Source organism: Gymnodraco acuticeps, unplaced genomic scaffold, assembly GCF_902827175.1.
Source record: "Gymnodraco acuticeps unplaced genomic scaffold, fGymAcu1.1, whole genome shotgun sequence".
NCBI lineage: Eukaryota > Metazoa > Chordata > Actinopteri > Perciformes > Bathydraconidae > Gymnodraco > Gymnodraco acuticeps.
This window is the reverse complement of record NW_022989867.1, coordinates 2,816,210-2,960,388: the sequence shown is the minus strand read 5'-3', so window position 1 is coordinate 2,960,388 and position 144,179 is coordinate 2,816,210. Positions and strand designations below refer to the sequence as shown.

At 42.1% G+C, this 144,179-nt stretch overlaps 2 protein-coding genes across 2 annotated transcripts; one reads left to right on the top strand and one right to left on the bottom strand.

Moving 5' to 3' along the window:
• Positions 1-9,136: 9,136 nt before the first annotated feature.
• Positions 9,137-10,975, top strand: LOC117533099 (protein ANTAGONIST OF LIKE HETEROCHROMATIN PROTEIN 1-like). The gene is made up of 3 exons (XM_034196732.1): positions 9,137-9,553; positions 10,063-10,650; positions 10,783-10,975. The coding sequence occupies exons 1-3, from the start codon at positions 9,258-9,260 to the stop codon at positions 10,973-10,975; spliced, it is 1,077 nt and encodes a 358-aa protein (XP_034052623.1). The 5' UTR covers positions 9,137-9,257.
• Positions 10,976-44,440: 33,465 nt separating this feature from the next.
• Positions 44,441-138,835, bottom strand: syt9b (synaptotagmin IXb). Its single transcript, XM_034196878.1, has 8 exons — positions 138,688-138,835; positions 106,294-106,469; positions 100,563-100,780; positions 99,805-100,345; positions 61,394-61,514; positions 61,064-61,235; positions 59,807-59,936; positions 44,441-46,894 (listed from the first exon to the last, which is right to left on the bottom strand). The coding sequence occupies exons 1-8, from the start codon at positions 138,833-138,835 to the stop codon at positions 46,817-46,819; spliced, it is 1,584 nt and encodes a 527-aa protein (XP_034052769.1). The 3' UTR covers positions 44,441-46,816.
• Positions 138,836-144,179: the final 5,344 nt, after the last annotated feature.

Genomic DNA, 144,179 nt, shown 5'->3' with positions numbered 1-144,179 from the left:
AGATACGTAAGTTGATGGTTTAGAAGAGAGAATCATTGAATTTAATTGTTCAAGGTTTATGGCTGAAAAGCATTCTAGTTTACTATCTAGTGTAATATTAGAACTTACGTTTCCGGGAGCTGTTGATAACACTATACTGGTCAAAGGCAAGAGGTCATTAATTTTGTTTCTAAGAGTAACAATTTTATCGTTAAAAAAGCACATAAAATCATTACTACTGAATGGTATGGGAATAGAAGGCTCAATCGAGCTATGGCTCTCTGTCAGCTTGGCTACAGTGCTGAAAAGAAATCTATAGGTTACTTACGTAACCCCAGTTCTCAGAGTAACATGAAGTGAGATGTCTCACTATGGGATGTGCCTCAACGCGTATGCAAACAGAAGCATCAATCTCATTACGCCAATCCTGATTGGCTGGTGATCTTGACGTCTACGTCAGGGAATCCACCCACCCTTTAAGTAGCTTGCGCTACGTCGCAGTGTCATTCAAAATAAGCACCTCTTCTCGCTTCGCCTTAGCAAGAAGGGCCGTCTGGTGAGACATCTCACTTCATGTTACTCTGAGAACTGGGGTTACGTAAGTAACCTACAGTTCTCATTCATAACACTCCGTTCGATGTCTCACTATGGGATATTGAAACTCCCGTATTGCTAGACATGCTTATCTCGAAAATCACCAAAACAACCAGACAACAGGTAGAACCCTGTCTCAACACGGGGCCCAGCACTGCGCGGGCCACACTTGGAGCAGAGACATCTAGCCTGTAAAAGCGGACAAAAGTGAGCGGTGAGGACCAGCTCGCTGCTGCACAAATGTCTTGGATGGAAACACCCTTGAACAAAGCCCAGGATGTAGTCAGTCCACGAGTAGAATGAGCACACAGGCCCGTTGGTGCCTGCAAACCCTGACTCGTATAAGCCAGAGCAATCGCTTCCACAATCCATTGGGAGAGCCGTTGCCTGGTAACGGGCTTGCCCTTATGAGGGTTAGCCCAGGATACAAAGAGTTGGTCATTGCATCGAAAATATTTTGACCTGTCCATATAGGTGCGTAAAGCACGGACTGGGCACAGCAAATTCGGCCGCTGTTCCTCAGAGGAACACAGTGGCGGAGGAAATGCCTCAATGTCAATGGGGGTACATGAGCCAACCCCCTTAGGTACAAAGGCAGGGTTGGGCTTCAGCAACACTCTCGTTTGCCCCGGGGCAAACTGAGTGCATGAAGGATGTACAGAGAGCGCATGAATGTCACTGACTCGCTTGGCAGATGCCAGAGCCAGTAACAACACTGTCTTCAGTGACAGGTGTTTCATGTCAGCTTCTTCCAGGGGTTCAAATGGAGGTCGAGTGAGCCCATCTAAAACCACTGCCAAGTCCCATAAGGGCACCAGTGACCTGGAAACAGGGAGGAGCCTGCGAGCCCCTTTCATAAAACGGCAGACCAAGGGATGTTGGCTAGCCGTTTTTCCCTCAAAGCCCACATGGCATGCAGCAATAGCAGCCAGGTACACTTTGATCGTAGAGAAAGCTCTGTGTTTATCAATCAGGTCCTGTAGAAATGATAGAATCACCCCGACAGGACATTGAAAAGAGATGTGTCCTTTTTTAAGGCACCACTCCTCAAACACCCTCCACTTACAGTCATAGAGGGACCTGGTGGAGGAAGCTCTTGCACTCTGAATAGTGTTTATCCCCTTCTGAGGGAGTCCCACTGTATTCAGGTTATACCACTCACGGGCCAGGCCCATAGTGCCAAGCGCTCTGGGTGTGGGTGAAAAATCGTCCCCCCCGCCTGAGACAGTATGTCCCTGCGTAGCGGGAGCTGCCACGGCTGCCCGCACAGCAGCTGATATATCTCCGCAAGCCAGTATATTGCAGGCCAGTGTGGAGCTATTAGGATCAGTGTGTGGCATTGTTCTCTCACTCTGGCCAGAGTTGGGGGTATCAGAGCCAGGGGTGGGAACGCGTACAGAAGGACCGGAGGCCAAACGTGTGCGAGCGCGTCCACGCCTAACGGTGTGTTTAAATCGCGCATTGAAAAGAACAGCTGACATTGAGCGTTTTCTTTTGATGGGAACAGATCCACCGCGGCCCGGCCGTAACGCACCCACAGCTGACTCACAATTATTGGATTTAGAGTCCAGTCTGCATATAGTGGTGCACCTCTGGACAGCAGATCTGCCCCGAGGTTCATCACTCCTGGTACGTGTGTCGCTCTCAGAGAGAGGAGACGTCCGCAGCTCCATAAGATCAGTTTGCGTGCCAGCATGTGTAACTGGAGAGAACGCAAACCCCCTTGGCGGTTTATATACGATATTGTGGTCGTGTTGTCTGTCCTCACGAGGACATGATGTCCTCAGGGTGAGGAACACCGCTAAAAGCTCCAGATAATTTATGTGTGACCGTTGGAGGTCTCTGCTCCAGAGACCCCTCACAGGTTGACCTTCGTATATACCCCCCCAGCCCGTCAGACATGCGTCTGTGGTGACCACCTTTCCGATAGGACAGCACCCATAGGCACGCCCCGTACTAGAAAAGTCGGGTGCAGCCAGTGGCACAGTGCCATTATGCATTTCATAGTGACCATCACTCTCCGCGCGCCATGACGCACGGGGTCTAGTCTGAGGGCAGCTACCCGCTCGTGTGTAATGATGCGTCCCAGTCGTACCACCAGGATGGCTGACGCCATGAGCCCCAGTAACCGCAGACATGATCTGAAGAGAACATATTTGCGTGGCTGGAAATGAGTGAGGCAAGCCCTGAAGGCTTTCACTCTCTCTGCTGACAGGCGGGCTGTAAAGGGCACCGAATTCAGGCGTAGGCCCAGGAAGAGTACAGTCTGGGCTGGGGACAACATGCTCTTTTCTGTGTTTATTACGAAACCCAGGTCGAGCAGGTGTTTTACGAGGACATTCGTGTTAGAGTTTATTGAAGGATAAAAGTGTTTTCATAAATGTGTTTTCATAACTGTGTTTTCATAATGTGTTCTCATAAAATGTGTTAATGGAGGAACAGAGAATAGTCTGTTCCGTGGACCATACACACACACACACACACACACACACACACACACACACACACACACACACACACACACACACCCACCCACATGACTGAGAGTCACAAGATTCACACTAACAGATAAGGCGTTGGTCAACTCCACATGATTGTCATGTTACTGTAATGTTGAAATAAAAATAATGCAATGGGAGAAGGCGAGTTGGAGTTGGTTAAGGAGTGGACATGGCATGTCACTCGCCGATTCTCCTTGCAGCAAGTAAACTTGAAACTCGAGTATCTGTTATCTCTGTTCACTGGATGCTGGTATAATTGAACCGAGCTGGGGTTTACCCTTACAAAGTAATATAGAAATACCCCACATTAATTGGTCCTTCGAACCGGAATCCAATACATCGTGACGGGAAGGAGGAGGGAAAAGACACGCCGCAAGTCTGTCGACAGCCGGGATCATCAGCCGACCCCGAGAAAGACCCGGGACGCAGAATTCGTGGCCGGGCCGGTGCTTATATGTCCAACCTCCCTCATCCTAGGCACGATTGACGGAATCCAACCGGACCAGTGACCACAGATAACGGGTAAGATAAAACGTTGATATACACGGTTACTCCGCCATTAAGGAGGTTGATAAAACGTTGATATACACGGTTACTCTGCCATTAAGGAGGTTGATAAAACGTTGATATACACGGTTACTCCGCCATTAAGGAGGTTGATAAAACGTTGATAGAGAAAGGCTACTCCGCCTAGAAGGAGGATCGACGTGCCTTTGGGTACACTTATGAGTGATTGAGTGAAAGCAGTGTGTAAAAGTGGAATCAGCGCACAGAGTGGAAACCTAACGGTGATAACGCAAACTCTGTGGTCTGTTGAAGTACACTAGTGGTGAATTAGGAATTAGGTTCTGACCGGCACGTTGTCCAGCAGGAACACCAAGCTAGAATCATGGGGTCCAATGGGAGTAACCCTGCCGCTACAGGGGACATGAGATATATGGAAATATATAGTCATGGCAGCACCAGTTATTGTAGCAAATGGTATAAACTGTACGGCTTCCGAGGAAAGTTGGAGAAAACAGCAGTAAGAGAATTAAGCGACAAATTGAGAGCAGCAACAGCTGGAACAACACAAGGCAAGAAAAGAAAGAAGTTAGAAGCTCAACTGCGGGTTGCAGCTTTATGGGCTGAACAAGCCCATAAAAGGACAGGTGGAGCAGAAGAAGGTATGATAGCAGCGGCTGTTTCAGTGAAAGCAGACGAGGAGACAGGGCGTTCAGGGTCAGTTGACGCTGTACGCCGCGAGAAAGAGAGAGCGATAGTGGAAGAACACAAAGCGCAGGAACAAAGAATAAAAAGGAAGCAAGAGAAAGAGGTATTCCAGATCAAAGAAAAAAGACATAAGAAAGCGTCAGCATCAGCTTTCTTCATAGGAGAAGAAGGGGAAGAAAATCAGATTTTCTTTGTGGGACCAGGACAGGGGAGAGGCGGGTTTAACAGAGGACGAGGGAATGATAGAGGAACAGGCAGAGGCAGAGGAGGAGGCAGAAACGCAGAAGGCAAATTCCTCTGCTACAGGTGCGGAAAGGAGGGGCACATGGCGAGAGACTGTGAGGAACAGAGACCACAGAACAAAGAAGGGGGACAAAAGGGACAGTACAAAGACAAAAAGACATGGCCCCCTCCCTTCACATAACCTACATAGTTATGACAACTGACTAGACGTAGAAAAGGAAGAAGAGGACGTCCACACACATCACATTGACCTTTCTGAAGTATTACTGAATCTGTCAGACAACAGTATTAAACCTACCAGGACAATCGAAATCAATGGGGAAAAATTAGAATTCTTATGTGACAGCGGTGCAGACTCATCAGTAGTGAACAAAGAGGTCCAAAGAATGTGGCCACCAACTGGCACTATGTTTGTAAAATCAGCAAATGGACACATACATCAGAGGTCGATTTCAAAGCCACTTTTTATGGAAGATAGAAGGTCAGGCCTCCAGGCATCCCTCAAATTTGTGTTCATCTCAAACTGCCCTGTCAATTTGCTAGGGAGAGACGGCATGGAAATGTTAAAAATCAGTGTAGTACCAGTCAAAGGGGGAATGCGAGCAGTAGGGCCCGGAGAAAAGGTGGAAGACCAGGTCTTCCTTCAAAAATCCATAAACACCCCCAACTACTACTGGTCACTAGACATGCCACAACCTGACGTGACAAACACAGGTGAACACCTGTTAACACTATTCACCCCACAACATGGCCAAGAAGTAATGAAACCTGACGCATTGCACGTTACACTAAAGTACAAGAACACCCCTGGCCCAAACAAAGACTATGATGTGCTCGTGCATCGACTGACACCACAGAGGGTAGTGTTCCACTCGATGTATGCAAACCAACACGGGGATGTTGTAATTGATGCTAGGGTCCCATCAACCACTGCCTTGATAATGGAACCAGGTTCCACGCCACACATATCAGTAGCTAGGGGCCCAGAGACGTCATGGAGAGACTTAAGTTTATTAGTGGCTAGAGGTAACAGGATAACAAAATGGACAGATGACAAAAACGGTTGGCAAACTGGAGGCGGGTTAAAGCGCAAAACTCTAGGGTTTACCCTAGTGATGACACCACGCGCCCACCTAGACGACCCTGAACAACAATGATGTATGCTAAGTGAAGAGGCCTTAGAGGTCCTGAAAACGGTGCCGCCATGCGTATGGTCACAAGGAAAATGTGATGTAGGTCGCATGGTGAACGCAAAACCTATACATGTTAGACTAAAAACTAACCACAGACCCTGAGGGAACATTCAGAATAAACAACAAGATAGTACTCCCTGTTAGTCTCTACAAAACAGCAGCTCATTTGAGTCATGGGCCGTGCCATGTCTCAACAGGAGGGATGGTGACAATAATAAATGAACACTTCCATACATACAACTACATTACATTTTCTAAAAACTTTTGTAGAGCCTGTGTAGTATGTTGCAGACACAATGCTCAAGGCAATGAGCGACCACAGAGAGGAAAGTTTCCTCCACCAACATACCCGTTTCAACACATGCATATGGACTTCATCGAACTAACACCATGCCAAGGGTACAAATACTGTTTGGTAATGATATGTCCGTTTTCAAAGTGGGTTGAAATATTCCCAGCAAAACATGCAGACGCTATTACCGTAGCAAAAGCCATATGCAAGACAATAATACCAAACAGAGGTATTCCAGAGAAACTGTACAGTGATAATGGTTCTCATTTTGTAAATCAGGTTATTACCAAACTGTCCGAACATATGGGGATAACATTAAAAAACCATTGTGCATATCATCCACAGAGTGCAGGCTTAGTGGAAAGAACAAACGGAACAGTAAAGTTAAGACTAAGGAAAACAATGGAGGAAACAGGAAGACCATGGGTGGAATGTGTGTCTCTAGTAGAAACATGCATGAGAATCACGCCCACGGCAAAAGGGTTGTCTCCCTTTGAGATCATAACAGGAAGGCAATTCAGATTACCAATCACAGACGAGGTGAGGGAGGAGGATGATGCTGAGGCAGAGACTACATTAACTGAATGGATGAGCAGACTCTTCAGAAGCAATGAGATAGCTCGAACAAATAACTTGCCAGACATTTCTACTCCCTTACAGGATACTCGAGTGCAGACTGGTGACCAGGTCCTCGTGAAGGTGATTAAGAGGAAGCATTGGCACTGTCCACGGTGGGACGGTCCCTACACGGTACTGCTGACAACACCGACTGCACTAAAAATCGCCGAAAGAACTACGTGGATACATCAGAGCCACTGCAAAAAGATAATACCTCTCCAACTTAACGACGGATAAGTGGTGGAAGTCCGGCTACAAAGGGCGGTGTTTCATTAGGAAATACTGGTCTCAACCCCGGTGAAGAAAACAACAGAACCACTATCACAAATAGACTATGTTGGGAAAGGTGTTGTTTGTAGTGACCCTGCTGGGTCTGACGCTAATGACTATAAGACAATTGAGTGAGGAATCCTCAACAAAAGAAGAAGTCCATCGAGAGAAAAAATGGTCACTACTCAACGATGTTGCAACAGACAGATAACGGTGACTATACTGACACAGACCCCTCTCAGAAGGACGAATATACTCACCTAACCTCCAATGTGTAAGACTTAAAGCTAGGTTACTGTCTGTCATATGACGAATGGTTCGAAAATGTCAAAAACAAGTGAATTAATTCTGAAAGTAATAAAGACACTGTAACCAGCTAGTAATTATGAAAAACAGGAGGGAATGTTAGAGTTTATTGAAGGATAAAACTGTTTTCATAAATGTGTTTTCATAACTGTGTTTTCATAATGTGTTCTCATAAAGTGTGTTAATGGAGGAACAGAGAATAGTCTGTTCTGTGGACCACACACACACACACACACACACACACACACACACACACACACACACACACACACACACACACACACACACACATGACTGAGAGTCACAAGATTCACACTAACAGATAAGGCGTTGGTCAACACCACATGATTGTCATGTTACTGTATTGTTGAAATAAAAAGAATGCAATGGGAGAAGGCGAGTTGGAGTTGGTTAAGGAGTGGACATGGCATGTCACTCGCCGATTCTCCTTGCAGCAAGTAAACTTGAAACTCGAGTATCTGTTATCTCTGTTCACTGGATTCTGGTATAATTGAACCGAGCTGGGGTTTACCCTTACAAAGTAATATAGAAATACCCCACAATTCGTCTGCGTAATAGCCTCTTGCTCCGACTGTGCGAGAAGGAGCCAATCGTCCAGATAAGTTGCCAGGCGAATACCCTGTTGTCTTAACGGGGCTATTGCGGCTTCCGTACACCGTACAAACACTCGTGGGCTGAGAGACAGACCGAAGGGAAGTACTCTGTACTCGTAACAGACACCCTGAAAGGCGAACCTCAGATATTTCCTGTGTGGATAATATACTGGGATGTGGAAATACGCGTCTTTCAGGTCGACTGATGTGAACCAATCGTTTTGGCGCACGAGACGCAACAGAGATGTGTGAGTGAGCATTCTGAATTTGTATCTTTGAGATATTTGTTCAGAGCCCTCAAATCTAGTATAGGCCGAATCCCGTTCCCTCCCCATTTGGGAATGAGGAAATACTTGGAATAAAAGCCGCTCTGACTCTGTTCGGAGGGTATTATAGATATAGCCATAGGCGGCGCGTGAGGCTCAGGTTTGGGAAGGCTAAATAACTTTTTTTTACCTGACGCTGCCCGGCTCCGGCGTCTAAAGAAAAGAGATCAACTCAGTGAAAGCACCGCCTGCTGACCAATCAGAGCTCAGTGTGCGGAGTTTAAATCTATCAAGTCATATTACAGGATAAAGGAAATACAGTTTAAACTGCCGTATGCAGAGAAGACGCCGACGTGTCGCACTTTATCATTCAGATATAATATCATAATATATCACATTTCCTTATCTGAGTCGTATCTAGCCGTGCATCACCTACATTGTCACATACTGTAAGCATTGCAGAAGTATTATTTTAAGCAACACATTAAGTTGACTAAACACTCAACTCAAATGTAATTCAAGACAGATCCACTCGTGTCTTAGATGGGGCAGTGATATCATAAAACTGTTGTACGCTTTCAAACACTCTGTAGTTATTTTTTAACCAGTTGTTCTGTATTCACCTTGCAGGTGCAACTATGTGGCTTGTATCCTGGATTATATGTTTAATTCATGGATGTTTAAAGTTCATATTTGTCTAATATTAGTTTACTTTTCATTAATGAAGTATGACGCTGCGCTGTCCCTATTTGTGATTGGTCAAATGTTGCTAACCCCGCCCCTTTCACGTGAACGCGCTCTCAGCTGGTGAGAGAAACCCTGGCTTGATTTACCGAGATGATAACCAGCGTCGTAGGACCGCTTAGTGAGATCTCGTTTGTTAGGGTTAGTTTAGATAACTCAAACATATCCAGGGTCTGTTGAACTGGCTTCGTAGCGCTAATGTCAAAGACACAAACATTATAATTGTATTTTACCAGGATGCAGTGACACAAATATTTGGGAAGGCTTACGGCCCGTCCACACAGCAGCTTTGACCAAATCTTGAAAATCCTGGAGCTGGGCGTGTCTGACAGCTTGGGGATTTCGCGACCAACAACCAATCACATGAATATCCCGCCCCCGACATACAAAGCAAAAAAACCCGGTTCTTCTACACTATTGTCAAAATGGATGCCGGTTATGTAGCAAGGGTGAATTTAGTGGATGCAATGTCTCGCTGGAGGCCATGTAGTTTTCGTCGCTGTTGGGTACATCCAATACTCCGAAAACGTCTGCAACGGGGGGAATACCACGTTCTGGTCCAAGAACTCCGTATGGATGACCTGCTGTTTCAGCAGTACTTTCGGATGAGCAAACACGTTTTCGACGAGTTGCTCCAGAAAGTGGGTCCACTGATTACAAAGGCTGACACCCATATGCGTTTTTCAATTGGACCCGCCGAGCGACTCGCCATCTGCCTACGGTACGTTTTGTGTATTTCTACTTCTTTAATATGACTCTGTATATAAAGAGAGAGAATGCATGCCATGGATGAATGATGACTGAAGTCTTTGATTTAGTTCAGATGGATGACATTAATTTAGATAGCTAGGTAAACACAGTCTTGCTCCCCTGTGTACATGGCGTGTGTGGTCTATGTGTGTGGGGGGGGGATCTCTGTGTGTATGTCTGGTCTGTGTGTGGGGGATCTCTGTGTGTGTGTCTGTGGTCTGTGTGGGGGGGATCTCTGTGTGTGTGTCTGTGGTCTCTGTGTGGGGGGATCTCTGTGTGTGTGTCTGTGGTCTGTGTGTGGGGGGATCTCTGTGTGTGTCTGTGGTCTGTGTGTGGGGGATCTATGTGTGTGTGTCTGTGGTCTGTGTGTGGGGGGATCTCTGTGTGTGTGTCTGTGGTCTGTGTGTGGGGGGATCTGTGTGTGTGTGTATGTGGGGTCTGACATATTTATTTTAATCATGTATATGTTTTTTTCCTCAGGTACCTGGCAACCGGTGACTCATACAGGACAATAGCATTCAGCTATCGGGTCGGGCATTCAACAGTGGCTGTCATCGTCAGGGAGGTTGCGGGTGCCATCTGGACCGCCCTGGTTGAGGAGACCATGCCGGTACCACAGACCGAGGACTGGAGAGCCATCGCTGCTGGGTTCCAGGAGCGCTGGAACTTTCCGAATTGCGTTGGTGCCATTGATGGGAAGCACGTGGTGATCCAGGCTCCGGCAAATTCTGGGTCCCTGTTTTTTAACTACAAGTCCACCCACTCCTTGGTACTGCTGGCTGTCGTGGATGCCCAGTACCTCTTCAGGGTAGTGGATGTCGGAGGTTTTGGAAGGAGCAGTGACGGTGGGAGCCTGCGGAATTCCGCTTTTGGAGAGAGCCTCCGAGATGGCAGTCTGCAGCTACCACCTGATACCGTCATCCCAGGAGCAGAGCGGCTCGGCCTTCTTCCCCATGTGTTTGTAGGAGATGAGGCTTTTCCGCTGCTGGACAACCTGCTGCGTCCGTTCCCTGGACGCCAGATCACACGCAAGAGGAGGATGTACAACTACCGCCTCAGCCGTGCCAGGTTGGTGGTTGAATGTGCGTTTGGCATCCTCTCATCCCAGTGGAGAATGTTCAGGCGTGTCATCACCACCAGCCCGGAGGTAGTAGAGTTGTGTGTGAAGGCCACCTGTGTGTTGCACAACTTCCTCCGCAGGAAGACGATGGGAAGGCCATCATGCACACCTATCGCAGAGTCCACAGATGAAGCTCCAGCTCCTTCAACCCTGCGTGATGCACCGAGGATGGGCTCCAACAATGCCACACGCAGATCCATCCAACTGAGGGAGACCTTCAGCTCCTACTTCAATGAGGAGGGTGCAGTGCGATGGCAGAAGAATGTGGTGTAGGGTGAGGGTCACCATTGTCTACAAACCAAAAGCTCTTTTAAGAGCTACCCATATTTTCTTTAAAAAGCAAATATTCCAAATGAGCCATTTTAAAATCAAACATTCCTAATAAACATGTTTCTTGAATTGATATTATTATATTATGATATGACTAACAACCTTTTTCCTTCAGCCCTGTTTTTACTGATAAACCACCCATGATTACAAAAGGTTTTCACCTGAACAATTACAGAAGACGGCACATTATATATCGACATACATGAAGCTTCTGGTATGTTGCAACTGACAAACCACATGAACAAGTGAAGACACAGTAGAGCCATAACATACTTGAAATAACTTTTATTTATGTAATGTTGTCAGTGAAGTGTGTGATGAGTGTAAAAACATGTAATGTGGATCAGTATCAGTAATCAATTTTCCTCCTGGTCTGCCTCTAAAACCACCTTGTGAATGTCAAATCTGACTCTTAACTTCTTCTGTCTTGACATCACTCTCATGGTGGGCAAGAGACTCTTGAAGAATGACAGGTCCTCGTCCTCCTCCACCACCACTGGTGGGGGTGGTGGTGGCATGGCCAGAATAGGACCGACGGCAGACAGCAAACTTTGCTGAAAGGAGGACATCTCACTTCCCCTTTTCCTTTTCCCCCGGATCGCAACACTCGCCTCCTCCTGTCCTGTCTGCTCTGCTTGCTGGCTGTTAGCTGGCTGACTAGCTGACTGACTGACTGGCTGGCTGGCTGGCTGGCTGGCTGACTGGCTGGACTGGCTGGCTGGCTTTCCTGGCTCTCTTCCTCTGGCACCAGGGTGGATGGAGGAAGGGTTTGCCGGGGGACATTGCTGGACGTCTCACGGTCAATCATGAATGGGTTTAAAAAAGTCATGACTGCCGCGAGATGCCAGGGCTTATGTCCCCCCGATGACCCTGCACCGCTTCTTTTCCCCCCCTTTTCAATTTGTTTCTCCTTCCTGTACTTGTCCCTCAGTGTCTTCCATTTCTTTCTGCACACTTCGTCTAATAAAATGAAATGAAAGAATACAGTTAATTTCTTTAATTTACGAAAATTATTCCTCCATTAATGAAAACCTAATCCCTTTATCACTGTCAATTGCATAAAAGGTTTTGTCACACTTTATCAGAATCAAAATCAGAAACAGGTTTATTGCCAGGTAGGTTGCACATACTAGGAATTTGACTTGATGTCATGGTGCATATATAAAAAACAAGAAATCTAATATAAAACACAATGTTTTACACCGTAATAAAATACAGTTAAATTGCAATAAGATAACAATTACATAAAGCAGTAATTTACATGGAAATAGAATGCTATGAATGCATTTTTGCATATAAACTAAGAAATGTGAAATCAGAATATGTGCATAAAGGAATATGACATTGTGTGCATTAATGTGATGCAGATATAGTCTATGATGTTGCAGAGGTAAAGTGTGGGAAGGGCTAAGATGAACATTTATTTTTTTAACATTTTGAACATTTATGAGATTAATGTTTATGGTGCTATTTTATGCTACATTCCATGCTGGCTAATGATACTGTCTATGCTTGCTAGCAACGAAGTAAACTAGCAACGAAGTAAACTGGATATAAAATCCCCAAACAAGCGAAAACCTACCAGTTTCACCCACTGCCTCTGCCACCTCCCTCCATGCCTGGTTCCTCTGGTTTGTATCCCGGTAAGTAAATAGGGACTGGTCATAAAGAACCGGGTGATTTGCTACCGCAATAACTAAGTTCTCCTCCATTTTTGTGGAATATAGAAATGAACTGCCGGTCTGGTTCTCCCAGCTTGCACGCGGTTTGATTGGCTAGCGCTTGAACTGTCAGATTTGCATAAACGGATCTGATTGGCTGTCGCTTCCAGCTCAGCCTCAAAAGTTGAACATTGTTCAACTTTGGAATCCTGAACATCCTGGAAATCCTGGAAATCTTCGCCTCGCCCCCCCACAATGCAGTTCGGCGACAAGCGAGGGAAAGTGACGTCATCCCCATTCAAAGTCAATGCGCGGAGACGCGCTGGAAGCGGTGGACAAATCGCCAAAAGCTGCTGTGTGTACGGGCCGTTAGCCTTCCCTAGCCTACAGCACCCGCCGCCCCTGGATATAGCCTTCTTGTCTAGTAGCAGGGGCGCCGTAAGGGGGTGAAAGGTTAGGACGATTCTAAGGGCCCGTGACAAGCAGGGGGCCCCAAAATGTTTAGAACATTAAGAAAAAAAAATTAAGTACCCTTTCATCAATAATTAACATTAATATAACGGTATATTGCGTAGTAGGCTACTCACTAAACTTACGATTCATTTAACTTATTTTCTTCCACAAGTTAATTATCCAAAGCCTCTGTACACCCCCCTCTATTTACATGTAATGGTTTGGTCCTGCGACTCCTGCCTCCAAACGCGGAAACGGCACTTTCTAGCAGAGTGAAAGCATGTGAGGAGGGATGCTAGTAGCCTACGTACGTGTGTTGTAACATGTCTCAACGACTCACAAAGTCAGGCTCTAAGAAAAGAACAGAAAGGAGAGAAAGACAGGAGAGAGGGACTAAAGGGCGACAGTATGTAACCCAGTTTTTCACAAGAAAAGGTGGGTGTGGTCCATGAGTGGTGGAAATTAGTCTGTTTCCATGGGCGGCATGTGGATCGGGCCGAGCTTCTCCATGTCGACTCAGTCCAAAGAGGAGGCACCCTGGATTGGGGCCTTGTTGCTGAAAGGGACACCTCGTCCAGCATCTCTGAAAAGACTGGGAGAAGCTGCTTCCTCATCCTCGCTGCTTGGGGCAAGTTCTTCCCCTCATAGCGAGATCTGGAGGTCTCCTTGGCCACTTCAGGCCAGGGGATGTCCAGCCTGGACGCAGCGCGTTGGCACACGGTCTGCAAGTCCATACTGAGGCAGGGCGAAGCTGGTGTGCTTTCGCCCAGGGGAGCGGACATCGCCTCCGGCTTGGCAGCCTGGGCAGATGAAACGAAGATGTCATCTTTGTGCTCATCCGAGTCGGATAAGAGGAACTCAGAGGCATCCTCTTCATCCTCCTCCATATAATCCAGCTGTAGGACATCCTCCGCGGGTGGAACCACGGTGAGGTCCAGTTGGGAGCCCCAGCTTGACACAGCGCGGGGCTCCGCTCTCGCGGCTCTTGCCGCCACCGGGCCCCAGCCTGACACGGCACGGGGCTCCGATTCCGCGGCTACCGCCGTTGTTGAGCCCCAGCCTGACACAGCGCGGGGCTCAATCTCCGCGTCGGTCGCCACCATGTCCCGATTGCCGGCCGGCGAATCAACGGACATGAAGGGGTCCTGTCCCGACAGGCTAGCTTGGCGCACTAGCCGTCGGCGGAGGCTCTTGATGGTGAATCGGGCACAATGCCCGCACGAACCGGGGGTATCGATAGCTTCCTGGGCGTGTTCCAGCCCAAGGCAGGACGAGCAGACCTGGTGTGAGTCCGTGCCCGAGATCCTAAACCCGCAGCCGCAGAGCCGAGCCTCCGACTCCTCTGGTGTGAGGGAGAGAAGAGTCCGTCCCCGCTCGCCGTGGTGTCGGTGCGGAGGGATAAACTAGCAACAGGTATGTTACTGTTTGAAGAAAAAAATCAAACCTTACCGTTATTTCGAAAGAAAAAACGGCGGGGCAGATTGCAATATTAACTGGTGTTTTAATATTTGTTCAATTCTTCTGCAAAGCAAAAAAGTAACCGGCAAGTGCCCGTCGACCGAATGTTAGCTTGGGTTCAGTCTGTGGACCGTTAAGCTAGCCCGGCTACTGTAGGAGTTTTGAGGTTTTTACAACCCCACTCGGCTCCGCGTGTCGTTTTGACGAGTCCTGCTTAAAATCATAACAGGAAGGAAATCAGAGAACACCAGCATACCAGTTTAAACAATAATCTGTTTTAATTATAAAAGGTAATAATGCAATGCAATATAATTAGGGCTGTCAGTCGATTAAAATATGTAATCGCGATTAATCGCATGATTGTCCATAGTTAATCGCGATTAATCGCAAATTAATCGCACATTTTTTATCTGTTCTAAATGTACCTTAGAGGAATATTTTTCAAGTTTGTAATACTCTTATCAACATATGAGTGGACAAATATGCTTTATGCTAATGTTTATTATCATTTGAACAATGACAAATATTCTCATGAATATTAAACACAACAACCTCTGAACATTACAAATATTCGCCTCAATTAAACCTGGAACCTCTCTCATTCAATAATACAATACACATGGTGTGTGTGTGTGTGTGTGTGTGTGTGTGTGTGTGTGTGTGTGTGTGTGTGTGTGTGTGTGTGTGTGTGTGTGTGTGTGTGTGTGTGTGTGTGTGTGTGTGTGTGTGTGTGTGTGTGTTGGATCATTGGAGCTATGTGCAACTCAAGGCATATGCTCGAACGGGAGCTGCCTAGACGCTGCAATCATGTTGCGCACTATCCGTGCTGAGTGTGCTGACTTTTCGTACAATGTCCCACTGTCTGGCTGCCTGCATAAAGTCAAGTGCTCGGCGCAGTTGTGGCGAAATGTCGCTCCTCTGTTTTCATTTAAACAGCTCCATATCCGTTAGCGCAGCTAGCTAGCACCAGATGCTAACAACAACAATGCACGTAAGGTCTCTCTCGCTCGCTCGGGCCACACATACACACACCCTCCCAACAGCCAGTCGGTGCCTGCCGGTGAGCGTGGAAGTGTGGTCTGCCACAAGCGGGCGGCAGGAGCGGGGCTGTCAGCATCAGATTGTAGATGGTATTTTAAACTCGATGCGCTCTGAAACTACGGGGCGGCCGAGGAAAAAAAATACACATGCATTAATCGCGTTAAAATAATTAGTGGCGTTAATTTTTTTTGCGTTAACGCGTTATTAACGCGTTAACTTGACAGCCCTAAATATAATACATTACAATACAATATAATACAATACAATTATATTGTAATGTAAGGAGTAGGGCCCACTCCTGCCCTGGTTTGCGTGCTGCGTAGATCCTTCGGTCCTGGCAGCCCGAGAAGAGAGAGCGAACGCCAGGACTCATACAGGAGATATACAAGAAAATACAGGGGGGGCTAGGTCAGCTGGTCCTCTTTTCAGGTCATCTCATTGGGAGATGCAAAATATGCTGTGTCACAGTGAATCAGCGCGGGCCAGCAGAAAACAAAACAGGCTCACTTTGCAACAAAACACCTCTTATTATGTAGCTTATCACACAAGTCATGTGTTTCTTTATGAAAGCCATACTTGTTGGAAATGTAACAGTCATCACTTCATGACCTCCTCAGGACCAGCTCACCAACAACGCCTAACTGTCTTCATACCCCCAGGCCATCTCTGAACTTCCATCCACCCGAAGTCAGCTCACCCAGAATCAGAAGGACCATTGTCTCTCTAATTGTGTGTGACTCAATTCTCCTGCTCCCTTAGGAGTCCTGAAATGAACGCACATACATTTCTCTCACAAACCAACACTTAACATCCCATAGCCTATATCAGGTGACATAAAAATGAATATACCAGAATTACGCTGTATCAAACTTTTTGCCATAATACTCTACATCAATCTCCACAATTCCCCCTTTTTATCTCTTTCTCCAGAGATAAACCTAAACAAGGCATTTTGAAACATACCCACTGTCATTCTTTTCTACTGTGTCCGTCCCCCAAACATTGTATAAATCCATCCGAAGCTGGGACCCAAAGTACTTGAAATCTTTGGGAACAGAACACCACTTTCCATGGCAGTGAAGGAACCATTAGGGGTGTAACCTGAGGGGGGGAGATGCGGCTTTCCCCTCACGGGTTGAACTGATCAGAGAAGTAGACTCCTCTGCTGCCTCGACAAGTCCCCTGTGCCGTCCTGGCTTGCCGTGTCTTTGTCCCCCCGATCCGCTGATGGCAGCTTCTGGGCTGCCTGCTAGAGAGATGTCTTCCTCCTCCTCCTCCTCCGGCCCGCTGATGGCGGCTTCCGGGTCGATGCTGGAGAGATGTCTTCCCGATCCTCCTTCTCCGGTCCGCCGATGACAGCTTCCAAGTCGACCTCCTCGACGAGAGCCAGATCCGTCCTGATGTCGTCCCCTGGTCCTAGTAGATGGTTTCCCCGCAGCACACTGGCTCCCGTGGTACGAGCTGTCTTTTCTCCTAGGCAGACGGCATGAGAGGTCCGCTGGGTCACTCGGTCGGGGCCGGAGAGCCTGGGGTTGAGCCACTTTGTCCTGATGACCTTCAGCCAGACGAACTCCGCTGTGTCGGCCTCCTGGGTCCCCCTTTTGGCGCCAGCAACCTGTGTGGAGAAATCTGATACAACTCCCTCAAGCCTACGCTAAGCTGTTTTGACCCACTTGGAGCCTGTTGGTGGGGTGTCTTGAAACAACAGCCGTCTGTGAACAGGTTTTCTAAATTAATTGTAGACCTCCTATCTGCCAGTGCAGCTTCAGAATATTAATACTTGGACTGTGCCAACTAAATAAGAACCCCAACATCTTTAGGTAAACTAAATAACATATGTCAATAGCTCTGAATTTCTGACAAGCATCTGTGTTTATTTTTAAATGAAATCCTTGAGATCCCCTTTAAAATCTAAATATAATATGAACTGCTAATGTTTCTGGTAAAGAAACACACTAATGTTATGGATTCAAAAACAACCAAAATCACAATACTAACAAAGTGAATGATTTCCTGGTGATACTGCTTCTACCTGTCAGTGCTTAGATATTATCCCGCTGAAAAAATGAATACAGAATTCCAACAAACTGTCATCAAATGTCTTTCTATTATACATTTAGATGAAATGTATATCCCCATAATGACCTAAACAATAAAGTCTATGGCTTTTACTTCTTTACCAGGCTAGTTACATGATGTTGTCTAAATTAAATTCTGTCTCATTACACTACTATATTTTAGCTTTAACTGTAATATGTTCTTTCTACATTTCAAACCTCAGTTACTTTTATACCTGTTGAAACATTACTCACAGGTCAACTTCTTCAGTATTCCATTCTGGTATTACATCTCTCATAGTAGCCCCTTGGCCACTGATTCTGCATCTGTGTTACCTGCTATAACTCAATCAATATTAGAGACATGTCAACATTCACCAAACAGTATCTTATCCCCAGATATGGAGCAGGTCAATTCTAAAACTGTCAATCAATGGTCAGATTGAACAATCAAGTTGGAGCATCAGTACACTCCCCCTTTTTACACATGACTCATGTGTAACCAAAATCCTGTATGGCAAGAAAACCTTCAGGTAATAATGGATTATAAGAAAATACCAAAAACAATTCCCAAATGTACATCCATCATTTCCACAGTAAACACTTCAGTGAAATGAAGTGTTTCTCTCCATCCTTCAGTCCTAAAAGAAACAGAATGTTCATGTTTTTGTTTGAGTTTCACATTCTGGAAACTGCCACCTCCTGTGGGAGTGCACAATTGCGGTTTTCCAATTCTGTGGAATTTTATTGAGCCCCAGAAAAATGTGTTAGTCCAAAAACATGCTTGATTAGTCATTGTTTTAAATCATGCAGTTGCACTGATCACATGCAGACATACACTCACATTCACACTCACACTGTCAGGTTGTAAAGTCAAGTTTGGTCAGGTTCACCCCAGAGTCAGTCATTCACAGTGCCTTGTCAAGTTACACTGTCGGTCAGGGTCAAAGGTCAGTTGGTCTTAGTCTTTTTTGGCCATGTGTCGTGCTCTGCAGAGACTTTGACATTTCAGCATAGGCCAGTATCCTTTGTCTACAAAAAAATATATATATGGAGCGCCATCATTTATTAATTCACAATTACAACTATAATGTTCAAGATATCTCTAACTTTTCATCGGGACAGCTGTTTCCCACATTCCCTGAAAAGTGTTAGCCAAAAAATGTCACTTCCTTATTGTACTACTACTGCAGTTTATCAACACCTAATCCATATTAAAATGTCTAATAGATCTATTTCAGAAACTTGTGCACATAATTATTATCTTGAGTCAAACCATTACTAGGATCTGTAAAGCTCTGCTATGTATTTCATAACTCATATTCATTCATCTTCAAATCTGGTCCACTTAAAAACAATGTTAACCTCTTTAACAGTGCGTGGAACCTTGGGTGTCCGAATATGTAACAATCACTCCTTCCTTTATCAAGGATTTTAAAAACAGAAGTCATTTCATCAATGGTTTGTAGCTAAATTTAGGAATTATCACTTATGGTAGGTATGTTTTTACTTTTTAACATCTTTAAATGTCAGTTAATTACTAACTAAATTAATGTCCATTAGGAGGTGGTGACGCTAGTCTTCCAAACTCATAATCTGGTGCCGTGCGCTTCCTGTGAAGCTGTAAGTAAGATTTTAAAAACCACTGCAGGGTGGGTCGAGTGACCCCTCCTCCTTATTGGTCGTCAATAATATGCACCATTACAATGGGTGATTGAAGGCCCCACATTATTTCCAATTTCAGCATCAGCCTTCTTTACTCTAAAATTACTTTTTAAATAGGAATATTTAGAAATGGAACAAATATTCAATCTTCAGAAAAGTTCTTAACCAATGTCTATCTAGTGAATAGCCAACATAATTGAAAATGTCAGATGTATAAAAATAAGCCTAAATACTCCCTTACCATCAAAGTCCAAATCTAGACATTAAGGTGAACAGTTTTGGTAATAGACAATTTAATCTAAAAACAAAACAAAATTGGACTTGTGTCCTTGTTATTTGTTCTTCAAAATACATTAGCAAATACCTTGTGAAGTATTCGCAACATAACTAACCCTCTCTAGGGTTAGTTTATATGTCAAGATTATTATGTGTGACCTAATAATCAGATGTCTTGTTTGCCAAACAAGGATATTAAACTTGAATCTTTTCAGTATTCCAGACCATCGTTTAAACAATCAGCCTCCCTTCTCAAACACTAAACCTATTGTTGTACACCACCCTCTGGAAAACTCTTGCACAGTTATGCTGTCAAATCATCGCATCATTTCTTCAGAGTCTGAACAATCTGAGACAAGCCTGTCTCAAGATCTTGTCATAATGTGAACAGTCAGTGATGTGTTGTCTTCTGCAGCTGTAGTCAAATGGATCAATGAAACTCTTGTTTTGCACTGGGATGTCCTGAGGGGGAAGGAACCTCTGGATTAATGTGGTACAATCAGCAGACACACGTTGTCCTCTGCACAGCAGGAATCCCCAAAAACTGCAGTTCCTCTTCACACCACTGTTGCCTTGACAACGAGGCCCAAGCAAAATATCAAACCCTCCTCAGAGATGCGTTCTTTGCACAGTTCTTCTGTTTCTGTAGTGAGCAACTCTTCACCAACACACTGATTCAGAGTACAACCCAAAGGTGGCGCACATCTATCCAGTGCTGCTGTAATCACAGCAAATCAGCAACTGGAGAAAAACTCAATTTAAATCTCTCCCCCAAAGGGTTACAAAATAAAACGGCTGAGTGTCCATATGGTCAGGAATGCTGAAACATGTGAATGTTAAAACAAACCAATGGCAGTAGTCTACCCAGATTCTTTACTCCATTAAAAGTAGTAAAACCACATTGTAAAATCTCTTTTGTCTAGTTGAAGTCCTGCTTCTAAAATTCCAATCAGAAAAAATCAAATAAACTTCATCTTTAAAATCTTCTTTAATTTGAAACCAAAAAAGGTCTTCCTTCTCCACCATGATCCTATTTCTACCTCAAAGTCCAAACAAACTGATGATTTCTCTTTAAAAACCATGAGGAATGACAGTTCTCATAAAACACTATTCTTCCTTACTTCAGTTCTAAATCAAATGAGCAAAACAGGAAAACCTCCTTAACCACTTGCTTATTCTATTATTTTTCAAATTGTTTATCTAAGTTGTGTTACAAGCAGGTTAGATTTGTAACAGAACACAAAACTAACTGTATTTAGCGCTATATTTGAAAAACAAGTAATCTGATTACAGTTAATGAATATATATTTTGAACACTTATTATTGGTGGAAAAGTTTCCTCACAAAATGTAATCTCCATTACTAAAGCTAAAACCTTAAGAAAACATCACGGAACAGTTTTCTGTCCTTATCACTTAATTGTTTCAATACAAACTAAAAAGCGTTGTGAAAACTCCCACTCTTGAGAACATCTCAACACTTTATTCCATCTGAGCACGAATGTTTATGACAGACACGCCCTATTAATCCAAAACGGTCTTTAATGGTATCAATTGTGAACTTTCTTAATATGAATTGTAAATGCAACGTATGTTCTCTTTGGAACACAGATAGGACAGTAGCTGCTGAAACTGGTTAATAGCAGTTTTCTGTTAACCTAGATAAGCATGTTGTTCTTATATCTAGTAAATATATTTTTACTTCATGTTCACTCACAAAACAATATGACATTTTTCAGACTAGTAGTTAACTTTATATAAGTGTTACTCTCTCTGAACTCTTCCAAAACATCTACTTCTCCTGTCTCTCTCTCTCTGTGCCCTGCAGCTGCTCCTGCACAAGCTTCTCTCATCAATCACCTCTCTGTGTTTAGCCAACAGTGTGAGATGGCTTTTAGCCTCGTGCAGCACCTCTGTCATGTTTAAACATGAACAGCTTCCTTCTGACTGACAAAGTTATAAAACCCTCCTGTTTACTTTCTACTCTTTCTTCATAAACTTAAAAACACAATTGTGGTAAATTGTTTACGTTTTCAGTTTCCTATCTACTTTTAGGTTGTTTAACTGGATTAAATAAATCCGGGTAAATGAGGGGGGAACTGAAGGGGAGAACTGAAGGGGAGAACTGGATCCTCTATAGGTCCTGTCTGAGACCTTTCTTCTGAGCCAGCCTTTTGTACAGTGAACATGTCATTTACAGCACTGCTGAGAGTTTGCCTCCCCATGTCTTCCCTGTTTGAGCCCACTGAGAATCAATCTCTCAGTCTGTCCCCATTGCTCTCGGAAACTTCCGGGAATTGGGACGTGTAAATCATTTTTTTTAAAACTGTCCCTCAATAGTGATTGTATCGTATTTATCTGACTTGGTTTCTGTGTATTCAGTGGTATTTATTAATATAATGGACAATACTTGTCGTTACTCCTAACGTAGTTAATGTATTTATGTAACTGCCCTGCCCTTAATCCAAATGTGTAACTATTTTTGAGTGTTAAAACTCAAGTATTACCCCTCCACTTCGAATGATATATATTAATATATATATATTATATTAACCAAGAAGTACTAACAGAAGCACTTATGATACTAACAACGGGCTGGCTTATCGAAAGGCAGTTGAGTAGCACTTGAAATGTTTTGGCTATAAACCCAGATATATTTTAATGATCCTGTTTTGTTTTTGATTGTATTTTCCTAGTGTAACGCACTTATTGTGAGTCGTTTTGGATAAAGGCGCCAGTCAAACGTAATGTATGCAAGAAATACTACAAAATACGTCCAGCAGATGGTGGCACCTCACCATCGATGAGTTCCACCTCACTTGAGGGGAAGAATGCTTCTGAGAGCAACAAGCTTAAACTTCGCGTCTTTATCTGACTTTTCTCCCTTATCTATCAGAAATTATTCACAGAAAATTATTCCCCGTACAGTCTATCCAGCTTTATGGTGCGATGTTTATTTCAACAGATAATGGACCTTAAAAACGCGCTTTGACACCGCTTTTCAGCGATGTGGCATTTCCATGGAGCCGAAACCCTAGGTCAACATAATCTCTTTATCGTCACGTTTAGCCTGATAGATTAACCCCACAGAACAAGAGAACGAGATTCCGGTCCTTTCAAAATGGTTTTTTGAAATTTGCGTATCTCCTCTTGGATTATACTTATAATGCAACTGCAGCTCCTATGAGACTGGAAAGCAATATTCTGTTTTGTTCTGGATGGAATCGTTAGGAAATCACTGAACTCCCCCGATGGGTTAGCTGTCTCGATTTCTGAAAAAACCGCACTGGGCCTTTCACCTTCAACTTACACTCCTCATCGCTTCACGTGTAGCTAACGAGTTAGTCGTATGATCCTGAAAAATCCACGAGGTATCTAATCGTTGCTTTATTACATCTTATTATTATTAGTTAGTTACCTATCTATGCTAAAATATACATTGCATTATCTTTAGCGTGAAGACTAGACACTGAGAAATATTCCTGACAACTCTAAACAATTTGAATATATCCAAATCACAGATTTTGAGTGTAACGGGTATCCGTGCTTACCTGATATTTTGTATAGAGCTCTGTTTTTAGTTGTCAGAACGTATTTCGAGGTGTCACCCTGGACAGCTTCGTCCGCTGGCTGCTGATGTGACTCCCTCTGAACTCCCACTCGCAAACGTCTGGGTCACCACTTGTAGGAGTTTTGAGGTTTTTACAACCCCACTCGGCTCCGCGTGTCGTTTTGACGAGTCCTGCTTAAAATCATAACAGGAAGGAAATCAGAGAACACCCAGATACCAGTTGAAACAATAATCTGTTTTAATTATCAAAGGTAATAATGCAATGCAATATAATCAATTAAACCTTGGAAACCTCTCTCATTCAATAATACAATACACATGGTGTGTGGGGTGGTGTGTGTGTGTGTGTGTGTGTGTGTGTGTGTGTGGTGTGTGTGTGTGTGGTGTGTGTGTGTGTGGTGTTCTGTGTGTGTGTGTGTGTGTTGTGTGTGTGTGTGTGTTGTGTGTGTGTGGTGTGTGAGGATCATTGGAGCTATTGTGCAACTCAAGGCATACTGCTTCGAACGGGAGCTGCCTGGACGCTTGCAATCATGTTGCGCACTATCCGTGCTGAGATGTGCTGACTTTTCGTACAAATGGTCCCACGGTCTGGCTGCCTGCATAAAGTCAGTGCTCGGCGCAGTTGTGGCGAAATGTCGCTCCTCTGTTTTTCATTTAAACAGCTCCATATCCGTTAGCGCAGCTAGCTAGCACCAGATGCTAACCAAAACAATGCACGTAAGGTCTCTCTCGCTCGCTCGGGCCACACATACAACACACCCTCCCGATACAATACAATATAATACAATACAATTATATTGTAATGTAAGGAGTAGGGCCCACTCCTGCCCTGGTTCGCGTGCTGCGTAGATCCTTCGGTCCTGGCAGCCCGAGAAGAGAGAGCGAACGCCAGGACTCATACAGGAGATATACAAGACAAGACAGGGGGGGCTAGGTCAGCTGGTCATCTTTTCAGGTCATCTCATTGGGAGACGCAAAATATGCTGTGTCACAGTGAATCAGCGCGGGCCAGCAGAAAACAAAACAGGCTCACTTTGCAACAAAACACCTCTTATTATGTAGCTTATCACACAAGTCATGTGTTTCTTTATGAAAGCCATACTTGTTGGAAATGTAACAGTCTTCACTTCATGACCTCCTCAGGACCAGCTCACCAACAACGCCTAACTGTCTTCATACCCCCAGGCCATCTCTGAACTTCCATCCACCCGAAGTCAGCTCACCCAGAATCAGAAGGACCATTGTCTCTCTAATTATGTGTGACTCAATTCTCCTGCTCCCTTAGGAGTCCTGAAATGAACGCACATACATTTATCTCACAAACCAACACTTAACATCCCATAGCCTATATCAGGTGACATAAAAATGAATATACCAGAATTACGCTGTATCAAACTTTTTGCCATAATACTCTACATCAATCTCCACACTACTGATATTCGAGATGTGCTCTGAAGCGAGAAGAGGTGTTTGAATGACGCTGCAACGTAGCGCAAGCTACTTAAAGGGTGGGTGGATTCCCTGACGTAGACGTCAAGATCACCAGCCAATCAGGATTGGCGTAATGAGATTGATGCTTCTGTTTGCAATACGCGTTGAGGCGCATCCCATAGTGAGACATCGAACGGAGTGTTATGAATGAGAACTTGCATTATTCTTATTCTCATCTATTAATGAAGAGTAGTAGGCTGCACTCGCTTTACGCAGTGCTTTCTTATATTCATTGAGAGTAATATGCCAAATTAAATGAGAATTTGTCTGTCATAATCAAAAGTTATTCCTAGGTTCTAATAAAGGCTTGATATTGTTTATAAAGTTACATATAAAGTGTGTGCAGTGTGTGCCATTAACTCTAATATAACCCTACATGATGGGCCACTGCTCATCTTCATACTACCGGATTCATTTCATTTTTTGCACACTGTTTATTTCTGAACTTCAGCATCCTTATATGGCAGCTATTAAAGCCATGGAATCTTTCTAAGCAATCACAGCTTTCAAGCAATTACTAACATATTATGGGATGCAGATTAAGTAACATGTAACTGCAATCCCCAAAGAACAGTCTGTACATACTGCACAGTAAATATGCAGCCTCCTGTGGTGCAGCTTCCCGCAGAGGATACCTCGAAGTCCCTGTTTTATTAAGAGGTTCCTTCCCAGCATGCTCTCTGCTGTCAGTCAGCTACTCCCTGAGGGTTCAGATTTATCTATTTAACTTTGCCAGCTCTGGTGGACAGCTGAAAGCGACTGGGAGCTCAAAATGGAGAGCAGCGCTGTGATTTGCCAGCAGATGTGAAAGATTCATGATTTTATCTACATAAATCAATCTAATCTCAATACTTGTCATGGCATGGTTTGAAAATACACTTACAGGCCTCACTTTGCCTTTTACTGTACCATCCCATGATTATATTGTCTTACATATTTCCATGCACCTATGTTCAGTAAAGCATCTGAGTTTTGCATTCATGTTATTTTTTATTTATTTAGCATATTTCCATCCTCAGATCACAAACAAGTCAGTAACTCACTGCTCAGTGACAGGAAGTAGAGAATAGATCTCCATAGTGGTACCATTAGCATGCCTGAGCAATTACTTACAGCGTCTGTGTGTGTGTGTGTGTGTGTGTGTGTGTGTGTGTGTGTGTGTGTGTGTGTGTGTGTGTGTGTGTGTGTGTGTGTGTGTGTGTGTGTGTGTGTGTGTGTGTGTGTGTGTGTGTGTGTGTGTGTGTGTGTACACACACACAATTGTGTCCAGCACGGTTGATGTTCGTCGGAATCCCATTGGTGGTGATGTGGTTGTAGACTAAGTGATTTTTTTCCCCTACTGTTTCAACTAAGTGCTTCTTACTGGTGCGCAGGGTGGGAATTTCACGACGGCCACGACGGCCATGGCCGTCGTTGCCCCGCACTTTGGCCGTGATGCCCTGTGAAAAAAAATGCAATTCACGGCCAAAGTGGCCTTGGTGCCCCTGTCAAAAGTTCCAGTGTAAACAACGCTAGTAAAGTCATATTAGTGCGCGCAGTAGGATAGTCCCGTGCCTGTGGATCAGAGCGATTGCTCTGCTGTGATTGTTCCGTCAGAAATGCCTGTAGGGGCCCGACAGCCTGCTCCTCAGCCGCGGGAGCAAGACAAGCACAGGTAAGCAAGCGGACCAAGCTGTTTTGATATGATTTAACTGAAGTATGTGGTAGTATTTGAAAGGACTTAACATTTACGTGTTTATAGAAAGTACTATTGATAGGTAATTACCATTGTATTAGCCTATTTAAAGTTGACTCGTTACATTTTGTCATGAAAACTAGCGATAGCTAGCTAGTTTGGATAGCGCTAACGTCTTCCCTTCAAGGGGTCTACATCAAGTGTTGCTTCTACAAGCTAGCAGATAGCTGTCACCTTTGAATCTAGTATTTTTCTTGCTAAGCGGTTTTGATATAATACATGACTGACTTATGTGGTTTATGGCTGAACTTAACGTATACGTTAAAGAAACACTATTGCTATTCAGCCATTTGTAAAACGACTGGTGTTGACGTTAGTGCTACACTTTTCAGTCATGTTGATTGACCAGCGTAATTTAACCAAACGGCCTTTGTGCCCTGTCATGTGGCCTTTGTGCCCTTGAAAAAAATGTGAACGGGAAGGCCAAATGGCCTTGCCCCTAAAATGACGAAATTCCAAGCCTGCTGGTGCGATAGTCTCATTACTACCCCTTACTCTCTTTTTCAAAAATAGGGCAACATTTCCCCTATCCTCTTGTAATGAGCCCCCTAATAGAACATAGACGTATGTTTATCGTCTTTTCTCCCTTGCTTTGGGATCCTTTTTGACCTGCCGTGTTTATTGAATCATGTTGAACATTGCTGAAAGCTGACCTGGGGGTTCTAGAAAGAGTGATTTACACAAACTCTTACAAAAATCCCCAAAAAATAATTGATTCAGCCCATTGTCTTATGTAGACTCAAACATTTGAGTCTCTAAAGGTTGCTTGTGTCTGGTTTTCTGTTTCAGCTTTGCTTCCACCACAAGGTAAAAGTGACTAAATGTTTTTAATAAGGCCCTAGCTGGTTAAATGTTGTATCTTTAGTGATATGTTAAAATGGGGAGATAAACAACACAAGGCAATAATGTGTGGGAGTGTATTCAAATAAAATAGTAGCTGAACACCTACACGTCTGCATTAAGCAGAATCAACAACAAGCATTACTGTTACTGACAGCTTTTATGATGAGGGCATGCACATTTTTAATTGAAGCACATCAATTAAACTTGAATTTATTCATAATAAGAGACAACATTGTGAGTTTTGGTAAAAAATAAAGTAACTCTGGAGTCCTGTTGAAGAGGAATGGTCAAAGGTGTTAGAGGGCAGAGGTCTCCAGTGCGAGCCAGAAAACAAGAGCTGAAGAAGCGAGAGCACTGATTTATTCATGTCTTCATCAACTCCTACATGACTACAGAGTTCTGTTGAGATTTAAATATGTCTTAAAAACAGTCCGTCAGACGAGTAGGAAAGAAGAACAAGACATGCCGATTTTCGTATGACCCTAACCATTATTTGAATGTTCCTCTGTCTACATCAACTATTACTTCCCTTTTGAAACACAACTAATATTATAGTCAGGGACAAGAGGAGAGTTGGTAGTCTACATACATTAACACATACACACACACACACACGTACACACACACACACACACCAGCAATAACGTTATCACACATTATTTCACTGATTAGTTGAAAACTTGATTCTGATTGGCCGATTTTTAAATTCAGAGAAACAGCTCTTTTCTTTTTGGATAGCAGGCCGTTGCTAAGGACGCCCTGATCATGGGTCCATGTGCAGTCATATCAATCGGCAGAAAGACCATCCATTCATCCATCTTCTCCCGCTTATCCGTGGTCGGGTCGCGGGGGTAGCAGTTCCAGCAGAGAGCCCCAAACTTTATTTTCCCTGGCGACATCAACCAGCTCTGACTGGGGGATCCCAAGGCGCTCCCAGGCCAGCGAAGATATATAATCCCTCCACCTGGTCCTAGGTCTACCCCTTGGTCTCTTCCCAGCTGGACGTGCCTGGAACACCTCCCTAGGGAGGCGCCCAGGTGGCATCCTAACTAGGTGCCCGAACCACCTCAACTGGCTCCTTTCGACGCGAAGGAGGAGCGGCTCAACTCCGAGTCCCTCCCTGATGACCGAACTTCTCACCTTATCCCTAAGGGAGACACCAGCCACCCTGCGGACAAAACCCATCTCGGCCGCTTGTATCCGCGATCTCGTTCTTTCGGTCATGACCCATCCTTCATGACCATAGGTGAGGGTAGGAACGAAAATGGCCCGGTAGACAGAGAGCTTTGCCTTCTGGCTCAGCTCCCTTTTCGTCACAACGGTGCGGTAAAGCGACTGCAGTACCGCTCCCGCTGCTCCGATTCTCCGGCCCATCTCACGCTCCATTGTTCCCTCACTCGAGAACAAGACCCCGAGATACTTGAACTCCTTCACTTGGGGTAAGGACTCATTCCTTACTTGGAGTGGACAGTCCATCGGTTTCCTGCTGAGAACCATGGCCTCAGATTTGGAGGTGCTGATCCTCATCCCAGCCGCTTCACACTCGGTTGCGAACCGATCCAGTGAGTGCTGAAGGTCGCAGACCGATGAAGCCATTAGAACCACATCATCTGCAAAAAGCAGTGGTGCAATCCTTAGTCCACCGAACTGCAGACCCCCTACCCCATGACTACGCCTCGAAATCCGATCCATGTATATTACAAACAGGATTGGTGACAAAGCGCAGCCCTGGCGGAGGCCAACCCTCACCGGAAATGGGTCCGACTTACTGCCGAGGACCCGGACACAGCTCTCGCTTTGGGAGTACAGAGATTGGATGGCCCTGAGTAGAGACCCCCTCACCCCATACTCCCGCAACACCTCCCACAGTAACTCCCTGGGAACTCGGTCATACGCCTTCTCCAAGTCTACAAAACACATGTAGACCGGATAAGCGTACTCCCAGGCCCCCTCCAGGATCCTTGCGAGAGTAAAAAGCTGATCCGTCGTTCCACGACCAGGACGGAATCCGCATTGTTCCTCCTCAATCTGAGGTGCGACAATCGGCCTGACCCTCCTTTCGAGTACCTTAGAGTAAACTTTCCCGGGGAGGCTGAGTAGTGTGATGCCTCTGTAATTGGCACACACCCTCTGATCCCCCTTTTTAAAAAGGGGAAACACCAACCCGGTACTGATTCCGACTTCCACGCAACGTTGATGAGACGTGTCAACCATGACAGTCCCTCAACACCCAGAGCCTTCAGCATTTCCGGGCGGATCTCATCCACCCCCGGGGCTTTGCCACTGTGGAGTTGTTTGACGACCTCAGTGACCTCCCCCCGGGAGATTGGTGTTGATCCCCCGTCATACTCCAGCTCTGCCTCTAACATAGAGGGCGGAGTTGTCAGACTAAGATTGGTTCAAAAGACCTCATGAAAGACGACACAAGAAGTGAGGATACCCGGCCCGGAGGAAGCCCGGGGTTCCCTTCTGGAGCCAGGCCCAGAAGGAGGACTCGTCGGCGAGCGTCTGGTGGCCGGACTTGCCACGGAGCCCGGCCGGGCCCAGCCCGAAAAAAGGCAACGTGGGCAACACCTCCGCTTCTCCGTCCCGCGGGCCCACCACCTACGGGAAACAGCGATGGGGTCGGGTGCGCTGCCAGAAGGGTGGCAGTGAAAGCGGAGGGTCTCGACGGACCAGACCCGGGCGACAGAAGCTGGCTTTGGGGACGTGGAACGTCACCTCTCTGGGGGGGAAGGAGCCGGAGCTTGTGCGGGAGGTGGAGCGTTACCAGTTGGATCTGGTTGGGCTCACCTCTACGCACAGCGTCGGCTCTGGAACCTTACTTCTGGATAGGGGTTGGACTCTATTCTTCTCCGGAGTTGCTCAAGGTGTGAGGCGCCGGGCGGATGTGGAGATACTCACAAGTCCCCGGTTAGGTGCTTCGTTGTTGGAGTTTACCCCAGTGGACGAGAGGGTCGCCTCCCTACGCCTGCGGGTTATGGGGGGGGGAAACTCTGACTGTTGTGTGTGCTTATGCACCCAACAGCAGTTCAGACTATACGGCCTTCTTGGAGACCCTGGAAAGAGTCCTGTATGGGGCTCCTGAAGGGGACTCTTTAATCTTGCTGGGAGACTTCAACGCACATGTGGGCAATGATGGAGACACTTGGAGGGGCGTGATTGGAAGGAACGGCCCCCCTGATCTGAACCGGAGTGGTGGTTTGTTACTGGACTTCTGTGCTAGTCATGGATTGGCCATAACAAACACCATGTTCGAACATAAGGATGCTCATAAGTGTACGTGGTACCAGAGCACCCTAGGCAGAAGGTCCATGATCGATTTCGTTATCGTATCATCGGACCTGAGGCCGTATGTTTTGGACACTCGGGTAAAGAGAGGGGCGGAGTTGTCAACTGATCACCATCTGGTGGTGAGTTGGGTCGAGTGGCGGGGGAAGCCTCTGGATAGACCTGGTAAGCCCAAACGTGTAGTTCGGGTGAACTGGGAACGTCTGGAGGAGGCCCAAGTTCAGGAGGCCTTCAACTCACACCTCCGGCGGAGCTTTTCGGGCATTCCTGTGGAGGGCGGGGACATTGAACCAGAGTGGTCGGTGTTCAAAGCCTCTATTGCCGAAGTCGCGGCAGGGAGCTGTGGTCTCAATGTCCTAGGTGCCTCAAGGGGCGGTAACCCTCGAACCTCCTGGTGGACACCGGTGGTCAGGGAAGCCGTCCGACTGAAGAAGGAGGCCTTCAGTGATTTGTTATCCCGGAGGACTCCCGAGGCAGTTGCAAGGTACCGACAGGCCCGAAGGGCAGCAGCCTCATCCGTGGCCGAGGCAAAGCAGCGGGAGTGGGAGAAGTTCGGAGAAGACATGGAGAAGGACTTTCGGGCGGCACCAAAGTTATTCTGGAAAACTGTCCGACACCTCAGGAGGGGGAAGCAGGGAACCATCCAAGCTGTGTACAGTAAGGATGGGACGTTGTTGACCTCAACTGATGGAGTGTTAGGGCGTTGGAAGGAACACTTTGAGGAACTCCTGAACCCGGCAGAAAGACGTCCAGTTAATTGAATGTCAGAGGTGGCCAGAAAAACACATACGTTTTCTTCTACCAGAAAACACAGAGGAATGCTGTTTGAATATTCATTGTTATATTTGTGGGGAGCATGGAATTTGGATTCATGGTGGCTAAACTGTCACCAGAATTTTTTTAAAAAGACAACTGTAAAAAACAGCGCAAGAGAAGTAAGAGGTTAAAAGAGTGAGAGAGCTGGACCACAGAAATATGCAGAGGAAGAATACACAATAGGGCAAACCATTAGTCAGAATGGCTATTGGAACTTTTCCTCTAAACATTTCACGTATGTAAGTACATTTGTCCAACGAGTTCACACAAACACACACACACTCACATTCATATGCAAACGACCAATAATGCATACTTTTTTTTCAATTGTATTCCCTATTTCGCAGTATGTGTTCTTGTACATGTTTTACATGTCCTTTAAAGACGTTATTACACAATAGAAAAAGAGAACAAAAGGTTAGTATTCGTTTGTGCATAAATAGCGTCTACAAATACGTAATAAGTATTGTGTAATATAATGTATATATTCTATTGTTGTCAGAAATGGACTTCAGATGAAAAGTGAGAGAAATGTGGAAGAGAGTTGAACCATTTGAGTCTTTAATAATAGATGTAAAGCATCTTTTCCAGGTTATTACATCCATGTTGTAAAGGATGCTTTCAGTTAGCATTTTTCATAAATTGTTATTATCTTAAGCCTACAGTTTCTTGATGAATGGTTATCAATATGAAACAATAGTTTTACAAAATCAGCAAAACAACATGAAAATCCAGCATAAAATGTGGATGCCTGTCAGAGTTCCCGTTAGAATATGTTTTCGCCGGTCAACATGTCCGTTAAAGTTTAAATCTTCCGGACAAAATGAGAAAAGTGCCGGTCAAATGTCTTCTTTGTTATTTATTGAGCTTTAAAACAAATTGATATGATTCAATATTAAACAAATTATAGTAGATTAACTACATTATTCAAAAGCTCGCGGATCAGTAATGAGTGACCCGACAGTAAAACTAAACACATCTATAACTAGTTCAGGTAGTTTGAGAGGTAATTAAAATAGCTACAGTACGTGTGATATTCTAACCTGAAGTGTGTTTTGTCCGCTCACCGCTGCATGTGATCATGCAGAGCTGCGTGTCGACTCGTCAGCAGCAGCTGATCTCGAGTTGAGTAAAGTTAGAACGATATTGGCAGATTCGGATTTCACGGATCAATAACTCATGAACAAAATGTTATTCAGACACAAATTACGTCTCCTATGTACCGTGGTAAGGTTGACAACGAACTACAATCACATGTTGATAAAAAACAAAACAATATGCGCCGTCCTCCGAGCTGGACACATTACATTGGTCTCTATCTGCAGCCGGAAAAGAAATGAGTACTCAGGGACCGTCTGCAAAGTGCAACTCCGAAAAAAGAGAATACAATAATATTCAATAATATTCAATAGCGTCACTATTATACAGTGGAGTGCTACCAAACTCACTACACACATCAATAGTCTCCTGTTGGTCAGACTACAGCAGATAGTTTGGAAGAATGTGCTTTTGAATAATTTTGGTGAATATTTATAGTGTAAAATCTTCAATAAATATGGTATAATCTTCAATAGCGTCACTATTATACAGTATATTTCTACCAAACTCACTACACACATCAATAGTCTCCTGGTGGTTGGACTACAGCAGAGAGTTTGGAAGAATGTGGTTTGGAAGAATTTTGAGGAAGATTTATAATGTATTATAACATACTGTATATACAATGTTACACATTGTATATAGTATGTTATATATAAATTAAGACATGAAACAACTTTTTCATTAGCTATGAAACAGTAAAATGGTCACAATCTTATGAAGGACCCAAATGCAGCACTCGAGTAACCAAACCAAGGAGTATTGGTAATGAACTTTATTTGTAATAATACCAGAGCAGAGGGATAACAGAACAGTATCAGCCGGATGATGGGCAGGCAAACGAACCAGAGGACAGCGGGCAGAAGGTGAGTCAGGGCCGGGCAGAGGGTCAGGGAGCAGGCGAGGCGGTCAACGGAGGTACAGGCAGGATCAGTGATCAGGCAGAGCAGGCAGGTCGGGGACAGGCAGGGTCGGAACCGGGTAGGCAATCTAGTAACAAACGCGTGAAAGACTAGCATGAAGGCAAAGTACGATCTGGCAACGGGTGTGTGTCTGGTGAGGGTTTAAATACTGGTAGTAAAGCTAATGGGTGCAGAAGAGAAAGACAGTGAGCAAAAACGTGGGTGTGGTTAACAGGTGAGACAGGTGAATGGAAAACTACTGGTGAATGATGGAACAGACAAAATAAAGTTAACATTGAAAAATAAAAAATGTCAGGCTTTTCACCTATCTTACTGTACAATATTAATGAACAAATCCACGATCTAATGTCAGACATGGAAAACATCATGAACATCTGTGACTACTTTAATCTGTAATTGAAAATATATTTAACATCTTAATTAAGAATATAACAATTTAAAACTATGGACAGGTGATTATTATGTCACGATCTGTCTTTATGGTGTTTTGTCTTGTTTAGATCTGTCTGTGGTTCCCTGTCGTTAGTTTCCCTGGTGTGTCTGATTACCCAATTGTGTTCACCTGTGGCCCCTGTGTTTTCTCCTCCCTCCTCACCTGTGTCTTTTTTGTGTGATTAGTCTTGTGTGTATTTAAGTTCTGGTTTTTCTGTCTGTTTTGTCGGTTCGTCTTTTGTCATGACTAGTTTGTCGGTGAGTGTTCTGTTTTGTCTTTGTTTATATCCCTAGCCTTGAAATAAAGGAATTTTCACGTTAATCTGCATTTGGGTCCTGCCTGCTTCACACACCGTAACATATTAATCATTACTTCAGTTGCCCAAAATCTTTAGCAAAGCTTTTTTCTGGATTTTTGTTTGTTTTGTACAAAATTCAGCTTTCATTTAGCCGATTTCAAATCACTGGCTGGGCTGGATTTCCCCCCACATGCCGTTTGTAAGCGCACTACTTCTACTGTGGTAGTAATTCAAACTACAAGCCTTACCTCCCCAAATCCTGGTACCTCTGGTAAAAGTTACACAAACTCACCGCTAGCCTCTTTAGTTTGGGAGGATACACAAAACAAAATACCACGGGGTATTTTTTTTGGGTATTCGTGCAGCAGGCATTCCGAGGCACTGCGTGTGAAACCATCTCCCACAAGTTGCACACTGAATCTACATGGGGACAAATACAACAAAGATATTAAGAAAATGTAAAGTGTAGGACACTTGTAAAGCAGGCATATTCATTTATATTTTATAGAGATTATACTCTTTTTTTTATATACAGTATATATAAATATTGTGAAGATAAACTTCTGTTGTTGCAATGTTGAGGTAGAATGAAGGAGTCTGGAACCGTCGTTAGCCAAAGCACTGAGAGTTTTATTGATCACAGTACATTAATACGGCCGGGGAGATCACTTAGTTTCACACCGTCCCGTGCTCCACCATCATGATCTCTGCCCCAAAAGACACAAAACATCTAACAACACGAGGAGAGGCGGGCTCCCAGAAGCCCGCGTTTACCTAATCAATAGCAAAATGCGAGACAATAATCTCCTTGTCTCAAAGAGATGCAGCCAGGTCTCAACCCTCCCCCACGGATATAGGAGAAGCGTTTGACCTGTGACCTCAACTTACAGAGGAGTCTTTGACTGATAAGTCAAACACATGTTTGCAGTATCACAGAATCTAAGAAACTATAGGAAACTCTATAAACAGATCAGATTAAAATATTCTCTTACAAATATTTGTTGTTATTCAGGTTTATCTGTACTGTGCTAAAACTTTAACAAATTATAAGAAAAACAAAAGGAAACCTGTAATGCATAAAAATATACAAAATGTCATTACTTTTATGTTATTCCTGAAATCTAACTCCAGATGATCTATATATTATCTATTATTCAGATTATCTTCTGGAGTTTCAAAAAAAATTCATCATTTAGTCTCACCCAAACAGCATCAACAGCAGTTGTGGGCAGGTCCTCAATTCCACAGAAGGAACAGAAGTCATCCTTTGAAACTGAAAAAATAACCGGTGTATTACTGTTCAATTTACAGGAAGCCGTCCATATATTCATTTCATATTTTTGGCTAATACCTGATCCTCTGAGAATTTCTTCTGCCATGTCTCTTCGTAGATGTTGTGATGACTTGATGTGAAACGTCTTTGGAATTTTGGGAAATGCCTTCACTGTCATCTTGGCCATCTGGACAGATGGTAAAATAACATGACGTTATGACGTGTTTTTGAATTTCCCTTTAAAATAAAATGCTCTATTATTAATGAACACAACATGTTGCATTAAATCACCTGCATGACAAAGGCTCCACAACTGGTGGCATCTTTCTGGAAGGTGTGGGTTATTTTTCCAGGCTGCCATTTGATGCTAACCCAGTCCTCTTTTCCCAGTCTGTTCCGGCGCATCTTGAAATACTCTCTAGAACAATAGGAAAAACAAATGTAATTGGCGCTTACTCTTTGCCTTTACCAAATGTGCGTTTAACCAATGTATTTCCTGTAATATATTTTATATTACCCAAATTTGTAACCAGCCTTTCTGGAGTCCTCAACTTCATTTGACCCTTGCAGAGGATCAACCACATAAATGTGGTTTGAAAGGGCATGGAGGTACTGTTTTAAAAAGTAGCATACGGTATAATTAGACCAAACCTTTTTCAATATGTCAGCAGCAACAATAATGTATCAGCTTTTCTTCAAAAATGAAAACCACAGTTATTAAAATCACTTAAACTGTTAAAAAAGCTATTAAAAGTAATACTAAAATAATAACTACCCATTTTAAATGGGTATAATTAAGACTTAAAAGTATTGAAATAATTAAAGATGTCAGATCAGATGAAAGAAAGTTGCACAATTTGGGGTCAGAAGACTCAAATCTTTAGCGGAGCAGTAGCGACCACCAATGAGAAATGTTTGAATGAGTACTTATTTTGGACTACATGTTATATTGTTTCCCTATGATATAGATGAACATGAAGACATTAAAACTAAAAGAAGCATTTTTAAATCAGTCCTGAGGCAAAGATGCATTTACAAAATGGGGCTGCATGAGATACACATTTTAGTCTTAACTCTGTCACAGTATATCCATCCATCCATCCATCCATCTTCTTCCGCTTATCCGTGGTCGGGTCGCGGGGGTAGCAGTTCCAGCAGAGAGCCCCAAACTTTCTTTTCCCTGGCGACATCAACCAGCTCTGACTGGGGGATCCCAAGGCGCTCCCAGGCCAGCGAAGAGATATAATCCCTCCACCTGGTCCTAGGTCTACCCCTTGGTCTCTTCCCAGCTGGACGTGCCTGGAACACCTCCCTAGGGAGGCGCCCAGGTGGCATCCTAACTAGGTGCCCGAACCACCTCAACTGGCTCCTTTCGACGCGAAGGAGGAGCGGCTCAACTCCGAGTCCCTCCCTGATGACCGAACTTCTCACCTTATCCCTAAGGGAGACACCAGCCACCCTGCGGAGAAAACCCATCTCGGCCGCTTGTATCCGCTTGTATCCGCGATCTCGTTCTTTCGGTCATGACCCATCCTTCATGACCATAGGTGAGGGTAGGAACGAAAATGGCCCACAGTCACAGTATATGAGTAATGTATTGCAATATGTTTTAATAGCAATGTATATTTAGTTGTATGCATTTGAATAAATGTAATCATACATCTTCAAAGTAATAGTTGATGAACTTGAAATGTGCAAACTGTAAAAGCAGCTACAGTATGACTACACGAGTAGCTGTATACTCACCACAAACTTCCAGTGCACATTTCTTATATTGACAAATCCAATGGCTCCATCATATAGATCAAATGTCACCTGAAAAAATTAGGGAACATGTAAACATAAGTGTTATTTTCTATAATATACAGGTGCAAAACAATAATTTAATTTACACAGTATTCATTTTTTATTTTTCTCAACAGGAACAAGAAAAAAAGGGAAGCTTATATTATAAATGTATTGGTTAAAAACAACACAAATGTCTCCAAAAACGACATACATATAATAACGCTGGAAGTTGCCTGTAGACACATATCAGTCTCCTTTCTCAAGCCTACAATACTAAAGGGATGAAAATACTTTGAATAATCAGTTTCACTCACCTCTTTTAGCTCTTGCCTGGCTATCTGCTCTCGGGTGCCGTGTAGGATTACACCCATGGTGTAGTGATCCAGGAGATATAGACGGCCAGCATTATCCTTCAGGTTGAGGATGCCTCTAATGTAACATTCGATTACCTTTTGGATAAATTGTAGGGGAAATAGTCATACAAAATGCCAGCTAATATAGAGGCCAAAGTCGGTTTTAATCACATCATTGTCAGATCATTTTAGAATGGATAAATTAAAACTGGTCTATTTAAAGTCACACTCCAGGTGGACTGGCCTAACAATTTACTTGGATATCATTTTGTGTAGCACAAATTACATACTTTTTGTCAACAATTGAATCATTAACATAATGGCTTATGTGAGATGAGCAGTCCGGTACAGCACAAGTTTTAATAAATACTTGCCTCGCCTATGATGAGTTCGTCAGGTCTCAAACTCTGAAATTCTCTGTGCCTCAGGGTGAAATTATGCTTCTCTTCAGCATGTCTTACAACAGCCACAACAACTTCAGTTGGTTTGCACGTCCAAAGGGCATCAACCTAAAATGAAATGAACAATGGTATCATAATAACTTCAAACAGCATTCGAGATTTCGGCATTTAGATTTTCTACGTTTTCTATGACAGAAAGATTGCCTCATGCTAAAACGTTTTTAATGCATTCTTAACGTTGATTTTATAGCTCGAAGAATTGCTTACTTTGTTACTCTTTTTAAAGTATACATTTGAATATAGCAAAACAATACCTCTGTTGCCGGCTTGGACCTTTTACTTGTGGGGTCATTGCTGCTGTTCTCCACATCTGTGCTGCTCTGAATATCTTCACCAGTGTTCAGAGTTAACTTTGCTCTTTTTGGAACTGGAAGAATGTCTGGAGTGGTGTAATATTTGGAGCTGGAAGTGCGAGGCTTTGCTCCATCTCTCTTTGCCCAACCTTCCTTCGATTGACTGATGTCTTTTGGTAGCAACGTTTTGAGGAGTAACTGCTCAGATAAGTGATGTGCCATTATGTGTTCTCTGTACCTCCCCTGGAGAGAGCCATACATTTTTCTGATGAATGTCGCTGGCCTCAGTTGTCTCTGCTTTTTTAGAATATAATGTTTGACTATTCCAAACCATCTCTCCACATGGCAGTTTGTGTCCCTTGTTTTACTTTGGCCAAATGTGTCTTCCTCTGTGTCAGTTGCATATCTTTTCAAATTCCCCAACAGCAGCCCACTCCAAAGGGGAAAAATCCCTAGATAGTTGTCAAAAAGGACATCCACAATGCCAGGGCAAAAGTATGGATTTTCATCCTGTGGGGTTTCGACCTCCTCTTTTTCAAGCTCTCCCTGTACTTCCTCCATGACCTTCCTAAACTCATATGTGAAGGGAGATCTGCCAACAATTGTGTGGGCATTTCTTCTTTCTTCATCATCTTCCTCCTGAGTTAAGGGGCTGTCTCCTAACTTGTCCCCCTCTTCCATGTCGGGAATCCTGCATTCTTTTATGAAGTCTTTCATGGCCTTCAGATGGATCAGGACAGTATTGGAATTGTGCTTTCCAATCAACACAGTGCACAGTGAGCGGAAGATGTGTAGTGCTGTGGTCATTGAAGTAGCATTTTGCAACCTGGCAAATGCAAATGTTGCAAATTCCTTCAAACCCTTGTCTGCAGTTCTTCTCCCAATTGACTGTGCTACAGCTTTCAGCACGTGTGCAGAGCAAATGTGTAGCACTGTCAACATTTGGATTTCCTTCCATGACTTCAGCTTTGAACAGATAGCGAAAGCCCTGTCCAAGTAACTGACAATGCTCTCTTTGTTAAAAGAAAGGAGAACACTTTGGAGCAGAGCCCAGCTGTAGTCTGTTTCTACCTGATGTACTTTAGTTTGAGTGTACTGTGACAGTTTGCGGAGGAACTGCATTAGCCAGAATGTGATTGGTGGTATGGAGTGTTCATTTGTCAGCATTTCACAGACTGGGAGGGGAGGTACTTGCTGACCACCTCCAGGAAGAGTGAGGCAGTAATAAAGCACTCTTTTGGTCTGACCTGGGACTTTGGATGCAACATTACCTGTAGCATCTAGATATAGGGTCAGCGGTGTCTTCTTTCTCAGGTGTTGCACAACTATGTTTACTCCGGTTTCAGAATACATATGTACTCCAAATGGGTCAACTTGAAAATGCTGTATGTACCCAGGCATCCTGCGATCATTTGAGTCACATTCCTTAATGATCATTTGTGTGAGGTACATCTCCATGAAAACATCCTCATGGATTCTTTTACCTCTTCTTACTTCTGAACGTATCACTTTGAGAACATTTTTGTTCAGACTACGGCTTATGTTTCCTGAAATCAGTTCAGCAACAGGTGTTTTTTTAAGTTTACTGTAAAATACTTGACTCACTCCTTTATGCAGGGCTCTTGCAATTCTGCCTCTTCTTCTGTTTGCTGCTGGTCGGAATTTTGTCCCATTTGCTTTGTGTGCCATTTTCCCTCTTTGCAGCACAGATATTTTAACAAGGGTGTCTCCCACTGGCTGATTTTGGATTTTAAAGAAGAATTTGGAAATATACTGTATAATAGTGACGCTATTGAAGATTATACCATATTTATTGAAGATTTGACACTATAAATATTCACCACAATTATTCAAAAGCACATTCTTCCAAACTCTCTGCTGTAGTCTGACCACCAGGAGACTATTGATGTGTGTGGTGAGTTTGGTAGTAATAAGCTGTATAATAGTGAAGTGATTGAATATTATTGTATTCTCTTTTTCCGGAGTTGCACTTTGTAGACGGTCCCTGAGCACTTGTTTCTTCTCCGGCTGCGGATAGAGACCAATGTAATGTGTCCAGCTCGGAGGACGGCGCATATTGTTTTTGTTTTATCAACATGTGATTGTAGTTCGTTGTCAACCTTACCACAGTACTTAGGAGACGTCATTTGTGTCTGAATAACGTTTTGTTCATGAGTTATTGATCCGTGAAATCCGAATCTGCCAATATCGTTCTAACTTTACTCAACTCTGATCTCGCTCTCCCGTCAAATTAGACTTCATTCGCGTTTATGTCCATATCGATCAGATCTAGCTAGTTCTAGCTAATGATACTAGCCTACCTGCTAAAAGACACCTAAACAATAAGTGTCGCTATGCAACTGGGTGAGGCCACAAAGTATAGCGCAGCATTATGCATTTGTTTACATGCCCACCGGAACCCCGAGGCATTACGAACAGATCAACGCACAATCAACCCATACAGGACATCTCTTTCTCCACATGAAGTGTTAGACATTATAATTGACTATTCATGTCTGTCACATACTCTTTTGTCTGTCACATAAGTCGTGCAAGTTGCGCAACTGATGTGGTATTGCGCTAAACGGAAATTATTTTGAACGGACACTTTGACCGGAGAGATTTAGATTTGCCGGTCTTCAGCATATTTTACCGGTCGTAGTCCGGTAATTACCGGCTAACGGGAACTCTGATGCCTGTAGTGAAAAGTGATTTCATTTTCAGAACTCAAATACCAGTCAAATTAGCACCTTGTTTGCCCTTAGTGTTTCTGTGGTTGCCATGGTTAGCTGCAGCAGCAAGTTGAAATAGAGTCATCATCATCTCATAGCAAAGACAAAGCAAAGAGCCACGTTTAAATTATTTCATGAGGCTCGTCTCGCTCTATGAAGCCATCACAACAGATATCCACAGATTAACGCAACCTCTCAAAAAGTGCTCTGCAGCTGCTTTCTGCAAATTGCCTTTCGAGACGGTTACATCAGGTGGACAAATTGACACCATATGCAGCCTGAAGGCGCCTCGCTGTGGGATAATGTGTAGCGCCTGTTGATACGTTGAATTACATCCAACATGCACTTTGTCTTCGCTAATGCCCCTTAATTTTTAAACGCGGCCCAGATTCTTCGGTGATCTGTGGTAATGTGAATCGAAATGAGTGATAATGATGTCATCATCGGCATAGAAACTGTCTCAGCATTCTGCCTGGCTGGTTTTATCTATAGCAGTCTCATCATGGTGGCACTTCCCCTGGTGCCTTTGTACGCTGTGAAATTGATGTGTCATCCCATTGTATTTGAAACTCAGGAGGCCTCAGAAAGAACATTATTCCAAACATCACTCAGACCCCACTTCACTGCTCCTCTGTAGTGTTGGCTCCGATAGTCTTGTTCCTGTCCTCCCTGCATTGTCATATGTTCAACCACAAGATAACAAGGGAAATCTCGTTGAAAGGCTTAATTTATTATTTGGGAAACATTTTTCTCATCGCTGATTTGGCAAGGGTATGCAACAGGGGCATAATAACAGTGTGTGAGAGTTATAACAGGTCAAACAGCGAGGTTCCTCCACAGCATGTCTGTTGAAGGCTGTGAAGGCAGAAGTTGTTATTTTTTCCGGAAATGTTCCAAAGCTATACATTCTATTAATATAATTCACAGCAATAAGAAATGTGAAAACGTATCGGCACCACTGTGGCACAAATAGATTCATGGTGTCAATCGAGGTTGTACATGTTCCTACACGTACATCTGCAGCATGATAATTAACTTTCCTCTGAGGTCTAGGATCATGCTGGGATTTCTCTACATACTTATCAAACTCAATAAATAAGACGAAGATCTCACTTGAGTTTCAGTGTAACTTTTTTTGTCATACTGCATATATCTTAGCAACAGAAAACCTTGGCAATGATATAAATAACTGAACAGAACATGTCAGTCGGTGTCTCTCAGTTTCACTTTTGTTTAGCACTTAATAAGATTCAAAATGTACCTTTCATACATATTTAAGCATATTTTGAATGTACAATATATGAATGTAATTAACGTGTTATTTAGGTATTAATGTGTGCACATGTAAAAATGTGTCTTTGACTGTGTATATATATACATATTTGCACACATATTTTACATATTTTTATAGGCACTTGTTTTTATATTGGGGATTGTGGGAAACGGTATTTCGATCTTTCTGTCTGTACACACAAACTGGAAGATTGACAATAAAGTTGACTTTGACTTTTGATTTCTTCCTAATATTACCTTACGGTGTCAAACTCAAATACACAGTGGGCCAACATTTAAAAATGGGTACTAGTCGAGGGCCGGACTAGTTCAATGTTTATTGCAAAACGTATTGAAATGAACTTATTGCACATATTAAACCTGGAACTAACAAAACGTAAATTATTGCGCATTAAAAACAACATTAAACATTAAATAATCAGTTGCATATATATATCTGTTGTAATTTATTGTCTTTTATTGTGATTGTAGTAATGTGTTTTTTACATGTACAGCACTTTGGCTCGACCAAAAATCGCTTTTAAATGTGCTATATAAATGTGCTTTATAAATACAATTTTATTTATTTGATTTCTTATGGCTCTATCTGCAGCTTTTCCAGAGTCATTTCTTATGATCACATTTTTCCACAGGCCAACAACAGCTTCAAAAAAACTATTTCCCTCAAAGAAAAAAACAATCCTGCCCTGTTGTTGCAAGAAAGAAAGTGCAGAAGGAAACATCCATTGAAAGTCAGTGTGCTGCTCTGTGATGCTAGTTCAAGCAGATACTTGGCATCTCATCTTGGGTGCAAGGTCATCAATGTTTGGGGTCAGGCTCTGAGCTGAGGAGATCCTCAGGATGGAGTGAAGGTGTGCGTGCAATATACCGGCGGGACAGATCTAAAAGAAATAAAAAATTATCCTGCGGGCCGAAATTAAATCCACCAAGGGCCTGATTTGGCCCCCGGGCCTTGAGTTTGACACATGTGCCTTACGGTAAATCCATGCTGCTTGGACTAGCAAAACAAGGTTAGGTGTTTGCTTTGTTGTTCAGATTTCCAAACAATATATTCAACTTTTACAAGAGAAATGGTTCATAGGTTGAGGACTAACCAGTTTTGTTGGGCAAACCACACAACATCTTAGTAGAAGTGTGGTGGGAAAAGATGGAGTGTACATTTACCCAAATCCAGTGAATAGCTGGAAAAAGCTGCCAATGTTGCCATAAACTGCATTCAGGATCATGATTTACCAGCACTGTGAGATGGAAGGCTAGAGGGTATGTGCTTAATCATGGCTTTCCTTTACCTAAAGTGTAACCCTACACAGTAATGTAGTTAGTAAGAGAAATGCTAACTGAAAGTACCAGCATTGCTCTCTTATCAATGAGCAAGTTAGCCAAAACTGCTAAGGTTTCCTGATTATGTTAGAGCAGATGAACACACTGTTTTTCTTATATTTTTCCTTGTGTTTTTCAAGAAAGCTGGTCCGGGTTGCGGGACCGCCAGTGTCCTCCTACAGTCCCGAGGGGACGTATCGTATACCAGTATGTATACAGGGGGGTACACACCAGGCTCTGATGGACACAGGCTGTAATCAGACGATGATCCATCAGCGCTTGGTTCGGCCGGGGGCATTGGTTGAAGCATCGTGGGTGAAGGTGAGGTGTGTGCATGGGGATATTCACCAGTACCCAGAGGTGACGCTGGAAATATCTTATAAGGGAAAAAAGCATAGAGTCAGTGCTGGAGTTAGTACTCTCCTTACGCACCCTCTGATCTTGGGAACAAATTGGCCGGGGTACACCCGAACGCAGCACACACTCACCCACACTTTACTGTGATTAGGGATAGGCTGTATCGTGTGAGCCGTGACACACAGACAGGAGAGTTAAATACCCAGTTGTTGGTACCAAAAAGCCGTCTGGAAATGGTTTTCGAGGCGGCTCATCATAACCCCATGTCAGGTCACCTAGGCTAGGGTACGACAAATCACTACACCGGATAATGGCCCGATTTTATTGGCCGGGCATTCACGCAGATGTGAAGCGGTGGAGCCATGACGGTGTAATCCATCTCTCTGAAACATTCACTCGTATTTCACACTTCCCATAAAACAGTCCGTGCTATATATAGAAATATTTATTAATAACATCTGAATAGACAATGTACACATTCGTCCTTAAGTTCGTAATATATCTTGTGTTAACAATTTGATGAGTATCTCACAACAGAAGATATATTTTAAAAATGATTTACAGAAAAATTATCCATGCACTATACCTACGAACACAGAATAAATTGTCATTGTTATTTGTGACGGTGTACAATATGTACATAAACAATACTGGCATTAATCTGAACTTTCAAAAAACAAACACTGGCTTATTAAAACAACTACAGGGTGTGGTCTAAATGAATTAGGTCCAATACCATTCAGTTAGGGCTGTTGGAAGTATTTTTTTCAGAATGGAAAACAACACAATCAATTATTTAAATGAAAATTAAATACTTGACAGGATTCTAAATAGTCATCGGATTATTTTTGAGTGGGGTTTAAACTTGTACAAAGCTTTCGTCAAAATAGGTATTTTCCTCACGTGTTTTATAATGTTAGCCATAAAACAAACAAGTAACTGAAGAGAGTCGACGGGCACCATTTGCAATCAATCAGGGAATTTTCACTTTTTTCTTTAACTTGGTGTTAGTTCCTTAGATTTGTCCATCATATCTATCAGTTAAGTCACCAGAGTAATTCCCAATATCTAAAGTAGTCATGTGGGCTGAAGTAACAAACAGACTATCAGAGAAGCTAACACTTTAAACCTCGAAATCTAAGGTAACATTTTAACGGGGAAGCTAGTCTGTAAACTGTTTATAATGGACAGTTTAGGTTTAGGGTTTAACTTTTCTCTTAATCCCCTATCTACCCACTATATACTACCCAGTGAACAACACACAGCTGACAAAGCTAGTGACTATCTAATGAGCATAGTGAGCCATTTTGAGACAGACATTCTGCTTAAAAGTTGGTGGAAACCCAAAACAGAGCTCAAATAAAATCTTCCCCCTACCATTGAAAATAATATATATGATATTATTATAATATATAATAAGTCCAAATATACAATTATACAGGTTTGGAAGTAACAAATGTATACATCTACATTGTAACCCTAGAAAAGTAATGTTGTTAATTACAATTAGTTGAGGCTTGATGTTGATGTTTTATTCTGAGTTTGGTTATTTAAGAAAAGTTGTTGGGTTAGGGTTAGGTTTAGGGTTGTTTAATTGTCTGAGTTGGATCATCCAGGAGGCTTTACAGAGAAAATGGTTGTTCATTATTTATGAACCGATGTATGCTCAGGCTGCCAGCGTCTGTCTTTAGGGAAATCATTTATTGTACGATGGACATGAGGGCTTGGTGGCGTTTGATAGTGTGATGTTTTTCTGCTTGTGCCTACAAGCATTTACATTGTCTTTGTTTTGTTGGTTTTTTCCACAGTAATATCCTCTTGCATTATCATACAGCGAGAATCATGAGCACTTCCAGAACATGCCCCTATTACTGCCACCACCAAAACCTTGTCCTTTATTTTGACCACACCCTGTTAACAAATAATGACAATTTAACATGCAGTTAATAACACATGTTATGTTCCCTCTGTAAGCTACATTTCCCGTTCTTGGTGAAAATCCTCTTCAATTTATCTTTGAAGGAAGTGTTCTGTGAGAAAGTCGCCCATAGAGGTAAAACTAAGTCTTATACTAAGAATCTTCATTGTTCATTTCTTGAGTTTAGGCAATGCATGATAAGTTTGAATGTTGGCCAAACTATTGTTCACAAGAGCTGAACATGTGTCGATCTTAACAGAAAGTGCACTCTTAGTCATTTCTAATTATGTCTAACTCTTACTGCATCTATGATCACACAAAGCACAAGTTAAATCTCACACATTGGCATATAAATTAAAGATTTTGGTCCATTTACTGCAGTTTATTCAAAATAATAATAACGCTGGACCTGTTAGATAATCTCAACATGTTTAAATTGTGAGTCACAACTTAAAGTAACAAATGAAAGTACAGTAGTAGTACAGTTGGAATGTAGTTAAGTGATTTTTGGTTGTGAAAATACAAAAGGAACTAAGTAGCGTTGGTTAGCTTTCGCAGCAGTCCTAGCACACTTTAGCCTTGTTTAATCTATTGACACAGCAGTGTGAGTAGAAATGACGTTCCTACTGTAGATGTTAGTTAGTCAAACGTTGTACTGTATGTTTCCACATTTCAATTGGACTATCTTCAAGTCCATCCCTATAGTTCTACCAACTTGAGGCCCTGTGTGTGTGGTGTGTGTGTGTGTGTGTGTGTGTGTGTGTGTGTGTGTGTGTGTGTGTGTGTGTGTGTGTGTGTGTGTGTGTGTGGTGTGTGTGTGTGTGTGTGTGTGTGTGTGTGTGTGTGTGTGTGTGTGTGTGTGTGTGTGTGTGTGTGTGTGCGTGTGGTCATGGTGATGGTGGTGTCTTCAGGGAATTGGTGGATCCTCTTTGGCTTCCACTCCCCGTCACTACCGTTCCGACCCACTGGACCACGTCAGGGATGAAATAAAGAGGGAAAGAGAGAAAGAGGATGAGGTTAGAATTCAAACAGAGTAAATCAAAAAACTTAGAGTTGATCTTATTAGGACAACAATCATGTAGATTGTTTTCCTAATAAGATCAACTCTAAGTTTTTTGTTTTTAATATGAGAGCCAATAACATACTGTTCCATTGTGCCTAAAAAAAGTCTAAATTACCTAATTCTTTATTGACCCTATATTAGTTCTATGAGGGTCCTGTCAAGGCTTGTAGAATGGGAATGAACTTTCCATCGACTTTGGCTTTTCACGGCATCATTCACCAATAAAAATTGGTCCCAAAAAGCTGAATTTAGACACCATTGTTGTAAAATGTCAATTGTATTTGCACACTTGTTTCTTATTGCTAATGTCCAAAGCTTGAAGCTTTAAACACAATGAATAGGCTATTGGGAGAGGAGCCAATGTATATCTTGAGCTAAATCCAGTGGATTTAAAAAATCTTAAGAAAATGTCTTCCATATGGAGATAGAATGCTTTTCTTCTATGTTTCCTGTTGGGGAATAATTTGCTTAGGTATTCAACCTTTGACACAGTTCATCATTTTCTCCTCTCACTGTCTCCTTTCCCATGGCATAGGTCTTGGGTATTGCTGCTATCTCTCTTAAATGTGTTGGTGCTTGAAATGAACCGGATTCCGGAGCTAAGATGCTGCTCCGCTGCGTTGTGAACAGGAAAACCTTTTCAAGCTCCAGCTCCGAACCGGCCCGGAAACACCGTTGGTGTGAATGAGGTATCAGAGTCCTGTTTCCAATTGCTTCAGAAGTTTCCCCCACATTTCCAATTTAGAATATATACTGGAATCAAGTGGTGACAAACCAATGAAAACCACTGAATAAGTAACCTGCATGTCCACTCATTAAATGTAAATCATGTCACAGTAATGTATATTTTGTAGAACAACAATGGGCACAATGGTAATTTATAGCTCCCAGCTTTTAAACAAAATGTTAATAGATTTTTCGGTGTAGCCTACTTTCCAAGTTTGTTCTTGTTAATGTTGAAAGGGTCTAAAGACAAAGGGTTTTATTTGCTTATATTGGGCTGTAAAAATTAATATATTGATTAATAATATATTCTATTAATAGAAATGTTGTCAAATTAAATGACTGCTTTGTTCAATTGTGTGGGGTTGTAATCACAGATCATAACAACAATAAACATGAACAAATTATGAAAACTTAATTCCATATGTAGCCTATAGCTCTGCTATTGTGCATGCTGGCCCACTGCAATAGTTTAGTAGGAAACTTACGCTGCTAGCACAAGTCACAATAGTTCCCCAAGCATTTTTTTCTGTCCTGTCCCAATTTACATGTTGTTCTAAGAACTGTTCATCATTTCATTCATTTAAGATGTTTTATTAAAGGTACAAAAGGCTATCTGAGTTCCAGAGATGGAGTACTCGAGTCCTGGACTCGGACTCGAGTGCCGATTTTCGGGACTCGTGACTCAACTCGCACTGATTGACACGACTCGGACTTGGACTCGTGAATTCTCGCGTAGCTGACTTGGACTCGGACTCGTGAATTTTCCCCCCCACGATGACTCGGACTCGACTTGTACATTGACGCTCTGACTTGGACTCGGACTCGAGCAAGTTTTCTCTGGAGTGTCCTCTATCCTGGCATGCGCCAGGGCCCTGCTATTCCAGTCTAGAGATATCTAGAGACACACCCCGCATCGTGCTGTATGCTTTCACACATTCTGCTTCCACATTGGAAAAGAGCAGCGCAAAAATGCTCGTTATGTGGAAACAATATTGAAGAGAAGGCTCCGTAACACATTACTCTAAGGATCGAGTTCAGACATAGCTGTCTTGAACACTATCATCAGAGTAACGTGATCTAATCAATAAATAAAGATTCAGCCATAACACGAAAGCACATGGCTACTTAACATGCAGAATGATGTCATTTTGCATGCTAAGTAGCCATGTGTTTTCTGGGGCTAAATCGATTTAACTAAAAGTTCCTTCAAAATAAGAGTCCCGATCTTATTACTATCAAAGTGCAAAACGAAAACTTTACCATAGGAAAATATTGGCATACAAATATAATCACTCATTTTAAATATAGTTAGACATATTAAAGGTCATTTAGAATAATAATAATAATAATAATAATAATAATAATATTAATATTAGTAATAAGCTTTATATTTGTATAGCACCTATTACAATAATTGTAGCCAAACTCGCTTCACATCAGTTCAATAGACAGATTAGTATAACATGACAGGATAAAAGCAATGTAGAGGAGCAGCTACATTTCAACACATATATCCACGAAGGTTAATACATGAAGACTTGTGACTCGGACTTCACTTAGACTCTTCTTAGGTGACTCGGACTTGGACTCGGACTTGAACATAGGTAATGATGACTCGGACTCGGACACTCCTTGGGTGACTCGGACTTGGACTCGGACTCGAACACAGGTAATGATGACTCGGACTCGACTCGGACACTCCTTGGGTGACTCGGACTTAGACTCGGACTCGACCACGACTCTCCCTTGGTGACTCGGACTTGGACTCGGACTCGTAGAGTGGTGACTCGAGAGTGACTTGGACTCGTGAATTGGTGACTTGACTACAACACTGGAGTTAACAATCTTGCTAAGTGCTTCTTAACTGTCACCAGTGGCGGCTCCAGGGTATGGCTGGGGTAGGCTACAGCCATACCAAGAAATGGCTTAGCCCCACCATAAAAAATGATGTTAAAGTAAGCAAAAAAAAGTCCGCCAACTCGCGCCGAGTAAATTGCACAGACAGCAGCTAGTAAGATTGATTTCAGCAGCCACTTGTCTGGAAATGCCGAAGACTAGAAACGGTTTTGAAAACGTTTGTCACGTAGTGATCGTCTTCTCAATAAAACATCTTTGCTAATGTCTTCTGGCTAATCAGAATCACGATAACGGCGTGGTGTTGCTGCCACACGCAGTCCCGACGGAGAATCATTTTGCGGTAGAACTTCTCTTTATACATCCATGGATACAACATTACGTGTTGATAGAAATCGAAATAAGACCCCACGGTTTGATGATTGATAGGTGTGTGGGCTGTCTTTCATTTTGACATACAAACAATGGGGGCTATCCACCCTTATTCACAATGTAAACTAATTCACAGCCTCTTCCCTCTTCTCTCTGTGAGGAGCAGCAGGTTCAGCTTTCAGAAGAAAGTAACACAAAACTAAAATGGCATTCATTTTTTTTAAGTATGTCGTGTAGTAATAGATTTTTTTCTTCTCAAGAGAGTACCAGAATGTGTATTTTATGTTAGTATTTCAAAAAATCTCCTGGGGGAGAATCCCCCCAGACCCCCCTGCAGGGGTTGGGTTTTCAGCATGTCAACTCTTTCACTTGTGGGGAAATTGCAGGATTGGCTCCAGGTCGCCCTTTTTATTTACTACAAGACAAATGTGCCTTTTTATTTCATACAGTTCAATTTCGATTGAGACAGGGAAGTAATCTAAACCTCACGCGTTTCACTGTCAAGGGGAGCGTGTATGTAATTACATTGCAAATCCTGACTTGAGCCCCACCACTGTATGGGTTAGCCCTACCATAGATTACCCAACGAAAATACTCTGGAGCCGCCACTGACTGTCACTTAGCAAGCTTGTCAGCTCAATTGTTAATAGGTCAACAAATTCCCAAGTTTACTCAAAAGTAGTATTTGTTTTATTGATTGCTGCTTCATAACTGCCTGAAAGTGTTTATTTCTTGTACGGCAGTGGACAGATAAGGTTTAAAAAAGTAAATAATGCCACACAGCTAAAAAGCTTCTTCCATTTCGGATTTTCCTTTGTTCCTGCAAAGCTCAGCTGTGTCAAGTCAATTTGCTGTTGGTCAAACAGATTGCCATCAGCTCAAACTCCTGGGGCAAAGTTGATAAATTCAATTAATGCTTCCTTTCTGGTGTGGCAAGACATTAAGAACATTTTTAAATATCAGAAATGATACCAAAAGTTGGCTTGCGAACAGACTACATGTCAGGCAAAATGGAGGCAACCAAGCTTTCTGCTTTTTTATTTTCCTTTGCTTTCCGCTCAATAGCATCAGCTTGATGCTTGAAATGACCCTGGGGAATTCAATAGCATTTTGTCGTTGGTGCTAGCCTTGTGTGGATGTGTTTACAGTCTTGTCTGAAGAAATCAAGTCGGAGAATTATTAATTCTGTCAGACTGTGTCAGAGGGTGAGTGAGGTTAACTCAATCTCTTAAGAAACGGCATAAAAGCCTCAAGCTGATAATAAGACTGCATGTGTATGTGAGCGTGAGACATACAGTAGACTTGTTGTTGTGTCGGAATACTTTCTGTCTGCACATCACCAATATGCAGACCGAAAGTTTTTTAGAAATATTAGGGCTAGGAAAAAAGTGAATCACATTCCAAAATTTGACCCAGACTTTGTCCTGTAATTCCAGCCCAGATTTCTACCACGCCAAAATGGAAACTGCTCTCGTTTCTTAGGTGTGATGAAAATGGAGGAAAGGCATTCGGCTGAAGCATTTTATAGCCAGTTTCTTGAAGTTGCACAGGAGTGTGAGTGCACAAGATCACCAACGTAGGAACAGGTAGTGCTTGCAATATGATAACGACAGCAAGAATACTATCATATAAGAATACGCCCTGTGTAGCGCACATTATACGGAGGGCGATCACAGCAGCTCTCCATGACACCAGCTTTGTTGATGCATTCGCTAAATGAATTGTCAGTCTTCATGCCAATAATTCAGAAATCATCAAAACTAAGCTGGGAGTCTATAATAAATAAAAAAGAACGCTATGATTTCTCTCACCACTTTGTCATGTAGTTCTTTCTCGGTGTGTGTGTGTGTGTGTGTGTGTGTGTGTGTGTGTGTGTGTGTGTGTGTGTGTGTGTGTGTGTGTGTGTGTGTGTGTGTGTGTGTGTGTGTGTGTGTGTGTGTGTGTGTGTGTGAGATAGATAAAGTGACATATCCCGTTAGCCAGGTTCCCTCAGGACTTAAGGATCTTTTAAAGAAACATAAATAAGCCATTAGCCTGGATCTGAGGATCTGAGGCCCTGTTGTAGCCCAGTGCTGCTGCTAATGGCCTCAGATAAGACACGGCTACTGGAGAGTGTCTGACAGAACCTGTGTGTGTGTTTGTGTCTGCTTTAGTGCTATACAAATGGCCCTCGAGAGCGCAAGAGAGCTCTTTTAGCTTCACCGTTAGTGGCGATATCAGGGTCACTGACCAACAACAAATACTGCAACTCCTCTGGTATTACTGTGTGAAAGCTAACATCCATTTACTTCTGCAGCTTGATGCACTCCTCAGTAAAACACAGTGATGGGTAAAATCTTGGTCTCAGGTTGCAACTAAATGAAATAACCATGTGATGGGACTTAAAAAGAGCTTCAACTGCCTGTAAAACTTAAAATACTACTACATTTGCTTTGTTTCCTATTGCCTTCTCTTAAAGGTCCCATGTCATGCTTTTCTGGTTATTACCCGTCCCCTTGTGTGTTATGTAGCTTTTTCTGCATGTAAACGGTCTGCAAAGTCACAAACCCTCAAAGTACACCCTGTAGCGAGTAAAACTATAATACAGAAAAGACCTGTCTATGCTGCCCCAGAACGCCTCGTTGGAGATTTTTCTTTTTCCATTTTTTTCTCCCGGGAACCAAGTGACGTAACGACGACCCAAATGGACCAATCCGTGGAGCTCCTCACACACACACACACACACACACACACACACACACACACACACACACACACACACACACACACACACACACACACACACACACACACACACTCTCTCAGCGGCGAAACTGTGGCGCACTTACACTGTAGGTGCGCTGCGTTTGGGGGTGCGGGTGCTAGTGGAGCCTCGCAGATGGGGGTGCTGCAGCCCCCTCAGCACCCCCCCTTCCCACGTCCATGGTGCTCAGGCTGAGTTTCGCGATGTGTCGCTGACCCCACGCAGCAACCAGGAAACGACACCAGTAATACAGCTCACACTGTCCGCTCCTCGAGCCCCACAGGGCGGAGCAGCGAGCCACGGAAACGTCCCGCCAACACGGCACCCAGACCCCACGCAGCATTCTCATCTGTTTGTCATCGCTGGTGTCATTTTCTGGTTGTTAACGCCATTGTAACACATAATCACTGATGTTCCGCTGTAACGGTGGTGGACTCATCAGAACAGAGTGGGCGAGCTGACCAATCAGAGCACAGTGGGCTCATAGGGAGGGGGGGGGGGCAGGAGCTCCAACAAGCCGTTTAGGACAGAGAGTGAATACACATACTATACAGAGATGCTGTATGAGAAACCAATGTCATTTTGGAACATTGAACAATGTCAATCTATTCTAGTAGACCTCAACAATGGAATTATGATCAGTAGAAATGGCCATGACATGGGACCTTTAACACCTACACACATGCAGACATACATACATATTCAGGATAGATCATTCACAAGTGAATATATGAGAAGATATTAGGGAACGGATGAGACTGAATTTTCCCTCTAAACGCTTTACACAATCATTTTCCCAGAAGAAGTTATTTCTGTGTGAGTTTTTTAAGTTCAGTGTCATAATGCCTCAACATGGGTTAAGCTCGAAATAAAGCAAAAGGTTGTTGATTTACTGTATCCATCTTTAAAGGTGGGGTAGGTACGTTTGAGAAACCGGCTCGAAATACACTTTTTGTTATATTCCATGGAATGCTCTTAACATCCCGATAGCAATGAATATCTGAAGTGCTTTGACGAAAAATCCATAAAAAAATGGCATCTGTGGAAGCCGTAGTACTGTAAAAAGCACAACCAATCATCTGAGCCGGCCCGGCTAAAGTAACTGGATGGCCTACCTGCCTGTCAGCCTTCCATCTGTGCTCAAACTTATCTCGTGCCCTCATTGGTCATGTGCACGTTCGTGTGTGTTGGAGGAGGGGCTCTGTAAGGAAGTGGCAGATTTTTTCCGGCTGTGTATTTTCAAATTCTAGCGATCTCGAGCTGGTTTCTCCAAAATTACCTACCCCACCTTTAAGTGCTCCTGCCGTGATGAGCCCAGTTTTAAGTTTGTTTTCCGGTTTTATTTTGAAAGGTTTTCTCCTTGTGTACCATGTTTTTTGTACTTCCTGTCTTTGTGTGTTTTCCAGCCTGTTGGATTGTTTGTCCTGGCCTTATTAGTTCCACCGGTTCACCATAAGCCTTCCAACCACCTGAAACTCCTGTACACCTGCACTGGATCCCCTCATTAGTTCGGATTCTTTTTAGGTTTTGCTTGTGTGTTGTTATACCTGAAGTTCTGCTCTGTTTGCCTTGCAACGCCTGGATTACACTTAAGAACAAACGTATTTTCAGATGAAAAATCCATTTGGTTCCCCCTTGTTCCACTCACTTTATATACAAGTTATCTTGTTTTACACAGCATGTCATTGTGTGTAATTTGTTTAGCTTTATAAGAAGGGGCTTGCATACAATATCCCTGTCAAGATGTTTTTTTGTTAAGTTTGTTACTTTAAAATGCAGTCTTTTCAGTTCTTATACATTTGCAACAAACAGAAAATGTTTTTGAAAAGGTAATGGAATGCTAAAATCAATAAATGCTTTGAATATAAGATTGGATTTTCAAGATTTCAGTTGGAAATGTCGTTAGAATAGCTGAAGAAAATTAGACATAATAATATTTCTGGGGTCCTTAGTCTCTTTTATAACGAGCATCGTCAGACCTCCTGCGGTAAAAATAATGATGTCTTACGTCAACAGTCTTTATGTTAACATCCAACAAGCTAGCCAATGTCTATTTCATTTACAAAGGAATGCTAAACACGCCTAACCTCTTAGCAAACCTGAAATGAATCTTCAAATTCTTTCAGATAAAGGACACATAAGAGACAGCGGATGCTAATGCATGTTATAGCTCATGATAGGCGTTACATTTACCCAAACAGCAACCCATTTTGAAGCGTTTTATATTCTGAGTCCTTCGGCTGAATACCAATAGATTTAGCTTTGACAACCCGACATAAATTAACATGAATCAGTCCAGCATCTGTTTTAGCATGCTCTGTTTTTTTAATGAGTGTGGGCAGGGAATTCAAAAATAGAAACAGCTCACTGAATGTAGTGTGTGTGTGTGCGTGCGTGCGTGTGTGTGTGTGTGTGTGTGTGTGTGTGTGTGTGTGTGTGTGTGTGTGTGTGTGTGTGTGTGTGTGTGTGTGTGTGTGTGTGTGTGTGTGTGTGTGTGTGTGTGTGTGTGTGTGTGTGTGTGTGTGAGCTAGGTGCTTCTGTTTTGGCAATCCCAACTAAACAGGTCACGTATAAAGAGGGTTATGCAGTATTCTTGTTATGTAATTGACTATTTATGTACTTCAAAATGTCTGTTTTGAATCAAGACAGTTTTTGTATACTCAACTGTAAGTTTTTTTCCCATTTAAATGTTCACCTCGCCTGAACCTTTTGTGTATATATTCTTTAAATAAACCTACACAAGTATGTCATGTTACTTGATAATTGTGCTAAATTAGCCTGATAATGAGTGAATGGCCGTATTGTTTCGACAATGAGGAGCCTGAGCACTTCAATTTTGATCACTGTACATGAAATCAAACCTATAAGTGTCTCTAAGCTATTGCATGGAACATCTTAAGACGTTTTCATTTGCACAGACATCCGGCAGTGAACGGTCACTCTAACATACCAGATTTTTAGTCATGCTAGTGGCCACTGGTTGATTTAGTCCACCACTTTTTTCCAGATTGAACAATCTATACAAATATGACTGGATTGTCATACATTTAAACAGACATGTAGGTTCTTCAGAAGATGACAACTGACTACCATGAGACCTTCTAGTGCAGGGGTTCTCAAAGTGCGGCCCGCGGGCCAATGGCGGCCCTCAGAAATGTTTCTGGCGGCCCGCGATAGTTAATGTGACACGCTGAAATGCATGTGTTATATTTTAATCCTCCATCGTTGTATCTAGTAAGAATTAGAATGAGTAGCTTTCCAGCGGTATCTCCTGTGAGACTGTAACCAGGGTACAGCAGCCAATATGGCCGCTCAAAGCAGCTTGACTTTACACTGTGTGGGATTGGTGGATTTGTGTGTCCGTCAAGGAAATCTCGGCCGGCAGCCATCATGGTCTGAAATGACCCATGGACATCGAGAAATCACTAAGGGCCAAGTAAAAAAAACATAAACCACGTGTCTCCCATCACTTTACCTCTTTGAGGAGAGAGAGAGAGACAGATAAAATGGCTAAAAAAAACTTTACAGTTGCCGACTTCGCTAGAGATTTGTTTCGCTAGCAGCAGTGAAGATAGAGCCTCAGAACCTGAAGTCTTCGACTCTTCTGAAGAAGAAGAATACAAAGACAACAACAAGGATCCATTTGGACTTGGGTAAGTGTAAATATTACAGTAATAGTGTACTGGCAATGTGTGGGGAATACCGCGAAAATTAACAATAGGTTTATTGATATATATTTTTTATCGATAGTCATGAACTTTTTATTGGGACAAAATAGACTCTCCATTAGCAAACGTTTACTCTGTGTTAACGTTATTTTGGTGTGTAAAAGTGAGATTACATGTGTAGAGGATTAAATTAATCATTTATTCGTCCCACAACGGAGACATTTACAGTGACATGTTTTTGCCATCGATTATTTTATCATACTGTTCTGTACAGATGAGACTTTGTCATAGATTTATTTATATGTGTGCCTGTTATTATTTTACCGTCCTGTACAGATGAGACTTTGTAATCAGATGTAGCCTATGTATATGTGTGTCTGTGATTTTATACTGAATGTAAAGTAACTGGAAATACCTGTGTGTGTGTGTGTGTGTGTGTGTGTGTGTGTGTGTGTGTGTGTGTGTGTGTGTGTGTGTGTGTGTGTGTTAGGGTTGCCAACTTCCAGAAATGGAAAAACGCGAGCGCGCGAAGATTTTCGGGTTTCTGGCGGATTTAGTTACTTTTTTTTGTTACTTTATTTCGGTGTTAGGGTTATGTTATTTAATTCTTTTGGGGGAGCCAGCCCCCTAGGGTTCGAGGGGTCAAACCCCCCAAAACCCTCAAAATGCATAGAAAACTATGCATACCTATAACACAATACAAACACAATGGTCTTACAGCTGCATTAGGCTACTACATCACATTGTACATCAGCATGTTAAAATCGGATAGGTGGACACTAGGGACATCTGGGCACCTCGATGTACAATTGGCTATTTTGTCCAAAATGTTAAAAAAATAAATATTTAAAAATGGTATTAAGTAATGCAAAGTATACATGATGTGAACATGCACGGTACATCATTATTAGACTTAATGTTATCCTTCAACCAACCATTTCCCCAGCATTTTCCCATCAATCAGCTGACTGACTCTCTCTCACACACACACACACACACACATACACACACACACACACACACACACACACACACACACACACACACACACACACGCAGAAGACCCGAGACAGATCTCCACTCACAGGCTTTACCCAACTGTGTTTTTCTTCCACTGTTTGTTGTAAGACACAAGTCTTTTCTTTTTAGAAGGGCCAGGGCCCAGAACCACATCCTCTCTCTCTTCTCCTCTTTCATTATCACCTCCTCCACCGGCAGCGCTCATTTTCCCACACGACCACACAAACAGTGATGCCGCGCCCGCGGCCCACCGGAGAAAATCTCACACACACACGTGCGAGCATTGTGCCTGCCCTGTCAACTGAGCGGTCCTAGTGCCCTTCGGATACAGCACACAAACACACAGGCACGCAGCCAGACACACTGCATTGCGCGCAAACAGAAACATATATTTTATTTTTCCCTTTACACGGGAGTCCGGGACAAACAAAGTCCCGTACGGGACACGCCCCTTTTGGCTCAAATACGGGACGTCCCGGCTAATACGGGATGGTTGGCAACCCTAGTGTGTGTGTGTGCGTGTGTGTGTGTGTGTGTGTGTGTGTGTGTGTGTGTGTGTGTGTGTGTGTGTGTGTGTGTGTGTGTGTGTGTGTGTGTGTGTGTGTGTGTGTGTGTGTGTGTGTGTGTGTGAGAGAGAGAGAGAGAGATCGAGAGAGACTCCTTCTGCAACCTCCCAAACTGTATTTGTATGTGTGCATTGTTATTTGTGCTTGAGCAACATTTTACTTGAACTTTATTTCAATGAAATTAGTTGTAATTATTGTCCTACACAGGCGGCGTTTATCCAGCAGCCACAACATCCATCTGTGCCGGCCCCCAGGTCAAGATCTACTGTGGCTCAAGGGCTCCACCACCTTCAACCAGCAGACCAGCATCACGACAGCTGCCTCCACCTCCATCTGCGGCTGCCACCAGGTCAAGATACACCTCAGCACAAAGGCTCCACCACAGCCATCACCTTCAACCCAGCCAGCAAGGAGGTCTCGTGGAGGTCTCGTATAGCACTTGTACACCCCACCTACACAGCAGCCCATGCACCATCACCCCCATCTTCACAGCAGCCAGACCCACTGTCTTGGAAGACAGACAAAGACCTTGACACTGTCTTGACATTTATAAGGAATAGTTGGTTGAAAGTTCTGATGTTCAATATTGTAAATAGTTAGATTTTCCAGTTTCTTATATTTATATAAATAGTTGGTTGAAAAAAACATATTTATAATAAATTGTTGGTTGAAAAAAAGGTTGAATGCTCAATTTGTATTTGTACACATCACATGAACCTTAGTATGTAATATGAAGTCAATATTCAGTCCTGATGTATCTCAGTCCCTGATGTGGTGAAAGTAGAGTGATAAACACCTATTTTACTCAAAATTTGAATTTAATGTTTTTCATTTTAGACATGAATAACACATTTATATACAGTGTAATTCAAATATTGCACTGCTTTTATGATCCTAGGACTTTGGTAACCAAATCTAAAACACCAAAACAATTCGATCACATGAGTAAATTTGTGTTTTCACAAGAGTTTTGAAGATTTTCCAAAAATCGGATTTCATATTTTAAGCTTTTGAGCTACTTATCTCATCAAACAGTGCTCTAAGGTGAGCAATATGCATATATAGCAAGACCAGAGATTGTCCTGAACATTTGTTACATGTTAGAAGAAATACATTTAAAAGGTGATTTAAGAAAACATCTAAAAATCGAGAAAATACCCTTAGACTCCAGAGGGTTAAGAATGGTAAAACTGCGCCCCCTGGGTTGTCATTCCTAAATTATGAATGACAGCTTGTGGAAAGTTTGCTAGACTAGTGGTTGCATGGCAACTAGGCATCTCGCAAGTTGCGGTAATTGGTTAGTTCAATAAAGAAAGGATTTGTTTTGGAATTATTTTGTGTTCCGTTTTTTCTTGGGCGGCCCTCAATCCAATATTGGGTACCTAAATGGGCCCTCACTCATCAAAACGTTGAGAACCCCTGTTCTAGTGGAATGTCTTGACAACTATAAGATGATAAGCACAAAAACGTTATTATACGTTCGTAGTCCCCAGAGGATGAATCCTAATGACTTTGTTGATAAAAGATATTGTCCTCTGGAACTACAGGGTTTACATTTGTGTGACATTACTAAGTGTCCATCAGCCTGAATTGTTGTCTTAGCTAATTGAAGCATGCTGACATGCTAAACTAAGATAGTGGACATGGTTAACATTATACCTGCTAAAGCATGTTAGCATTGTCATTTTAAGAATGTTGGTATGAAGCATTTAGCTCAAAGCACACCACTGTTCAGCCGTCCAAAGATGCTAGCATGGTTGTATCTAGATGATTTCATGAAGATGATCTTTACTTAAGAATAGTTGCTTTGTTGTTACAGTGTTTCTAAGGGAATGTATTGTACTGATACACAAGTTGGCCCGTACCTCTATGAGTGGGTGCCAGTGTGCAATGGGTTTCCGTGGGTATGACAGCATCTCACTCCAGTGGTCTCGCCCCAGGCTCTCTGCCTCATTGCCCACCCTGCATACTCCGATCACTTCATTGTGTCCAACCCTGCGAAACAGAAAAGAAGAAGACATGGAAACAATCGTTGCATCAATAAATCCTTCTAGATAATACACTCAGCTGGAGGGTGCATGTTGAAGGCCTGTGCTCTAGACTTCAACAGCAATTGTATTTCTTGCGTAGACTCCGGGCTTACGGAGTCGAGCAGAAGTTCATGTTACTGTTTTATCATGCAGTGTTGGAGAGCATCATAAGATATGGTATCACTGCCTGGTATGGTAACTTGACAGTGCAGTCAAAGTCACAGATCGCTCGCCTGTTACAGACTGCTTTGAAAATTATGGGGGTCGAAAAACATCCATCTCTCCAAAACATATATGAGCAGTCCATTATTAGAAAGGCAAACAAAATTGTGTCTGATCCCACCCACATACTCCACCCAGAATTCCAGCTCCTTCCGTCTGGTAGAAGATTAAGGGTTCCCAAGAGCAGGCTGAACCGCTATAAGCACTCATTCCTCCATGTCCATTAAGCTTCTTAACAATAACATGTGATGTAATATACTTTTAAATGTTGGCCATGAGGGTTGTGCATTAGGTCGCCATTGTCAGTATGTGCGTCAGTATATGTGTATGTATTTTTATGTTTGCATACGTACATGTATGCGGAACTGCAGAATGGAGTCCAGAACAAATGTCCTTACAGGGACAATAAAGTATATCGTATTGTATTGTATGTGTGCTGTATATCAAACTAATATGTAGGTACAATACGTTTTGGTGCTGCAAATATGTATAATTATTCTACAACTTCTGTTCATAAAATAGTTTTAAAACAGTGTTTTTATTTCAATTTGTTTGAAAAGCCGCTATGTAGCTACATAGCCACATAGCCACATGCTCAAAATGTCAAATGCCCAGATAGTAGGAAACAATAATATGAATGCCCAAAGCCTTTTGGTAAGAAAAGCTAATGGCGCTTTCAGGATCTCAAGTAACTTTTTGGGAGGAATCCCAAACATGAACATCGGCACAATACAATTGAGTTTGCTCTGCCCAGCAATTGGGAATGAAGCATACAGTATAACATCAAATTGCAAAGAACATGGAAAGGAAGTTGTTGCCCAACCATTTTATTAAACCTTAAATGGCTATGTACCTAGGTTACTTACTAACCGATCATAGTCCATGACAGCTATGAGCAGGCTGATCTGGTCGATGTTCTCAGGAGGAACATCAAACACAATGGCTTCATTATACACCGGGTTCAGAGTGTTGCGCTTGGTTGACGTCTTCCTCTTCTTTAGCCTCCGGCCTTCACACATCAAGGAGACTTTCACATATGGATCTGGGGAAAAGTAACACGCCAAGGTCAATAAAGATGCCAGAAAGTCTTGACACCTAATGCGCAAATTATTATGAATCCACCAAAAATAATAAAGAACTAGAATAACACATGTGTATATTTGTTTAAGTGGTAACATTGCTGTGTCAGTCAGCACCCACCTGAAGCTCCAGTGATGTCCATGGCTTTGAGATTTCTGGCTTTGATCATGGTGATAGTGAGCCTGCCCGCCGTGGGGAGATAGCACAATGAGAACATCAGTTCTCCTAGGTCCACATTGTCCTGTAAAGAAATATATTACATTTATATATTAGTACTGCTAATCCAAAAAAACACAAATAATTATGCCTATTCTTTTATGGTGGTCCAAGTGGGAAACGGGGCTTGAGGGAATTTCATAGTTGAAGCTGCCAACAATTTCAGTTTTGTTATTTTGCCTTAAATATGTCTTCTGTGTCTCAATTTGGATACTTCCCCTAGTACACACTATGTCATGTACTGTGAACACATGCGCAGTGTGTGAATTTTGACCGTGCAGTTGTTGCACACGGCTGCCCTAACTGGAAGTGTAGATCGCCGATGATAGCTAACTAGCTAGCTAGCAAATTCACGGTAAACCAAATAATTTCAGACCGCTAAATAAACCCCATAAAATTAACAGTGGCTTCTTTTTGACACCAGTAGAGTGGTTTGTTACTTAAATAGTGAACAAAAAAACACATGTCAAACTTTTATTTGTGTTAATGTTACGTAGCCAAGATGGCGTTTTATGTGAGTGTGAGAAGTGTCTACAATTGTGTTTAGTTTTTTACCGTTACGAGTGCACCATCCGGGTACTCGTGTTTTATTTTGCAATACTTCACATTAGGACACAATACTGCACTCAAAACAGCATATGTAATTACAGAACTAGCAATATTTTGACACAGCAGAAGAAATCCCTTGTGATATCGCAAGAATCAAGCTGCCATGCCATGTAAGGGATTTGCATATCCTGCCACAGTCTCAGCTGATGCCAAATGCAGACAGTCATTATTAGAATCAACCCACTTAGCTTTCAACGTTAGCAATGAGTTTAAGATTTTGGATTTAATGTCAAGCTTGACAATAACTTATTTGGTAAGAGATTAAGGTTAAGCATTTTAATCAAAGGCAAAAAAAGCCCTGGAAATCAATGTGTAGATTCAACAGATGGCACATTATAATGTTACACAATTATATGGATCATGCCTGCAACACCTCCAGTAGAAAAACACATCTGCAACATTCAGTAACAGCATGACTCATCATTAATCTGCATGTCTCATATTACAAGTATGTCAAGATTTAAGCATTGAAATGATGTGCCAGCTGGACTTGAAACGTTATGCCCCTTGAAATTAGTATCTGGTTAAACTTGTGAAATATGCCATCAGGTAAAACTACTCCTGTGTGCCTGTGAGAATATCCCTGCCTTCATAACGTATCCACAGTCATGCATATGCCAAGCTCATCTCCCAATTAACACATCTGAAAATAACGTGTGATGGTGTGAGAGTGATGGGTGCATTTTCTCACAAAGGGATACTCTGGTTTCTAGTTGTATGCTCTCCCACACATTTGGTTGACACAAGCTCCCTTTTAAAAATAGCGATGAATAGGAAGTTAAAAGAGACAACAAAAATTTGACTTGACTTGACATTTTAATTACTCAATTACTCCTACTCTACTATTACATGTATAGTTGCCAAGCAGGTTAACACAACTATCCGAGGTTTCTTAAAGCATTCTGTCCAATCCGTGATTAAACACAGGATGTTAATGATTATGTACTTAACCTTAAAAGCCACTGATTAGATAGAAAGCCTATGTCAGACGTTCTGGATATAGTGTAAAATCAATATATTACATAGACATCAATATGTGCTTGGTATGAAGCTCAGTGCAGGTTCAATCAGGAACCCTTATCATGGTTGCACTCTTTTAGGCCCCATTTACACGGGAACGTAAACGAACCGAATTCAATATAAAAAAAGTCTTCCGTTCACACGGATACAGCTCAATAAACATGTCCCTACACGCGAGACCGCTCGACCCGCTGGAGACGCTGTAGTACATATGCCGGGCCTGTAAGTGGCCACAAATTCTCCGTGGTGGATTTAGCAACATGTAGCCTAGTTCATGTGGTTCTCCATGTCCACTTGTTGCTGATGGTTGTGGTAGAGGAGCTGTATATTTTGCACTAACATCTGTAACATGGTCAGTAGCAGTAGCAGTAGCTACTGACCATGCTACAGCAGTGAGCAGCAGAGGTGGGGAGAGGCGGGGCTATGGCTTCATCTTTAACAGGAAAATTATCTTACAGTTTTTTTTTTTACCCCTCTGCCCAACCTGCTGCCTGTGGGAGCAGATGGGCCGCCAGGCTCTCATCAAGGGGGGGCGCGCCGGCACACGCTGTGTCCGTGCAGCCCTGCACACTGAGGATTCCCGCCATACCAGCCACTGGAGCCCTCGTCTTCAGTGGGTGCCGCTACGTCGCCTCCACACACTGCCAGATATCTGGCAACGGGTGCGAAACGAAGGCCGGCTGTGCCGGCTGACCCGGGCCATAGAACCCCTGACGGAGGCGGCTCACCGGCTTCGGTGGTAGTGGTGGGGGAGCGGTAGTCCTACACGCTCCGCCGCCATGGCCATCACCAACAGGAAATCCTGATGGGAAATCCTGACGGGAAATCCTGAAGGGCAGACCTGCGTGGTGGACCATCATGGACGCTGGACCCAGAAGCGCCCGACATGAGAAGTCCTCGTCTTCTTCCTTCTCGACAAACGGGGCCGCCTGACCCGCCGGAATGGCGAATATGAACAGCACCTCCCCGGCCACCTCCTGGTCCTCCATCTCCACCACATCGAGTTCCTCCTTGTCCTGCACCTCGTCCGGCGAGACATAGTGTGCCTGGAAGTGCTCCAGACCATGCTGGCGTCTGAGCCGCGGGAGCGAAAGGCAGGCATTGCAGGACGGGGAATGTTTTACGCCATCCACAGCGTGGTCAGGCCCCAAACACTCTAAACAAAGGTGGTGGGGAACAGCGCCCGTAATTAAGCCAGGAAATGTAGGGCAAGGCCGGCGCTCAAGGAGTGGTGAATCCATTATTTTTCTTATTCTTTCCTCTTCTCACGTTTAGCATTTCAGTTAGTTGTCCTGCTCGCTAAAGAGAAAAAGGATGACAGTCGGGAGGCGTAGCCGCCTTATATACTGTGGGCCTGGGCGCGCATTCAGGTAGGCTCGCCCCGATTGGCCGGCTACGTGTATGCAACTCAGTATGTGAATGCTCGCATAGCATGGTAGAGAGTAGTACCCATAGAGTCCAGTAGAGGGCGGAGCCTGTGTAAGATATAACAAGTGGGTTTTCAATCTGCAAAGGATGTGTGTACTTTCTGCTGTACTACATACGAAGGCAAGCACACACACATTTTCTATTAAAATGTTGTTGCTCTGGGGTCCCCTTGCTGAAAATTGCTGAAAATCAAATTGCACAAAATGTGTTGATTCATTACAGATGTCAGCATCTACACACCTGCAAGCACAGAAACAAACCTACAGCATGAACCCAAGCAGAGTCCATGATGATGACGAATTGATGAATCATACGAGTTACTGAGGCACAATCCACCTCTGACAATGCACGATTATTGTAACTGCCTTGGGCGTTAATGATGTACAGCTTATCATGATTCCAAGCTTTAACACACAGGCCTTTGGGCAATTACGGGACATTGACATAAAAATGTGTGGAAAACCCTTCATCTCTCAACAGATAACATTATATCATCCTCCCATCACACACTCTCATGCAGCACACTTAAGTTTTCAGACCATAGAGTGCTACTCACTACTCATCTGAGCACTTACATCAAGCCTGTGGTCAGGAGGGTGGTCACTTGTGAATGAAATTAGAAAGGTGCTCTAAAGCGCTCCAATAAAGCGTATAGAGAGTGTGGAGAGTCCATCTTCTCCAATTGTAATACTATCACCTTCACTTTCACTCCCTCAGGAGACCAAGGCTTTGTCTACAGCCTCTGTGTCTTTAATAATCACAGGCTCAGTCCAAATCAATCTTTTTGCTCCTCTTTCTTATTTTCTTATTATGCCTTTTTCTGAGCTTACTGAAATAGTTTTTGCTTTAACAAGTGTCACTATGAAATTACGTAATACCTTTAACACATTATTAGACCATGGCAGGCACTTTGAAACACTGTCTTTTCCCATAAATACTGATGATTACTCTCATAAACGCTGACTAGTCTTATGCCATAAAGTAATAATAAAAGAAAGAGCCAAGGCCCCAGGAGACAAGATATATATGTTGTATTTGTATTATCATACTGAAATCTTATACTCACAGCCTCATTTAAAAGTATGCAGTGTACAAAGAGGTCTATGTTGTGGAAAAAACTGGAACAAGTAAGTAATAATGTGTTTATTAAGTTTGAATAACAAAATAATTGAATCTGTCATGCCTACATTTTGTCCTCATATTGTAGTACAGTTTGTTCAGCTCACTTAGACACTGGAGATCCCGTTACACAGGGGTTAATGGACAGCACAATTCCTCTGCCTGGCTGAACATGGGGGAAGTAAATAAATCACAGCCCATGCTCAACTCTAGCTGTATAGATGGATGTACCCTGGCAGAATCAGGTTAGGCTAAAGGACTCTACATAACTCTCAGTAAAGAATAGTAAGACATTACACAACTAAATGGGTAGCTGGTTTGAAGTATATACAGTACAATCATACAACTGTACAACATTTAAAAAGGCCCTCTCTAGAGTCAGCACCTGATTTGTCCATGCTGAGCTACTGTAGAAACCTGGTGATGCAACATGACAGGCTCTGTGAAGTACATATGAAAAAAAAAAACAACATTTTAAGATTCAAACTCATTTATCTTTTCGTAAGGCCAGCCACACCAAATGTGAAACATTTGGAATTTCTCCAAATTTGAGATTCTGTTAAAAAAAGACTTTTGCTAATGCAACACATATTCTTCAGATGTCAATGACACAATAATTGTATGTGTATATAAATATTAGGGCCGGGACTTTAACGCGTTAATTAAGATTAATTAATTACACAAAAATTAACGCGTTAAAAAAATTAACGCATTTTAATCGCACTTATTTTTGCACCGCGGAACGTTTCTCACTGGATGAGTTTCAGGCGTACCGATTATACTGGAGCACCAACTAACGCTCATGACTTCAGACAACAACAAACCACGGTGAACAACAGTGGGAAATGTTGTTTTAAAAAACGGACGGATGGAAGCGTTGATAAGAGCACGGTTGTGTGCAAATTATGCAAAAAGGAATTCGCATATCACCGCAGCACATCAAGCCTCAAGTATCACCTCAATGCAAAACATATAGCAGCTAGCGTGGAAGCTAGCGTGGACGTTAGCCTCTTTTATCGCGTTCACACCAAAAAGAGCCGGTACTAAAATTAGTTCATGAGAACCTTTTTACCCCCACGAAAGTCCATGCTAGAGAGCAGGGACTTTCGTGCGGCTCTCTTGTGAGAAAATAGCTATATTTCTGATTGGCTGGGCGGATTGCAAACCACGCCCCGTAAAACTCCCAAAAAGTTTGGTGAAGCCGCCATTTTATTATCCTCGCATTAGCATTATTAGCATTAGCCCAGCGCAGAAACGCAGAGAGACTAATTTATGGCAACACAAAATAAAACATGGGAGCGGTGGAGATGAGGAGGTGTCGGCGTTCTGGCGATTTACTCGGAAGGCTGCTGGGACTCCCAGCAGCTTCTACTGAAGCCAGTCCCCAACTCCGGGGACTTCCGGCCGGGGACTTTGGGCGGCAGTATACGCCGTGAAGTGGTTTGCGGCCTGCCAGTAAACCTAAAGCAGAAGAAGAAGAAGTGACGTCAGCGGCTTAATTTGTTCTCATGAACTAAGTTCTCATGAACCTTTGTGGGAAAAGTACTGCGGTGTGAATGCGCCTAATGGTATACTAAAATCCATGTGAAAAAAATTGCTTCTCACTGTTCTTAAGTCAAATATTTATATGCGATTAAAAATGCGATTAATTTCGATTAATTAATTACAAAGCCTCTAATTAATTAGATTAATTTTTTTAATCGAGTCCCGGCCCTAATAAATATATATTATTACACAACAATACGGCTATTGATTGACTGATCTATTTAATCTAGTAAAGAAGTGTCCTATTTGACCAACAAGATGCTTTGTTGTCAAGGAAACATATAGAGAACCATTCATTTCCAAGGGCAGCATTAGTTGATGTAAAAGCTAAAGAGATTACTGTACAGTACATGTGTCAGGAATTACATGTTGTTGTTGTCATAAGGTATATGGAGATTTTAAAGAGTAGCAATTCAACTTACAATATAATTATTAGTATCTTGGCCAAGGAGGTGTTGTTTTTCGCTTGGGTTTGTTTGTCAGTAGGATTCAGGAAAAACCCCTGACTAGATTTTCAGAAAACGTTTTGGAACTATGTTATATGGGCGAAGGAAGAAGAGAACCCATTAATTTTGGAGAATTATGGGTCAAACGGCAGTTACAAGCAATATTGGTTACTTTCGTTGAAGGTGCAACATGCATTTAAAGTCTGGCCAAGGATTGCCTGCACATGGAAACATGGAATAGCTGAGCCAAAATAGCGCTATAGAAACAATAGCAACACTGGTTACTTCCTTGCTCTAACATACACACTGCCGACCAAAACAAGAACAGAGAAACTCAAATTACTTCATTAATCCTGTTTTGGGTGCAACTATTCCAATACATCTTTACATAGCAATTGTCTTTTCTGCTATCGTTCTGAATGTTGTAAAGGAACTTTAGCGTTGCAAGGAATGCACACTGTATATAGACTCTTATTGTATATAGACTATTATTGCACTATTTCACTATTCTACTATTTTATTTTTTGTATTTACTTGCACTATTTTTTCAGTTTTTCCATTGTATTGTGTTGCACTGATGGTGGAGCCTGTGACCTAAGATTTTCATCGTCATAACCAGGGCCGTATCCAGGATTTCCTAAATACCGAGGTCCAAACATGCTAGGGGGTTCGGCGGATACCCCCCAAGATTTTTGGGATTTTCATGATCTAGTTAGGTGCTTTTGAAGTCCTGTGGGGGGTCACACATTGGATAATATATTGATTTCAAACCATGTCAGTGGGCTGACAATGTCAGCATCAATTATTTTTAAAGTGTAATACATAAGAATCAGTTGATTGTTACTATTAATGATCTGGACATGCAGAAGAGGCTAAAATGATCACAACACATTGTCAACATTAATTTTCCATGTCTCTCTCCTTTCCATAACCTGCACCCTCTCTTCCATCTTATTTAGTGTCTCTGTCTTCTTCCTGTTCATTACTCTCTCTGTCCTCTACTCTTTCTTTTTGTTCAATCTCTCCCTCATTGTTCACTGTTTGCTTCTCCTCACTTGTCGCTCCTGCCAGTGAATTAAAAGCAATTCAGCCATTTAGTTCATTTCACTTGTTTGTTTGCATTATTTTTTTATTTAAATCTGTTTTGTTTGATTCTCAAAAGAAAACAAAGATGTAAAGAAATTGTGTTTTATACAATTGTATGTTATTATGACATCATAACTGTAATATCTATTACAGTTATGTATGTTTTAAAATTATGCCTATTGTAAATGAAGACTATTGTTATAGATACATAGATAGATAAATAGATAGATAAATAGATGGGCTTATTAAGCCTACATTCTTTTGTGTGACTGTACCTGCAGTTCCTCCCTGACTTCCATCACTTTCTCTCTCTCTCTTTCTCTCTGCCTGTCCTGTCTCTTCCTTACCAAAGCTGAGCATCGACTGACATGGTCTTTTCATTATATCTGAGTCAGTGTAAAAAGAAAACAATACAATGTTATATCTTCAATGTTTTACTCAAATTGAAATGAAAGAAAAGCATAACAACGTTTGTTAAAAGGTCATCCTTCTGACATTGGATGAACGTAATTAACTTTAGCTCTCTAGCTAGTTTATTCACGCAATTTAAAACAAAGTATAGCCTATAGCTGCAATATCAGTTAGTGTGCATGTTGTCGGACGTCCACTGACTAACGTAGAGCGTTCACACAGGATATGCTGGTCATATGATGTCCTGATGAGCAGAAACACAAGCAGCCCGCTGGACTCAGATCTTAAGATACCTCATCACTCCTCCGCTGCTCCGGTACAGGGCTGCGGAGGTTTGTTGATACAGTTTATACATGTCGTCTTCTTCTGTTTGCTTTAACAGAGGCTACGTAGTTATGCAGCGCCCCCATGGTCAGTAAATGGAAGTACTACAAAGAATCCCGTTTAGTGCAATTTTATTTCACAAGTTTTGTTATACAGAGCTCGGGAAAATATTACCGAGGTCCGGACCTCGGTGACCTCAATGGTAGATACGGCCATGGTCATAACTACACTGTAGCTATACTGTACGTATGACTATAGCCTTGAACCTTGAACTTGAACACTCTAAGGCCCCTTTTAGTTATAATAATTATATTATTACCATCAAAGGCAACATATGGGCTCGCTGTCTTACCTTAAGAAATCCACAGAGCCACGAGTGTAAAAAAGGCTTTTACAAGGTGAGTTGATGTTGGGGGTGGTTACTTTTTCCACCCTGCTTCCAGTTTATATGCTAAACTTAGCACCTCCTAGCTCTAGCGAACACAGTAGCCTACTTAGCATGAGCCATGAGAATACTGGCAATCTTCATCTAACTCTTGCCAAGCAAGGGAAGACTAAGTAAAAACATGTTTTGTCTAATGGCTAAAATAGCAGAATAACGACAGCGGGTGTGAGTGCAAAACCGAAAAGCTAATAGGTATCTGATCAAATAAAGCAAATGTTAAATGCTTGACCTGTCTGTATATTGTTGCTCCTGTAACATGTTCAGGATCATAAGCATGTAGAGAATCATATTTCTCACTTATTCCCTAAGGGCCCTTGGGAGGACATGTGCTTGTTATATTGGACCATTTGCCATTGTCGGGAAATGGGAACCTCCTTTAGTGAATTAACTACACACAGACACACTGCATATGGACATACAGTACTGACCCCATTTATCAAGTCCCTAATTGCAGACCGACCTGACTAGAGTCAATATTATCGACTGGCCATGGAGGAGCTGCAGTTTCTCTGAGCTCTTCTATGTCTTTGCCTCCAAATCATCTACTGCTGAGAATAAAGCGGACAATCTGGGTAGACTCTTGAATCTCCTTTATATCTACACCAACAGAGTAAGTAATAAGGGAATTATCCATTGACGTATATTCAATATACAAACTTAAATATCTCAGCAATCGAAGATTTTAAGTGGTCTGTTGATTGACTGCACACTGAGCAAGACTGATTACTGGATGGTTCATAACCAGGTAGGATTAAGCAGTAAGTCTGGAGAGTTTCCTCAAATTACACTGCTTTATTTTCCTTTTGAGCTCAAAAATATGAACAGCAGCTCTCTATCAACTAGTGATGTGCAGAGTATTGTCAGCATCTCTAGAGTTTGACACTTTTGCACAATATGACTTGAGTTTCTCTTTGACACTCAACCGCTAGTGCTTCTAGCCCCATAAAACGTATATCTTCATAGCATAACTAGTAGTCATGTATAAGTTTACATTTATAAAGATAAAGTGTGAATATTTATGCTTTGATTGAACATTTTGCTATGTAAGCCCAGGATTGGCAGAGGTGTTCACAGACATCTTTAACAGGTCCCTGCTGCAGTCTGTAGTCCCCACATGTTTCAAACACTCCACCATCGTTCCTGTCCCCAAAAAGTCAAAAATCACCAGCCTCAACGACTGCCGCCCAATAGCACTCAAACTGAATTGTTTGTTGAATGACTATGAGGATGGTCCTCTGAATTCATGCTGGACATAGGTGTGTATACGAATTGGTTTGTTGAATGAAAGTTTGAATGTGATTTTTATCACCAAACCTTTATGGGGAGATGCCTCTAAATTCTGTCGGGAGATTTTAATATCACAACTGAATTGGGCAGTTGAAGTTATAATTTAGTGTAATAAATGTAAGACTGTGAATTGAGTTCTCATTCATAACACTCCGTTCGATGTCTCACTATGGGATGTGCCTCAACGCATATGCAAACAGAAGCATCAATCTCATTACGCCAATCCTGATTGGCTGGTGATCTTGACGTCTACGTCAGGGAATCCACCCACCCTTTAAGTAGCTTGCGCTACGTCGCAGCGTCATTCAAACACCTCTTCTCGCTTCAGAGCACATCTCGAATATCAGTAGCCGGGCTAGCTTAACGGTCCACAGACTGAACCCAAGCTAATATTCGGTCGACGGGCGCTTGCCGGTTACTTTTTTTGCTTTGCAGAAGAATTAAACAAATATTAACACACCAGTTAATATTGTAATCTGCCCCGCCGTTTTTTGTTTCGAAATAACGGTAAGGTTTAATTTTTTTCTTCAAACAGTAACATACCTGTTGCTAGTTTATCCCTCCGCACCGACACCACGGCGAGCGGGGACGGACTCTTCTCTCCCTCACACCAGAGGAGACGGAGATAAGAAAGATATTAACACACCAGTTAATATTTTTTAAAGAAAAATCTACCCCATAGTTTTTTCCTTTCGGAATAACGATAAGGTTGGATTTTTTTCGGTAACATACCTGTTACTAGCTTGTCCCTCCACGCCGACACCCCGACAAACGAGGATGGACCCTTCTCTCCCTCACACCAGAGGAGTCGGAGGCTCGGAGGCTCGGCTCTGCGGCTGCGGGTTTAGGATCTCGGGCACGGACTCACACCAGGTCTGCTCGTCCTGCCTTGGGCTGGAACACGCCCAGGAAGCTATCGATACCCCCGGTTCGAGCAGGCATTGTGCCCGCTTCACCATCACTAGCGCGCCAAGCTAGCCTGTCGGGACAGGACCCCTTCATGTCCGTTGATTCGCCGGCCGGCAATCGGGACATGGTGGCGACCGCCGCGGAGATTGAGCCCCGCGCTGTGTCAGGCTGGGGCTCAACAACGGCGGTAGCCGCGGAATCGGAGCCCCGCGCTGTGTCAAGCTGGGGCTCCTAACTGGACCTCACCGTGGTTCCACCCACGGAGGATGTCCTACAGCTGGATTATATGGAGGAGGATGAAGAGGAAGCCTCTGAGTTCCTCTTATCCGACTCGGATGAGCACGAAGATGACATCTTCGTTTCGTCTGCCCAGGCTGCCAAGCCGGAGGCGATGTCCGCTCCCCCGGGCGAAAGAACACCAGCTTCGCCCTGCCTCAGTATGGACTTGCAGACCGTGTGCCAACGCGATGCGTCCAGGCTGTGGGGAGTCTTGCAGTAGAAAATTCGACTGTAGCGCCGCCACTGTGGGCTAAGCCCCAAATATTTCCAGGTCCAGGTGACGCCCCTGCTGGACATCCCCTGGCCTGAAGTGGCCAAGGAGACCTCCAGATCTTGCTATGAGGGGAAGAACTTGCCCCAAGCAGCGAGGATAAGGAAGCAGCTTCTCCCAGTCTTTCCAGAGATGCTGGACGAGGTGTCGGTCTTATGGAGAGACCGCCCTTTCAGCAATAAGGCCCCAATCCAGGGTGCCTCCTCTTTGGACTGTGTCGACATGGAGAAGCTCGGCCTGCTCCGCATGCCGCCCATGGAACCGTTGGTGGCAGCCCACCTCCAACCGCGGCTGGCTTCGGCACTGAGCAGGAACCCCACGCTACCGGCAAAGGCAGACCGCTTCCAGTCAGCAATGACCGAATGAGCCTATAAAGCCGCAGCTTTGTCCGCCAGGGCGCTCAACGTCTCCTCGCTGCTGACCGCCTACCAGGCGGAGCTCTGCGAGGACATGACAATCAAACCTGAGCCTGCCGTGTGGGACGAAATCGCAGCGATCACGGACATTTGCCTCCGTGTGCAGCGCTGTGCAGTCCAAGCCACGGGCAAAGCACTGGGGATAATGGTGGTATAGGAGAGAGCCAGGTGGCTTACCCTGACGAATCTTCCAGACCGGGAAAAAGAGGACGTCTTGGACATGCCTATTGTTCCCGAGGGCATATTTGGCTCCGCTCTAGCTTCGAAGAAGACACGAGGCGAGGACGAGCTGGCCAAGAAAGTCTCCGGTTCCGGCAGCAGCCGCTCAGGCACAGCCGGCCCAGACTTTCAGCCACCAGACGAGGAAGAAGAAGAGGGCGGCCTGACAGCCTCCTCTCCTCTCCTCGATAAAGGAGCTGGAAGTTCCCTGTTCTCCAGCTCCAGAGAACACGTTCCAGTGTTAGATGCTCATGTGTTTCTGGGGTGCAACCATGCCCCCATCTTCCCGCCGCCTCGAGTGAACGTCATCCTCAAGTTCGCGCCATGAGGGAAATGGACTTAACATCAACGACAGCAAGCTCTGCTGCTCGTTTAAGTCACACAAACACATGTCATCACTATTGTCTTTTAATAAATCATTTTCCACTGTCGTTTCCAGGCTTAAAGCCAAGGGCGCAGTCAATAAAAATGAAAAGAAAGACAATAAAAACAATAAACAGTCTGACGTCTACCCCCCTTCTAAGAGTGGCTGCTACCTCTCTCAGAAGGCGGACGATGGACGGGGCTGTGAAGGCATCGCCGCCACGCGCATGCGCAGTGTCGACCGGGGTTGTCAACCTGGGGTACCACCGTGTTCAGACACTAGAGGGCCCCATAACACAATAAATAAAGACACAGAGGGCAGACGACAGGGATGTGACATCTCCTCTCGCTTTGAGAAGCGAAAAGTGGAGGATGCTCACAGTATCTGCTTGGGTTTTCAAGACAATAACACGGGGTTACAGACTCCAATTCGCTGTCACCCCCCCTCACTTTTCGGGCATTCTGCATTCGCAAGCCCGGGGAGAGTCGGCCCATATTCTAGAGCAAGAGATCCTCTCGCTACTAGACAAGAAGGCTATATCTATAATACCCTCCGAACAGAGTCAGAGCGGCTTTTATTCCAAGTATTTCCTCATTCCCAAACGGGGAGGGAACGGGATTCGGCCTATACTAGATTTGAGGGCTCTGAACAAATATCTCAAAAGATACAAATTCAGAATGCTCACTGACACATCTCTGTTGCGTCTCGTGCGCCAAAACGATTGGTTCACATCAGTCGACCTGAAAGACCCGTATTTCCACATCCCAGTATATTATCCACACAGGAAATATCTGAGGTTCGCCTTTCAGGGTGTCTGTTACGAGTACAGAGTACTTCGGTCTGTCTCTCAGCCCACGAGTGTTTGTACGGTGTACGGAAGCCGCTATAGCCCCGTTAAGACAACAGGGTATTCGCCTGGCAACTTATCTGGACGATTGGCTCCTTATCGCACAGTCGGAGCAAGAGGCTATTACGCAGACGAATGTCCTCGTAAAACACCTGCTCGACCTGGGTTTCGTAATAAACACAGAAAAGAGCATGTTGTCCCCAGCCCAGACTGTACTCTTCCTGGGCCTACGCCTGAATTCGGTGCCCTTTACAGCCCGCCTGTCAGCAGAGAGTGAAAGCCTTCAGGGCTTGCCTCACTCATTTCCAGCCACGCAAATATGTTCTCTTCAAATCATGTCTGCGGTTACTGGGGCTCATGGCGTCAGCCATCCTGGTGGTACGACTGGGACGCTTACACATGAGCGGGTAGCTGCCCTCAGACTGGACCCCGTGCGTCATGGCACGTGGAGAGTGATGGTCACTATGAAATGCACAGTGTGAGAAAAAGTTTTTAGAGAGTACTTGTCCATGGACAAGTGAGTTTGGAAATGTACTTGTCCGAATACATTTTTCACTTGTCCATATCTATACTTTGTGCATGCATTGCTGCACCTATTTTAAATATGATTACATATCAACATAAAGCACACAAGAATCTAGGTTACTGTAGGAAACATTTTATTGTTTATTTGTTCATATTGTTCACAGTGTCTGGTTTCTGAACTTCTACCATCAAGGCACATCAAATGAATGACAGATATAAAATAATAAGATAAAACAACTAAGTACTAACAATATAATGTTTTCTCCTCTGTGGGACTAGTAGACATGCTAGCAGAAAGGTATGGCTTCAGGCTCAGGGTGGTTGTTCACTGCAGCTGTCTCCCGAACTGTGGGGCAGCACTCCAGTGGTTCTCCTCACACCGAGCTATGGGGCAACAGACACAGGTAAGTTGCTGTTCACTGCAGCAGGCTTTGGGGCAGCTTTGACATACCTCTTGGTCTTAGCAGATGTTTTCCATTTCTGGATGGCTGGCTCTGGGTCAAACTCTGCCACTGTGGTGGTGATGTGGCTGACCCTCATGAGTGACCCCAGAGTTTCATTGGTCATCTGGGATTTTCTGGATGTTTTTATGAGGTTCATGAGGGAAAATCCACGCTCCACGGCAGCAGAGGAGGGAGAAAGGGTGACCATCATGTACACCAGAACCAGGACGTCCTTCACATCTGGGTGGTTCTCAGTGAGAAGGTCACTTATGACCTCCTTGGCGGGCTGCCTCTGCCTGTACTTCAGTCTGGCCTTGAGAGCTGGCCACTGTCTAGGGATGTTGGTTACCTCCTCCTCACTGAGAACGGACTCGAAGTGGGTCACCATGTTCATAACCTGAACATCACCATATGTAGCTAGTTGTGCGTCTGATCTTGGGACGTTCCTGGGGTCAAGAACATGGAAATCACTGAAAGGGGTTTCCTTCAGGAAGGAAAATCTCTTCTCTAGGAACTTCACACAATTCTCCAAGAAGGAATTCTTCACTGTTTCTGGAATACCTGTTCCTTTCAGTGAAGTGATGTGTCCATTGCTCTTACTGTCAAACTTGCCATCCTTGCAGGTTGCCATGTAGGCAGTGTAGACATCACCTCTATTATGCTTAAGGCCTTCCAACTTGATCCTGGCCTCACACAACTTTACATCAACATCATAAATGAACAGATCATTACTCTGGAATGCCAGACTCACGTTGGCCAACACTTCCAAGACATCTACCATAAAGTGGAGCCCATCAACAAACTTTGCAGACTTCAGTACCTTCAAGTACCCCACACACTTAGCTCCTTCGTCTGTTTTTCTGTTTGAAGCCTCTTCCATGTGTAGGATGACGGAGTTGTAATTTTTTATTACAGCCTTGTATGCCCGGAGTCTTGACGCCATCCACCTAGTGCCACAGGGTGCTGAGAAATAGACAGGATCCTCGTCTATAACGGCTGATATGGCGTTCACCTCCCTCCTACGTTTACCAGATCCATAGTATAATCTGTAGATGGGGTCCACTCCTTTCTCTACGATGTCAATGAAGTCAGTGGCTTTGGTGGCATCTAGGAGCGACAGCTCCAGCTTATGTGGAGCACAGCAAATCGAAATGAGCACATGCCCCAACAATTCCCGCAACTTCACAATAACTCCTCCCTTGGCACCTTGGTTAACGCTGGCACCATCAAATGTGCAGCCTATTATTTTCGTCTTTATGTCTCCATCTGTTAGGTCGACATGATGTAGTGCCTCGAGGAGAGCTGCCAGAACACCATTAGCATCAGCTGACTTTACAGCCATGATGTCAATGAACTCTGTCGCTGGAAGTCCATCTTTGACATACCTGAAGATAGAAAATAAATAAAGTACATCAATAAAGTGCAATAACATTTTTTTAAATGATTATCTTATATAAACCTTCCCACACCAGTGTTGCCTTCACCTTTTTTTAAGACTAAGAACACTAAAAAGCAACTTCACCTTCATTCGCTTTAAACAATTTATGTATATACTTTACCTATTAAAACTTTTAAGTTAACTGAAAATTTAAACTAATAAAATTCATCAATAAAATGATTGTGAATTAATTACTCATAAACAAAAGGCCCTTTTGGAGATAAAATGTAAACTTAAATAAGACTTACAAAAGAATTCAAAATAATAATTACCTAACATATACATTCTCCTGTTCTGTCACAGATATATCCGTGGATCCATCTCCCATCAGAGCGAAGAATCTTGAAGCCTTGAGGTCTTCAGAAACTCTGTCCTTCTCGACTTCTGCAATGGCCTGCACAAATGCCTTGCACCCCTTATCGTTCCGGTACTGTGTAGGCATTTTAATGCCATTCTTCTCTTGAAGTTCGATGAGGCCCTCAAATGAACGGAAAGGCAACTTTTGTTTGGCGACATAAAACGCAGTGTTGAACATGGGTTTCAGTTGGTCGTCCATATTTTCTGCCTGCTTCTTGAGAGCCACAAACATTGGCCCTGTGCCTTTCTCTGTGACCTCTTTCCTTTGAATGCAGAGAAGGTGATATTTGCTAGATTCGTGTGACTGAAGTGTCTCAATGCGTTTTGACCCTGTGACACCCTCGTACAGTTTACTGCTGTGGTCAGCAATGGATGGATATTCTCTGCAGACCTCACAGAACATGATGTCGTCCACACATCTTACCCATGGAAACTGGGTTTTCCAAGTCTCAATGAATGTTCTTTTCCTCTTGGGTGTCAGGGCGATGTCACTCTTGGCCTTTTTAGATGGACCAGCCATTGGTGAGATAACGGAACATGGCCTTTTAGCAGAGACTTTCTCGTGACTGGGGGGGCCATCGTTCTGCTCACACTCTGGGACTTTCTGAGGGCTCGTTTCAGCATGTTCAGGCTGTTGTTCAGACTCCTGTTCTTGCAGACAAATTATAGATTTTTGTCAACATGAATGTTAGGTACTCGTAGACCTCCCACAAACCTTTCTGCATTTTTTTGGGTTTTTTTTTCTGAAATAATTTGATATGCCCCTTTCAAGCCCCTTGGTACATAAAGAGCCCCTTTCAATCCCCCCCTTTTAAAAGAAAAAAGTATTTTACATAGGTCTACCCCTTTTTTATTATTATTTTTATTAATTTCTTATTTAATAGTTTTTCATTATTTTTATTTGTATCTTCGATTTTATTTTTGATTTGATGAACCTGTGTGAATCTGTGCTGTCCTGTTTTTCACCCTTACCCTGTTGCCTACTGAATTTCCCCACAGGGATTGTAAATCGCTTTGGATAAAAGTGTCAGCTAAATGCAATGTAATGTAATGGATTAATAAAAGTCCCCTTTCAAGCACTTAATCCACTATTTTCGGACATAATTTATTTCAATTATTTTCCTTGTTAATGTAACACACCATTTTACAACTGTGAGAATGATGTGTACAAACCTTCTTAGAAAAGAAAGAAATCTTTTGTTGCCCTCTTGGGGCCACTAGAACCTTCTTCTTCGCCATCGTATTTCATTTTCACACAGTTTTACGACACGACGTAAGTGAGTAAAAAAACGTAAAGCGGTTGCAAACAACAACGGCGGACACGGACAATTTGCGAATGAGTTATGCCTTTTGTAAGCTGAATTTATCAATAATTTGTCAATAAATAGCGGCGAAAAATGTCACTTGTCCATTGGACAAGTCAATTTAAAAATCTACTTGTCCAATGTTGTGAATAACCCGTCCCGGACGGTGGGACGTGCACTTTTTCGCACACTGTAATGCATAATGGCACTACGCCACTGGCTGCACCCGACTTTTATAGTACGGGGCGTGCCTATGGGTGCTGTCCTATCGCGGAAGGTGGTCACCACAGACGCATGTCTGACGGGCTGGGGGGGGTATATACGAAGGTCGACCTGTGAGGGGTCTCTGGAGCAGAGACCTCCAACGGTCACACATAAATTATCTGGAGCTTTTAGCGGTGTTCCTCACCCTGAAACGCTTTCTGCCTTTTCTCAGAGGACATCATGTCCTCGTGAGGACAGACAACACGACCACAATATCGTATATAAACCGCCAAGGGGGTTTGCGTTCTCTCCAGTTACACATGCTGGCACGCAAACTGATCTTATGGAGCTGCGGACGTCTCCTCTCTCTGAGAGCGATGCACGTACCAGGAGTGATGAACCTCGGGGTGGATCTGCTGTCCAGAGGTGCACCACTATATGCAGACTGGACTCTACATCCAATAATTGTGAGTCAGCTGTGGGTGCGTTACGGCCGGGCCGCGGTGGATCTGTTCGCATCAAAAGAAAACGCTCAATGTCAGCTGTTCCTTTCAATGCGCGATTTGAACGCACCGTTAGGCGTGGACGCGCTCGCGCACGTTTGGCCTCCGGTCCTTCTGTACGCGTTCCCACCCCTGGCTCTGATACCCCCAACTCTGGCCAGAGTGAGAGAACAACGCCACACACTGATCCTAATAGCTCCACACTGGCCTATATCAGCTGCTGTGCGGGCAGCCGTGGCAGCTCCCGCTACGCAGGGACATACTGTCTCAGGCGGGGGGGATGATTTTTCACCCACACCCAGAGCGCTTGGCACTATGGGCCTGGCCCGTGAGTGGTATAACCTGAATACAGTGGGACTCCCTCAGAAGGTGATAAACACTATTCAGAGTGCAAGAGCTTCCTCCACCAGGTCCCTCTATGACTATAAGTGGAGGGTGTTTGAGGAGTGGTGCCTTAAAAAAGGACACATCTCTTTTCAATGTCCTGTCGGGGTGATTCTATCATTTCTACAGGACCTGATTGATAAACACAGAGCTTTCTCTACGATCAAAGTGTACCTGGCTGCTATTGCTGCATGCCATGTGGGCTTTGAGGGAAAGACAACAACAACCAATCATATGAATATCCCGCCCCGGACACACAAGCACGCGGTTTGATTGGCTATAGCTTGGACTGGAATATGATTTGATTGGCTGACGCTTCCGTCGAAGCTTCAAAAGTAGAACATTGCTCTACTTTGAAGCGAACAAAGCGAAGCGACGGAACCACAATGCAGTTCGGCAAAGCGTGACGTCACCCCATTCAAAGTGAATGGGCAGAAGCGTTGAAGCTTCAACGCACGCCGCCGTGTGGACGGGCCGTTAACAGTGAGGTGCTTTGGTTTTACCATACATCTACGAATAAGATGAGTCTGGCCATGGCAGGCTTGAGGTTAGAGTTAATTAAACCCAACAAAAGGGATGTGCCGTTTTTCAATCATGAAAAAACAAAGTACAGACTAACAGGTTCAGGTCCTCTACACTGTTAGGCCAGTCTGAGTTCTCTAATGACTGACATTTCACTTTAGGAATAATTTATTTTAAGGCTTCAGCCCGGATATATGTGTACATTACAGTCCAGTGCGAATGGTCAGGGCCGGCTAGAGGCTCGCTCTGTATACCAGGAGCCATGATTAATGCAGCAGTTAACCCAAGGGAGGTAACCTAGTTCTGCTAGAGAGAGAGAGAGAGAGAGAGAGAGAGAGAGAGAGAGAGAGAGAGAGAGACGCGATATAGAGAGAGAGATAGCGAGAGAGAGAGAGGAGAGGAGAGAGAGAGAGAGAGAGAGAGAGAGAGAGAGAGAGAGAGAGAGAGAGAGAGAGAGAGAGAGAGGATAAATCAAAGCCTAGTTCAACTTGTTCAACGTGCAGATATTGTGCGTGCAGACAATTGCAGATATCTCTGCTTTATCGGAAGATATAAGTCACCACCGTATTTTGAGCATTGGGTCTGCACACAGACAAACCGAGCGGAGCAGAGACAGAAACATTATCTAGGGAAAACACTGGTGTCCAGTAGGGAATATTTGAACACACAAAAAACAAACTATGGACGATATGGAATATTAAAAACGCTTGGCATGTTATGTGAATGTTTTTGGTTGTTGGTTTAATTGGGCTGTCATCCTAGTTTTAGGAAATGTTGAAGCGATCGTATAGACCAGGGGTGGGGAACCTTTTTTCTCTCAAGGGCCATTTACATTTTTACAAAGTCCTCCGAGGGCCGTACAAATTATTGAACTCAACGTCTGCTAAAAAAAACTAAAATCACAGCCCATTCATTTCGCCTTTCTTTCATGCTGTGCAAAGAAAAAGCAACCTCTTAATCCAGATATTTTACCATGACAAGATTTCTTTTTTAATGTTGAAGTTAAAAGCATCAATCTGGTGCACTTTGACAGCAAAATTAAGAGATCTATGGATACATCTCTCAACATCCATATGAAACAGAACTGTAAGCAGATTTTCTTTTTCTTGAAAAAGTATCGTATTTTTGTTCTGTCCTTGTTTGTGTCTCTGGCCTGTACTAAAATAAATATAAATAAAATAGAACAATGCCTGAAAAAATATCAGATGAAGGGGACCTATCATGCAAAATGCACTTTTGTACGTCTTTTATACATGAATATGTGTCCCCGGTGTGTCAGGGAACTCACCAAGTGTCAGAAAACACAACCCTCTCTCTTTTCCTCCATACCCAAATCTCTAAAAACGGGGCTGCAACGGATCTGATACAGACTGATACAGATTCGAAATATCTCTGACGTCAGAAACAAGGAGCTCCGCCTATATGGCCAACTCTCCACCTATCAGGGGAATGAGAGGTTGGGCCACGGCCGGCCTTTGCCACTCGAAAGCGCTAGAGACGCTGTAGTACATATGCCAGGCCTGTAAGTGGCGCTGTAGTCTGCCACAAAAGCAGCGAAGAAGACTTCTCGCGCATGGTTACCATGGTTGCCCTTCTGCTTATTCTCCGCTGTGGCTCTTTTTCTCCCTCCCCGAGGCAAGCGTTTGCTCCTGCTGCTGTAATTCAATGCAATCCCTCCCCGTCGAGGCAAGCACTGTAATTCTCTCCTGTAGTCCACCAGCAGATGAAAATCACCCACCTCTCCGCCTCTTCCAAGGAACGAGGGGACCGTGCGGCAGAGTTTCAGTTGGATTTTTATCCGCCGGTCAACATGTCGTTAAAGTTTAAATCTTCCGGACAAAATTAGAAGTGCCGGTCAAAGGTCTTCTTTGCTATTTATTGAGCTTTAAAACAAATGAATTATGACTCTATATAATCATATAGGAATAAAACACGGAGGACGGAGATCTCTTTTTCTCCCCCTCTTCTGACAGCCCAGCAGCTGATCTCAAAGCACGCTCCCCTCTCCTGCAGGGGGGCGTGGTCAGCTGCAGCTCATTTGCATTAAAGCTACGTCACAGAATCAGCCCTTGCAAAAACAGGGCTGTAAAAGAGCAAATAGAGCGAAATGAGGCATGGCTAAAATGCAGGATCTGTTTGGTATTTTGAAAAAATAACTTCACAGACATGTTTTATATGTAACCTGCTCTATCGAAATCAGTCGCATTGACCCGAAGACACATCTTGAGTTGTATACACTGCTGGAAAGAGGATATTCCTAGCTTTCTAATGATATCAGGATTGTTTTTGTACTCCAAATATTAAGCAAAATATGTCACATTATATAATGACTGTCATCGAGTCATCATTTTGAGAAAAAGACCTTCAAAGTTTTCTCTTCTCTGGAATCTATCGATCTGATTGATTATTAGCAAATGATCAAAATACTACGGAGGGAAGATATTTTCGTTTGGATTACTGGTCTGGGGGAAGCTCGCGAGGGTGTGTGTATACGTGTGTGTGTGTGTTTGTGTAATTTTGCGTTTGTGTGTATTGTGTTTGTTTCCCGGGGAAAACCCTCACGAGAAACACCGGCTGTTGTTATGCCTGCAGTGACGTTAAGTTACTCCGTTCTCCGCTTGTAATTATGCCGTTACAAGCTTCAAAGTTGTATTTATCATCTGAATTTGCCAAAACAAGTTTAATATTCTGAAAGCCAAGACTTTGTTTATTTGAAACCAGATTAAAACAAACTGTAACGGACCCTGCCGTGTTATTTATGATTACTCTACGGCACGCTTACATTCATAATGTCAGCCGGAGGGAGGGGGGGCAGCGCTGCGGAAGAGCAGATTGCCTGTCATCTTCCCTTTACAAGCTTCAAAAATGTATTTATTGTGTGATTTTGGAAATAAAAGTTTCATATTCTGAAAGCCAAGACTTTGTTTATTTAAAATCAAACAAAACACCCGAACCCCGAATCCACGTTTATTTTGAAATGAGCTGTTGCGACTTCCGACTGATTTCGATAGAGCGGGTCACATATAGGTATGGCCCTACAATATATTGTTTAAATATAGCATGATAGGTGCACTTTAAGGTGCAGCCTGCCTCAGCAAACTTGAAAGTAGGCATTAGTGTAGGAACCCAGGACCCAACGTGTGGTTAAAGGCACTTATAGAGTGGCGAAGTCCCTCCCCTTCCGGTGGACCTCCATGGGACCTTATTTCGAAAAACGTATGTATTGAAGTCAATGGAGAGAGAAAGATTATCTTTCGATCCCGTTTGAATTGTGCCACGAAGTACACATATGATGTTTGTCAATTTAAAAGATAATTTTGCAAGTCAAAAAAAAATGTGTCGTAAAACTGTGAAGTAACACATTTGTTTGTGTGAAACGCTCAATGAACTACATCTCTGGTCTCGCACAACAACACACGTCACCAAGATGGCCATCACTACTGTCTTGTCAACAAAACGATTGACTACACTCACTATCACCACAAGGAAACACGTCCAGAAGAATGTCATGCAAAGCTGCCTGCCTAGTAGAAAAGATCGGCGATCGCCGATCACCGACGCTAGCGTTAGCATTTCTCCCCCGGGCTTAAATTGTGTATTATAGAATGATCACACCAGTGACAGTACTCTTCAAAGGGTTCACGAAATATGACTACTACTCTTACTGTTTAACATTTTGGGTTACTTAATGTTACTTCATATTAAGGCTAATAAAAATGACAAGGCTGTAATGCTAACTAACGTGCTAGCTACTAGCTAGGTAGCTAACTTGATCCAGCCATGTGTAATTCATGGCACCATTCAAACGAGATCGAAAGATACGTTTTCTCTCTCCATTGACTTCAATACATTATTTTTCTGAAATAAGGTCCCATGGACCGGAAGTAGATGGGCGTGACTTTGCCACTCTATACGGCCCAAGCCGGCAGGAAGTGCGCCAGGAGTTGAAGCAAATGTTCATAGTGGAAACATTTTGGGATAGCATGAAGTAATGCAACGTCAATTAGGCCACATTTATACGAACAAATAGGTTGATTGTTCCCACCCTCTAATACACATGTGTCAAACTCAAGGCCCGGGGGCCAAATCAGGCCCGTGTTGGATTTAATTTCGGCCCGCAGGATAATTTTTAATTTCTATTAGATCTGGCCCGCCGGTATATTGCACGCACACCTTCACTCAATCCTGAGGATTTCCTCAGCTCAGAGCCTGACCCCAAATATTAATGAACTTGCACCCAAGATGAGATGCCAAGTATCTGGCTTGAACTAGCATCACAGAGCATCACACTGAGTTTCAATGGATGTTTCCTTCTGCACTTTTTTTCTTGCGACAACAGGGCATGTTTGTTTTTTTCTTTGAGGGAAATTGTTTTTTTGAAGCTATTGTTGGCCTGTGGAAAAATGTAATCATAAGAAATGAAGCTGCAGATAGAGCCATAAGAAATGACTCTGCAGATAGAGCCATAAGAAATGAATGCAACTGATTATTTAATGTTTAATATTGTTTTTATAGGCAATAATTTAAGCTTTGTTAGTTCCAGGTTCAATATGTGCAATAAGTTAATTCCAATAAGTTCTGCAATAAACATTGAACCAGTCCTGCCCTCGACTAGTACCCATTTTTTTTTTTTTTTGGTCCACTGTGTATTTGAGTTTGACACCCCTGCTCTAATACAACCGACTGAGTCGTTTGTTAGAAGCGATCAGTCTGCCCATGTCACGTGATCGTCAAAAAACATGGCGGACACCCGACTTTCAAAAAAACAAAACGCCAGTTTGTCCTCGTGAAAACCCTCTCGCGGGATTATATCCGTAACGTAGAGTTTAAGTTTCACCTTCAACTGCATGTTATGGCCAACAAAGTTTGGTCTTAAGGTATTAACTAAATCAGTAGCCTCAAATAAAACTCTTGATTCGTTTGTGACGTATTGTTCATATTTTGGTAGAATGTATTTATATTTCTCACAAATTATATATTTCACAAATAAACTTTTAGAATATTCAGGGTTTATACAGATCCTGATTTCTTAAATAATATAAATGACAGTGATATTTTGATTTGGTTAGGAACACAGTGTCTATGGGAAGCAGGGACTCGATGTCCCCCGGGCCACAATAAAATCACAGTGCCTTGACACACCTTAAAACCCTTGAGCACCATTGGATTGGATGGTCTGCCCTCACCACTTCTAGACTAAACCATTGGCATATCCTTATTTATAAGGATATTCTTAGTATACTCCCACTTTATCTATGTAATTATATATTTCTGAGAAGTACGGGAACTCATTGGCTTCGCTCAGAGGACTTGTTTTTAATTAGCTACTGTTCCTAAAGTTCACACTGAACTGGAGAAAAGGGTCTTCAGTAATGCAGCTCCATTTGTTTGGAACTGCAACAAGAGCTGAAAATCAGGCTGCTGGTCTCAGTTTTAAAGAGCTTCTTACAGTAGCTAAACGAAAAGCAGACAACTGCCTCAGATGCTTATTATGAAGACGTTTCTGATTGTGACCATCATATGTTCTCTGTATTATATTTGTTGTCTGTAACTGTGCGCGTGCCTGTCTTGAAAGAGAGATTTTTAATCTCAATGAGATTTCACATGGATAAATACAAAAAAACAATAGTACTAGTATGTTTCCTACCATACAATGCACACATATTTTAAAATCTATTATTGAATCTTATTACAAAAGTAAAATGTTGCTCCAGATTCTCTTGCTTTGAAAGAGAAAGTAGTTCCAAAGGTTGGCCAAGATAAACACGTATGCATGTTGAATGGTTGGATCATTAATAAGGGATTATATATTGTAAATGAAGTGAACTCCTCGGACTTGGACAGCTGTTAGTTCACAAGTTGGAAGCAATAGAAGGTTCAACAAATTTAAACTGACCTTACTTAACCATGATGCTGTTATGGCGCATTTCCACTGCAACGGGGTAGCCCCGTTTAAGCGTCCCTAAGCGTCCTCGCTCAGGCCTCGGGCTGCCTCGTTGGCCGTCCGAGGCCGTGGCGCATTTCCATTACAGTTTAGGACCTGGGGTAGCAACGCAGTGTAGGCGGGGCGATCGGCTTTGTTTTTGTTCACATTTCGAGTTGTTCCGTCGAGCTCCCGCTGGATTTGATCATCCCCAATGAGATGTAGGAACGTCGTCACCTCCTCGGTCGACCACGGTGTGCTTTTCTTATTAGACGTAGCCATTTTTGTAGCTCATCCGTTTACAAAATGCTGTTTATAAAAATGCTGCAAGCTTGCTTCTAAATATATATGCGACGCTAGGGATGAACTTGCGCGCGATCTTGTGACGATTCTCTCTGACCAAGTCGAGAGTGTTGACGTCACTAGTTCAGCCCTGGCCCTGGTCTGATAGAACCACGATTTTATGGGGCCGGAAAAAGAGGGAAAAAGTACCCGCTAGCCGGTACTAGGCTATATGGAAAGTAGGGCTGTCCCGAATACCATTTTTCGGGCTCCGGATATTCGGTAGTAATCAACAGCGAATATTCTAATATTCGGTATCTTCTTTTTTTTTTAAGAAAAAAAATTGTTGCCAACATTTTTTTCATAACACGCTCCGAGACACCTGACAACACGCTGTTAAGCAGAAGCGCAGAAAGAGCATACTATTACGATTTATATTTATTTATCGTCTCAGTACTCGCATACATTAAAACTAAATGTGTCCTCTGCATTTAACCCAGCCGCAGTGCAGCGCTCGGGGACCAAATCTGGTTCCAAATTCCGTCTATAACGTCTTACAACCTGAAGATACAAAACACATATTTCTGTTATAACAACAATACTTTTAATAACATAGCCCTAACAGTGTAACGATTGTTACCGATACAGTAAACAGTATTTAAATAAATGAAGAACGAAAAATAAATGAACGAACTGTATGCCAATAATTGCCTTAGCCCCAGATGTTCCCACATTGCTCCTATTATTTTCACTATTCGGATAAAATTGAAAAACTAATATAAAAAAACAATTCGGTTGCTTGCTTGCAACAATTTTCCAAGCAAAGTAAGTGCACGTTTTTATCATGTGTAACGTTACTGTTTAAACGGCGGATAAAGCAGCTTCATCATGGCAACTTGACAACAGCTAAGCTAGGCTAGGCTAGTATTTACAGCATCCGGTGACTTTTCAGAGTTGTTGTGCCACCGTAGTAGGCCAGTTTCTTGTCGCATATTTGGCACACTGCCTTCTTCGTTCTTACCGTCGTCCAATTTAGAATGGTCCCACACAGCTGAAGTCTTCTGCATTTTGTGTTCAGGTGTGTGAAACGAGGTGAAGCGAGGTGAAGCGTGCCGTTTGCGTTCGTGACTGTGAGTGAACGCGATGTCAGGAGCACAGGCTGATATTGTATATTCCGCATTTTAACAGTGCAATTCAAAAGTATAAATATAGTATAACAATATGGCAATTCGCCTTTATTGATAGCATACATTTAGGGGGAAAATAAAAAATTTGAAAAAAAACGAATATCCGAATAATGAAATTGAAACCCGAATAGTTGGCCAACGAACGAATATTCGAATAGTCGAATATTCGGGTACAGCCCTAATGGAAAGGCCACCAAAAACTGGCCTGGCCGCTTGAGGACGGTTAAGGACGCTTAAACGGGGCTACCCGCTGCAGTGGAAATGCGCCATTAGAGTCTGGAAGGTGTTAAAACAATATGGTGCACCAACAAGATGAAAGAGTGTTGTGTCTGTCTGTTACCTTTTCAAGTGTTATGAGCCAAAAGGGTTTTTGCATCAATGAAGTTGGCGAGGCAATCACAGGGCAGAGCTGGTTGAGTGCTGACCCGGCTAATGATCCTTTTCTGGCTTTGAACTTAATTACGTGATGAGGGGCAGAGCTGTGTTTTCTGTGTTTTAAAAAAAATCTCTCCCAAAGATCAGGCTAGTAGTATTCATACTCCAGATACAGGGATAGGATCCTGAAACACTATAGGCATAGGCGGCGCGTGAGGCTCAGGTTTGGGAAGGCTAAATAACTTTTTTTACCTGACGCTGCCCGCCTCCGGCGTCTATAGAAAAGAGATCAACTCAGTGTGGGGAGTTTAAATCTCTCAAGTCATATTACAGGATTAGGAAATACAGTTTAAACTGCCGTATGCAGAGAAGACGCCGACGTGTCGCACTTATCATTCATATTACATCATCAATCAGATCATCGATCATATAATATCATAATATATCATATATTTCCATATCTGAGTCAGCTTCTCCAGCCGTATCTGGCCGTGCAACACTTACAGTGTCACATACTGTATGCAGAAGTATTATTTTAAGCAACACATTATGTTGACGAAACACTCGAGTCAAATGTAATTAAAGTCAGATCCACTCGTGTCTTAGATGGGGCAGTGATATCATAAAACGATACGCTTTCAAACACTCGGTAGGCCTAGTTATTTTTTAACCAGTTGTTCTGTATTCACCTTGCAGGTGCAACTCTGTGGCTTGTATCCTGGATTATATGTTTAAGTCATGGATGTTTAAAGCTCATATTTGTCTAATATTAGTTTACTTTTCATTAATGAAGTATGACGCTGCGCTGTCAGTACACTTGTCCCTGTTTGTGATTGGTCAAATGTAGCTAACCCCGCCCCCGTGAACGCGCTCTCAGCTGGTGAGAGAAACCCTGGCTTGATTTACCGAGTTGATAACCAGCATCGTAGGACCGCTTAGCGAGATCTCGTTTGTTAGTTTGTTGTTGTTAGTTTGTTTGTTACTCAAACATATCCAGGGTATGTTGACAGGGTTGCCAACTTGGGGTACCTGGCTGGAGTGAGATTTTGATATCATGGGTTTAATTACACATATGCGCACTAAATGACTGCTATCGTGTCAGCAGCGGGACCTTAGCATATATATAGGTTATATATATACAATATATACGAATACACAATGTTGGACACAGACTATAAAGGGCACACAATTTCATTCACTAATGAAAGTCATACCACTGCTACGCTGACGACACCCAATTAATTCTGTCCTTTCCCCGCTCAGAGACCCAGGTCGTCGCACGCATCTCTGCTTGTCTAGCTGACATCTCTCAGTGGATGTCTGCTCATCACCTCAAGCTCAACCTTGACAAGACTGAGCTGCTCTTCCTTCCGGGAAAAGATTGTCCCACTCTTGACCTAACAATCAACATCGGCACCTCAGTTGTTTCCCCGACTCAGACTGCAAGGAATCTGGGTGTGACCCTAGATAACAACCTGTCCTTCACTGCAAACATCGCTGCTACAACCCGTTGCTGCAGATACACGCTTTACAACATCAGGAAGATACGTCCCCAGCTGACACAGAAAGCGACGCAGGTTCTGGTCCAGGCTCTCGTCATCTCACGCCTAGACTACTGCAACTCCCTCCTGGCTGGTCTACCTGCATGTGCCATCCGACCTCTGCAGCTCACCCAGAATGCAGCGGCTCGTCTGGTCTTCAACCTTCCTAAATTTTCCCACACCACTCCGCTCCTCCGCTCCCTTCACTGGCTTCCGGTAACTGCAAGAATCCACTTCAAGACACTGGTACTTGCTTACCATGCTGCGAATGGATCTGGCCCTTCGTACATCCAGGACATGGTTAAACCGTACACCCCAGCGCGTGCACTACGCTCTGCATCAGCCAAACGACTCGCTGCACCCTCGCTGCGAGGGGGACCCAAATTCCCATCAGCAAAAACACGTGGGTTTGCTATCCTGGCTCCAAGATGGTGGAATGAGCTCCCCATTGACATCAGGACAGCAGATAGCTTGCACATCTTCCGGCGCAAACTGAAAACTCATCTCTTTCGACTCTACTTCGAGCGATAGATTTATTAACAAAGCACTTATATACTAATAAAGGACTGGCTTATCTAAAGCCAGTTGAGTAGCACTTGAAATGTTTGGCTCTATGAAACCTGATGTACTTATATGATTCTGTTTTCTTCAAGGTTGTGTCTTCCTGGTCGAATGTACTTATTGTAAGTCGCTTTGGATAAAAGCGTCAGCTAAATGCAATGTAATGTAATGTAATGTAATGTTTCCACTGTTTTATTGTGTGCCTGTCGCGATAAGCAATTAATTGACTTATCGTACGATAAATAAAAATGAACTCGATAAATTGCCATTTACCTGAGGATGTGACAAGCAGTTTGAAAGGATGTACTTGAATTATTATTATATCTTATCATTATGTCAGTGGTCTAAAATGGTCATACAACGGTGCCGATAATATTATCGTTTATCGCAATAATTTCCGGGAAAATGTATCCAACAAAATTAATTATCGTGAGAGGCCTATACATGAAACACACACACACAAACAAATCTACAGACTTACTCCAAACTGCCAAATATATTAATTAACACACTCTCACTCTCATATATTCTTTGACTCTATTTTGGCCGAGTATAACGATAAGCAGCAGACTTTTACTTTGTTATCATTTCTACTGGATCTTAGATCTGCTTATGCGCAATACGTGTCAGCTCCCACTGCTCTGCTGTCTGTTGACGTTGTTAAGAGTGGTGGGGGCGGGGAGGGAGCGGATCGACAGCTTGAGCAGGGTTGCGTTCCGATAATCCAAAAATCAGCTCCTAAATTCTAACCCTATCTCCTATTCCTTGACCTCTGAATGAAACGTCACGGGGTTAAGGGATAGTGGATAGGATAATTCAAAAGGACTTAGGAGAAGAGACCGCGGTTGCGTTCCGATAATCCAAAAATTAGCTCCTAAATTCTAACCCTATCTCCTATTCCTTGACCTCTGAGTGAAACGTCACGGGGTTAAGGGATAGTGGATAAGAGAATTCAAAAGGATTTAGGAGAAGAGACCGCGGTGCTTTGAGAATCCGAATGCACTTTCACTATCCGACGTGTTTATGATGCGCCAGCGGACGTCATGAATGTGCGTCTGCTGCTGTGGGGAAACTATGGAAACTACAGTTGTCTATACAGCGGACTACAACATGGATGTTTAATAAGAACGAGGGACTACTGTAAACTCATCTAGAGACTCTGCACCGTGCTCTGATGCTGTTGCTTTATGCTTTATGAACGTGGACAACAGAGAAACATATTCTTCATGACCAAAGTTGGAATTGAAAAAAAAAAGGAAAGTGAAACTTATGCTCGTCACCCTCTCCCTCCGGTCCACATTAATACAAATGATCCCAATACGTATGATTGTATGAACTATTAAAAGATCTTAAAATAAATACAAATGTATTTATTATAAACGTTAGTCCTTAACATCTATCACTGTGTATATCACCATTCAAACATCTTTTAAAAGTTGAACAAACTCCACACAGCTCAGTGAAATGTTGACTTTATTTGATCATTTCAGTAAAAACTAACGTTCATATTTCTCTTTTTGATTATAATACTGATGAACGTTCAAAACAAAGCACTTTGGCAACTTACCACATACGTTTTAAAATGCGTAATAAGCACCGTAACTTTCATGATATAATTTCTCCCATTATCGTGTGTGTCCGTGAACGGCTGACTGTTGAGTGACGGCAAATGCTGCGGCTGCAATGCATTGTGGGGCAGCATTTTCTCCTCTCCTTTCGGTTAGGGAGGTCCAGTGGTTCCTAAGCTAAAGGAGGTTATAAAGGAAGTTTGAAACCTCCTTTCCTTTCATTTGGAGAATTGGAACGGCACTTATCATGGCTGCCAGTGACGTACTTCCGGGTCATTTCACTCCGTTAGGAAGGTTCCTAAGCTAAATGGACTATTGGAATGGGCCCCGCGGTACTTTAGAGCAGTGATTCTCAAACTTTTTCAAATAATGTACCCCCTTCGGAAAAAAAATTCAGCCAAGTACCCCCTGATCAGCACACAAACAATTTGTTAGGGAAGAAATGCCTATATAAAGAGGTACAGCACAGTGCTGCACCATCGGTGTCTGATTTATTAAAACAACAACCTTGTAACCGAGAAACACTTAAATGCTACATTTCAAATGTTTACAATCCATCACTAAATTCATGGCAAACCAATTTTAACATCATGCAATAACACTAAGACGACATTAGTTGCATTGAACTGATCTTTTTAATAAGTTGTACTTACAATTTAGTGAGAAACATGGGCTTGTGCTTCACTGAGGATCTTTGTTATTCTCAGTGACAGGAAGGCCGCAGTTATTATACTTCGCGTTTTGAAACATGTGTAACTCTGTTAATATAAAACCCACACTGCTCAAACTTCGTTACTTTTCCTAAAATAGTTTTTTTTCTTTTTTTTTCATTAACATAAAAATAAATCTCACGCACCCCCTGCAGTACTCCAACGTACCCCTAGGGGTCCGCGTACCCCCATTTGAGAACCACTGCTTTAGAGAATCTGAATGCACTTTCACTATCCGACGTGTTTATGATGCGCCAGCGGACGTCATGAATGTGCGTCTGCTGCTGTGGGGAAACTATGGAAACTACAGTTTTCTATACAGCGGACTACAACATGGATGTTTAATAAGAACGAGGGACTACTGTAAACTCATCTAGAGACTCTGCACCGTGCTCTGATGCTGTTGTTTTATGCTTTATGAACGTGGACAACAGAGAAACATATTCTTCATGACCAAAGTTGGAATTGAAATAAAAAAGGAAAGTGAAACTTATGCTCGTCACCCTCTCCCTCCGGTCCACATTAATACAAATGATCCCAATACGTATGATTGTATGAAAATATCTTAAAATCAATACAAATGTATTTATTATAAACGTTAGTCCTTAACATCTATCACTGTGTATATCAGCATTCAAACATCTTTTAAAAGTTGAACAAATCCCACACAGCTCAGTAAAGACTGTGAGATGTTGACTTTATTTGATCATTTCAGTAAAAACTAACGTTCATATTTCTCTTTTTGATTATAATACTGATGAACGTTCAGAAAAAAGCACTTTGGCAACTTACCACATACGTTTTAAAATGCTTAATAAGCACCGTAACTTTCATGATATAATTTCTCGGTCATAATCGGTTGTTTCCGTGAACGGCCGACTGTTGAGTGACGCCAAATGCTGCGGCTGCAATGCATTGTGGGGCAGCATTTTCTCCTCTCCTTTCGGTAAGGGAGGTCCAGTGTTTCCTAAGCTAAAGGAGGTTATAAAGGAAGTTTGAAATCTCCTTTCCTTTCATTTGGAGAATTGGAACGGCACTTATCATGGCTGCCACTGAGGGACTTCCGGGTCATTTCACTCCGTTAGGAAGGTTCCTAAGCTAAATGGACTATTGGAATGCAACCCAGCTGTCAACTCAACATTGTAATTAACCAACCAAAAACGATCGCCGGTTCATCTTGTTTTTGGCGTGAGAATAGTTTGGGCAGCGTGAGAGCGTGAGATTGAGAGTGAAAGTGTGTGTCACACGCCAGATGCATGAGAGTTGGCAACCCTGATGTTGAACTGGCTTCGTATTACAGGGCACAGGTGGCTGCATAGCAGCGCTAATGTCAAAGACACAGATATTATACATTATATTTGTATTTTACCAGGATGCAGTGACACAAATATTTGGGAAGGCTTACGGGCACAGCAGCTTTGACCAAATCTTGAAAATCCTGGAGCTGGGCGTGTCTGACAGCTTGAGGATTTCGCGACCAACAACCAATCACATGAATATCACATGAATATCCCGCCCCCGAGATACAAAGCAAAACAACCCGGTTCTTCTACACTATTGTCAAATAGGAAGGGCTATGATGAACATTTATTTTTTTTAACATTTTGAACATTTATGAGATTAATGTTTATGGTGCTATTTTATGCTACATTCCATGCGGGCTAATGATACTGTCTATGCTTGCTAGCAACGAAGTAAACTAGCAACGAAGTAAACTGGATATAAAATCCCCAAACAAGCGAAAACCTACCAGTTTCACCCACTGCCTCTGCCACCTCCCTCCATGCCTGGTTCCTCCGGTTTGTATCCCGGTAAATAGTCTGGTCGTAAAGAACCGGGTGATTTGCTACCGTAATTTCTCGTTTGGAATATGAGGAAATGAACTGCGGTCTGGTTCTCCCTGCTTACACGCGGTTTGATTGGCTAGCGCTTGAACTGTCAGATTTGCATAAACGGATCTGATTGGCTGTCGCTTCCAGCTCAGCCTCAAAAGTTGAACATTGTTCAACTTTGGAATCCTGAACATCCTGGAAATCCTGGAAATCTTCGCCTCGCCCCCCCACAATGCAATTCGGCGACAAGCGAGGGAAAGTGACGTCATCCCCATTCAAAGTCAATGGGCGGAGACGCGCTGGAAGCGGTGGACAAATCGCCAAAAGCTGCTGTGTGGACGGGCCGTTAGCCTTCCCTAGCCTACAGCACCCGCCGCCCCTGACTATAGGCGCTTTCACACCAAGTACTTTGCCGTACTTAGTTCCCAGTACTTAGTTAATCAGAACTCTTTAGTTCTGATGAACTAAAGAGCAGATCGCGTTCACACCGGAATAAGTCCCTGAGGGAGGATTAGGCAAATAAAGCCGCTGACGTCACTTCATCTTCTTCTGCTTTGGGTTTACTGGCAGGCTGCAAACCACTTCAAGGGCGTATACTGCCGCCCGAAGTCCCCGGCCGGAAGTCCCCGGAGTTGGGGACTGGCTTCAGAAGAAGCTGCTGGGACTCCCAGAAGCTTCTACTGAAGCCTTCCGAGTAAATCGCCAGAACGCCGACACCTCCTCATCACTCCACCGCTCCCATGTTTTTTTTTTGTTGCCATAAGTTAGTCTCTCTCCGTTGGTGCGCTGGGCTAATGCTAATGCTAATAATGCTAATACCAGCAAATACAATGGCGGCTTCACAAAACTCTTCAGAGTTTTACGGGGCGTGGTTTGCAATTCGCCCAGCCAATCAGAAATTGGAACTTACCACCTCTCTAGCAGGGACTGAAAAGGGGGGAAAAGTTCTCATGAACTAAATTCTCTTTTTGGTGTGAACGCAAAATCCCAGGAACTATCGGAACTAAAAGGGAAAAGTACGGGGAAAAGTACTCCGGTGTGAAAGCGCCTATGAACTAAGTTCTATTTCCGGATGTTTTTGGTGTGAACGCAACATTTCAAGAACTATCGGAACTATACTGGGAAAAGTACTCCGGTGTGAAAGCGCCTTATGTCACCAATTGATTGTCTTTTCATGCATGTTTCATGGGTTTGTTTGAAAAATGCAAGTGACCAAAACTCATCTAAATAATTAAAAATGTATACAATTTGATTCATACATAAATGAATTGAAAGCAGCATTTAAGACTATGGTATAATGATAAAATAGGTCGTGATATTTGATGAAAAACAGGCAAAATAAAAAAAAATACTTTTATAATGTGAATATAAAACTCATATAACAAACAGCTCATTTTAAGTACATGTTATTATCAATGGGAGCAGCCTGGTGACAATTCATGGAAAATTAGCACAGCAATCTAGCAGTAGCTAGTATCTGCCTTGAAAATATAAATTAGAAACTTAATAAAGCTTTCTTCTAGTTATGTAAATGCATAATTAAACCTGTGATGCAGTCTTATATTACTATGGGGAATAGAAGGGAAAGACTGACCAAAATAACGTAAACCTAAGTTCAGGCCAACTGAGACAAAAATGCACATGGATTTAGGATATATCAGACGGTGTGCAGCAAATGTTCAATTCAGTTGGTATAATGTGGGAGAATAAGCAACACTTTATTAACTATCATTAAAGCAGCTCATGCAATGCAGCTGCTCGCCTGGTCTTCAACCTTCCTAAATTCTCCCACACCACGCCGCTCCTCCGCTGCCTTCACTGGCTTCCGATAACTGCTAGAATCCACTTCAAGACAATGGTACTTGCGTACCATGCTGCGAATGGATCTGGCCCTTCCTACATCCAGGACATGGTTAAACCGTACACCCCAGCACGTGCACTCCGCTCTGCACCAACCAAACGGCTCGCTGCACCCTCGCTGCGAAGGGGACCCAAGTTCCCATCAGCAAAAACACGTGGGTTTGCTATCCTGGCTCCAAAATGGTGGAATGAGCTCCCCATTGACATCAGGACAGCAGATAGCTTACACACCTTCCGGCGCAGACTGAAAACTCATCTCTTTCGACTCCACTTCGAGCGATATAACTATTAACAAAGCACTTATATACTAATAAAGGGCTGGCTTACCTAAAGCCAGTTGAGTATCACTTGAAATGTTTTTGCTCTATGAAGCCTGATATACTTATATGATTCTGTTTTCTTCAAGTTTGTATTTTGTTAGTCGAACGCACTTATTGTAAGTCGCTTTGGATAAAAGCGTCAGCTAAATGAAATGTAATGTAAAGCAAAAGAGACTTAATAAATTAGCAGTGAAAAAGGCTGGCCTCATTTATGTGAATAGTTTACAGCCCCAGAATGTAGCTAAACCGTGCATCCTTTCAAGATGTAAAGAGATAAAGAGAAAGAAAGAAGGAAAGGAAGAAAAGAAAAGAGGAAGTAAAGTACAAAAAGAGGAACAATGGAAGTGGTGAAGGACAGAAGGAAAGATGGAAGAAAGGAAAGATAGGAGAGTACAATAAGTGAGCGAGCAATAAGAAAAGGGAAATGAAGAACATAATACAGTTAAAAAAGGGAAAGGGGGAAAATAATGAAGATAAAAAAGAAACAAAGCAAGAAGGTAGGACGAAGAAAAAGAGGAAGAAAGGAAATAAGGAATCATCTGAGTTATGAACTTCATATCCTGATTATAATTGAATGTTGTTACTTAAGAGTTCCTACAATACATTACATTAAACAAAGATTAGACACATGGGAATGCGTCTTTTTCAAGGCGGAATGATAAATGCATAAGAAAACAGCAAAGTGTGCGACGCATTATAATATTGCAGACACAATGATTAAGAGACACATAACTCAGTATGAAGCCATCTATCGACTTTGAATGTGCTACATTGGAAATTCAAAGCATACAGCATCACAACATGGCAATGACAGCGCCGACTATGGCAAGCCATTTGAGTATTTATTCCATATCCTTGATCTCAGGCTGCAGCTGCCTACACTAGTTGGCTCTTTGATTTCACTTGTTGGATGTCAAACTAGTTAGGCACTCTGCTTTACTAGTTAAATAAAACATTACACTAGTCACTCTTTTTCAGCAACTAGTGGCACTTTTGTCCAATATGTTACCTATGGCAAGCCATTTGAGTATTTATTCCATATCCTTGATATCAGACGGCAGCTGTCTATACTAGTTGGGACTTTGATTTCACTTGTTAGATATATGGTCAAACTAGTTTGGCACTCTGCTTTACTAGTTAAATAAAACATAAACATTATACTAGTCACTCTTTTTCAGCAACTAGTGGCACTTTTATCCGACTAGTTACCACATAAGCCTTACTAGTGACACCAGGAGCAGCACTTCTAGCACCAAAGTCCCAACTTGTAAGCTTTTTGATGAAATATTGACCCTTTGACCGTACTAGTGACGCTAAAAGTCTTACAAGTTAACTAGTGTGCTGCAAAAGCTCTGGCATGTTAACTAGTTACAAAAAAGAAGCAGAACTAGTTAACTAGTGGCATACCTTTTTCTGCACTAGTTAACGTAGCACCCAGAATCACTCACTAGTTAACTAGTAAAGGCAAAAGGTTCATTAGTTAACTAGTTGACGCCTCTTTGGACCTTACTAGTTAACTAGTGGGGCTCAAAATGTTTACATGTTAACTAGTGAACCCTTTGCCATTTACTAGTTAACTAGTGAGATAAATTGAAATTCAACTAGTGAACTAGTGAGGCTTAAAATGTTCACTAGTAGTACTAGTGGGTCCCAAATGTGCACTAGTCACACTAGTTGCACATAATGCTAATGAGGAGGAGGGGAAAGAACGCATCGAGGTCTCCTATTGGCCCTAAGCTATAGAGCGCTACCCAACCCAAGTTGTTTCTTTAAGAGCTTAAATACAGTGTTTTTAAATACAGTCATATGACCATATTTACAAAAATATAAAACAAAAGTATTGTTGTAATTATGATCATATGACTGTATATCAAATTAGGTAAGAACATTGAAGACTTTGTTAAAATTAGAAATGTGCTTTAGGACTGCAGACAGAAATATAGATCCTCTTTAAAACATTTTATTAGCTGCAATTTGAAAGGTGCTTGGATTAGAATAGCACTGTAATAACAGAGGGACATTAGTGATGGATAGAAAGAGAGGAAGTAACCCTCTTCGGATCACAGCTTTCCTCAGAGGCTGAGAAATCGCCATGACTTCCATAAATATTAGGAGGTAAATATGGAGAGGTTGTTTATCTTCATATGGATCTATCGTTACCCTGATTTTAAGATCTGTCCAGTGTTTCAGCTTTATTCATTTTATGAGCACCGCTGATAAAATGTCCCACGATCATATCCGCTACTTTTGTGTCTCGAGTGCCGGTGAGGCACGGGTGAGGGTGGGTGTTACGTGGGGTGTTACGCTTCCGTGACAATGCCATCAATTGGGTTCTTGGCTCAGATAGAAAATGTTTTACAATATCCATACATAGCTGAGTTGCTTGCTGCTACGCTAATGCTCTGTATGTTAATGTGAGAACATTAATATTTTTCAAGTATTCTAAGACTAATTAAAATGATGATATATTTTAGTGTTTCATTTGTTACCTAGAATAAATTATACATGTGAGTTCCTGTTCATTTGTTCTCTTAATATACCTTAACCGCCTTGCCATTTTTTTCAATTGAATTTCCTTTTAATTCCAGTCTTTTTCAGTCTGTGCAAGCTTTACAAAATGTAGTGTTTACAAAAAAGTTATGCATGAATTGTCTTGTCAAATTATACAGATTAGTCTGTTTATATCTTAGTGAGGACATTTTCCCAGTCTAGTGCTACCATATCGGAAAATGTTACGAGTTATATATTTTGGGGTAAATCTAACCTATGAATTAAAAATTGTTAACCGGGACTTTTGCTCTTTGATGTATTGTAATTTGATAAACTGGTTATATGTGATCAAACTGTCCACTGTTTGGTCATTTACCAGAGAAGAAAAGTTTCAATTTCCAACAGACTGTAGTACTCAATCTATAAGACCGGCTAACCATGAGGAATTCCCTGTCAGGAGGATCTAACTTTCTTACTGAGTTACTCAGTGTACCAACCCTGTAGATTTATCCCGGTGAATAATGTAATAGAGACAGTGTCACTTATCTCTGTCAAACCAACCCCGGTCTTATGTCACTGTAGATCTGGGTCACTACCCCCAAGTGTTTCCTACTGCTTTCATTAAACATTCAATGTGTCTAAGTATATTTCTATGTATCTGCCTCTTGAAGACACAGATGAGTTTCATTTGGAGAGGAAATTAGATACAAGTCAATTAATATATCTCCTTCCCCTTTTTGTTTTAAGAGGGTTTTTACAAGGGGTTGCTTCAGTCTATTAGACCTACAAATGTATCCAACGTCAAACATGCTGCAAAGTTGTTGTCAGTTGTTTGTTATAAACAAGTTCAAATGTGAAGCTTTACCATGAAAATGAAACAGTGGAGCAGTTGTGTAAATAGCGAGAAGAAGAAAATAGTAGTGATAGAATTTAAGCAAAAGGATAGGAATTGGTAACTCACCGAGGTTACATATTGTATGTCCCGGCACAGTTTTGTCTCCCTTGGAAAGTCAGCAAGATCCAGGAAGTTGTCCACCACCACTTGGCCAATCAAGTCATGGCGAGAGAACCTGTCAAAGTCGTAGACGCTGAAGTGCAACTTACGACTCGACAGCTCGGCGTACGCCACCGGAAAGAGAAACACCTCATCGAACACTGGGTTGAGTGTCTTGCGGTGCACCTTAGTCTGGTGCTTGGTTTTGCGGTCAGGCAGCAGGTAGATCTTGACATAAGGGTCAGATGTCCCTGAGAAGTCTTTAGCAGGAAGATCATGGGCCTTGTGGATCTTCACAATCAGCTGCTCCAGGTCAAAGTCAAACTTCAGGACGAACAGAAGACGCCCGCAGCTGTCAGTGGGACGACCATCTTCTGCGTCCACCGACCGCTGCTTGTAGAGTTCTGGTTTGATTCGGCCCAAACCAGACAGTGACTCTTGGCGCTGGAACTGAGCAGGGTTAAAGTCCGGATTGGACAAATTCATCTGACGACGGATGGAGTTGTGCCTGTAACAAAGTGTACAATTTGACATATAAGAACATTCAAACCATTTCAATTGACTAATCAGTATTGAGTCTTTGATGCTTTAAGGCAACAGCTGAATTCACGGTATCTCTGAACCCAGAGGTCTAGGTTTATGTGACTGTGTAACTGTTTGTATCTGTGTTCAATCTGTCAACTAAAAAAGTTGGACAGCAGCTTTGGGGATTGATTGGTACTGACCGTACAGATGAAGTAGGCTCAGTAATCTGTCTCTGCACCCGGTCCCTGGCCAGAGTGTGGACCTGGTTTTTCTCCAGCTTGGCCTGAGTCTCCAATGGTATGTCAGGCGACGTGTGGCTTATTTTCAGGCCAGACTCCGGGACAACCACACTGGAGGGGGGCCCCAAAGACTCCTTCATACAGCCATCTTCGCTGTACTCCCTTTCGTCCCCGTCCACCTGTACAGCAGACAAATGTGTTTACAGTGTGAATCCCATTAAAGGAATTTCAATAAGGGACAGAGAAAGTAGGATAGGTGCCTCGAGGAGTTGTACAAACTAAACGTTTCTTTCAATTAAACCTTTACACTCAAAATGGCAAGTGAACCTTAATTCCCATTTATCACAAAGACAATAGAATATCACTATGAATTGGCAGTCTAGACCTGGATCAAGTGACAGTTCTATCCAGATGTGTGACACATATTTGATCAATTGATTAAAATAGTCTTAACCCTAGTCTTCACAAAGTGATTATTTTCAAAGGGTCACGGTTATAGAATACGAGTGCAACATATCTCATGAATGCAGCAAAGGGTTCACTCACTTGAACCTCATGACCTAGCACCTGTACATGTGCATTGGAATGGCACTAACTTAATGTCACGGTTTTAAGTTTGTGTGTCTGGTAGTGGGTGTTTTTCTGTTCTCCTTGTCATGTTTTCCTCCCTGTATATTGTCTGGGCTTTTTGTTACGATTATTGTGTTATGTCACGTTTTGTATGTCTTGTTTTGGGTGTTTTGCTGTTCTCCCTGTCATGTTTTCCTCTTGGTATATTGTCTGGTCCTTTTCCCTGTGTTTTTCCTCCTGTCGTTAGTTTCCCTAGTGTGTCTTGTTGTCTGATTGTGTTCACCTGTGGCCCTTGTGTTTCTCCTCCCCTGCCCGGCTGTTTCTCGTCTTGTGATTACCCCTCCCTGTATTTAGTCTTGTCTCTCCCTGTGTTCAGTGTTGGTTCGTCTTTTGTTGGTGACTGAGTTCACCGGGGAGTGTTCTGTTTTGTCCGAGTTTTATTCATATCCTTGAAATAAAGGTGTTATCAGTTTATTCTGCATTTGGGTCCTGCCTGCTTCACTCTACCGTAACAGAACCAACCAACCAAGAATGGACCCAGCGGACAGTTTGTACGAGGTGGAGTACAATTTGACATGTTTGAGGAATGACTTTAAATATGCCTCCAGTAGTGAAGAGAGGCAGTCCGTTTTTTCTGCGGCACGCCAGGAGGTAACCTCAAGGCCCTGGTTGGTCACCCGAGTGGGTGGAGGACTCTTTTGGCAGCTTTGAGGTCAAACCTGATTCCCGGCCTGCTAGCCCCGGGCATGCTAGCTCCATGTCTCCCAATTCCCAACCTGGCACCATACGCCTTGGTGGGTTCCGCCTGAAGTCAACCCGTGCTTCTGCCCCAGTTCCTGCTCCTGTCCAGGAGTTGTATTCCGGAACTCGTCTGGCTTTTGGAGGTCCACGGAGCCTCCAAACGGCTCCTAAGAGCAAGGCCAGGTTAGCAGCACGAGCCCAAAAGGCCATGGTTACAGACCCAGTTCTGGCCCCAGCAGCCATGGTCCTTGCTCCAGAACCGTTCCCGGCAGCCATGGATTCGGCTCCAGAGCCGGCCCATACAGCCATGTTTCCGGCTCCAAAACCGGACCTTACAGCCATGATTCTGGCTTCAATTCCGGCTCCAGAGCCGGCCCATTCAGCCATGTTTCCGGCTCCAGAACCGGACCTTACAGCCATGTTTCCGGCTCCAGAACCGGACCTTACAGCCATGTTTCCGGCTCCAGAACCGGACCTTACAGCCATGTTTCCGGCTTCAGAACCGGACCTTACAGCCATGATTCTGGCTTCAATTCCGGCTCCAGAGCTGGCCCATTCAGCCATGGTTCCAGACCCAGCTCTTGCCCCAGCTGCCATAGTCCCATCTCAAGTCCCTTCTCTAGTCCCTTCTCTGGTCCCTACTCAATTCCTTTCTCAAGTCCTTTCTCAAGTCTCTCCTCTAGTCCCTCCTCTAGTCCCTCCTTTAGTCTCTCCTCTAGTCCCCTCTCGAGTCCCCTCTCTAGTTCCCCTCTCTAGTCTCCTCTCGAGTCTCCTCTCGAGTCCCCTCTCGAGTTCCCCCTTGGTTCCCCTCTCGAGTCTCCTCTCGAGTCTCCTCTCGAGTCCCCTCTCGAGTCACGTCTCAAGTCCCTACCCAATGTCCTGGTCCGTTGGAGGTTCCGCTGGGGGTCCTGCCAACTCCATGTCCTGTCCCGTTGGAGGTCCCGCCGACTACTCTCCTGCCGGGGGTCCTGCCAACCCTTTGTCCTGTGCCGTTGGAGGCCCCGCCGACTACTCTCCTGCCGGGGGTCCTGCCAGCTCCTTGTCCTGTCTCGTTGGAGGTCCCGCCGACTACTCTCCTGCCGGGGTCCTGCCAACCCTTTGTCCTGTGCCGTTGGAGGCTCCGCCGACTACTCTCCTGCCAGGGGTCCTGCCAACCCTTTGTCCTGTCTCGTTGGAGGTCCCGCCGTCTACTCTCCTGCCGGGGGTCCTGCCAATCCTATGTCCTGTGCCGTTGGAGGCCCCGCCGACTACTCTCCTGCCGGGGGTCCTGCCAACCCTATGTCCTGTCCCGTTGGAGGTCCCGCCGACTGCTCTCCTGCCGGGGGTCCTGCCAATCCCGTGTCCTGGTCCTCTTCCGTGGGGGATCCTGCCGAGGCCTGTCCCACCAGCTCCGACACCGGGTCCTGCCCGGCCTCCGGCGCTGTCCCGTCAGCGCCTTCCTGCCCGGCCTCCGGAGCTGTCTGGTCTTCGCCCTCGAGCCCGGCCCTCTGAGAGCCGCAGTCTTCACCCTCGATCCCGGCCCCCTGAGAACCACGGCCTTCGCCCTCGAGCCCGGCCCCCTGACTTTCCCAGCCGCGGCCCTCGCCCTCATGCTCGGCCCCCTGAGTTCGCCCGCGGTGGCCTTCGCCCCTCCATAACCCCCACCTTGGACTCTGTCTTGCCCCCGGGCCGTCCGCCCAAGTCCCCCTTCTCGGCTTCTGCCTTGCCCCCGGGCCGTCCGCCCGAGATCCCTTCCGGGTCCTCCGCGGTGCTCTTGGGTTGTCAGCCCAGACCCGTCCTCCGGACCCCCTCCACCCATCCTGGTGGCCCTAGTTTTGTTAATTCCTGATTGTTTTCACCTGTGACCCCTTCTGTGTCTCCTGTGTTAATCAGCGTCAGTCCCGACCCTGATTATTCCCACCTGTGTCTTGTTACCCTGTGTTTAAATTCCCCTGTCTCCCAGTGTTCAGTGTCAGTTCGTTTTTGTCTCTTGTCATGTTCAGGTCTATGCTCCTTGTGCTCTTGAAAAGTTTGATTCCTCACTACGTGAGCGCTTTCATTTTTTATTCTCTATTTTTGTCATCTCGGCTAGAGATTTGATAGTTACCTTTTTTGTTGTTCAATGCTGTATTTGGAAAATAAAGTATCTTACAAATACTTTACCTCTGTCTCCCGGGTCGTGCAATTGGGTCCTACATCCTAAGTGTCTGAGTTCGTAACAGAACAAACTGACCATTATGGACCCAGCAGACCTTTTAATGCTACAGGCGGAACGTCTTGAGTACTCTCTGGAGTCCCTTTTGTATTCGTGGGATGGGCGGGGTAGAGAGGCTGCGTTGAAGGAGGCACGTCAGGAGGTTGCTCGCAAGCCTTGGCTCTGGAGCTTGTTGCCCGAGAGGCTCAAGGATTTTACAAGTAGCCCTGAGTGCCAGCCTCAAGCCTCAAACCCCTTCTTGGGATCCTGCCTTGCCTTAGGAGGTCCACGGAGCCTCCAAAAGGTCTCTAGGAGACACAAGGCCAGGATTCCAGCCATGGCCCCAGCAGTCATTGTTCCGGCTCCAGAACCGGCCCACAAGGTCATGGATCCGTGCACCAGTACCGGCCCACGCTGCTTTGCTTCCTTGCTCCATTTCCTGGCTTACACAGCCAGGGTCCAGGCTTCTGCTCCGTGCCCAACAGCCATGGTTCCGGCTCCAGTGCCGGCCCCAGCAGCCATGGTCCCTGCTTCAGTACCGGTCCACACAGCCATGGTTCCGGCTCCAGTGCCGGCCCCAGCAGCCATGGTCCCTGCTCCAGAACCGGCCCACACAGCCATGTTTCCGGTTCAAGAACCGGCCCATACAGCCATGATCCAGGCTTCAGTCCCGGTTCCCACAGCCATGGTCCCTGATCCAGAACCGGACCTTACAGCCATGTTTTCGGCTTCAAAACTGGCCCACACAGCCATGATCCAGGTTTCAGTTCTGGTTCCCACAGCCATGGTTCCGGCTCCAGAACCGGCCCATGCAGCTATGGTCCCTGCTCCAGAAGCGGCCCGTTCCAGCCATGGTTCCGGCTCAAGTACCCGGCCCAGCAGCCATGGTCCCGACTCCGGCTCCTCGTCCCCTGTTGACTCTTCGGCCGACGCCAGCTCCCCGTGTCCTGTCAACGTACCGGCGGACTCCAGCACCTCGTCTCCTGTTGGCTCTCCAGCCGACGCCAGCTCCCCGAGTCCTGTCGGCGTACCGGCCGACTCCAGCACCTCGTCTCCTGTCGACGTACCGGCCGACGCCAGTTCCCCGTGTCCTGTCGGCGTACCGACCGTTTCAAGTCTCCTCTCAAGTCCCCTCTCGAGTCTCCTCTCAAGTCACCCCTCCAGTTCCCTCGCAAGTTCCCTCTCAAGTCTCCTCTCGAGTCCCCTCTCGAGTTCCCTCTCGAGTCCCCGCTCACTAAGTGAGCGCTTTCATTTTTTGTTCTCTATTTTTGTCATCTCGGATAGAGATTTGATAGTTACCTTTTTTGTTGTTCAATGCTGGAAAATAAAGTATCTTACAAATACTTTACCTCTGTCTCCCGTGTCGTGCAATTGGGTCCTACTGTACATCCTAAGTGTCTGAGTTCGTAACACTGTTTTTTACTCAAAAGGATACACTTTAAAAAAATGTATTCAGAGATTCTCAATGTCTTTGTCTTGTTTGCTTTTTGTTTAATTTTAGGCGTTAACTTTATTGCACTAGGACACATTTTATTTTTGGTAACAATATGTATTTGTCTTACATTGTTAAATGCCTTTGTTGATACATACTACTTAACCATAAAATGTACAGTAAATATGGTTGAAATTATTTGAAAGTGTATGATGTTTTTGATTTGATATGTAGGTGTAGATAGGACACAATAAATCATACATTCTTACTCTAACCCTAAGCCCAGCCCTATCACTTGGTAATAAAGTGAATTGACATTGTGGTAATGGCTTAATGTAGGTATGTCCTATTTAAGGTAATTATGCTTCATGTCAACAGGGAAAAGTTGGTGCGTGTTTATATATATAGTACAAATATTGAACCTGATAAACACTTTTTCATTGTGCTTATTGAGTTAAAACGTGTCTCAAAGTCTGTGCGTCCATCAAATAGGCTACAATGAAAGTTTGCAGGCACAGTTACTTGGACAGCCCCCCTTTTAGGCTCTTGATTGGCTACTCAGCCAAATATCTGATTCTGTGTTTTATTTACTTTTGTTAGATAAAGGCGCGATCAACAGCAAGCTGGTGTTTAATTTGTGTGTATTGTATGGCTGTGACTGTGCCAACTAGAGATTTCAAGGATTATATCTTTCAGCAGTTTGAGTCATAAAGGAAACTTAATGTATCTCACTTTACCAACATTTTCACTTTTGAATGTGAGACTCTCCTCCTTACCTCTGTGAGGACAGGCTGTTGGTCTCCCCCAAGGAAGTGGGCCCCCTTGAGGACATCTGGGAGGAAGCGGCCGCTCAGTGGTACCCAGCATATCTTCCATGAGACAAAGAGGGAGACGCTGAAGAGAGCCAGACCACAGGTGGTCACCAGCAGGGACAACAGGCTCACCGATACATCTAGATAAAAGAGAGAGGGGGGGCTCAGTGAACAGTGAACACAGCTTTGCCAGTGATGAATGCTGGCCCAGACAAACCCATCTCCCAAAAGGCAGCCTGTGTTTATTCAGAATGCTAGATGAGAAGGAGAAACTATTTAATCTTCACTGTAGGCAAAAATACAAGCAAATTCGATTTGATTCATTTCCTGCATGTTGCCCGGTACACATTATATAAACTGCATAATATCAAAACCCAACTTTTAAAACCTAAATAAATTATGTATAAGTAGGGACCTTACATAATAGTCTTACACTGTCTCACCTTGTCTACATTCCCATGCCTCTTCCTGCACCTTGCCCTAACTCTAAAACGTTGCTTTATTTTACAAACAAGATGGATTGCTGCAATGTATTTTACTGTATTGCACATGGTTAAGTGGTTTTACATGCTAAAAGGCATAGGTGGCGGGTGAGACTCAGGATAGGGAAGTCTTGTACTTGACCAACTACCAGACATGTATTATACACCACATAAGTTGTTATGTTTAGAGAAGCAATAAGCTTTTTTGCCCCTACTGACCAACAGTAATGCACAGCACAGGAGCTAATTAATTTTAACACAACAAACATCAACATTAGCTTACTAGGTTACACTAAAAACTAGAATCAACTATGTCGTGCTAATATGCTAACGTGAAATACGGGTTATTACAGGTTTAGCAGCAGTATACAACAAAGCAAACACACACATTAAGTGAATATATATGTAAATGACCCAATTTGTGTTCTTTGAACCTGAAAAGGAGATTGCATTGTTTTTGTTACTTTCATTGCAATTGTGTACATGTCTGAAGCGTAATTTAGCTTAACTTCCTGTTTTATTTAGACATGCATTCATTTTGAGTTTTCAATAAATTGGAAATCATCAGTCAAGTGTACCACCTAGGAGGGATATGCTACAGCAGGCCTATTCAACTAGCGGCCCACGGGCCGAATCAGGCCCTTCAGAACTTTTTTCTGGCCCACAAGAGGTTACCTGCAAATCGAAATGGCATATGTGTAATAGCATAAATAAAACTAGTGTCTGATCACACTAAATCCGACGATGCGGCGAAAACTCTGGTTTTTCCATTCATTTGAATGATTTTGAATCCATTATTTTGCCTGCCGCGCTCTGCTCATTAAAAAAAAAAACGCACTGTGTCCTCACTTGTCATTGGCTCAGTCAAACTCACGTTACACACTAGGTTCGCGGGCCACGGAGAAAGTGCTTTAGTTAACAACAGCTTCAAGATGTCTCTCTCCAAGCCCAAGAAACGTAAAGTTGATTCGGAAAATCGCCAATTCCAGAATGAATGGACTGACAAATATGTATTTACTTTGCCAGCCGCAACAAGTAATAAACCGGTGTGTTTATTGTGCAACGAAAGTAAATCCGTGATGAAAGAATACAACGTAAAGCGACACTACAACTCAAATCACGGCTCGTTTTCTGCCAGTTTTCCCGTGGGCTCAGAGGAACGGAGAAGGAAAGTACAGGGACTGCTAGCATCATTTGAACGGAGTCAAGTGGCCAACAATGAGGAAGGTGGCCTTGCTTATACTGACAATGTTTGGATCTACCTATACTTGTGAGTCTAGCTTTTCTCATATGAATGCCATCAAAACAAGGGCACGTTGCTCCATGACCAATGAGAAGTTGCATGAGTGTCTCAGGATTGCACTTATGAGCCAAACTATGCTGAAATAGCTAAATCAAGGCAGTGTAATTTCTCTCACTGACTCAAACAGGCTAAACATGACAGAAGTCTGATTCATGGTATGTATGCAGATCTGTTTTTATGGTCATTCATTTTATGGTCATTCAAACAAGCCTACTTACTGTTTCGAAAATTGTAAAAATGTTTCCAAGATATGAATGTTATTGTGAGTCTGATGGCTATTGTTTTACTATGTTCTATTTGCATTTAGTATTACATTTTATGGACTTGTGTTGTCTTCAATGCACCTTATGTATGCTTGGAAGTGTTGAGGATATTATGCACAGGGCTACTTACTGTTAATGTGATGAATACTGTTTTATTATATTCATCTTGTTTTGTACATTAGTGGACATGGAACTGTTGGGGGAAAAAACTCATGTCTCCTTAGTTTTAAAGATGCAACATTTTGCACTTTTGTGTCAAGCCTTGTAACCGAAGCTTTCCTACTTTTTTATGGACTGGTTGCTTTCTGTAATGATTTATGTTGATACAATTAAAGTAAAAAAAAAAGGGATGCACTTGACAGTTCATTTAATGTATTAGTATCTATTAACACTACTGTAAGCAAGAGTTATTTGTAGTGGTTCCTTGACAAAGTATTGTGTGGCCCACAAACCCCCAGTGATTTTCCTATTTGGCCCACTTGCTAATGAAGTTGAATAGCCCTGTGCTACAGTATGTGTACACATGAAATCCATAGTACACTAGATGTATAACATAAAGTGCGATCTAAATCATAGTCACCACAGAAAGTATCTGTGCATTTACTACATACTGTTGCTGTGAGCTAAAACAATGCTAACGAAGAGCAACAAAACAGAGGAAACATAGCATACATAACTCCTGCTAGCTTAGCCTGAGGCACACGACACATGGCCTACGTAGAACTAGAAGCACTAATTGACAATATTTGATGCAGCTTGACATGAAGTGTTTCAGTTTCGACTATAAGACATTTAGCGAACATCAGTAAATTGTGTTGTTGTTGATAGTCTGTTTATGTAGGCCAAGTGCCCAATAGTGTATTGACCAAAGATTTAAAAATCACCTATTGTGCAAAATCCACTTTTTCATGTCTATTATACATAAATATCTGTCCCCTCTGTGTTGAGAGATTCTTAAAGGTTCAAGAAAAAATTATCTTTCTTTTTATCCTGATCCATTTATATAAAAACCTGTCTGAACAGATGTTGGCCACTTCATGATGTCACAATGTTTTTTTGGCTTTTGCAACCAGTAAGCAACCAAGGTAACACCCGCCCAACTTATCACCTGAATCTCCTCCTATAGCACCAATAGGCGCTTTCACACCAAGTACTTTTCCCAGGAATAGTTCCCTGGAACTTTTATTTCCTGAAACTATCTAGTAAATCGCGTGCACGCCGGAATAAGTCCCTGAGGGAGCCGCTGACGTCACTTCTTCTTCTGCTTTGGGTTTACTGGCAGGCCGCAAACAACTTCACGGCGTATACTGCCACCCGGAGTCCCCGGCCGGAAGTCTTCTACTGAAGCCTTCCGAGTAAATCGCCAGAAGCGCTGACACCTCCTCCTCACTCCACCGCTCCCATGTTTTCTTTTGTTATGCCATAAGTTAGTCTCTCTCCGTTGGTGCGCTGGGCTAATGCTAATGCTAATAATGCTGATGCGAGCAAAGAAAACGGCAGCTTCACAAAAACTTTTCAGAGTTTTACAGGGCATGGTTTGCAATTCACCCAGCCAATCAGAAATTGGAACCTTTTTCTCCCCAGGAAAGTCCCTGCTCTCTAGCAGGGACTAAAAAGGGGTGAAAAGGTTAGCGCAAAAAAAGTTATAGTTCCAGATATTTTTTGGTGTGAACGCAAAATCCCAGGAACTATCGGAACTATTCCTGGGAAAAGTACTCCGGTGTGAAAGCGCCTATTTTGTTTTATTAAACCAGACACTCTGCAGAGGGGCGTGGCCAGCAGCAGCTCATTTGCATTTAAAGCTAAAGACACAGAATCAGCACTTTTGAAACAGGGCTAACACAGAGCCCTGCTGAAAAAACCAGCATATACCAGTTTAAGATGGTTGCTGGTTTTAGCTGGTTTTAGCTGGTGTAAGGCTGGTTTAGTTGTTTTTTGCTGGTTCAAGACCAGCATGGTCAGCTAAACCAGCATAGGCCAGCATGGATGTCATGCTGGTCTATGCTGGTTTTAGCTGGTAATTAAGCTGGTCTATGCTGGTGAAGCTGGTATTTATGCTGGTCTAACAGCAGTCTTGCTGGTGAAACTGAGACAGACACAAACAGACAGAGAGGGCGGGACACGGGGGAACGGCGACACAGCAGTGGTTGAAAGAAAGCGGTATGTTTTGACTGCCACTAACGGTCGGGAAGTGAAGATCAGTTGAGCGTTTCTGTGACTCCGCCCAGCGGCTGCTCTTCTGGGAGGCACCTTTCAGCTCTGTCTACTGGGAAACGCGCTAAAAGTCCTTCTGGAGGGAAGCAACACTACACAATTTCACCAAGTCTGAGAGTAAAAGCTTTCTCGAAGGTTCGTTTTGCTTTCTTACAACGTTACGTTAATGTTAACTTAAAGGGATAGTGGAAATCCGCGAATTTTGGGTTTAACTTATGTATTTTTATTAGGGCCGGGACTTTAACGCGTTAATTAAGATTAATTAATTACACAAAAATTAACGCGTTAAAAAAATTAACGCATTTTAATCGCACTTATTTTTGCACCGCGGAACGTTTCTCACTGGATGAGTTTCAGGCGTACCGATTATACTGGAGCACCAACTAACGTTCATGACTTCAGACAACAACAAACCACAGTGAACAACAGTGGGAAATGTTGTTTTAAAAAACGGACGGATGGAAGCGTCGATAAGAGCACGGTTGTGTGCAAATTATGCAAAAAGGAATTCGCATATCACCGCAGCACATCAAGCCTCAAGTATCACCTCAATGCAAAACATATAGCAGCTAGCGTGGACGTTAGCCTCTTTTATCGCGTTCACACCAAAAAGAGCCGGTACTAAAATTAGTTCATGAGAACCTTTTTACCCCCAGGAAAGTCCCTGCTAGAGAGCAGAGAGCTGCTAGAGAGCAGGGACTTTCGTGCGGCTCTCTTGTGAGAAAAGAGCTATATTTCTGATTGGCTGGGCGGATTGCAAACCACGCCCCGTAAAACTCCCAAAAAGTGTTGTGAAGCCGCCATTTTATTATCCTCGCATTAGCATTATTAGCATTAGCCCAGCGCAGAAACGCAGAGAGACTAACTTATGGCAACACAAAATAAAACATGGGAGCGGTGGAGATGAGGAGGTGTCGGCGTTCTGGCGATTTACTCGGAAGGCTTCTACTGAAGCCAGTCCCCAACTCCGGGGACTTCCGGCCGGGGACTTTGGGCGGCAGTATACGCCGTGAAGTGGTTTGCGGCCTGCCAGTAAACCCAAAGCAGAAGAAGAAGAAGTGACGTCAGCGGCTTCATTTGCCTAATCCACCCCCAGGTTCAAAGAGTTCTCATGAACCTTTGTGGGAAAAGTACTGCGGTGTGAATGCGCCTAATGGTATACTAAAATCCATGTGTAAAAAATTGCTTCTCACTGTTCTCAGGTCAAATATTTATATGTGATTAAAAATGCGATTAATTTCGATTAATTAATTACAAAGCCTCTAATTAATTAGATTAATTTTTTTAATCGAGTCCCGGCCCTAATTTTTATTAAAAATAAGCATAATAAACAATTTTTTTAATTTCATGCGCCTAGTTTCATTTTATTTTCAATTTTACTGCGCCCTCTCAATGAAACGAAATACTTCGGGAATCGTCGGGAATCTTCGGGTGATGACGAGAGCATAGGAAGACGGGCACAAACAATGGCGGACATTCAATAGCATTTGCATGTGAATAGCCGACCTTTATTATGGTGAATAGATGTGTTTTGTATGGCTGTAGTGCGACAGCAAATGCAGAGAATGGCGTATCGACGCATGCGTTTCCAAGAAACCCAGCCATTCGTCGTCAGTGGGTGAAATTTTGATCACAAATCAAAAAAGGTAAGACGTAATTATTGTAATATTTTTGGAACCGGATGTCGTTTACTTTCTCTTTTCTGGCTGATAGCTCCAGGAATTCGAGGTCTTACAGTGATGACATTACATGTGTGGAATCTGTGGAGTCTCAGCTTTAAATCGTATATCTTGTTTGTGCAGTTAAGATAGTAATAACTAATAAGGGCATTTCTACCGTGTGTTGTGTGTAAAAAAGCGTTAGCATTAGTTAGCATTGTTTCGCTCAATGCTAATTCAAAGGCTTGGTATTACTCTTGTGTTTTTTCTAGCTAACAATTGTTCTTATTGTCAGTTAGCGGAGTTTCTTACCTTTAAAAGGGTATGAAACATTAATAGTTTCATAAATGTTAAGAAGCCCTGAGACATGTGAGAGAAAAAAAACTGTGGGAGGGGTCCACTGGGGGGACCTTCGGGCTTAACTGGTTAACAATGATTAATATTTGTAAAGGCTACAGGTGATCTTAAGATGCGTGAGCTATGCTTAGGGACCTACCAGTCAAGATTATTTGTGCGTAGGGGTGCATCATCTGGCGCCTGGTCCTGGTCATCCTCGCCATTGCCCATGCCGTGAACCATCACCTCGGGCTCGAACAAATAAGGACATAATGGTCCATCGTCTGGCTCAATATTGTCACCATCGTCGCTTACTGAACCGGATTCAGATTCAGTTCCTAAAACGACATTTTCGTAGGAAAGCCGAGAGGATGTTTCTGACTCGCTATCATCACTGGATACCTCGTACAATCCTTCTTCTTTGTCAGGTATATTTGCCCTTCCACGTTCATTCTGCATAGACGCCATGGTTTGTTATCGTTTCGTCTTCCTGAGTTTTCGTCACTTCCGGTTTGGCTGAGTCGAACATTTCGTTTCTAAAAAACTTCGGGGAAGCTGCAATAAAGTGCTTCTAACATGCGTAAGGCAATTATTATATTGTTTTAATCAGGTGTGATTGTTTTGGTACGTAATTATGCTTGTATAAGTTAAAACGAAACTATTTGAGGTTCCATTTCCACTATCCCTTTAACCTTACGTTTGCTAGGAGGCTAGCTGTCTTAGCTAACAACAGTTAGCAGCTAACGTTTTCTGCAGTTTGCGTTTCCCCTGAAAAACGTGATGTAGTTATTTAAGGGTAAGTTAACTTAACGTTATCTTACAAGTTGAGAGAGTTACGTTTTGTTTAAAATCGTCAATGTAATGCCATTAGAGGTTTTGTGTTGAACATGAAGTTAGCTAAGTTAGTTAGCTCACTCTACCAAAGGTTAGTGTTGGGGAATATTTTCCAAGGCCCATAACTTTGACCCAGTTTATCAGTTCAAGCTGTCCTGACTGAGCACACGCACCTCGTAACCGTGGCTGCTGTGCTCTCAGTGTTATGTCTCCCTGTTCCTGCCTGTTGGCGAGAGGTGTTATGATTCTATGTTCCTGCCTGTTGACGTCAGCTGATAGAGGTGTTGTGATTTTATCTTGTTATGCAGCATGTTGATGATGCTCTCAGAACTAGTTAAATACATGGGTCTGAGGTAGAGTTCTTTGGATAATTGACGTGGCAACCACCCGTGCAGTCTCACCGTGACTGCTGTGATTTGTGATGTGAATCTCTCCGGCCGAAACTCCAAATAAATCATTAGTGTTTGACATCGAAGCTCCTGCACCACCGTGTCTCCTTCCTGAGTTGGTGACTCCCACTGCATTGCTACACAGAAGTTTCCCTTACAAATTGGCGTTGTCAGCAGGATACCAACAAATCTTCAGAGCTGGTAAGTGTAATTTTCAAATCTACATTTGGACATTGCCTTACCAGAATCTGTGATTGACGGTATCCTAAAAAATTAATGAACATTTGGGGATAATAAACCCAGGGGATCAGTGTCTGGGGACTCAGTCCTGGCTGATTTCCTCTGTGTGTGCTGCTCGGGACGGAAGTGCCATACAAGCATACACAGCTCATGTTTAGAGAGACCTTAAAGAAAGGCATCAGTGAAGTGGAGCTTCTGTGTGAATTGAAAGCAATGTAAACAATTTGTATTGGACAAATCGCCGAATTCTGAGGGTTTTAGCGGCCAAACACAGCAGTTGAAAATAAGCAGCCAGAGATATAATACTGCTATCGCCTCTCTGTAAAACACGGCTCCAGCTGCGGCCGCGGGTGTGTGTGTGTAAAACCTCCCCGTGTTTGTGGGGCTGGAGCAGTGCAGCTGAGAGGGAGAAAGTCACAGCTTTTTGTCTATAGGCTTTAATTCACAACACCGCCGTCTCTATTACAAACGGGACGGTCTAAAAGCACTCGCTGTTTTGGACCGCTTTCTCATGGTAAGACGGGCCAGCGCGAGACGCGTGCATCACCCGATGTGCCACAGTTCCCTACACATTGAGGAGCAGGTGGCGGTCAGGGGTGCATACATAAAATTATAGGCTAATTGCACACAGGTGGGTAGTGGCAAGCAAGCATAGAGCAAACTGTGTTTCATCATTGAAGTGAACGCGATAGCAAGTGTATAGGCAACCCAGTGGCATTTCGTGTTCACCAACACGATTTTTAATCTATTGATTCGTGTTCCCCAACACGATTTGCCCCTTTTTTTCGTGTTGCACAGCACGATTTTTTTTCGTGTTGCACAGCACGATTTTAAAAGCAATGTATTTCTACTGCTTGCAGCACGTCTTTTTCTCCGGTCGGGTCGAGGAAGACCTGAAGCTGTGTGGTTCATAAAAACATGTTCTTACTCAATATCAAGCCACAATTATTGCTTTTATTTTAAATCGTATAATTTCGAACTTTTGTTGCCGTCTGTGAGGAAAAGAAATGGGGCTCAGAGCCTCAGAATACTGAAATCTGTATTTTTTAAATATTTGTTTCCTTCTAATTTGTTATTCTTTTCAAAATAACACACTGTTATTTACTCACCAATAATACACAATTATGCTTGATTTTATTTATTGGTTTAATTCCATAATCTCTGGCTTTTTTGGCCTCCGTCAGGGACTGAATTTCAAAATAAAAATAACCGGACATAGGCATTACCCAAGATCCTCAGCTATGGTTTTAAGCTCGCTTATTGGATGTTTTAGCCGCAATGCATGCTGGGATTTGGTGTTTATATGATATGAAATCCGGAAAACATTTGTGTACCTTGTGTGCATCTAGTGGTTAAAGCACGTTATTGAATTATTGTGTTTGATTAAAAAAATATTAAGAGTACATACTTTCATAGGGGGAAAGTATAAATATAGAAATATAGAATATAAAAAATCAAGAAGATACTATAAAGTGATCTCTACAATAAAACAGTTTAGTGCAGCATGTACAAAGATATTAATAGGAGGAGGTGCAAAACAGAAAAACGAATTAACCTTTATTTAAACATTAAATAACAGATTTCTTCTTTTAAATAAGAAAAAAACGTTGGGGGTATCTATCTACAGATAAATATTAAGCCTGACAAAGTACTTAACGTCTAATATATTGCTTTCCTGCAATGTTAACTATGTTGAAGCACTTATTTTAACTGATATTATACATATGAATTATACTCGTATGTATGTAGATAGAATAAGAAATGTGCAGAATATGACAGTTTAATGGTGGAGGTACACACATATTGATAGATGTTTTGTAATGCACTGTTGAGGAACCTGTGACCCAAGTGTTTCATTCATTGCATAACTACACCGTAGTTGTGTATATGATATGTCAATAAACCTTTGAAAATCTTGAAAGGGATGTGCAAAATAGCCATAATATACAGCCTTTAATTAACTATTAGTAGAGAATAACGAGTAATGAATATACTTTATTACTCGTTTCCATTCATGTCAATTGCAGATACATGTTTAGTCTTCTCAAGCACCAACTATCAAATATCTCTCCTGATTGTTGGCACTTGACAATCACCTTACCTGAATTTTACTCAGGTGTAACTAAAGTCTGATTTAAGGGTTGTTTATATTTCACATAATTAATCAGAATCTGCAAAGTAACTCAAATAAATGCAGTGGAGTAAAAATACCAGGTTAACCTCTGAATTATAGTGGAGTAGAATTACAAAGTAACAATCAGCTGTCATGTGGGTATATATAGCGATTTTCACCCATTTATTAATTATAATAAATAATATATAATAGTTTTACATTTGATAACGCCAATGTGTTTAATACTGGCAACTTCTAATTGTGGGAAAAACGAAAACGTTCAGTAGAGACGTCTCATAGAACATTTGGCGAAACACAATAGCCAGCATCCAGCATGTGTAGTTCTGGGGGGGCGTTCGATTCCAGTTTTGGATAATCTGGCGTGGTTTCGTTCCATTTCACACAGCTGTTTGACGCTCTGCGTAACCTTACGGGGGACTGTAGTCCTAAACGATAGCTGGGGATTATGGGTAGTGTAGTGTCTTCGGCCATCCTAAACTCAGAAAGGTTGACAATCGCAATGACGCTCGAAATGTCCCTTATAGTCCTACGTCTGTTTCCGGATATTTTATTTGGAAATTCAGTCCCTGATGGACGCCAAAAAAGCCCGAGATTATGGAATTAAACCAATAAATAAAAGCAAGGATAATTGTGTGTTATTGGTGAGTAAATAACAGTGTGTTATTTTGAAAAGAATAACAAATTAGAAGGAAAAAAATATTTTAAAAATACAGATTTAGTATTCTGAGGCTCTGAGCCCCATTTATTTTCCTCACAGACGGCAACAAAAGTCAGAAATTATACGATTTAAAATAAAAGCAATAATTGTGGCTTGATATTGAGTAAGAACATGTTTTTATGAACCACACAGCTTCCGGTCTTCCTCGACCCGACCGGAGAAAAAGACGTGCTGCAAGCAGTAGAAATACATTGCTTTTAAAATCGTGCTGTGCAACACGAAAAAAAATCGTGCTGTGCAACACGAAAAAAAGGGGCAAATCGTGTTGGGGAACACGAATCAATAGATTAAAAATCGTGTTGGTGAACACGAAATGCCGTGAGACTGGGTTGGTATAGGCTGGTCGTATCGGACTACAGTCAACTGGGCTGTCGTTTGGAGAGAAAGGGAAGAGGGAAAAGTCTGTGGGCTCCGATCGGGGGGGCACAGCGCCACTAGAAAAGAGTAGTGGTTGTCGCAAGAGGATAAGCTAGTTATCGCTCTTGGACGGCTTTCAGGCACCGATCTATGACTTGTATACAAGGGTGGGTGCGTGAGACAAGACGCCCCACTGGAGATAATTCCCCACCCCCTCTGAGACCTCTTAATTCGGACTAAATTGAGCTGGATGAGCTCTGCTGTCGCGCTGGTGTTTATTACGAGTTCATATTGGTTTGTCCCGCCGTCTTGTGTATGTTTTGTAACAACTAATAATGAATCAGTCCATAGACAGGGTAAAATGAACTAAACTTTAGTTATCTCACCAAAAGTAAATGACTTGAGAAAAATAAATAATATAAAGATGTAAAGCAAAATTCTGGTCGTATAAATGTGCTGCAAAATGAAAATAAATAGCAAAAGAGTGTTTTTATGTCCTGCCTCTCAGTGTGCAGAGGAAAATGTAAACAAGAAGCACACTGTTCAGGGTGTGCGCTGCAGGTGTAAAAAGAAAAGAAGATTATATTGCTTTAAGAATCCATTCTTAAATGGTATTGCTGGTATGTTAAGATATGTTTATGACCTTGTATAAACCCTATGCCTCGTCCTGCGCCCCGAAACCCTCAGAGACCTGCCTGAGGAGATCAGGGTTGCAAAATCTGTTTTTGTAGGTCAATGTTGTATTATTTGTTTCATTAATTGTTGTTGAAACCTTTTGTGCTGTTGCTGCAAAATGGAAACCTTGTTGATTGTCTGTTCCAACTGGCCACTGGAATCAGATAATTAATATAAGTTGAAGTTCAATTACAGTTTTAAAAATAGTTTAACATTCTTTATTAAACTGCTTCAAATTATTTCTCGTATCAACCAATTGGTCTCCATAGACATTACTAAAATTAAAATAGTTGTTAAACTACTGACAAGTTTTCTGAAACCGAGCTTATGAACAACAGAGTAAAGGTCGCTGGTTAAGCCAGGATCAATATATTTGTTGAAGTGTGCATAATAAAATGTGTTAAATTAATTGAGCAATTCTTTAAAAAGTATAATGTTGCAATCTCTTTAAAATAAGTAATTACAGTTAAAAAATAGATGTTGTTTTCCAAGGACCTCTCTTTCACAGGCCCACACTTTGAATCATAACACTTCCAAGTCCTACAGAGATCAGTATCACTTTGTGTTGCAAGCCAAATCCAGGGTTTCTACTCGAGCCCATTTTAAATACCATAAAGAAAAGTATTGAACCCAGCTCGAGCTAAATGTCAAATGTATTTAATTAATGTGCAAGTGTTTTGATTTATTTGAAATGTTCCAGTCTAGAGTTTAGTGTAAACAACATATTGGTTCTCATAACATTCTCACTGCTGTGCTGTCCCAATGGTCACAAGCACACACACACACACACACACACACACACACACACACACACACACACACACACACACACACACACACACACACACACACACACACACACACACACACACACACACACACACACACACACACACACACACACACACACACACACACACACACACACACACACACACACACACACTTTGGATGAGTATTCACTTTATCCAAATTGTAAATTGTTGCCTTCTTTAAAGTTATTAGTAATTCAAGATTAATTATTCAATTAAATTAGGTACATAACATAGAATAAATAAAATAACTTTGACTTGATCATTTTGTTCACAACATTAGACTTTGTCCTCTAATCTCTACTAGAATAAGATAAGTGTGCATGTTTGGGTGTTTTAACACTCCTGTAATGTACCTAATCTTGTTATCCTTTTCATTACAGAGCTGGGAAAATGGTGTATTGCTTAGATTCTGATCCGTGCAAGTCCAATTTTGACTGACTTTAGTTATAATGTTAATGTTAATTTGATTTCAACCCATAAGTAATTATTTAGATTAACTCCACATTTCTTTTCCCCACTCATTTATTGTGCAATTAGGCCAATGGTAAAGAGAGACATTGATGACCTTGTGTCCCTTTTGTTAGTACGTGGTTCCATTTTGTCTATTGCCTTGGACGGCTTCACTAAGAGTCACCCAGTTCTACCCTGCTACAGTCCGGCTGAGTGCAGTCACAGAGATGCTATGGCTGCTCTACATGAAATGACATTAATGGTCTGGTCCGAGAATGGACACCATTCCCTGCTCCCAGAGACAATGACGCTCCTCAAACTGAACATTCCATTGATACTGTCTTACGTGGGTCTGCTCCCCCCACCGAGCCATGAACTGAAAGCTTGACATCTGCTTTGAACTCTTGGAAGCCTCATTGTCACACCAGCACCAACCCTTGGGTCAGTCAGATGGGACTAACGGCTTAGCTTAGGGCATTTGGGTAAGACACATGACTCTCGTTACCGCAGAGTGGGTTGTTTTTTTAAGGCTATTCATACTGCTATGCAGAGGATGCCTGTAGGTTAGCAAGCTGTTAAAAGCCCCTACTATTTTTAAAATAGGCCTAATGTCAGGGGCCTCTTAGTTCTACATGTATTCACATTATATAGACAATGTTTCCACCTGGTAAAACTAAAGGCTGCACGGTACTCAGGCTACAATACGACCATTCTGTTCTGCTCTAACGATTCAATTGATAGATTCTACATCAAAACAATTAGCTTTTATTGTTTCCAATGATAACGTCATTTTAAGTGGAGGAATGCAAACCTGTTTTCAAATGTAAGGTTTTGAATTTGTTTGACATTTCTCAGTAATACCACCCTCAGGCACCCACTATAATTTATGCTATGCCTTCAGTGGTAACTCAGATGTTAAGGGGGATGAAGCTTTTCCTCCCAAATTAGATATGCTTTGTTTTTCAACAAAGGTATACAGTTCCTGCATAATATATGTTTCTCACAATTGTTTTTTTGTAAGCTGCACACAGGTGATACTGAGTCTTCTCGATTAATAGATTACACCATGCTTAAATAGACTCCTAAGTTATTATTTCATATGTGACATATGTAAGAAAAGGGAGGGAAGAGTCAATTATATTGAGTAATTGATTTTATATTGGAACATTTATTTCTCAAACCTGTTTTATGGAAGAAGAAAATATTTCTGATAAACTAATATGTTGTCAAACGGTAAATGGTGAATTAATATAACATTTAGAATCATTGAGAAGGGGTGATATCCACAGGGACTAGCTCACCTTTAAATTACAATAACATTTCTCTGCTTTGGACTGATGACTTTATGATTCTTGCATGTTAAATGACTAACACAAACCTTACATGTATGCATGTGCATGGGTCAGGAAGGCTCCCAAATAATTCTGAGGGGCCTATCCTATTTTTGTATTTAAATGATAATGTGCTAATCCATTACTTTGAGTTGTCTTCACTCAGGAAAACATCCCTATCAAGTGTTAACCCAATAACTAGGAGAGCTCTGAAGGCCAAGGGTCAGAGAGAGAGGATCACACTCTCCGGCTGCAGAGAGCACCCCCAGCCACAGGCAAGGAGGCACGAGGTCGTTCGAGATGAGAGGATTCTAATCTTCAACTATCTGAGGAGATGGGATGCTTCTTCACCATTCTGCTCGGTGGGCTCAGGCAGACAACCCTGCAGGACGAGCGAGGACTTCAGAGGCTTCATACCAGGTTCCTTGTTTCTTGGGGGGGCAGATATCTTCCTAACCTCTCCCATCACGGGGGGAGACCTGGATGCGCCACTTGGAATACGCAGTTTTGTCTGGCACTGCTCTCAAGCAGATAGCAGAAGGAATGCAGGCGGATGAGCCTCCGTTTCACTGGGGGGATCAACTACAGTGCTCACTAATGAGCCACACAAAAGCAGAGCAATTGGGGGGTTTAAATATGGCGCTCTGATGAAGAAGAGTTTGAGCCAATCAGCACCTCAGTGCTAATCTACAGTATCAGGATGCCTTTACACACCAGACACTCTTTGTCATAAAGAGAGGAGGAGAACGAGTCAGAAAGACTGAAGGACACGTTTTTCCAGCTCTCGTACAAAGATGAACTTTGAATTGATTTTATATCTTGGATGTTTACAGATGTACAATTAATGACTGTCTTTATATTTCCAATGACCAGACATGTGTTGAATAGTGGTGATTAATATATTTTTGCCGGATCAGATTACACTTTCGCACTAAACTAAATTTATTCAGATTATAAAGTATTGAATCATAAGATATTTCTACTATTATCACAGATAATGTTAATATCCTTTATCGTCCAGCAATCAGGCTTAACAACACTACTCTTTAATGTATTATCCATGCATAGAAAGACCTACAATGATGTTTCAAGTACTGGATTCATTTCAGTTTTGGCCCAAAACTAATATTTATAATATTTCATATAACAATTATGTAGCATATTTGATCCTCAAATTAGAGAAGTATAATTTAAAGAAATTGATATTCTATATTCAACATTAGATAAACACAGAAGAATCCTTTCCAAGTACCATAAGTAGATGCTCAGGTAAGTATGGCTAATAGGAATAATTGATAGACTTAATTTGGTACAGATCAGTGGTAGCATTCACAAATGTAATAATTCAAGTTTTAAGAATGTTTAATCCTTCCTTTCCAGGTTTTTACGAAAGTCTTTGAATATTTGCCTGACTTTTCCTTTTCAGATTTTGAACAATGTACTTGACTAAAATGAATGTATTGATTTCACTAAGTGCCTTACTCTTGACTAAAGCGTATTTAAGTAAACGTAAAAGTAATCCTAAAATTGAGGACACTGCACTTTTGCAGATTACAGATTGATCAAATCACCATTGTGAATTATATACTCTAACTGTGAATTTTTAGCTGGATCTCTTACGATCCTGAGTTTTAAAATGCTTTTGACTAGTGATTGCCTTGAAGTAAATCTTTAAAGCGGCAAGCTGGTTTTGATTTTATAGTTTGATGAATGAAATTAACTAATGGTAAATGATAAAAGATATAAGTTTAAAACAAATATTTTTGCTATTGTGCACCTGTGTTTTATGTTTGCTCATTATTAGGCTTTTGACAAAGGATGATCAAACACTGATGAGAGATGATTTTTCCTATTATGATTGGCTGTATCAATCATTGTGATTGAATGTTTCAATCTTATTCTACTTTGTGATGTAATTAATGTAAGGTGAGACCACACTCGAACCTGGAGACGCCTATTGAGTTAATTATTGACCAAATTATTATTAGACTAATGTTTTTAGGTTATCATAAATGATAAAAAGAGAGGACTGTTAGGGAAATAATGATCATAGACACCAAGATGTGACATACAGGACAAACCTTGACATCTGTTTATCTCCTTTAAGGACATAGGCTGCTTCAGCCATAATGTTATTGTTCCCATTCTGTGACCGGTCAACACTAGGTCAGAGATGGTCTTTGTTGTGGGTGCACTGGGACGCTTCCTTCTTTGTTGTTTGTGGACTCCAGGGTATGATATATTCGAGGCCATAAGTGGCGTGCGAGCATTGTGCCTGCCCTGTCAACTGAGCGGTCCTAGCACCCTTCGCATACAGCACACAAACACACAGGCACGCAGCCAGACACACTGCATTGCGCGCAAACAGAAACATATTTTTTATTTTTCCCTTTACACGGGAGTCCGGGACAAACAAAGTCCCGTACGGGACACGCCCCTTTTGGCTCAAATACGGGATGGTTGGCAACCCTAATTGTTGAGGAGATGCACAACATACTGTAAATGAGTTGGGTCCGGCATATACTTTGAGTAATGTTACTTTGCTGCTAAAAAATTAAACCTTATCAGATGAGGACATCACCAAAGTGTGTGAGTCTGTCAAGAGATTTGATCTGTTCTTTGCATGTCGTAAAGGGCCAATGTACACACTGCTCTGGTATTAATTAAAAATATAATTGTGAAATGTAAGTCTCCCGCTCTTGTCGTCGTTCAGGCTTTGCATTTGAACTCCTATGACTGGTTGCGGACTTGAAGGGAACGACTTCCTGGCCTTCCTGACATCCTGGAAAAAGGTGAGATTCTAATCCATTTCAATGCCAAAAGCAAGTTATTGTTTTTAACTTTTTTAATAGGATTTTTTGGGGAATTTCAGTTTTATTGGACAGTAGAGATCTACTGGAAACAGTGGAGAGGGAGGAGATGATATGCAGCAAAAGGCCGAGTCGGATGGTTGCTGCTCCGTGTGGAACGTGTTCTATCAGGTAAATCACTTTGGTACCCAGTTATTTATGGAATTGAGTTTGAATTTAGCCTTTGGAAGGTAATTTCCAACAGTGCATTGTAAAGACTGAAAAAACAGGCTCAAGTTAAAGCTTGACATGATTTGGTATTTTACTTAAGAAAATGTTTGTCCTCCTGTATTCTCTTATTTCCTTATCTTTCTTTCAGGTGTAACATCTACCAATGGTTGTACATGACATAGACCTCCTCCACCTCTTTGCTGTCCTACTAGTCAACCCTTCTGATCAGAGCCTTTCCTAAATAGTGGTAAGTTGTTTTACAGTTCAGTGTACGTTAATTTAGCAACTTAATGCTTTACTGCTGTTGTATAAAACCTATATTGCTAATGATTTTATTAAAACTATGATTTGCAATCTTTTTGATTCCAATTACAATAATCTTTTTGTTATAATTGTAAAACACATCTTAACATCCATCAGCAATAAATAAAACAAATCATCCAACAAGATAGAAGAAATCTGGACCTATTCTATTTCTTTTGATACAGCAGCATGTTTTGGGACTGCTCATTGATGTCATCAAGAGCCATTGAGTCTAGCTTTTGTAGTCGGCCTCTCAGAATGTTTATAATTTCTTTGTCTCTTAACATTCCTATAATCATTCGTTTTTTTATTGTTGATATTGTTTTGTTCTTTATTTTTGTTGTGAGAATCACTTTGCAATTGTGTAAGTGCTATATAAATATGTATACTAATATTATTGCTGTTACCATCATTACTATTATTAATAATGTTTTCTTTGTTTTCTTTATTTATCGCTGCAGAAAGGTGCCAGCCCACATCAAACACCAGATCAAGAACTTCAGGCAGAAAAGATGAAAACACCTATTCAAAGTTCCAGTTTCCTGTACATGGAACCATGCCTGTGCTCTGTTCCACATGTCATTAGAGGTAAGCAGTGGTAGCAGAGTGGAGTTATCTTTGTATTTAGGCAAGAATAGATTACAAATTGCTTAAAAAATTGTTCAGACAAGAGGCACCATGTGTTACGCAGGTGTGGCGCTGATATAATTGATATAATATGCGGTTGAACTTTAAAATTAAATTATTTCTGGTGCAGAGACAAACACTCGAGGTGGATGTATAAAGTACATACAGTACTGGTGTTAATCAAATACAGCGTATATCCCTCAATTTATCGACAATAAGAAAGTTGTGTCATAGCTAGTTTGTTGCACTTCGTTCATTCAGCTGTACATTGTGTTAATGTTCTTCTTACATAGTTATTTAGGTGTAATATTCTGAGGTCCTGGTTGCTGTAAAATATTTATAATTTGTTTTAATTTGTTTTAGCTGCGGCAATATTATAAATGCCTGTGCGACTTTCTGTCACTTTCCAAGGAGTTAGCGTGCCATGTAGGAAAATGACATCCCCATTCTCCATCCTCAAGAGAAAATGAGTAACAGAAAGATGACTGTGTTCTCTGTATGTCTCTCCACAACAACTTTCTTTCTAGTTCTCTTTTTTGTTGCTAGTTGTTCTGAATCAGACTCAACAGAGAGAAACAATTAAGTGTTTTTTGGGTGTCCTCGTTTGGTACAATGCCCAGAAGACTCTGTGATACGCAGACAATAGTAGTGTAACTCTGAGAATCGGCCAAGTTAGGATATACTCGTATGAGATGGTGTCACAAAATCAAAAATATGCTTTAATAGCTGCTAGATGTCATATTTATATTACATTGCAAATTAATTTAACTGTCATTTCCTTTATAGCGTTTGCTTCCTGCTAAAAGACCTGAGAGCATCTCTTAATGGAACAGCGGAGAGTGCTCAGGCACAGCCTGAGATGTGTGTATGAGCTCATTTATGGCGGTAATTAGAGTCCAGTCCACAAGTTCAAAGAGGAAAACGTTCCCCTCATTATGAAATGACAGAGTTACTTGAAGCTAAATGAATATCAATGAAAATAAGCATATATCTTTGAACTTCATTATTTTTCTTAAACTTGCATTCGCTAGACTTTTGTCAACAACTGGACTTATTCTAGATGCATTGTTGGTTAAAGAGTATTATTACATTATTATAAAGTAATATACACTACAGCAAGATATCTTTAGATACAATGTAAAGGAAGGAGGGAAGGAAGGAAGGAAGGAAGGAAGGAAGGAAGGAAGGAAGGAAGGAAGGAAGGAAGGAAGGAAGGAAGGAAGGAAGGAAGGAAGGAAAGAAAGAAAGAAAGAAAAAGTGAGAGATAAGAGAAATGAAAGTAGGAAATAAAGCAAAGAATCAAATAAAAAAGAGCTGCAGTAAGAAAGGACAGATACAATAAGGTGGGTGATAAGGAATAAAGAAAAAAGAAGGGTAAGGAGGAATGAAGGAAGGAAGGAAGTAAAATAGGAAGGAGGGTAAAGAATAAATGAAAGGTAAGAAACAAAGCAAGGAAGGTATCAATGAAGAAAAGGAAGGAAGAAGGAAGGAAAGAAACAATAATCTGATGTATGATATTACAAAATGACGCCTCATTTCCTGATTTTAATTCCAATGAAATGTTGTTCCCTAAACATTTATAATTAATAGAAAAGAAGATATTTTCTGCTAATGTGAACAGCATTACATACTATTTTTAGAGGTGGCGATGAAGTATTCCTTGAGTGCATTCTGTAATAATAAGATAACACATGTGCAGAATGATTAATGCATGCACACATAGTGTATAGAATACAGAAATCAATCACATAATAAATACCTCTTGATAAGTAAATATTCTGAAATGCACATACTGTTGTGTCTTCTCAAATGTGTTAGTTATGTTTATGTATGTTGTCTGTCATTTCCTGTTTTACCTCTTGTCTTTCATTTCAGGCCCTGTTTCTTTCTCCCCTGTGTGTTTTTCCCGCCATCATCAGCGTCTGCCCCGCCCCTGATTGTTTCCACCTGTTCCCACTCACCCCATGTTTAAATAGTCCTGTCTCTCCCCTGTCCTGTGTCAGTTCGTCTTGTTTGTTTCTCCGAATGGTCGTGCCATGCCTCGGCTCAGAAAGGATAGCTTTCACTCATGTCAGGTTTTGTTTTGTTGTTTATTTTGTAGGCTTAAGTTTTCGTTAAGTTCTCTTTTTGTTGTGCTTAGTTTTTTCCTCCTTGTGAGTGTTTTTTGTTATTTCCAGTACCTACTCTGTTAAGAGGGATGATCTGATCAGTGAAATTAAAATAAAAAATGTTTACATTCAAGACTTTGTCTCTGGGTCGTGCATTTGGGTTCATCAGTTTGTGTCGAGATCCTGACACATACTAACATTTTATTAAAGGTTGCTCATTTTTAATGCTATACAACCAATGTAAAGTTATGCCAGAGACATGCCACATACACCCAATCAAGAACATGCAATTCAATTTAATAAGATGTGATCACTACAGTGTCGATCCATAGTTACAATTACCACTGGCTTCTCCAGCACAGCACGGGGCTGTGAACATGGATGTATGGTCAATGTTTATTTCTGTCCATTTAATTTATGACATTTATGCTGCACTGCTGGCCAAAGTGATTTCACACCACAATATCATTAGCTGTCAAAAGCAAAAGAGGTGTCCAAGGCTAACCAATTTCCATTCAACCACCATTATTTATTTCAGAATATTTCAGTCAAAAATGTTTGTATATAACATTCCAAACCCTTTGCATACTGCTTTTGAAATGAATGATAAAAAACCGGGGGATTCATTTTAAATCCTTTGAGCCTTTTCTAAAGGCTCCGGCTGCTTTTCATGTACCCTAGCAATCAAGGCCTGACCCCCGTACAGCTGGTGGTGGTTAATTGGATTCAGGAGCTCCAATAATCAATACGCTAAAGGAAGTCAACAATTATAATTAAAAAGGTTAGACATGTTTTGATTAGTGTAACCGCAGGTGGTTGGCTTGTTGAGTTTAAAACTATAAAGTGTGTGATTATTAAGAGGAAGCTTACACAGTGTATGTGGACTATTTGGCAGTAAAATCTCTTGAGTGGTAAATTGTTACCTTTTTATGAAGACCATAAATGTCCAATTTAACTATAATTTAAAAACCTTGACTTGTATATTCTGCAATACATCAAATATGTAATTTTCATGCTTTGGAGATATATTTTAGTGCTGTTACTGTGAACTTTGAGACAATTAAATATTAAATGATCTAAATGGATTACTTAAGCCTATCCCCGTTGAAGCAGAAGTCATGAGGTTGCAGTTAGAATGCTCTTTGTCCAACATTTGTTGGGGTCTTCTTTCAGTTTTTTCCACCCATAACAAAACACACAAAATGGTAAGGGATGGATAACACAGGAAGTGTCTGCTAACCCTAACTTTAGAGGCGCAACCAATTAGAGAACAATCGTATGTGATGTAGCCACATTTTGATGACGTATACCTGCGTTTTGCTTCTGCAGTACGCTCTGCCCTATAAGGGCTACTATCTATTCTGCTTTATATCAAGAGGGCTTTGTATGAATTTGCTTTTTACTGCAATCTGACAGCTGGCTGAGATCTGTGGAGCATGTTGCTGTGTGACAACGTCCTTTGGAGACAACAAAGTGGTGAATATAATCATTAGAATTCATGAATTCACATACAGTGATTATCATTTTGTAACCTACTTGCTTCAGGTCTCCCTTGAAAAAGAGATCAATGAACTCAATGGGACCTACCTGGTTAAATAAAGGTTTGAAATGAAATGAACTTAGTTTTACAATAACTTGCCAGTGGATGCCAGTGGATGGAAACACTTTTCCAGTGGATGAAAGACACCTTGCCAATGCTAATGCCGTAGAGCTTCTAGCTGTGTGACAAGATCTTTTGGAGACCACAATGCAGTGAATTTCACCTTTTTCGGGAAGAATAATTGTTAGATGGAACCTGTTCTAGGCACATTCCTAAATAAACATGCGGTGAATGAAAATCAGATTTACTGCCAAGTAGGTTTAAACATTTGCTGTGTTGTATAGTGGCGCATACATAAACCCAGTAAGAGGATTGACGTTGTAAAAAAACAAAATAACAATATAGAGCCATTATAAAGCATATTATGTATATAATACTAATTTAAAAATAAATACCAAAATAAATGTAATATATCTGTGATGTTGATTCAAAAACAATTGACACTTAATGTTGGGTAGTAATGCTTTATGTGACTTAGTAAATATAGCAATATCGACAAAATCCTATTAGTAAAGTTGGTATATTACTTTGTTACTGCTCACTAATGAGAAGCACATCAGAGGAAGAGATCAGTCAGATTTTCCTCCAACAATGCGAATGGATGTTTCCTGATAGAAGCCTTGGCAAGAGGCTGCCTCTGAATTGAATCAAGCTTAAACCCTCAAATTGAACAGAAACACAGATGGCTGCTTTTATTGATTTAGACTAAATCTCCCTTTGATGAGTGGTGTGAATCAACAACACGCTCGAGGTAGGACGTCTGACTATCCAGCTATGCTGCAGAAAGGTTAATTGTTGTGGAACTTCAGAATAGGTAGCAAATGAAACAGAAAGAGAGCCAACATCACTCCATTTGAAATCTAAATATAACTGCCAGTCCTGCATGTTTAATTAAGCATGTGTGTTATTGTGACATGCACAGGAATATGGATTCATTAACCTTTAAATGTGTCTATCAGGCTAAAAAGTGCTTCTTCTCACACAGTTAAATCAAAATGCATATACGCTCTGATGGAACTAAGAGTAGCTTGTATCTGATGACATAAACATCCATAAAGCTGTTTAGGAATCATTAAAAAAAGAATAATTAGATGCTCTTTATAACTTGCTGTATAATCTGGTTGCATAATCTTCACCTTAAGTGATTTTCTTCAATATCAAAAATGTGGGAAAGGTGCACAAAATAATGTCTTGTATCTTATTTAGCGTTGTTTTCTCTGACTTCCTGTCTCTGTCACAGCTGGCAGATGCCACAGAAAACCCACTTGGGAGAAATGGTTTCCTATGTCATAATGGAAGATGAGGGAGGAGGCTTAAAACGTGGAATGATTAAAGCCTAGGACAACAGCAAACATGTATTGATTTAGTTTATATCCTCGTGGATGATTGCACTTACAGTATAGCATGTTGCTTTGGATAAAAGCATCAGCTAAATTAAATGAAATGGAAAAAAGGTCATGTGAAGGAAGACCTTTCATCTCTCAGTTGACGTACCAGTCATAATGTGTTTTTGTTTGTTCATGGAAGCTACAAGGTTACATGTAAGTCAAATGGCCCATTGTGTTGAGAATGACAGGAGAGAATATCTCTGAACAAGGGCCTCTTTAATGACTGCATTGTACTGTACTGTCTATGGTGCAGAAAGACAACATACACCCTTGTAGCTGTACCTGTCTCAATCTACAATCTACATTAATGGAAAACCTGTAATTTTGTAAGAATACTTGGACATCCAATTGAACAAATTCAGAATTTCTATACAAAACGTCCATTGATAATTACCCGAAGTTTGAAATGCAATAACATAGGTATGGGTAAGATCAGACACCTAAAACACTGTGATGGTGAACATTTGACACTATCATTCATGAAGAGTAAGGAAATAAATAAATAATAAAATAATAGCAATAAGTATATTTAGGTTTTGGAAAAAAAACATGTACTGTTGAAAGATAATGTGCATGCATGTGTTTCTATGGTTACGCTAGGTGTTAGAATTAGAAACACATGTGTAAAATAAATGAACACCGTTATTCCCCCACACCCTTCTTCTCTTCTCCTCTGATCTTTTTTCAGAATCAGAAATCCTTTATTCATCCCACATAGAGGACATTTATACCGAACAGCAGACTAGTAGATAAACATTAAATCAAGAGGAAAACACACATTGAAAAAATGTAACAACAAATAGGTACACATCCACGGCAAATAAATCCCAGCATTTTAGAAAGTGACCATATACATTTGTGCTTTTGCATGAGCATACTCCTTGTACTGCATTGCTGTTTCATTTTTGTGTCTGTCTTGAAAAATATAAAATAACAAAATAAAAATTAATAAAAGTCGTCTAAAACCCTTAAAGCTTGGGAGAAGTTTAGAATTTTTTTTTAAAACATCATTTATTGTTGTGACGAGACACAAACTGTGGTTAACAGCATAGAAAGTATCTTTATTTATTTTATTAAATCTATAGGTCATAATTGTGAGGGAAACTTCTGAAGCAATTGGAGTTAGGACTCAGAGAGACACGAGGAGAGCTGGAGCTTTGATGGCAAACACTTTCTTTCAGTCTTTATTTCGAACAGATTAAAAAATAACAAATAACAAATGTGAAAAACAGAATACCGTATTGTTATAATACAGTATTTATCCACATTCATGGTAATATTTTTATATTCAACAAAAAAACACTGACGGTTTATTTGGAGCTTCGGCCGGAGAATTCACAAGACATGTCACGGGCCACGAGTTGACCACACGGTTGAGATGCCACAATCAATTCTGAAAAACTCTACCCCAGACCCGCGTATTTAGCTAGTTCTGAGAAAATAATCAACATTGGGCATAACAAGATATAATGATAACACCTCTATCAGCTGACGCCAACAGGCAGGAACAGGGAGACAAAACACTGAGAGCACAGCAGCCAAGGTTACAGGTGCCTGTGCTCAGTCAGGACAGTTTGAACTGATACACTGGGTCAAAGTTATGAGCCTTGGAAATATTTCCCCAACAATAATAATATCCATGCACTCTATGATTAGTGACTTTATGGCCTGTTTTATTGTTGGTTTTATTTTTGTGGAGCTTTAGTGCTGATGAGTCAACCCAGTCTCACGGCATTTCGTGTAATAGTCACAAAATAAATGTAATCTATTGATTCGTGTTCACTAACATGATTTTCCCATTTTTTTCATGTCACACAGAACGATTTTAAAAGCAATGTATTTCTATTGGTAGTATAGAAATACATATATATATATATATATATATATAGTGGTGCCTGCAGCACGTCTTTTTGTCCAGTCGGGTCTTGGAAGACCGGAAGCTGTGTGGTTCATAAAAACATGTTATTACTCAATATCAAGCCACGATTATTGTTTTTATTTTAAATTGTATAATGTCGGACTTTTTTTGCAGTCCGCGAGGAAAAGAAATGTGGCTCAGAGCCTCAGAACACTGAAATCTGTATTTTAAAAATCTTTTTTTCCTTCTAATTTGTTATTATTTGGTGCAGGCACGAAACATACTACCAATAGAAATACATTGCTTCTATAATCGTTCTGTGTCTGAAATCTGTATTTTCTTTAATCTTTTTTTCTAATTTGCTATTATTTACATTGTTTTTAAAATCGTTCTGTGTGACACGAAAAAAATGGGGAAATCGTGTTGGTGAACACGAATCAATAGATTAATTTCGTGACTATAACACGAAATGCCGTGAGACTGTGTTGGATGAGTGGATATAGAGGTCTCTGCCATTGAGAAGGTTCATTACAGTCCCATCACACCCTCCATTCAGAGACACATAACACACTCACAATAATGGCAGTTTATTCTTGTTTACTAGCACTCCCACACAGATAACAACCTTCAATTACAACACTGTACTGGTGTAAACAACATACTGTAGTTGAATGGCCAATTCATTCTAAATATTTTTTTACACGCACGATTTTCGAAATCAAACGCTGGGCTCAGACAGGAGCTTTTAAATCCTGACCGCGTTGCCTCTGAACAAAAGGTAAAACACGCACTCACACATACATTTGAAAATACTGATGCATCCCCAACAACAGAATATAATTTATATTTTTGTACCAGAGAACAATGCACCACCTATCGTGAACTCACATGATCTCATGGGGAAGTAAATGTCAACAAGTTAGAGAAGTTAGTGCTGAGATATCTTTGAGTAATGCTTTGCAGTGTGTTGTGATCAGAAAGTAGTGACATTATCTGCCAACTCCTAAATATCAAACATGTTTGAAATATCGGGGTAGTCCCTCAATATCTATTTAGTGGATTGGCATTAACTTGGGTAAAACGTTCTGTCACAAGTTTGACACATTTGTTGTTTTCTGGTTTTGCATTTAATTAACTTTCCTTTCATTTCAGATCCTGCCTTTTTAAAACTGCCAAATGCAGGAAAGACGGCGAGCAATATATCGCCAACATGTAAATTCCTAGAATATCACTGCCCATCTTCAGAATGATCTGACTATTACATTTGAGGCACGCTTAGATGAACGTTTAATAAACTATACGATGTATTTAAGATATCAAAATAAGCCTGGTTACTGCGGTAAATTATGTTATTCTAATATTTTTGGTGATATATGACATCTTCTCTTCTATTCCACAAACATTTATTTTAAACAACACATTAACTTGACGAAACACTCTAATGTGATTAAAGGCAGATCCACTTGTGTCTTAGATGGGGCAGTGATATCATAAAACTGTTCATTCAAGTTTAACTCCTTCATATTTATCTAACATGATCGTTTACTTTTTGTTCATGAAGTATGATGCTCTGCTGTCAGTACGCTTCTCCGTGTTTTGTTTGATTTACCGAGTTGATAACCAGCATCGTAGGACCGCTTAGCGAGATCACGTTTGTTAGGGTTAGTTAAGCCAGATAACTCAAACATATCCAGGGTCTGTTGAACTGGCTTCGTAGTACAGTCCTCTGGATTCCTGTGTTTGTTTGTTGGATCCTTGTTTACTGTTTGCAGAGAGTTCAGTTATCTTTGTTAAGCATTGCCTTGCCTAAAAAAGATTAAAGGGTTTTTCTGTGTACGTCCTGCATTTGGGTCCACCCTTCATTGCCCTCACGGTTTACATTTTAATATCTCCAAAACGATGCTACCTAAGGGGTTAATACATTATTAAATGTAAAGTGCCAATGATTATGAGTGTTTTATGGTTCCAATGCCTGCTACTGACAGAGAGTAGGCCTCGGGTTATAGCCATCTCTTTAAACTCTTAGATGTACACACTATATTCAGTCTATGATAGTAGTCCCTCCTCCAGGGAGAGCAGCACTCAATAAGCTGCAACAGCCAACTCAACAGTGACAGTGACAATAAGAGACAATAACTGAGGTGAAAGGGCATGGGAATGTAGTTGCAGAGGGTAAGCATGGGGATAATGTCTTGGAAATGACTTTTTACTGTGCTAAGTGGAAACAAGGGAATAGCTGTTTATTGATAACACCTGAAGAAATGTAGTTCTAGGCAATTTAAACGAGAGTTGTCGATTGGTTGATTTCCAATTAGGGGAAGAGAATAAAGGATGAGAGCCATTAACTTTATTGAGCTCATTTGTGAATATCACCAGGGGTTCAAAGATTTCTAATCCTAACATCCAATAATGTTATGTTGCCTGGATACAACACCTCAAAAAGGCAATCAAGGTTGTAATGAAACCTAACCTATTTTCCTCATCATTCAATCAATCCCACATCTCGGGAGCAAGGAGTGAATGTACTTCCTGTTCCCTTAAATTTCCATTGGGACATTGTTATTGTTGTTGACTTGAATCAGGTGTAACAATACGAAAGGATAATTTCCATTCAGCAGCACACTGTTGTCTTATACCAAAAATAGATCAAAAAAGATCCTTGCATGCTGTGAGCTACACATTTGAGCACGAGAAGGTTAGACATAGAAGGAAATTTAGTTTTCTTCTTAAAAAAGCTTTGAGAACAGGAGCCGGTTGCACCAGCTTAAATATATTTTAGCCTACAGTAAAGTAAAGTGTGTGTTTGGAAGTAGTGACGTATGTATTATTAAACAGGTTACACAACACAAACTACGCTTCAAGTAAAAATAAGTTACAGAATACTTGCACCCTGTAACCACCAATGGGAACACTTTACACAGCTCACTGACTAAACATCAGCTAGCTTGCTAATACATGACCTTGTAGAGATATGCAATATACTTCAAACTACAGAACATTTCAGAATAGCATTTAGTTTATGTCGCTTGAGTTTTATATTGCACCTTGTTAAGCTACATTTACATTTTGATTAAAATGTATTGCTTTTGATGAGAAAAGAAAATGATTACAAGCTTGGACAGCCACGGTGGCAGAATATCAGTGTTAGTATTATTAGATCTCAGCGCTACGTTTGATACTGTTGACCACAACATATTGTTAGACCGACTAGAAAACTGGGTGGGAGTTTCAGCAACAGCTCTACACTGGTTTGGTTCCTACTTAAAGGACAGAAAAAAAGTTGTCTCTATAGGCAACTAAACATCAGCATCGACAAATATGACATGAGGTCCTCAAGGCTCCATCTTAGGACCTCTGCTTTTTAATATCTATACGCTACCACTGGATCAAATTATGAAAAACAACTACCTAAGTTATCATATCTATGCAGATGAAACCCAGATTTATTTAAAAATTACACCAGGAGACTATTCGCATATTTGTTGAATATTTGCAGTTTATGTATTGAAAAAAAGTCATCCGCTCAGACGGTTTGTTTCATAGATAAGTAGGGTGAGACTACAAATGAGGCCAAGAAAAAGGCTTTGCAATTGCAATACCAATTTATCCTCACAGCTGGTGCAATCGTAGAGGTCCATTGAGGAGCAGGCTGTTCACTCCAAAATAGAAGTACAGGTGACACATTTGTGTTCCAACGAGTTCTTTTTTCACAAAGGGACTAAAACAGTCGTTTCAGGGGGAACAGTTTAGAGGCATGATGTTCTTTAATGTAGTCTTTTGGTCTCAGTTTGGTGAGAATAATACTATGTCATAAGGTAAATAGCTCAGTAAACATAAACAACTATTAAAAGGAATATCACATATGATTGTTAATGTGTAATTTGCAGTGGTTCCTATGACCAGGAAGTGGAATTGTTGAAATCACCTGAGCTGACAGTTCAAGGAACCATTGAAGGTTAGTGAATAAGTCATTGAAACTTACACTATTACAGTATGATTGATGGACTTCAACTTTATGGTTCATTTGTTTACATACAGAATGGTCGGCCAGGTGGTGCATTGCACCAAGACTTCATCAACATAATATCTGCCTAAGTTGATTGTGAATTCATGTGACCATGGATTTTGATACGAACAAAGCATTTGTGGAATAAAATATATTGATCTTTAAGTTGTTATTTTAAAGCATCTCCTCCAATGAAATGTGGTACATACAACAATCCATGATCATACAGTCGTCACATTTCAATATAATGGCTTACTGTTAGCAATATATTGCAATGTCATACATTGTAGGAGCACAACACCAGGTGTATAGAAATTGACACTAAAAAAGGAGACTTTATCAGTGAACCCAATCAGAACCTGGATTTGTATGCACATTTAACAGTCCCAGAAACATCTGATATCAAAACCAAATACAAAAGAAAAGGTCTGCTAAAACAATATTATGTAATTATTATTATTTAAAAATCAGTATATTGTGTTTCAGAATCAATACACTAAGCAGAATATTGGGATATTCAAGTGGTTTTCTTAGACCCCTAGTCGCACCAATTGTATGTCAATGTTGTTGTTAAACTTGTGTTTTCTTTGCATATAATCATTAATACAAAAAACAGAAGCAACAATTATTGATTAATGCCTACTATAACACTTCCAACATGCTAAATAATTGCATGTTTAATTGACTGATATACATGTATACCTGATTTGACCAATAACTATTTAGCGATAGATAGAAAAGGATACATAATGGTATCACATGGCCCATTATAAGCCTGTTAATTAGAAAGTAAAATCATTTATTGCCAGTGTGGCATTATCTTTTAGCGCAAAACCACTTGTTTGGATGGAGGCGTTTTGAAATCCCTGAAACTTCACGTATCAGAAAACCGTAGCCAGGCTCTCCGCTCGGAGGGAAACTGTTGTTTTGGTACTGTTTGTTACTGTGTGTGTGTGCGTGTGCGTGTGTGTGTGTGTGTGTGTGTGTGTGTGTGTGTGTGTGTGCGTGCATTTAGAGCAGTCTGATACAAGAGGAAGTGGGTCACAGCTCCTCAGGGGAACCACTCTGCTAGCTTGAACTTCCTCTTGATCATACATGTTTAATGATGAATTGTAACATGTTTAAAGGCAGCGGCCCAGCCACAGCTGATATTTAGAAAAATCCTACCGTACAAGTAAACACACTCACACACACAAAGGAGAAGAGAAATACAGTGAATGAACAAACATGCCCACTGTACTGTAGACCATATGAAAAGGAAATACAATCAAATAGCTTACGTGCACAGTGCACACCCAAACCACACACGCACACACTGTACTGAAAATGTGATCACAGTTAATTAAAGATGACTTTATGTCGTTTTTGGGTTATGTGGAACCCATTAAAGGAGCCCTGTTATGCTTCCTGTAGTGTGTTTTATAGGTTTGTGTGCATGTAAATGGTCTGTAAAGGATAAAATCCCTCCAGAGAGAGTTTATCTCCCACACACTCCAATCCTGATTGAAACGTCTCCATTGGACTCTTTTGTTTATTTCCATAACATAGTGACATCCCTATTCAACACTCAAGCCTCTATTGGCGAGCGCTTCAACACATTGTAAGTGATAATTTTGTAACATTAAAGCATGGAGACATGTCACAGTAGAGACACTACATACAAATATGAACCTGGAAATTAGTATAATATCTCCTATTTAAGTAAATAACTCAAATGTTCTGATATTTAGGGAACATCCCTAAGTGGTTTCCCTCTGATATTCCAATAGTTTTAACATGTTGTGACAGTGTAGACATAAAGTAATATTTAAAGTATATAATTGAGCTACGAAGTACTTTTCTCAATGTGGCATAGTTTTAGTCTCCTCCTGATTGATTAGAATATTGTTTTTATGGATTTAAATCCATGTAATTTTTTTCTTGGATTACACTTTTATTATGAACCCAGAGACATGCACTTCCTCACCATATGACAGGAATTGTTTAATATAGACCCCTCCTTTATTTAATCTTGGTTAGAAAACTCATGTTCCTTTTGCCAATGAAGTGGAGCCACTGGTTACGTTTTATAACTCTTGAGTTAACAGATGTTTTAGTTGTGTCAGAAGTGTAGCTCAATGTATCATCTTATCACTTTTAAAAAAAGATATTGAACATGAAAAAAATAATATTGTTTCTAAAGTCAATATTGAACAAAATCCAGCCAACTCCTCCATGCAGGAGTCTTACATCACTGGATTAGATCTTCATTGTTTTTCTTGACCTATGTCTGCAAAGTGCTGGGAGCTTTATGGGACATTTCGGGTGGGGCTCCACAGTAAAGAAGAGAGCAACACTCACAGAGTTCAGTCTGTTGGAGAAAGGGTGGATGATGTAGTGGATTGGCAAACAAACAAACATGGTTCTGCTGATGCAATCAACAAGTTCACAGATGATATTCTTTATATTATTTGCATTTTATTGTCACAACACAATTTTCTGTATTTATCTGACTTTTTTCAACTATTCAATCTTTTTCATTTAGTAATGAAAGAAAAACACTGAAATACCTGTTTTGCTACTTTCTTATTACATCAACGCATTTTTTGTAGCTTTTTAGACTGACCACTGATCTGAAATGATCCGTTTTTGAAGACCATGCACACACCCTTTTAGTAAGACTTGAATCAGTGAGTTAAGGTGTCCATTTTCAAATCATTAGGATACATTGCATGTAAAAACTGAAAAATTACATTTAATATGTTGTTATATTTATCTTTGATACGAGTTTTAGCCAATGCCTTAGCACTTACAAAAGTGTTATTTTTTTCATCAAAAAGCTATGTGTGATTATTACCTGGAAGGGGGGGTTAGTATTGTTTTTATTGGTTAATTGTCTATGTGTTTTGTTTGTGAAGCACTTTGAGTTACCTTTGTGTATGAAAAGTGCTTTATAAATAAAATTTGATTTGCTTATTTAAAGCTCATACTTAAACTATTCTTGATTCTTTTGGTTTCTTTGTCATGTTTTTCTCATGGCTTTAATGCACTTACAATAGCCAAATTAAACGTAATAAAGATTTAACACAAGCTGTATAAAGGAAAAGTGTCTGCTAATTGCTCTTCTGAAATCAAATGAAAAATCTTAAACTCGTGCTGAAATCGAACGATCAATTTAACCATAAATCCCCAGATATGAGATGCTTTTTACGACAGATGCAGGTTATTAAAACTCTTTAAACTGTCAGAGAGGAGATTGTGGAGCCTGACCTGAGTCCGTGTATCTCGGTCTGGCCAGGTCCCTGAAGTAGTAAATGAAGTCCAGGCAGTGATCGTCCTGCACCTCTCCCTTGGAGCACAGGTCGGACAGCAGTTCCAGCGCCTTTCGACAAATCTCATCCTCTCTTTCTGCAGGCATTGCCCTCCAGCATCCTTCTGTCTGGACGGCCACTCCGGCTGATCCTCCTCCACCACCACCTCTCTCTCAGTCAAACACACACACGCTTACACAGCCTCCACCGGCGTAAAGACGCACCACGGCTAAACGCCTGGAGAAGTCCGGGGCTTGCGACGCATCCGAGAGGATCGCAATTAATTTGAGTTTTGGTGAAGATTGAGTAAAAGCAGAAGGTTTAAGTTAAGAAAATATTAGTTTTCATTGGTTAAAAAGATTAAAAATCGCAGGGTTTTGTTGTCCATAAATGGAAAAAACTTCTCAAATCGAGCGCGCTCTTCTTCTCTTTAAAAAAATGCCTTTTATTTACTTTTCCGCTGTTGTCTCCTCTCCTCTCCTCTGTGATCACCGCTGAGCCTCCAGGCTTCAGCAGCGTCAGTCAAGGTCCTTGAATGAATGCTCGGCTTTCTCTGCGTTCAATTCTTTCTCAATACACTGAGATGCACTGACAGACAGGAAGTTCTGCCCCCATAAAGCACCCCCCGCCCCCTCCAACACCATCATCACCATCTATCCAAGCAGCAGCACACAGAGAGGTCTACTGAGGAACAGCCAGTAAGGATTTCTGTGCACCTCCAACTATAGGGTTAAAAATGAAATAGTTACAATTAATAATTGACTGTACAACAAATGTTGAATCTAATTGAAATACCCCAACATAAAAAAGCCAATAAATACGAAAGAAAATAACAATCAGTATCATGTTGTTTACCTAAGTGTATTATGTAAGACAACCGAACAATTCAACCTTATAAAAGAAGAAGCCAAGATATTTAAAATGTGTCAATAAGTGATTTTATTTATAGGAAAACCTGCCAGCAAATTCATTTTAGTTTAATACACACAGTTAAGCTTGCACACTATTTTAGGAACATAAAGGTTTGCCTACTTAATTAAAAACAGAACAAATGAACCAAAGAAAGTGGAAACCATAAAGCAGATTCAGGCAGTAGGCGTATAGATTCAAAGTATTAGCTTATAATCTTGCTAGTAATACAAATGTTTTTAAATATACCACTTACGTGATAATGTCTTTTTTTAATGTTACTGTTATGTTACCTTTTTTCTCCAAATGACGTAATCTTTTCAGGTTGAATTCATTACTCCCCATGCTCAATTCTCTCAGGGATCAATCAATCAATGTTTATTTATATAGCCCAATATCACAAATGTTACATTTGTCTCAGTGGACTTCACAGTGTGTACAGAATATCAGTATGAAAATACGACACCCTCTGTCCTTAGACCCTCACATCGTACAAGGAACAACTTCCGGAGAAAATCCACAGTTTAAAGGGAAAAATGGGAGAAACCTCAGGGAGAGCAACAGAGGAGGGATCCCTCTCCCAGGACGGACAGACGTGCAATAGATGCCGTGTGTAAATCGAAGAGATAATACATTTTACAGTGTAGGTAGACCAAATGTTTGGAAATGCATGTGTCTATAATAAGAAGATGAATCCACGAGGATGTCAGCAATCTTGTGGGAGCCATCAGGGAAGTAGTATGGTAAGAGTCTGGCAGGACCGCAGAGACAGGTTCAGGCCCGACTCGAAGTCCAGGACTCAGATCCAGTACTCAGGATAGAGGATCCAGGACACAGGACCACAGCAACAGGATTAGCCTCGACTCAGGATCCCGGCGTATATATGGACACAAAAAAGAGATTTGGGGGAAACTGGGTTAATCGGAACATGAGAGTATACAGGTACAAACAGCCAGAAAGACGGAGTAAGGTGCCCCCCTCAACAGTCCAAGCCTATAGCAGCTAAACTAACATGTCTACATGCACTCCCTTAGGATAGGTTGAGGGAAAAGGGTAGCAAGTAAGAAGTAGGAAACAGAGGTGGAGAGGCACACAGGGAGAAAGGTCCCCACTGGAACCTGAATTTGTCAGAGGTAAGGGTGGGTCTGTGGCTACGTTCCACACTCCCTGGCCGGGCTAGGCGTTCTCTGCAACCTGTTCTCTCTAATAAACCTCGAGAGGTCATAGAGGGGAAAGGTTTGGATAAAGTTTTAAATATAAGATCTAAGTTTTTAGGATTTAAGTGAAAGAGTAAGAATTAAAATGTATAGGCATAACGTATCTACGTCAATGCACTCTTATTAGATTATTTAATTTTATCACTATAAGCTTTATCAAAAAGGAAGGTCTTAAGCGCACTCTTAAAAACGGATAGGGTGTCTGCCGCCCGAACACAAACTGGAAGCTGATTCCACAAATGTGGAGCTTGATAAGAAAAGGCTCTGGCTCCCATTTTTAATGAGTTCTTTAAGGTAAGATGGCGCCTGCCCATTAAGGGCTTTGTAGGCGAGAAGAAGAATTTTAAATGATATCCTGTGTTTTATAGGGAGCCAGTGTAAGGCAGCCAGAACAGGAGTAATGTGGTCCCTTTTCCTAACTCTGGTTAGTACACGAGCTGCAGCATTTTGAATCAGCTGAAGCGACTTGACTGACTTCTTGGTACACCCTGATAATAAGGAGTTACAATAATCCAGCCTTGAAGTAACAAATGCATGGACTAGTTTCTCTGCATCGTTTTGAGGCAAGATATGCCTGATTTTTGCAATGTTACGTAGATGGAAGTAGGCGGTCCTTGAAATTGATTTTATGTCGGCGTTAAAGGATAAATCCTGATCAAATATAACACCAAGATTCCTTACAGTCTCACTGGAGGCCAAATTAATGCCATCCATAACTAGTATATCTTTAGATAATTTGTTTCGTAGATTCTTTGGGCCGAGTACAATAACTTCAGTTTTGGTCGTGTTTAACATCAAAAAATGTAAGGTCATCCACGTTTTTAAGTCCTTGAGGCAGTCTTGAATTTTATTTAGGTGATTGGTTTCATCAGGCTTGATGGATAAATATAGTTGAGTATCATCTGCATAACAGTGGACATTTACAGAATGATTCCTTATAATATTGCCTAACGGAAGCATCTATAGTGTGAACAAAATAGGTCCAAGCACTGAGCCACAGTGATGGAAAGTAACAAAGAGGATTTCCTCAATTACTGATCCAAAGTACACATTTAAATCATATGTGGACTTAACTTTAGTTTGTCTTTCTTTGCACTTTACACTTCACTACTACTCCACTACAAGTCAAAGGAAAATTGTAATCCTTTTAAAAAAATGTTTTTAACTTAAGTCACTTTATAGACTCAGATTCTGGCACAAAAACATATGAATACATTTCAAAATATGGTGTTTTGAATTAGATTCCACTATCCAACGTTATAAGTACACCTATAACACATCGACAGCTATTTTACTTATTGGTTACGTTTTTTGTGTCTAATATGTAAAGAATTGCTCCTTTTTTATATTATGTTGTAATAATGTTGAGTTTTGCAATTTTCTGCAAAGAGTTTTTAACTTCTAATACTTTAATTACATTTTCCTGAACATTATCAAATACGCTCAATGCAGTACTTTTATTGTAATGGAGTGTTTTTACCGTGTAAAATTAGTACTTTTACTCAGTCGAAGGACCTGAATATTTATTCCACCCCTGCTCACCTTTTAGTCTAATTCTGTACATTTAAAGGTGTGATTACTCTAACCAGGTAAACACATGAGTAATGAAGTAATATCCCCATGCGCTCCTGGGTAGCAGATGTAGATTAAAGAAAGATTAACACCTAAGTGGGCCCACATGTGCAGCTTGACCTTTACTGACGGAGGAAATACAGGGCGAGAACGACAGATAAATGTCACATTAAAGCCCTGGTGATGAAGGCAATAAAGGCCTCCCTGCCTCAGTCTGTCTGTTTATGTGTGTGTGTGTTGTTGTGAGGTATTAGGTAAGGATATTACAGTGTATCAACAAGCTGAAAGCATGGAAAAATCACTTCACTGTGATGCTTTTGTGATATGCGTTTGCTATGATTCTGCTGCATACAGTATATTGAGGCTGATTAACACACTGATGACAAGTTACTGGAAGAGGATTCTACCTCATACCTTCAGACCCTAAAACCGTGGGAAGGAAGTTTAAAGTGTTGCAGGAATCATAAAGTCATATAACTAGAAAATTAATGAGCGTTTATCCACTTCCAGGTCCTTCGTCTCAAAGTCAACGTTATTAATGTATTGTTGGTTAGATTCCCCGAAATAAAGATATTTTTGACATTAAATATTTCAGTCAATAATCCACTGGTGAATGTCCAAAGCTTCTCTGTGTCATTAAAACAGTGGTTGCTGAAAAGTGACCAAATAAGACTACTAAACGTCATTTTTGTTTTCTGGAAAAATCCCATTGCTAACTTACGATGCTAACCTAGCTCTGGGCCGGCCTACATAAATACAGTACGTCAACACTGCACCACTCTGTCAGGTACATTTAAAACGCTTTTTTTCACTCTAAGAACTTTATTTAAAGATTCAATGATCAATATGACTGTACAAAGTGATCAAATAACGATGTTAAATATGAAACGTGGCTTGTAGTGACAAACTACTAGCCCAGCGCAACACCTTCGTCAAAACATGTTGCCACTTGTTTGTACCATTTTCAGGCGATTTGTAATCTGTTCTAGAAAAACTGGTTTTTAGGATTTCAAGAAGCATATAAAACAAACAATGGATGTATTATATGTGTCACGGCTAGGCAAACCAGTATGAACCCAAAAGCACGACTCGACAAACAAAGTACAAAAGAAAGTCTTTACTGAAAAAAGTGGCACTGTGAGCTCTCCGTAGAGGTAACAGGTCAAGGTAACAAAAAACACTTGCGAGGAAAAGGTTAACATAGTATAAAAAAATGCAAAGGATGAAGTCAATTCCAAAACTCGGTTCTTAGCTCTTGGCAGAAAAAACATGGACTTCACGCTGGCAGTCAGGCACATGTGACGAAACAAACTGGCAACAAGACAAGGGAGACAGAATCTATATATAGGCAGGCTAAGGGGGAACAGGTGCAAACAATTAGGGCGGAGTCGACAATCACAGTAGAGGGAAAACACACAAAGGGAGGAAGTGAGGTAATTTGCAACAAGAAGGAAAGGTTACTACAAAATAAAACAGGATACAAGACTGAACTAAAACATTAACTTAACAGATTTTACGAGATATAACAGTACCCCCCTTTCTAGGGACGGCTCCTGACGGCCCAGGCACTTGTGGATGGCGTCGGTAGAAATCGTCAAAAAGATCCTGACCCACAACAAAACTTGAACTTATTCAGGCCCATAACCCTCCCAGTCAACGAGGAATTGTCTGCCTCTTCCTCTCTTGCGTACCGCCAACATACGCTTGACTGCATAAACCGGGCCGCCCTCGATCAGTCGGGGGGGTGGAGGGG

Coding starts and splice junctions, on each gene's coding strand:
- syt9b (XM_034196878.1), bottom strand. CDS start 138,835: ATGCCTGCAGAAAGAGAGGATGAGATTTGTCGAAAGGCGCTGGAACTG. Junction 61,236..61,393: donor GGACATCACTGGAGCTTCAG/GTGGGTGCTGAC, acceptor ACTTTTCCCCAG/ATCCATATGTGAAAGTCTCC. Junction 59,937..61,063: donor GCTGTCATGGACTATGATCG/GTTAGTAAGTAA, acceptor TCTGTTTCGCAG/GGTTGGACACAATGAAGTGA.
- LOC117533099 (XM_034196732.1), top strand. CDS start 9,258: ATGGATGCCGGTTATGTAGCAAGGGTGAATTTAGTGGATGCAATGTCT. Junction 9,554..10,062: donor CGACTCGCCATCTGCCTACG/GTACGTTTTGTG, acceptor TTTTTTCCTCAG/GTACCTGGCAACCGGTGACT. Junction 10,651..10,782: donor TACCGCCTCAGCCGTGCCAG/GTTGGTGGTTGA, acceptor CTTCCTCCGCAG/GAAGACGATGGGAAGGCCAT.